At 40.6% G+C, this 117,500-nt stretch overlaps 1 protein-coding gene and 1 pseudogene across 12 annotated transcripts; one reads left to right on the forward strand and one right to left on the reverse strand.

The window, feature by feature from the left end:
- Nucleotides 1–12,867: 12,867 nt before the first annotated feature.
- On the reverse strand, nt 12,868–34,494 carry LOC100460908 (arf-GAP with GTPase, ANK repeat and PH domain-containing protein 8-like; annotated as a pseudogene).
- A 4,832-nt stretch (nt 34,495–39,326) lies between these two features.
- Nucleotides 39,327–104,532, forward strand: ZFAND4 (zinc finger AN1-type containing 4). Of its 12 annotated transcripts, none has more exons than XM_002820682.4 (10): nt 39,327–39,461; nt 53,351–53,651; nt 64,167–64,242; nt 65,197–65,264; nt 68,682–68,922; nt 80,066–80,213; nt 92,809–93,960; nt 95,269–95,323; nt 101,870–101,990; nt 103,543–104,532. In XM_002820682.4, exons 2-10 carry the CDS (start codon nt 53,468–53,470, stop codon nt 103,676–103,678), a joined length of 2,181 nt encoding a protein of 726 aa, XP_002820728.2. In that variant the 5' UTR covers nt 39,327–39,461; nt 53,351–53,467; the 3' UTR covers nt 103,679–104,532. The 12 variants fall into 12 exon arrangements, with proteins under 12 accessions (XP_002820728.2, XP_002820727.2, XP_009243620.2 ...); XM_002820681.4 differs by having other exon boundaries at nt 39,347–39,890; XM_024254211.3 differs by lacking the exon at nt 39,327–39,461 and adding an exon at nt 39,481–39,894.
- Nucleotides 104,533–117,500: the final 12,968 nt, after the last annotated feature.

Below are 117,500 nucleotides of genomic sequence, written 5' to 3' on the forward strand. Positions count from 1 at the left end.
TAAGAACAAATAGCTTCCAGCAAGATAAATAGGGCATGCAATATTTTTACAAATTATTTCTCTTTTTTTATTAAAAAAATTTTTAGGTTAAATGCTACTTAAGGTATGCTTAACCTCTGTGATACTGACTTGCTTACGAGAAGAAAAAGAGAGGGCCAGGCATTCTTGCCCACTACTACCCACTATTAACACTTAGGCCTGACATCAGTCTCTAAATAAATATTCTGGGCCAGGTGCGGTGGCTCACGTCTGTAATCCCAGCACTTTGGGAGGCCAAGGCAGGCGGATCATGAGGTCAGGAGATCAAGACCATCCTAGCTAACATGGTGAAACTCCGTCTCTACTAAAAATACAAAAAATTAGCCAGGTGTGGTGGCGGGCGCCTGTAGTTCCAGCTACTCAGGAGGCTGAGGCAGGATAATTGTTTGACCCAGGAGGTGGAGGTTGCAGTGAGCCGAGACCATGCCACTGCACTCCTGCCTGGGCAACAGAGCAAGACTCCATCTTAAAAAAAAAAAAAAGAAGAAGAAAGAAAAAGAAAAAAAATCAACAGTGGCCTCTAGGATGACTGAGCAGTGACTCAGTCTCTCCTTGACCAGATTCTGTAACTGTCCAGCAGAAATGCTTATCTGATCTCTGGGAGAACAGGAAGCAGCTCAGTGGGGGCCTTCCTTGCTAAATTCTTCATCAAGCTGGTCTGTTATCTGCCCTGAGTCCTGCAAGAACATCTCAAGAAAAATCCCAAAAACATGCAAGACAAATGAAGGTCCTCCCTTAGCGTGTTCTTGAAGCACTGAGGTGCCTGAAAGCTACACATAGTTTCTGGGGAAACCATTTTTTAGGAAATGAAGCACAGACACTAACTATTCTTCCAGAAGAGCCCCTTCCTGACATGAAAGATCTTAGCGTGAGAGAGAAACATCTGATTCATCATGGGGACCTATCCAACCAGCAGCAGGGGCCCCAGTGCCAGTGTCCACCTCAGCAGAGGAGATACAGGGGACATGCAAAGTGTTTCTGTTGAAAAATACTTCACCTAGGGTGACTATAGTTAGCAGGAATGTATTGTATATTTCAAAGTAGCTAGAAGGCTAGGCGTAGTATCCCACGCCTATAATCCCAGCATTTTGGGAGGCCCAGGCAGGCAGAACACTTGAGGTCAGGAGTTGGAGACCAGCCTGGCTAACATGGTGAAATCCCATCTCTACTAAAAATACAAAAAATAAAAAATAAAAAAATTAGCTGGGCATGGTGGCCTGCGCTTGTAGTCCAAGCTACTCAGGAGGCTGAGTTAGGAGAATTGCTTGAACCTGGGAGGCAGAGGTTGCAGTGAGCCGAGATCACGCCACTGCCCTCCAGCCTGGGCGACAGAGCAAGACTCTGTCTCAAAACAAAAACAAAAACAAAAAAACAAAGTAGCTAGGAGAGGTGACTTCAAATGCATCCAACACATACTAATATCAAATATTCAAGGTGATGGGCACCCTAAACACCCTGATTGATCACCACACATTCTGTGCATGTAATAAATACTCAAATGTACTCCATAAATATTTAAATATTTTGTATCAACAAGAAAATAGTTTGCCTAGTGTTTCTATCCAAATGGGAATAAATCCAGGGCTCTACATACACATTTCACGGCTTTTTATTGAGACTCGGGAAGGGTGGGCCATGGTAGCAGGTGCACTCACTGTCCAAGTTTACCCAGACTCTCTGCTGCATGGGTGATGGCATTTGTGACTGTGTTGGTCACTGTCTCAGTGACTTCCTTCATCTTTTTGTCCCCTGACTCTTGGGCTTTCTTTATGGCTTTGGCAATGGCTGTTGGAAAGAAAGAGGAAGAATGTCCTAGTGATCCACCCAGTGAACTTGTATCCCCTTGAGTGGCCTGTGGGATGTGGCCATCTTAATGGATTAGTCCATGGAGTGGCCCGATGGGACCAAGGGCAGCAGGACTCCTGGCAGAATGAATTTGAATTTGGTTTTACTTTCCCCAACAACTTGTATTTCTTCAACTCTGAGACTGAGCATCTACTCATGGGTACATTGCCTGCTTATCCTTTTTTCTGGAAAATGCCTGCTTATGTCTTTTGGCCATTTTTATATTGGGTTGTTATATTGGATTATCATTTCTATTACAAATATTTTTCATAGTTTGTGATTTTTCTTTTGGCTTGGTTTATATTTTTTTTTGGCTATAGAAAATTTTGAAGTTTTGGATTGTCAAATTTATTTAATATTTCCTTTATGGTTGCTGGGTTTTTTGGTCATAGTTCTAAAGATTCTCCCCTCTCCAAGATTAGGCCAAAGTCTCTTATGTTATTACTATGTCTAAATGTTTATGATGTCTTCCCCCTCAATACTCATACGTTGAAATCCTCAGCCCTAATGTGATGGTATGCAGAGGTGGGGCCTTTGGGAGGTTGAAATTAGCACCCACATAAAAGAGGCCACAGAGAGCTAGCTCCTTCCACAATGTGAAGACACAGCTAGGCCCATCCACGAACCAGGAAAACACCCTCACCAGATGCCAAATCTGCTGGAGCCTTGATCTTGGACTTCCCATCCTCCAGGAGTATGAGAAATAAATTTCTGTTGTTTCTAAGTCACCCAGTTTATGGTTTGTTTTTGTTTTTGAGACACAGTCTCGCTCTGTCACCCAGGCTGGAGTGCAGTGGCACAATCTCAGCTCGCTGCAACCTCCGCCTCCCAGGTTCAAGGGATGCTCCTGCCTCAGACTCCTGAGTAGCTGGGATTACAGGCATATGCCACCATGCCCAGCTGATTTTTGTATTTTTGGTAGAGACAGGGTTTCACCATATTGGTCAGGCTGGTCTCGAACTCCTGACCTCAGTTGGCCCACCTGCCTCAGCCTCCCAAAGGGCTGGGATTACAGGCGTGAGCCGCTGTGCCTGGCCTACAGTATTTTATAATAGCAGCCTGAGCTAAGATAGTTATCTCCTAGTAAGTTAATAAATTCAGGTATGTAAATTTAAGTCCTTCATCTACCCAGAATCTATTTTGTTGAAAAGGAATGAGATATACACATGCTTTGTACATAGTTCTACTCATAGCTCACACACATCAATTTGAGATTTGACATAGAATTTTACATGTTAAATGTTTTGTCCCAGTGTGCTGTCACATAGTCTTTTGTGACTTTGTCTTCTTATCATTCCATGGAGAGAACCATCTAGACAGTGCCCTAACGCAGTACAGTCTGTGGCCTCCGATAAGCATAGATAACTGCCCCAGCCGAGAGGCTCTGAAAGGCTGCAACATTAGGGGCAGAGTTTGACCTGGTTAGTCAAAGAACAGGCTGGCCCAGCACTGAGCTTCCCTTCCTCCCTCCCTCCTTCCCTGCCTGACCTCAGCCAGCTGTACCTTTCTCTCCAGTCTCCTTGGCATGTCCCACCACCTCCTTCACCACTTCCTCCACGGCATGAACTGAACAGAGGAGACAAGTCCAGGGTGAGGGCTCAGAGCAGGCCCGCTGCCCCTGAGTCCAGGATGAGGGCTCATAGCAGGCCCACTGCCCCCACAGCCCAGGGTGAGGGCTCAGAGCAGGCCTACTGCCCTCCTGAGTCCAGGGTGAAGGCTCAGAGCAAGCCCGCTGCCCTCCCAGTCCAGGGAGAGGGCTCACAGCAGGCCCATGCCCCCCGAGTCCAGGGTGAGGGCTCAGTGCTGACCCACTTATCCTCACAATGGACCTATACATCCCTGGACATCCAAGGTGGGGCTCTGGGATGCCACCCCCAGCCAAGACAGATTGGCTCATTAGAAGGACCTCCCCCCGCAGCTGGCTTCATTCAGAGGTGCTGGGGCCCTGGCTGCCGGGAGACGAGCTCAGTGAGCCCCATGAGGGCATGGGTACCTGAAGCCCCTTGGCCCTGCCCGGCCTGGAATGTCAACGATCAGGCTGTCTTGCCAGCTGAGACCTGGAGACCAGGCTAGGCCTCTGTGCCAGATCACACCCCTCTCAGGATGTGCTGGCGCCTGCCTCAGGTCAATTTCCAAAGCCTCATCCAGTTAAAACCATATCTCTCAAAGCAATTCCTCCAACAAGAGGGAATTCTCTGCCTACTTCAGAGTTTTTTTAAAGTGTGGGTGGTAGTGTGCTAGAACTGAAAGATTTCGGAGTCAGAAGAAATGGTTCTTACTCTAACTCTACCTTCTACCTCTTGGTTCCCTCATCTTTAGAATGGGCATCTGTTGGGGTGATCAGACCTAACACCAGGTCGTGGGGGCAACAAAGTCCCGCGGAGACAAAGGAATGAGAAAAAGTTTAAGAGAGAAAGAGGGACCAGGGGGCCATTGCCAGTGTGGAGGCTGCAAAGGCCCCAAGCTCTGGGAGCCCATGCTATTTATTGGTGATCTAACAAAGAAACAGGTGGTGAGGATGTGGAGGTTGAAAGGAAACAGTGTAGCAAGTGAATGAGAAACATATGGCTACTTGAGATAATGGGAATGCTGGAATCAAGGAGCCAGCAAGTCTAGCAGACATGCAAGCCCTGCCTCAGCTTCTCTCCCAACACTCAGCTTTTTTCCCAACAGGAATCATAGAAAACTCAGAGGCTAGTGAAAGTTTAAAGCAGGTGGTTATCACCAGCTGCAGAGTCAAAAACAAAATACATGTCTGCTGCCATTTAGAAAGAGGACATAAACTGAGGCAAGGCTGTTTTTCACATGGTGACCCACGAGTGGGGCCTGGCTGGGCCTCCCCACGCACAGCTGCTGACCTCTGCATACAAAACATGCTTCGGCCCAGAAGCACGCCAGCATTCACCCACCTGTGGGCATCAGTCAGGCTCCTGGTGGAAGCCAGAGGACATATTCGAATGGGTACTTGAGGAAAAGGGGCTGTTCACAGAAGTGTGGACAGAGTTAAGGGAACCAATGAGAGATGAGGAATGCCCTGGACCAGCAAGAGTGGGAGCTGTTATCTCCCTGGGTCTAGAGGGACAGGAAAGGTGTCCACAGATCCCAAAGAGAGCTGTGGCTGCAGAGGAGGATCATTAGGAGCTGCAGCCATCACTAGAAAGATGTGGCCACTGGCAAACCAGCAAGGAAGAATCTGAGTGAATAACCACCTCTCCTCTCTCTCTCCCACCTCCTATGACATCCCCCACTGTCTGAATTCCACTAGGGCCAGACAGTGAGGCACCCTGGAGATGCAGTCCAAGAGGGAGCGGGCAGAGAGGAGCCAGTGGGTATGGAGGGGAAACAGAGAAACAGAGAATTCCAGCTCACTCTGCGGGATTTCTAGGTCTGATAGAAACATGGCAGCAGCTTAATTACTATTATTATTATTATTATTTTAAGATGGAGTTTCGCTCTTTTTACCCAGGCTGAAGTGCAGTGGCGTGATCTTGGCTCACTGCAACCTCTGCCTCCCAGGTTCAAGAGATCCTCCTGCCTCAGCCTCCCGAGTAGCTGGGATTACTGGGACATGCCACCACACATTGCTAATTTTTGTATTTTGGGTAGAGACCAGGTTTCACCATATTGGCCAGACTGGTCTCGAACTCCTGATCTCAGGTGATCCGCCCACCTCGGCCTCCTAAAGGGCTGGGATTACAGGCATGAGCCACTGTGCCCAGCCTGCAGCAGCTCAATTTTACAGTGTCACTTCTCTCCTTCTGGAAACTATATAGAGCAACAACAAGACTGAGGAGGAGGAGGAGGAGGAGGAAGAAAAAGCCCATAATCAACACACACATCAAACTCAACTTCAGAGAAATTAGGAAGCTGGGAAGCCACGTAAACTCAAAAGCAAGTGACACCAGCAGAACCAACACAGGAAGCCAGGGAGGTGCAGAAGAACAGGGCATGGGGAGCCACCCAGGGGGGAATCTTCACTGTTGCCAGCAACACACACTCCCAGCAGGAGAGGACCCTCAGAATGAGAATGCAGAGCTGGAGAAGTGAAGAAAGAAGGAGCAGGTGGTGCCCGGGAAAGTCCAGGGGTGCGGGATCTGAGAGCGTCCCTTCCCAAGAGAGGCGGGAACACTTGGGAAGGCAGAGCTGAGTCCCTGGAGGCTGTATCCAGGAAAGGAGGCTGGCAGTAGAAACTTCCTGAAGCCGAGTGGGTTCTGAGAGGCAGAGGGGCAGTGGTACAGAGGTGAGGCTGACGCTTCTGTGCAGGAAGGGCAGGCTCCTGAGGAAGGGAGCCTCGAATGCTCTCCACTAGATTCCCAGGGAGCCCCAGTCCCTCCACAGAGACCTCGCACTGACATCTGGGAAATTCCATTCATATTGGAACCTCCACACACGGCCATGAATGTGAGGGTTTCATGACTGATGGGGTAGGTTTCTCTCTTCCAACTCAATAGCATAATTTCCATTTATTCCTCCCCCAGCCTCCCTGAACATTCACCTCTTACATAACCACAGTACGGTGAACAGAACCAGGAAATCCACATTCTCATATTTAACTATATTAAAATTATTTCACAAAATAACCAATTTTTTTTTTTTATGAAGTATTTATTGATGATTCTTGGGTGTTTCTCGGAAAGGGGGATATGGCAGGGTCATAGGATAATAGTGGAGAGAAGGTCAGGAGATAAACACATGAACAAAGGTCTCTGGTTTTCCTAGGCAGAGGTCCCTGCGGCCTTCTGCAGTGTTTGTGTCCCTGGGTACTTGAGATTAGGGAGTGGTGATGACTCTTAAAGAGCATGCTGCCTTCAGGCATCTGTTTAACAAAGCACATCTTGCACCGCCCTTAATCCATTTAACCCTGAGTTGACACAGCACATGTTTCAGAGAGCACGGGGCTGGGGGAAAGGCCATAGATCAACAGCATCCAAAGGCAGAAGAATTTCTCCTCCCAGACAGGGCGGCCGGGCAGAGGCGCTCCTCACATCCCAGACGGGGCGGTCGGGCAGAGGTGCTCCTCACATCCCAGACGATGGATGGCCAGGTAGAGGCGCTCCTCACCTCCCAGACGGGGCGGCCGGGCAGAGGCGCTCCTCACTTCCCAGATGGGGCGGCCAGGCAGAGATGCTCCTCACCTCCCAGACGGGGCGGTCCGGCAGAGGTGCTCCTCACATCCCAGACGATGGATGGCCAGGTAGAGGCGCTCCTCACCTCCCAGACGGGGCGGCCGGGCAGAGGCGCTCCTCACTTCCCAGACGGGGCGGCCAGGCAGAGATGCTCCTCACCTCCCAGACGGGGCGGCCGGGCAGAGGCGCTCCTTACTTCCTCCCAGACGGGGCGGCCAGGCAGAGGCACTCCTCACCTCCTAGACAGGGCGGCCGGGCAGAGGCACTCCTCACCTCCCAGACGGGGCGGCCGGGGAGAGGCACTCCTCACTTCCCAGACGTTGGGCGGCCAGGCAGAGGCGCTCCTCACTTCCCAGACAGGGCGGCCGGGCAGAGGGGCTCCTCACATCCCAGACCATGGGTGGCCAGGCAGAGATGCTCCTCACTTCCAAGCGAACATGTCCGGATATTGAGAAGGTCAGAAAATGCTGTCTAGCTCCTCAGGTGCAACCCGCCTAACGCGCTTGGGCTGAAGAGACGCTCCTGATCTTGGGGCTGCGGATCCTCAGCGGAGGAGTCCTGGGCCAACTCTTCAGGCTGCTGCTGCCAGGGCTCCTGGTGGCCAGCACCGCCCTTCTGGTTCTCGTGGATCATGGGGTCCGCAGCTCCCGCGTACACGTGACTTTCTTTTCCTGCTCCTGCTCCCTGCTCGGATTCGGTCCGTATTTTCTTCTCATCCTCTCCTCCAGCTTCAATCACTGAAGTCTCTATATCCTTCACATCTGGAAAGAAGGAAAGGGAAAGAGAGGTTGGAGGATAGAGCAAGAGAGCGAGGGAGAGCGAGAGAGAGAGAGAGAAAGAAAGATGGAAGGCCTTGCTGGCACCCCAATTTTGTTAATTTAAATATATTTAAATGATGTTTAAATATATTTAAATTATTTAACTATTTTAAAATGAACATATTCGCTAAATTAAAGACCTTATTGGAGTTCTGCCACTTTTTCCACTAATGTCCTTTTCCTGTTCCCAAATTCCACCCAGGCTCACGCTGCATTTAGTTATTTCTTAGTCTCTCTCCGTTTTGTAGGACTGCAATAACAGTTCCTCAGTCTTTCCTTATCTTTCATAACCATGACACTTTGAACCAGTACTGATCAGTATTTGTCAAATGTTCATCAGTTTGGGTTTGTCTGATGTATTTCCGTGATTGGACTGAAGTTAACGCACTTTTGGCAATTACAGCACAAAAATGATGTGGAATCCTTCCCAGTGCATTCCATCAGAGTTATGGCATTGATAGTTCTTACTGATGATGTTGAACTTGTTCATTTGGTTCAGGTTTCTGCTGGTTTCTCCATTGTAAAGTTACTATCATTCCCCCTCATAGGGTGAAAACATCTTAGGAGAAATACTTAGAGACTATGAAAATTTTGTATTTTCTCAAATTTAAAATTTTTTTTCAGGCTGGGCATGGCGGCTCACATCTGTAATCCTAGCACTTTGGGAGGCCGAGGCGGGTGGATCACCTGAGGTCAGGAGTTCAAGACCAGCCTGGTCAAGATGGAGAAACCCCATCCCTACTAAAAATACAAAATTAGCCAGGCGTGGGGGTACATGCCTGTAATCCCAGCTACTCGGGAGGCTGAGGCAGGATAATCGCTTGAACCCAGAAGGCAGAGGTTGCAGTGAGCCGAGATTGTGCCATTATACTCCAGACTGGGCAACAAGAGTGAAACTCCGTCACAAATAAATAAATAAATACATACATAAATAAAAGAAGCCAGGTGTGGTGACTCATGCCTGTAATCCCAGCACTTTGGGAGGCCAAGGCGGATAGATCACCTGAGGCTGGGGGTTGGAGACTAGCCTGACCAACATGGAGAAACCCTGTCTCTACTAAAATAAAATACAATATTAGCCAGGCGTGGTGGCACATGCCTGTAATCCCAGCTACTCGGGAGGCTGAGGAAGTAGAATTGCTTAAACCTGGGAGGTGGAGGTTGCTGTGAGCCAAGATCATGCCAGTGTACTCCAGCCTGGCCAACAAGAGTGAAACTCTGTCCCAAAAAAAAAAAAAAAAAAAATTCTATTTTGACAGCCGGGCACGGTGGCTCACCTATAATCCCAGCATTTTGGGAGGCCAAGGCAGGTGGATCACCTGAGGTCAGGAGTTCGAGACCAGCCTGGCCAACATGGTGAAACCCCATCTCTACTAAACATACAAAAATCAGCTGGGCATGGTGGCATGTGCCTGTAAGTTCAAGCTACTTGGCAGGCTGAGGCAGGAGAAGCACTTGAACCCAGAAGGCGGAGGTTGCAGTGAGCCGAGATGGTGCCATTGCACTCCAGCCTGGGCAACAGAGTGAGGCATCTCAAAAAATAATAATAGTAATAATAATAATTATATTTTGAACTGTGGTAAAATATACATAAAATTTACAACCACTTTTAAGTGTACAGTTGGAACAGGGGTCAAGGAGAGCCCTTGGGTTGGAGAGTATATTCACATTGCCATGCAACCAATCTCCAGAAATTTTTCATCTGACAAAACCGAAACCCTATATCCACTAAGCAACTTCCCATTTTCTCCCTTCCCCATGTCCCTGGCAACCCCCGTTCTACTTTCTGTTTCTATTAGTTTGCTTACTCAGTCTAGACACTTCACATAAGTGAAAGAACACAGTATTTGTTTTTTTCTAACTGGCTTATTTCACTTAGCATAATGTCCTCAATGTTCATCCCTGTTGTAGCATGTGTTAGAAGTCCCTTCCTTGTTGAGGCTGAAGAATATTTTATTGTACGTATACACCACATTTTATCAATTCATCTGCCTATGGACAATTAGGCTGCATCCATCTTTTGACGAGTGTGAATACCACTGCTATAAGTATCAGTGTACAAATATTTCTATGAGACCTTGCTTTCAATTATTTTGGCTATATACCCAGAAGTGGTATTGCTGGATCATTTGGTAATTCCATTTTTAATTTTTTGAGAAACTGCCTGTTCTGTGCTGAACAGGTCTATATAAACCTACCTGTAAAGGCCAAGGAAACTGAGATACCAGAGAAAGGGGCTGACAAATCCAGTTTCTCAGAAAGAAATGTTTAATAGGCATTTATGAACAGAAGCCAAGTCAGGGATGGCACCAAGACAAGATGGTGGATCCTTGCGCCATTACCCCCACCACCCTGACCAGGGCTTATATAGCATAGGGAAAGGGTAATGTGTGCTTCAAGAGGGATGTGTATGGCCAGGTATGGTGGCTCATGCCTGTAATCCCAGCACTTTGGGAGGCCGAGGTGGGCGGATCACCTGAGGTCAGGAGTTCGAGACCAGCCTGGCCAACATGGTAAAACCTCGTCTCTACTAAAAATACAAAAATTAGCCAGGCATGGTGGCAGGCACCTGTAATCCCAGTTACTCAGGAAGCTGAGGCAGGAGAATCACTTGAATTCGGGAGATGGAGTTTGCAGTGAGCTGAGATTGTGCCACTGCAGTCCAACCTGGGAGACAGAGTGAGACTCTGTCTAAAAAAAATAATAAAAATTTAAAAAGATAAAATAGAAATCGTAGATGAATTCTTGGAACTGGGATTAATCAGAACATGGCAGATTAGCATCCAAGATGGAATTGCTTTATTCTCATTCAAGGTTTCCCCCATTCTTCACTCTCACCATGCTGGTCACCTTGCTCTTTGTCCCTCAAACGCACATGAAATGCGTTTCTGTCTGTCTTGGCAGTCATCCTGCTGCCTGTAATGTCAGCACTGTTTTCCGTCGTCCCTTCAGTCAGGTCACTGTTCAAATGTCAGCTCTCTAGAGAGGCTGTTCCTTATCATTCTACCTAAAATAGCCCCCAATCACTCTGTGTCCCTTTAGCCTGCTTTCTCTTCCTGCTGTTTCATACTACCTGAAAAAATACTTAAGTTTGAACTTCCTAGAACATAAGCTAGAACTTGCTTCATAAAAGCAAGAACTGTGTTCCACCTGTCCTCTCCACTAACCCAGCACTTAGAAGAGCAACAGAGTCAGCATCCAGTGAGTGTTCATGAATCAAGTCACTGCTTGGCAGCATTCAGCACTGTGACCACAGCCTCTCCTATCTTCAACTCTTTCTCCTTTTATTATCCTCTTCTGCTTTTTCCCTTCCACTCTAGTAGCCACTCCTCTGGGGGCTTGTCCCTTAAATGATTAGTCCTTACCGACTTATTTTCTGTCCAATTTATCTGTTTTTGAGACAGGGTCTCACTCTGTTGCCCAGGCTGGAGTGCAGTAGCACGAATACGGGTCACTGCAGCCTCCACCTCCTGAGCTCAAGTGATCTTCCTGCCTCAGCCTGCCATGCCATGTAACTGGGGCCACAGGCATGTGCCACCATGACCAGCTAATTTCTTGATTTTTTTTTTTTTTTTTTTTTTTTTGGTGGAAATGGGTCTCACTTTATTGCCCAGTCTGGTCTTAAACTCTTACACTTGAGCAATCCTCTCAACTTGGCCTCCCAAAGTGCTGGGATTACAGGCATGAGATACTGTACCTGGCCTTATTTTTTCTTTTCTTAAGATACAGGATCTTACCATCTGGCCCAGGCTGGACTCAAACTGCTGAGCTCAAGTAATTCCCCCACCTCAGCCTCCCAAGTAGCTAGGACTAAAGGCATGAAACCACCATACCCGGCTTGTCCAATTTCTTTCTACACAGTTTCTCGGTATTTAAACAGCTGCTGTTGCTCTTCATTCTGTAGCTCTACATCAGATTCATGCTCTAGCCCTGTATATCCAAATGATGACTAGAGACTGCCAGCTCTGCTCTCTCAAAGGCACATTGAGTTTAGCCCATGTACAAAACTCTCCTTTTTCCAATCCAGCTTTCCCTCCTGCATCACCTATCTCTCTATATCTGGAACCATCAGCAGCTGCCTTTGTAAGTCACCTCAGTCTGGCATTCGGAAAACCACTCTGTCTTGCCAGAGCTGCTTGGTCTTGGTTAGCAAAAGCCATAGGCAATGTAAATCAAGCTTTCAATCATGAGAAATCACATTCCTTCTTTTCCCTTTCTAATATACTCCACTGTCTTTTTCTTTTTCCTTTCTCAACTTGAATAAGCAAATTGTACCACCATCTTATTCTGAGATGCTCCTTTTTAAAAGCTGTAGATCACATTAATGGAAGTGTTTACTGCTCAACTAGTTGCACATTATTAGTTCACATCCAGTTCAATTTATAAATTAAGAGGTGCCATGGGCTGGACACGGGGGCTTACGCCTGTAATCCCAGCACTTTGGGAGGCTGAGGTGGGCAGATCACAAGATCAGGAAATCAAGACCATCCTGGCTAACATGGTGAAACCCCGTCTCTACTAAAAATACAAAAAATTAGCTGGGCGCGGTGGTGGATGCCTGTACTCCCAGCTACTTGAGAGGCTGAGGCAGGAGAATGGCGTGAACCTGGGAGGCAGAGCTTGCAGTGAGCCCATATTGCACCACTGCACTCCAGCCTGGGCGACAGAGCGAGACTCCATCTCAAAAAAATAAAAGAGAGGTACCATGTGTAGAAAAATCAAAGCATATTTATGAACTTTTTTTCAAATATATTTTCACATGTCTTATCTAAATACATAATACAGAAGCCTGTGTGACCTGGGCAATGTGGCCCAGGAGGGCCTGAGACTAACACATCCACCTTGGCAAAAAGACATAAAATATCTTACGGTTGGAAAAATCAACATTTTGTGTATTTACTTAGTTTACGAAATGCACTCAAAATGGTATTATTCACTGAATTTGTGATTTCCTTTTGAATTTCTGAGTTATTCTTATTTATTTTTCCCATTTTGTTTTTGCACCAAGGAGACTGCAGTCAAATAAAATTAAACAGATACTACAAGTGCTCTTCGCAGCAGCCGTACTGCAGCAGCACATCGATGCACTCCTGGCTGGAGGCCTGCCGGGCGTAGGCCAGCGCTGTGTTCCCGTGGGCATCTCAGGCCATGACGTCCACCCCGTACCAGATCAGGAGCTGCACCAGGACCACATTCCCTTGCGGCAGGCCAGATGCAGCGCTGTGCAGCCGTCTCCCTCCCCACAGGTCTCGTTCACCTCCTCCCGGGAGCCATGTGCCAGCAGCAGGATGACTGTCCGCAGGTCCTCGTTAGTGGTGACCCACAGCAGGTGCTGGCTCAGGGACAGCTCCGTGCAGGGTAGTGGGGACAGGAAGAGCTTCTGCTCATATTTGGCACAGATCTACCATTCCTTCTCTTCCTTTGTGGTCTACTGAGGGTTTTGTCTGCCCCTGGCTGCTCCCTTCCCAGATGCTGTTGGCTAGGTCATTGCCAATAGATAACATAACCTTCATGAGCTCAACTGGCCAGTCATCCAGGTCCAGAGATCGCACTCGGGAAAGGTGGGTGCCAAGATTCTGGTGGATCCCTGAGCATTCAATACACATGAGGACTCCCAAGTTCAAACTGGCCCAGTTAGGATTCTGGGTCTCACAGTCCACACAATGGGAGTTCCCACGCATGTTTCGGATCGACTGCAGGGCCATGGCCTCGCTCTGGCTCGTCAGCTGGGACTTGCCCTTGCTGCTCTCACATGACTGCAGGCTGGCCAGGATCTGGCTCTCAATGGCTTGGACCCAGGCATCCCGCTCCTCATACATCGTGGCTTCAAAGTGCCATGTTTGACCAGTGAGGGACACAATGATAAAGTTTTCTTCTTGTTCTTCAGCAGTGCCAGACAGGCCATCATCTTTCAAGTTGTTGGTGCTTTTCTTCCTTTGGTGTTTCTTTTTGTTGGCATGAGGAGAGGGGGGTGGGTTGAGCTTGGAGCTGGTGGTGCTGGAGATACTGGGGCTGGAGCATATGGAGTCACCCAGCCTGGTGTCTGAATTGGCTGAGATATGTAGACTGTTCATGTCCTTGGATAGGCCATTGGCTTTAGAGCTGGAGATGGGTGTGCAGGCCGATGTGGCTAGGGGTGGCCTCTTTCCTGGGACTTTGATGGTAGATGTCCGAAGGTCAATCTCTTTTTTATGAATATTCTTCATATAATCACCTAAGCTTGAATAATAGGTGAGCATGCCATTGGAACACAAGGTGACATTATTTCTTTTTCCATGTCTTCAGCCATTTCCCACTTAGCTTTAAGAACATGCCCTGTTTAATGGGGATGGCTCTGCCACTCCCGATAGTGTCAGCATGATTCTCCGGGGCTTTCTTCTCTTTGTCTGGGTCACTCCCTTTCTCAGATGTAAACAGGTTGGACCAGCGCTTGGACTGCTTGTGAACGGGCGTGGGTGTGTTGGCAGTGGGAGGAACACTGATCTGAAGGTCCTCCTGGCTGGTGCTGGGAGTCGATGGAATGGAGGAGGAATGGTTACTGAAACTCCCACCTCCATTTCTTGTCTGGGTAAGTGCACAGTGGAAACCTGTGTGGAACAGGAGGAGGAATGGCTTCGAAAATTGGGTAGTGACTTGCAGGGTCCTATAGACAATCACAATTACCTTTTAAAAAGATACATTTTCTGGGCCAGGCATGGTGGCTCACACCTGTAATCCCAGCACTTTGGGAGGCCAAGACGGGTGGATTACAAGGTCAGGAGTTCAAGACCATCCTGGCCAACATGGTGAAACCCTGTCTTTACTAAAAAAAAAAAAAAAGAAAGAAAAAAAATTAGCTGAGCATGGTAGTGCATGCCTGTAATCCCAGCTACTCGAGAGGCTGAGGCAGGAGAATTGCTTGAACAGGCACCTGGGAGGCAGAGCCTGCAGTGAGCTGAGTTCACGTGATTGCACTCTAGCCTGGGCTACAGAGAGAGACTCTGTCTCCAAAAAAAAACAAAAAAAAAACAAACAAACACATTTTCTATCATTTGGATAGTATATTTACACTTATTAGCTCACTAACCAAAGACAGCTGCAGACCAGTTCTCATTCCAGCACATTCTTTGTACAACACTTAAGATGACTAAATGCAACATGAAATGGGGAAGATTTTAAAAAAAGATGTCTTTGACTTTAGCATGAAACAGATACAAGTGTATGATGAAAATACAACCTCAATAAAAGTGACACCGTAAATGAGTATAACTGTTCATCAAATATACTCAAAGATCTATCTGCATCTCTATAAAATAAGGATGTGCATTACTTCAAAAACTGTTAATATCTTAGTATAATATCTGTTTAGTAAAATACTGCCGCCTGTGTGCTTTGGTGTTTACCAAAGCACTTTTTACGAATTCTTCTCCTGGATCCTGACTTGCAGAGGGTTTCCTGACTTCTTTCTCAGCACGTCATAGCCTGTACTGTGAAGTCTTTTATATGATAACCAGTCAGAAATGCCCATAAGTATTGACTCTCCCTAACAGCAATGGAAATAAACCAAATATATTTTCACTCTTCTAACCACACATTGAAACACAAGAATGTTTTACAAAGCAGTAGTGGTGAACTTTAATAAATGTAAATGTGGCTGGGCGCGGTGCTCATGCCTGTAATCCCAGCACTTTGGGAGGCCAAGGCGGGTGGATCACGAGGTCACGAGATCGAGACCAGCCTGACCAACATGGTGAAATCTCGTCTCTACTAAAAATACAAAAATTAGCTGGGCATGGTGGCACGTGCCTGTAATCCCAGCTACTCAGGAGGCTGAGGCAGGAGAATTGCTTGAACCCAGGAAGCGGAGGTTGCAGTGAGCCGAGATTGCACCATTGCACTCCAGCCTGGTGACAGAGTGAGACTCTGTCTCAAAAAAAAAAAAAAAAGTAAACGTGATTCAGATTTCCTAGCTTCTTTTCTTTTTAGTTCTCTGTAGTATATTCTCATGATGTATTTATGTATTTTCTGTTGTTTGAATTAAAAACTCATCTGCCTTTTTAAGAGGCCAGTCTTTGATGAACTTTAAACTTTGTAAAACTAATGCACTGTGCCTGTGTATAAACCAGTGGTTCTCCAAATGTACTCTGTGGACCTCTCAGGATCCCCAAGACCATTTCCACAAGGCCTAAGAGGTCAACACTGTTCTTTTTTTTTTTCTTTTTTTTTTTTTTTTGAGACCGAGTTTCACTCTTGTTGCCCAGGCTAGAGTGCAATGGTGCGATCTCACCTCATGGCAACCTCCGGCCTCCTGGGTTCAAGTGATTCTCCTACCTCAGCCTCCCAAGTAGCTGGGATTACAGGCGCCCACCACCACGCCTGGCTAATTTTTGCATTTTTAGTAGAGATGTGGTTTTACCATGTTGGCCAGGCTGGTCTTGATCTCCTGACCTCAGATGATCTGCTTGCCTTGGCCTCCCAAAGTGCTGGGATTACAGGCCTGAGCCACTGTGCCTCACTGACACTGTTCTGAATCATACTAATTAAACCTGAGAAAGCTGATTAAAACATTTAAAAATTTGTAAAAGTAATACAAAGTCATTGCCTGCTTTTTCATTGACAGTTGCCATGATTGTATAAAAGCAAAAGTGGGTAAAACTGCTGGTTTCTCAGCATAAATCAAGGGAGTGGTACCAATTACACTAGTAGTCATTCTATTCTTTACTGTCCCCTACAGTTAATAAAGATAGCCTGAATTTCTTAAGAATGTCTTTGATGAAGCAGTAAAAATTAATGTTGTTATTAAATCTTGACATGTCTCTTTAATATTCTGAAGAAGTGGAAAGTTAACAAGAAGTGCTTCTGCTGACTGCAGGATGGTTGTTCTTTTTTTTCTAAAAAAAGAATTTGTGATTTAATTGTGAACTGAACAATCACTTTTTTTCACAGAGCATCGTTTTTATTTAAAAGTACAACTGGGCCAGCTCAGTGGTTCATGCTGGTAAAATCCCAGCACTTTGGGAGGCCAAAGCAGGCAGATGGCTTGAGCTCCTTCAGGAGTTCGAGACCAGCCTAGGCAACATAAAGAAACCCTGTCTCTACCAAAAATACAAAAAAATTAGCCTGGCATGGTGCCACACATCTGTGGTCCCAGCTACACAGGAGCCTAAGGTGAGAGGATTGCTTGAGCTGAGATCATGCCAATGCACTCCAGCCAAGTGACAGAGTAAGACTCTGTCTAAAAAAAGTACAACTATCATTCTCAAAAATAAATGAAGTGAGAGGTTGTCACTTCAAGGAAAATAAGTATTTGTTCCCAGTGATAAAATTTAAGCTTTCCTGAGGACTTTGAAAAACTTGTTCCTTCTACTGTAGGCTTGAAAGCTTTTCAATACTTAAAGGTGTTTTAAAGTAAGATTGGTGGTTAAACTAAAAGTGATTTTTGACACAATAAAATATAAACCAATATATTCCAAGTAACTAATGCACAATATTATAAATGCAGGTTTGGGGGGAAAGATCCATTTACTGTGCAAGAAAGATCAATGAGTACTGATGGAATAAATTTATTAATATGTAAAATGCCACTGTAACTAATTTAAGAAACTAGCACCTGTGAAGTTTTGATTTAGTATTAACGAATACCTACAACTGTCTGAAAACTTTAAAAATACACCTTTTACCAACTACACATTTGCATGAGGTTAGGTCATCTTATTGCTTCTTTTTTTCTTTTTTTGAGATGGAGTCTCCCTCTGTCACCCAGGCTGGGGCACAATGGCAAGATCTCGGCTCACTGCAACCTCCGCCTCTCAGGTTCAAGCAGTTCTATGGCCTCAGCCTCCCAAGTAGCTGGGACTACAGGCATGCACCACCACACCCAGCTATTTTTTGTATTTTTAGGAGACTCAGGTTTCACCATGTTGGTCCGGCTGGTCTCAAATTCCTGACCTCAAGTGATCTGCCCACCTCGGCCTCCCAAAGTGCTGGGATTACAGCTGTGAACCACCGCGCCCAGCCATCTTATTGCTTTTGTTTTTTTTTTTTTGAGATAGAGTCTTGCTCTGTCACCCAGGCTGGAGTGCAGTGGTGCGATCTCAGCTCGCTGCAACCTCTGCCTCTCAGGTTCAAGTGGTTCTCCTGCCTCAGACTCCTGAGTAAATGGGACTACAGGCGTGTGCCACCACGCCTGGTTAAGTTTTTGTATTTTTAATAGAGATGGGGTTTCATCGTGTTAGCTGGAATGGTCTTGATCTCCTGACCTTGTGATCTGCCCGCCTTGGCCTCCCAAAGTGCTGGGATTACAGGTGTGAGCCACTGCCCCGGCCTCTTATTGCTTCTTTAAAGCAAATTGCAAAGAAAGATCTAGAGAGTCTAGTTGTCTCCTATTAAGCTCAGCATGAGAGACTTTAAATAATATAAATACATGACACACTTTTTACTCAACTTTTTGTTGTAGAAAAGTTATTTTTTCAGTGAAAAATTTATGTTAACAATATTGATCTCAAGGAATATTTTGTGTTGTTACAACCTGGGTCATGGGTTACTACCAACATCTAGTTGGTAGCGGCCGTGAATGCTGCTAAACTCTCTGCAATGCACAGGACAGTCCTCATAACAAAGCATGATCTAGCCCATAATATCAACAGTGGTAAGGCTGTGCAATCTAAACTAAAAATAGATTTTGAAAAAAAATCTCAATTTTATATTTCTACCACAGTAAATATCAATATAATCAATATAAACATATACTCTTTGAGATTCTCAATCATTTAAGAATTAAAAGAGTCTTAAGGAACAAAGAAAACACAAATAATTTGCTTTGATATTTTAGTAGGCACAATACAGCTTATGATGTTTAGAGCTGTGACCTAACACTGAGCTTGATATCTTGCAAAGTAATTAGCTAGAATAACAAGACAGGTTTCTAAAAAGCTCACCTTTGTGTGATATGATGTATCTCCAAGGTCACGCTGTGGAAGGAAAAAAAATTCAGAACAATAGATGTTATCATTTGTTAGGCCTGAAGACATTTTTTAAAAGGGAGGCAGAGGAAACTCTCCTAGCGGCCCTGAAATTCAAATCCTCTAGTTCAGAATAGTACCATAAGGGCACTTTATTGTTTTCATTTCTTGGTTTTCCGCAAAAATATGAGAACCAAAATGTGAGGCAATATGCTTTTAGAAGATGCATTTCTGTTGACGATTATAATATATAAATAATAACAGATTTCCCTGTTATATGCTCTTCTACCCACAAAAGCTTTCATCCCATGCGATTTATTTTATGTATTTATTTATTTTTTGACCCAGAGTCTCGCTTGGCTCACCACAACCTCCACCTCCCAGGTTCAAGCAATTCTCATGCCTCAGCCTCCCAAGTAGCTGGGACTACAAGTTTGTGCTACTATGCCCAGGTAAATTTTTTTTTTTTTTTTTTTGAGATGGAGTTTCGCTCTTGTTGATGAGGCTGGAGTGCAATGGTGCGATCTCGGCTAACCACAACCTCTGCCTCCTGAGTTCAAGCGATTCTCCTGCCTCAGCCTCCAGAGTAGCTGGGATTACAGGCATGTGCCACCACGCCCAGCTAATTTTGTAGAATAAGGCTCAGAACAACTGAGGGAAGGCAAATCTTAATTTTAGTAATAGGTCTATACAATACTAGCACTTTTTAAAAAGCCTGTAACATTAGCATGTAAGATGGATATGTCGATAGTGCTTCAAGTAGTTTTCATCTCTGAAATAATTTTAAAATCACAGAATTTAAAGTTACATGCTGGAAAGGACCAATGACCTTATGTGACATTTAATTCAACACTCATTTTACAGATCAGGGAAACAAACCTTAAAACTGACTTGCCCAAGGTCCCACCAAATAGTTTCTCATCCTAAACTCAAATTAAGCAGGGGCTCTCAAACTTTACTACACATTAAAATCACCTGAGAAGCTTTAATATCTGCCTCATCTTTAACATGAGACATTTTAATTTAATTAGTATTGGGTATGACTTTCGGCATCAATGTTGTTGGTAAAAGTTTCCCAGGTGATTTCAATGTGCAGCAAAGTTTGGAATGATTGAGCTGGGGTGAAAATCAGAATCTTCTGGGATGCTTTTCTTCACAGAAAGATGCCTCACATCCATCCTGATTTTCCTAAAAGGCTTCTCTGTGCCTAGAGATAGAGGTAAAGTAGAGATGGGAAGATACAAGTGTTTGCAGACATGTATTTTGAAAAAAAAAAAAACCTTGCATAAGTGATCTCAGTGAGTTCCACCTATCCCACTGACAACAGTGCACTACTGACTCATGATAAACATTTTTCAAAATCTTTTCTTGAAGCCAATTTGTCCGATTAATTTGCTCAATAAACCTTTATTTCACCAATAGTGAATACACCAAATGATCATTTCTCAAACTTGCTGATGGCAAATTAAAACTTACTTTACTTTCAAAAGTAGACTTCTAAAAAGCAGAATAATGAGGAAAAAAGCATGAAATTTGTTTGAGAAAGATTAATCTTCAAAGCTGCTTTTGAATTATATGCTAACACATCAAAATCTTTTGAACTCAAAAGAAGCCAGGGACTCTAGTCAAAGTAGTTTTTTTGTATGTATGCTCGAAGATTTAAGAGACTTGGCTAACTACAGACATTTAGTGATTACTCAATAGGTCCCAAAGCTCAGGACTTGAGACAGAGTTTGAGTCCAGTTTTTGCTGAAACACAATTTCATCTCAACTATTGTTAAAAGGGAGGGAGGAAAGTGACATTATTATGAGTGTAAACTTGCCATTTTTAATTAAAGTAAAAGTTACTGACAATTGAATTAGCTAAAAAGGCTAGTGCATTTGAAACAAAATTGTTTATAAGCTAGTTATGTTTACAGAATGAAAAGTAAAATTAAAGATAATTAATATTCTAAATTAGCACTTTTCCAAACTGTGTTCTAAAAATCAACACTCATAACCCAAGGAGATGAGAATAATGTACACTAGACAGCCCCTATGGAGCCAGTGGTGGTGTTGGTTGTTGTTCCTTTTAAAATAAACTTCATCTCAGGGTGCTCTCAAAGTGCATCTTTGTGGCCCATGAGGCACTCATGCACAATGGGAGAAGTTCAAATGCAGATACGCTGTGGTGCCAGAAGAGAAAAAGCTGTTCCTTCTTCCAAGGCTAATGTCCAAAGTAGTGCACACTGATTTAGGCCTATAAAGTTTTCACAAAAAACATTCAATAAAGGGAACCTATCCTTCTCACTGTGTTCAACATTGTCTTAAGGCATAAAGGCATCAAAAAGATACACTGTTTCTGGGATTGCTTCTTTACTAACTGATTTTTCCTTCCACTACGATGTCGAAGATTAAAAGAGAAACTGATACTTAATATGTAGAATCTGGATATCGATACATAGTTGACTCCAATTTCTTAAACTGATTGCTGAAGAGGACAAACAAATGGCTGAAATAATTTTAGAATAAAGAAATCTGTCCCTGGGCAGTATAGTTGTACTCACGATATTGTTGTCATTGTAAGATAAGGCTGGCTGGCTGTGCTGTCATCAAGGAATATTGTCGAATATGAGCTGTACTGTTTTCTGAAACGCTCAGTAGATACCTGAAGGAGAAGGGAAGTACAAGTTAAACTTATCAAAGTGTAAGTTTTTCTTGGTAAAAATGGCAAATGACAAAGTACTAAGATATTTCTTACACTCCATGAACTGCTTAAGTGTGGTATCATGTGCATTCTATAGAAAACCCATTGGAGGCTCTTAACTTCCAGAGATGATGTTTAAGATATGGGTTGTAAAATGCTGCTCTTAAAATGGTAAGTGTCATCAAACCTAACAAGGATTTTATGAATTCCCTTTAAAAAGAATGAGAAAAGTTTAAAATAAGATTTAATTGTTTTTTCTACAGCAATATAAAGCAGCCAAGAATTTCTATTTCTATTATTTATTTACTACAGTAAAATGTAATGTATTAAATAATACTGGTACAAGAGCATTTTATTGCAGTGAATACAAGACTAATGCATTTACTAAATTGCTAATCTTAAATGTATTATTTCAGGCGATATGTGACAAAACAAGTGTTTCGGATTCAGAGACTCTGTGTGCCAGGGCTGCTAGGCCACCAACAAGTGAGGAAGCCATAGGTTTCTCTAGTCCTATTTTCTTATGTGGAGGATAAAAAGAGTATCACTTAAATATTCTCTCACACCCTGAAAACAGATGACAACTTAAACAATTTAACTTTCACTTCATGTTTAAATAAGACTGCCAAGACATGACTCAAATGAGACTCTCAGAGAATACTTTCCATTCATTTCAAAACTTGATCAGTTTATTCTATAAATCATCTGACCTGCACCTAGCCATTTTCCTGCTCTACCCCTGCTGTCTGCCTAGAATACTGCTTTTCTCTTTCCTTGCTTCAGCAAAAGCTTGACTCCATCTAGCCTCTTGGATCTCTTGGTCAGCAGCCACACCAAAAAATGTTTTTTTGTACACTAGTCAAATTCACCACTCCTTACAAGATACTAATTCTTGCAGAGTATTCCCCTCATGAGAAAGTATGCCTCTCAATAAGAGGAAGGCAGGGCCCTTACTCTTCCTACCTCCAGCTGCTGAGCATAGTATTTTGAGTAAATCCAAAACTTCGACAAGTGTTTGACAATTTAGTTATCATTTGGAAGATAAGTCTTACTATATTTAATTACAGCAAAAACACTACTAACAGTTTACTGTTTATAGGTATTATTTAAGGAAGTCACAAAATAGAAACAAATAATCTAACATCAGTCAGAATAAATCAGAGTATGAAATTTTACGATCTTTAACAAGAAAGGGAAGGGGTTACTTAGTAGTTTTAAGGTTTAATAACAAAAACTAGAAGATAATCATACCTGGTAATTTAGTAAGTCAAAACCAAAGCCTTACCATCAAAGGTCCAGTACCCATTGGACGCTGATGCCCACACACTGACTTCTTCCGCTGTACCTGCTGCCTCTCATTTTAACCCATTAAAAATAATAAGTTGTTTTCTTGTAGAGGTCTTTTACCTCCTTGGTTAGGTCTATTCCTAAGTATTTTGTTTTATTTTATTTTATTTTTGCAGTTATCATAAAATGGGTTGAGTTCTTGGTTTGATTCTAAGCTTGGTTGCTGTTGGGGTATAACAGAGCTACTGATTTGTGTGCACTAATTTTGTCTCCTGAAACTGCTGAATTTATTTACCAGTTCTAGGAGCTTTTTGGAGGAGTCTTTACGGTTTCCTAGGTATACGATCATATCATCAACAAACAGCAATAGTTTTACTTCCTGTTTACCGATCTGGATGCCTTTTATTGCTTTCTCTTGTGTGATTGCTCTGGCTAGGCCTTCCAGAACTATGTTGAATAGAAGTGGTGAGAGTGGGCATCCTTGTCTTGTTCCAGTTCTCGGGGGAATGCTTTCAGCTTTTCCCCATTCAGTATTATGTTGGCTGTGGGTTTGTCATAGATGGCTTTTATTACATTGAGGTATAACCCTTTATGCCAATTTTGCTGAGGGTTTTAATCATAATGGGATGCTGCATTTTGTCAAATGCTTTTTCTGCATCTATTAAGATGATCATGTGATTTTTTTGCTTTTAATTCTGTTTATGTGGTGTATCACATTTATTGACTTGTGTACATTAATCCATCCCTGCATCCCTGGTATGAAACCCATTTGATCATGGTGGATTATCTTTTTTTCCTGCACAGGAAAAGGAACAATCAGCAGAGAAAACAGACAACCACAGAGTGAGAGGAAATCCTCACAGTCTATACATCTGACAAAGGGCTATTACCCAGAATCTATGAGGAACTTGAACAAATTACAATTACAAAAATACGGAACCAGCCCAAATGCCCATCAATCAATGAGTGGATAAAGAAACTGTGATATACATACACATATATACATGAGGAATACCACTCAGCCATAATAAGGAATAAATTAATGGCATTCCCAGCAAGCTGGATGGAATTAAAGACTATTATTCTAAGTGAAGTAACTCAGACATAGAGAACTAAACATCGTATGTTCTCATTCATACGTGGGAGCTAAGCTATGAGGATGCAAAGCCATAAGAATGATACAATGGACTTGGGGACTCGGGGGAGAGGCTGGGAGTAGGGTGAGGGATAAAAGACTACAAATTGGGTTCAGTGGATACTGCTCAGGTGAGGCGTGCACCAAAATCTCACAAATCATCACTGAAGAACTTAGTCATGTAACCAAATACCACCTGTTCCCCCAAAAACCTATGGAAATAATAAATAATTAACTAACTAACTAAATAAATAATATACAGCATTTTTCTCAGCAAACATAAATAAAATAAAACAAAGACTAAAGTTTACATTGTTCGCTCTCCTTTTGGGCAGGACAAATTTTAGATATGTTCTTAAAGAATTAATAACTTTTTTCCTTTTTCTGAGACAGGGTCTCCCTTTGTTGCCCAGGCTGGAGTGCAGTGGTGCAATTATTGTTAACTGCAGCCTCAAACTCCTGAGCTCAAGCAATTCTCTGCCTCAGCCTCCTGAGTAGGTAAAATGAAAGGCACATGCCACCAGGCCTGGCTAATTTGTTCTTTAACCTTTTTGTAGACATGAGGTCTTGCTATGTTTACCAGCTTAAAAATGAACAAATCTTAATTAACTTAAATATTTCTAACACTTTGGGCATTTATGAAAACAGCTCCATCTATGTTGTGAAGTAATGGGAAGTATATGGCAGTGGATAAAGTTTGGATAAAAATATCAAACAAGGCCTTAGGAGAAAAGTGTAATATGCTTATTATAGCTACATTAATTTAAAAAATTCTCTGGATTAATATCATTAATTATACTGAAATTAGACTTTGATTTAAACATAGGTCTTAAATTTGGATTAAATATAATAGATTGACCACAAATTTATTTCCTCTCCCTCCCGAAGTCTCATTAGTCATAAAATAAAGATTACACACATGACCAGGAGAGAAGATTGACAGAGATAATTTTTAAGAAATACTAAGACATAAAAAGTAGATAAAGGAGTGGTAAATAACACGGAAGCACAACTTTAGTGCCTACAGAAAGTGACTAACAGAAGCAAGCCAGTTTGTCTTGCAGAGCTAAAGGCAAGTTGTGACTTACAGGCAAATGGCACTTTGGAAAGTAGGGTAAAATGTAAAACAAAAGCCAGCAAGGTCAGCTGAAAATCTCTAACCAGAGCCCCCAGTCCACCTGCCCTTCCATTTCACAAGAAACTTAGACGTGTGTTCTCTGGATATATCAAACCTGAGAATTTCTGGCTCAGAGATACCATGGCTTTACCTGAGATATACCATGGTTTACCTGAGATATAAAGAAAACTGTACACCAGAAATGGAACTCCAACTTTCTTCGCTAACTCTGCTTTTGGAAAGCAAGTGGCCACGCTTTTACTTCCCAGGCAGAAAATTGGGAGATCCTGGTCAGAAGAAACTGAAATGTCTCGAACAAAGATCCCAGATAATACACTGTGGTCCCCCAAATGAAAAGCTAGTTTGGCTTGCAAAACCTCACACTGAGTGCTATCAGTTAACAGAAGTCCTGCTTCCAAATAAAGCAAGCCAGGGACCACCACACGTTGGAGGGAAGCCTCCAACAAAAAAGATCGAAAAAACAGAAAAAAGGAATTCATGGGACCAGTCAAAATCAGGAACAAAACTTAAAAAAAAAATCTTAAAATACTCTCAAAAAACATACAATTCAATAGAAATAGTAGAGGATAAAATCACAGACTATCCCAGATGTAGAATAAAAAGACAAACAAAAAAATAGAAGAGGAAAAATTAAAAACCAATGCAGGTATACTGGTCCAAGCAGCCTAGCATCTGAATAACAACACTATCAGTAAAAAAGTAACAGAGAAAATAAAAAAATTATCAAGAAGAGTTAGTCTACAGGTTTAGTAGCCTCAATAAAATGAAAAGATCCCCAGTAAGCTGTTATAACATTTCAGAACCTCAGCGAGAGAGATCCTAAAAAGCTTCCACAAATACCTAAAATCTGGTTGTAAATAATGTATCACACACTGGCAATAGATTCAAGAACAACACTGTAATGAGAGCACAATTGCAAAATGTCTTCAGAACCATACAATTTAGATTCAAGCTAGAGGTGTACTCTCTATCAAAGAGGAGGGATTTGAAGACTGGCCAGCTGGCCCAGCGCGGTGGCTCATGCCTGTAATCCCAGCACCTTGGGAGGCCAAGGCGGGCGGATCACAAGGTGAGGAGATTGAGACCATCCTGGCTAACATGGTGAAACCTCATCTCTACTAAAAATACAAAAAATTAGCCAGGCGTGGTGGCGGGCGCCTGTAGTCCCAGCTACTCGGGAGGCTGAGGAAGGAGAATGGTGTGAACCCAGGAGGCGGAGCTTGCAGTGAGCTGAGATTGCGCCACTGCTCTCCAGCCTGGGCGACAGAGCAAGACTCTGTCTCAAAAAAAAAAAAAAAAAAAAAAGACTGGCCAGCTCTCTAAACATCTCCACCCAGGAAAATGTTCAAGTACAACTAGAGAGGGTAACAGAACAGAAGGAAACACAGAATCTAGGACTCAGGCAATCCCATACAAGACAGCAGTTATGTGAGATTCCAAAAGACTTTAAGGAGTTAGCACAGAAAAGCAGACATCGAGCATATCTAGGGAAAGACACGCTATTGAACTAGGATAACTAAAGGTCAAAGAAAGTTGTTCCCCCACAAAAAATAAAAAGGAACAGATGTGTTTTCGCAGATGGAAAATATCTTTGAAAGGCATGTGATAAATGCTACAATACTTGGGGGAAAAACAGCTGTTAGAAAATAGGCAAATGAATATAGTCAGAAAATTAGCCTCATGCTAAAAAATAATGGATGTGAAAGCAAACAGACCCCCCAGAGGCTACTTACGATATTTGGATGGATAAACTAACATAGGCTAGGAAAAAAGAGAAGATCCAGGAGAATTGCAGAAGTGCTCAGATTTCAGAACTGTTTCAGAGACAGGACCAAGGATATGTAATGCAGAGGCACAGTGAAAACACCATATGACTTAGCAGTGAATAATATTTGCAGAGTCATAATCATGTAAATATTACTGATTTAATGAAAAAGTGTGCTACAATTGGAAGAAACAGAGGGAGAAACATAAGATCATGGTGTAGCGAGGAAGGTATGCTTTTACCTGCTGTGATAGAAAGTCAATAGATAGTGCTGGCAATTAACTTATTCTATTTTTGTTGTTTCATTAAAAATAAGATTAAATATTTAAGGCAGTTTTTTTTTTTTTTTTTGATACAGTTTCGCTCTGTCGCCCAGGCTGGAGTGCAATGGCGCGATCCCAGCTCACTGCAACCTTTGCCTCCCAGGTTCAAGTGATTTCCTGCCTCAGCCTCCTGAGTAGCTGAGATTACAGGCATGCGCCACCACGCCCAGCTAATTTTGTATTTTTAGTAGAGACAGAATTCCACCATGTTGGTCAGGGTTGTCCCGAACTCCTGACCTCAGATGATCCACCCACCTTGGCCTCCTAAAGTCCTAGGATTACAGGCATGAGCCACCACACCCCGCCTTAAGGCAGATCTTTTTACCAAAACCAAACTATTGAAATTTAACTTAAATGTCAGAAATCCTTAAAAGGTGGACACACTAAGCTAAAGACTTTTGTGGATAAATTTAATGCTTAGGAAAACAGAAGAGATTTAGAAAATCCACAAAAAGAGGTCCATGCTATCACCACTGGGTCCACATTGTAATTTAAAGAAATCAAGAGAGACATCCTTTTATGTCAAACTATCAATTTCTTAATTATTTGACTGTTTACTTATATGGTTTGTACAGTTGCTTCTTCTTATTTCTACAACTAAGAATAAAAGAAAACCTGGTCACTTCTGATACAAATACCATAAAATAAAAGTAGTTGTTAACATCTTACTGATTACTCCTATGTAAAATGAGACAAAATTCCATTTAAAAAATTATTTTCAATAATTTGTAACTTAAATTATCTGGCATGATTAATTTCATAAAGTAAAATCTAAAAACTTAGTTTTTCATCTAGTTTACTTTTGGTTTCTATTACATAAAAATGAAAGAATCCTCATGTACAAAAGAAAAGGGCAAAAAAATTAGGCCAGATGAAAAATTTAGCTAATAAAAAAGTTTAACTGTTGCATATATAAGCCATGATCCATTAGTATTCTCTCATTCTGCATTTACACATAACCTACTTTAATTATCAAACTCTAAGAGCTAACAGCTCTAAGAAGTACTTCCTGACCAGGCACCTATCGCTAGATGCAACAGAATCCCTGTAAGCATCTTGAACCACACTTAGTGGTTATCTACTAATATGTCACTAAAAACAAAACAAAACAAAACAAAACAAAAGGGTCTTTACACAACTGGAAAGTAACCTATCTTAATTTTTTTTTTTTTTTTTGAGATGGAATTTCACTCTGTCACTTAGGCTGGAATGCAGTGGCAGGATCTCAGCTCACTGCAACCTCTGCCTCCTGGGTTCAAGTGATTCTCCAGCCTTAGCCTCCCAGCTAGCTGGGACTACAGGCATGTGCCACCACGCCTAGCTAATTTTTTTTTTGTATTTTTAGTAGAGATGGGGTTACATTGCGTTAGTCTGGATGGTCTTGATCTCCTAATCTCGTGATCCACCCACCTCAGCCTCCCAAATAGCTGGGATTACAGGCTTAAGCCACAGAGCCTTCCCTAAATTTTAATTTTAAAATGAGTATACAAACCTAATTGGATAAGGTGTCTGCAGCACAAAAAATCTTTTTTTTTTTTTTTTTTCTAAAAAAAGGCCAGAATAATAAAAGCCCCAAGAAGGACTTGGGCCATGCTTTGTTTCCTACACTGCCTCTGCCTTTGATGCTGGAAGGGCCTTGTAGGCAAAAGTTCCTACCACTGAAGAGTGAGGGACATGGAATAACTTTTCTTTTACTGCTTCCATGCTCTCTAGGTGACAGAAGCCAATGGCTCTGGAAGGAACTGGGAAATACAATTCTGATATGTTTTGATATGTTTCCCCTCCAAATCTCATGTTAACATATGACCCTTAATGTTGGAGATAGGGCCTAGTGGGAGGTGTTTGGGTAATGGCAGTGGATTCCTTATGAATGACTTGGTCCCATCCCCATGGTAATAAGCAAATTCTCATTATGGTAGTTTAAAAGAGTGTGGTACCAGCCAGATGTGGTGGCGCAAGCCTGTAATCCCAGCACTTTGGGAGGCTGAAGCGGGCAGATCACCTGAGGTCAGGAGTTCGAGACCAGCCTGGTCAACATGGTGAAACCCTGTTTCTACCAAAAATACAAAAATTAGCCAGGTGTTGTGGCACCCGACTATAGTCCCAACTACTCAGGAGGCTGAGGCAGGAGAATTGCTTGAATCTAGGAGGCAGAGGTTGTAGTGAGCCGAGATTGTGCCATTGCACTCCAGCCTGGGCAACAGAGCAAGACTCCATTTCAAAAAAAAAAAAAAAAAATTTTGGTACCTTCCCCCTTCCCCTCTCTCCTCCCTCTTTCACCGTGTGGAACCACCTGCTTCCCCTTTGCCTTTCATCATGATTGTAAGCTTGTTGAGGCCCTCACCAGAAGCAGATGTTGAAGCCATGTTTGTACAGCCTGAAAATCTTTAAGCCAATTAAACCTCTTTTTGTTATAAATTACCCAGCCTTAGGTATCTCTTTAGAGTAATGTAAAAAATGAAGACAAATTTTAGCTAGAAATAACTGACTCAGGATGGGCAAAGTCTACTCAAACTATAAAAACAAAGGTTACAAACTCCCATGTTTTACTGTGCTGCATTACTTCGCATATTATTATAGAACCCTCACTTGTATTCTTGCTGTTTAAGTCAACTGGAAAACTTGGCTGTGTATGGCTTTTTAGCAAATAAATGAGGATTTAACATAACATTAAGGAAAATAAGCAGGAGTAGGGCATGTTTAAATTTACATTACATCAAATGAAAAGGTTAATAACTTAAAAGTTTTGAGTAGCATAAACTTGGATGTGGTAAATGAATGTGGTCAGAGGACTGTGTAAGAGGAGGCCCAAATCACAGATTCAATCCCTGATGATAAACAACTATGTTTTTTAATTTGTTTAAATGAAAACCAAGCTGAAGTCTAAGTTCTTTGGAGCAAGGGAAAAGGGATTATAAATAAAGAGAAATCCATGAGTTATAAATAAAGATAAATCCAAGAATTATAAATAAAGATAAATCCATGACTCCTCTATTACATGACAAATTGTGTTTATAAAAAGATGACAAAATGTATAAACAAAAAGTTTACATGTTTTCACTAACATGATAACATCTAAAGGAAAGTATATCACACATTAAAATAAGACAAGTGAACGTGTGAAAAGGTGAAAAATTTAAACCAATATGAGTTTTTCTAAATACTTTCTAAAACCTGATCAAACAAGAGTTTTTATTCTTTCTCTTGGCAGAAAAAACAATGTTGTCTCACCATCTGTTTGAGAGTTCCTCTGGAGCATTGTGCTTGCCTCTGGATTATCAGAAGGGTTAAATTCCAAATCTATATGTATAGAGGGAGAAAAGAAAAAAAGATGTAATCATTTATAAAAATTTATCAACTCGTTTATTTGACTGCTACATTTAGGCTATTTCACTATCTCTACTTTTATTCTTATCCACTGAAATGAATGTATAGACATAAGATAGAGCCAGGCAAGACGGCACATGCTTGTAGTCCCAGCTACTCAGGAGGCTGAGATGGGAAAATCATCCCCATCTTGAACCCAGGTCAGGAATTTGAGGCCAGCATGAGTAACATAGTGACACCCTCCTTTATTAAAAAAAAAATAATAATGAAGAGGTAAATGTTGGCTTTGAGTTGTGTAAAATCAACTTTGCATAAAATAAATCAAGATGGCAGTAAGTTTCAAAAGACAGGTCTATTTTATAGGCAAAATATAAGATGCATTCTAGAGTTTTTAAAAATTCTTAAAAGTAAATTCAGCATATCTGTCATTTCCATGTCATTCTGAGGACATAGAACCTTAGTTCTGTTAGGTAGCTGCCTTCCATGCTCATGTGATATCTCTAAGTCTTCATTTCTTCATTAGCAATACATAGGTAGAACATACACAGGCCTTATTTGTATTGGAAAGGGCCAAGTGAGACATACAGAAACTGTGTTGTAATCCTAAAGAATGACAATAAAGAGCCATTTTTGGGCTCTCATCTAACACTACTCATCTACTAGCTGGTGTGTAACATCACTCAGAGGCCTTCCTTACATCCAATCAATTAATTCACATAATATATTTGTTTATTCTAACGCAATCCTTAAATATCTTGAAAAGTGAGGATAGTACTTCAAAGTTAAAAAGTCACACTCATAATGAGTCTTAATTATCCTACCTCTTAAAAAATTAAGAGCCCAACCAAAGTTTAAATAGAAGAGCTATAAGACATTCCCTCTACAGTAATGAAATCTCTGGCATTTAAATGAAACCAATAAGCCAACTGGATTTAATATCTTTATGACGCAATGTTGTCTATTTTGAAAATTTTAGTTTTTATTCAAGAACCATATTATTACCTACAATTACTTTTACTTAGATTCATCTCTTTGCAAAATTTTAGAGGCAAACCAACTAATTGTTTTCTCTTTTCTACCACCTCCCATGCCCCGCCTCTCCCAGTGTAGAGACTGAAAAACTCCAACTTTCTTTTTGTTTTTTTTTGTGAGACGGGTCTCACTCTGTCACCATGGCTGGAGTGCATTGGCGAGATCTCTGTTCACTGCAACCTCTGCGTCCTGAGTTCAAGCAATTCTCCTGCCTCAGCCTCACAAGTAGCTGGAACTACAGGCATGCGCCACCACGCCCAGCTAATTTTTGTACTTTTTTTAGTAGAGACGGGGTTTCAACGTGTTAGCCAGGCTGGTCTCGAACTCTTGACCTCAGGTGATCTGCCCACCTCGGCTTCCCAAAGTGCTGAGATTACAGGCGTGAACCACCATGCACAGCCAAAACTCTTTCTTATCTTTGAACAAGATGCTATTGTCAGGAGGGGAAAGGACAAAGGGGGAGCCACGGCAACAAACACTCTTACAGGGTCGGTCTGACATTTTAACCTGCACTCTTTATGTTACATATTAAAAGTCTACATTGACGTGTCATGTCTTTTGGAAGTTTTGATCATGAACCAATCCCCACCTCTCTTTTAAAACAAGGAGGTAAATAAAGTCTGTTAAGCCACCAGAATAAATCTGGAGACACATTTTGTGTTCAAGTAAGAATTCTAAAGTAATCAGGGCCTCATGGGTAAACTCCTTTGAGAAACCCCAAACACACACACACAACCATTTTTCTGCAGCCCTGGCTGTGACATTTCACACCTTTCACAATTATTTTAAACACCCTCCTTTTTTTTTCCTTCTGTGTTCAAATCACAGTTAGAAGAAACTAAGCAGCTTCTATCAAGGTGACTTAAAGCAGCCCATTAAGAATACCATATAGCCTCTCCCGCGGCAACCTCCATTCTGATTTTAAATAAGAAATCCCCAAATATTTGAATATGAACTGTCCTGAGATTTAGCTACTTTAACAAAGGAAACAATTAGGCACTTAACTGGTTCCTTCACTTAGGTACCATCTGGATAAGTACAAATAAATACATACAAATAAATAAGTACAAATAAATAAGTACCAAAAAATAAGATGGGTACCGAAAAGTTGGGATATTTGAGTTTTTATTGAGAAAAGGAAGAAAATAGTCCGAAGAAGCCTTAACAAAGTCCTACAGGATAATAAATAGAGCTACAGATAATGTTGTCTCATCATCTGTTTGAGAGTTCTCCTGGAATATTGTGCTTGCCTCTGGATTGGCAGAAAGGTTAAACTCCAAAGCTATATGTATAGAGGGAGAAAAAAATGTAATCATTTATAAAAATTTATCAACTCGTTTATTTGACTGCTGCTTATTCGACAAGAAGAGCCATAAATAAATGGTCCCATGCCAGCCTGGGAGAATGAGATGAGAGAGCAAGAACTGGGCGATTGGGAGGGGAGGCGAAAAGAAACTGACTGGACTCAGTGGGGAAAGACTAAGGGGTAGGAATGCAAGGAGGAGCCAGCTTTTGTTCCTGACCAGCCCCCGGGAAAGCTGGCTACAGGCAGAAAGGAGCTCGAAGTGGGGGATGCCTCAAAGGGAACCTTGGGGACAGCAGCAGGAAAAGGCAAGCGGAGGGCAGATGGCACCCGTCACCTCCTTACCTTCAGGCATCTTCTGGTCACGGATGTGGTGCATGTGAAGGTCCTCACCAACTTCAACAGTCACCTCAGTAGGCTGTACAGCAGCAGCCATGGGCTCGCCTGCCATCCTGTCCCCAGCTCCTGCCTCATAGATTTCAGATTCAGATGGACACACCGACCCCTGTTGCTATTCAAACTCGGGGCTGACCCTGGGGTGCACACAACAGGTCAGTATGTTCCCCATGGGGCGCCTCTACTGTCTGCCACCACCTGTGCCTCTGCTCACAGCTTTGGCCACGCACTACCGCTGCCCTAGGACGAGGCTATGCTGCACTTGCAGAGATGGTCTTGCCCACTGCTCACCTGCCCACCTCACAGCCCGGCCCCAAGCCTTGGCCCCGGCCCTGGCCCCGACCCTGGCTAGGGCTGCGGGCCAAGGCCCGCACCCTGCTGCCTCCCCTGAGTTGACTTGTCTGGGAGGGTGAAGACCAGCCGGCTTATTTAATAGGTTGTGAACCCAACAAGCGCTGAGAGACACAACAACTGCCTGAAGAGAGAACAGATGAAGCTCCTCCTCCTTCTGTAGTCACCTACAGACTGAAGCCCACTGGCCCAGTTGGGAGCCCAGGCTTGTGGCTCACAATGCCCCGCCCCACACTTCACAATGCCCTCCCCGACAGCTCACAGTGCCCCACCCTGGCTGCCACCCCTCCCCCACAGCTCAGAATGCCCCTGCCTGGGCTGCCCCACCCTGTGGCTTATGATGCTGCTGCTCTCCTGGCCCCTGCAGGCCCACTGCAGTGCCAGTGGGACTAAGGTTTTCACTTATCACCAGCTTCCTGAGCTTTTTAGTCCTAAGAAAAGCACAGGGTAGTTCGTTACTTGAAGCCATCTTCCTCTATGAGTTCTATACAAAGCCTCAGTAGAGTGGGTCCCATTAGCAACCAAGTTGAACAACTTTTATTTTCTGACTGAATGTAGATACACCTGAATTGTTGACTGCTTTTGTAACTAAACACTCCTCTCCTGTCTTCCAATGAGTGGTCGTTTTTGTCTGCAACTTGACCACAGCAATCCCTGAGGGCCAAGTTCTACTCCCAATGAAGAGTTATGGCTGTGTGTCTTGAATGACACCTTGGGACCCACCCTGCCTCCACCTCCTTCTCCATAAAATAGAAACCTAACTTGTCCCTCCAAGCTCTGAAATGCTGAAACTTACCAATTCCCTTTTCTCCCCGCTATTTCTTCCTTCCATGGCAGGGACTTTCAGATTTTCTTTCTTTTACTAACATGGCACTAAGCATGATTTTGTCATACAAAATCGAGAGCCATACAATGAGTTCAATAAAGATGAATACTCGACATCTGGCAAGCAGTGTCTGCCTGACAGTGTCCCCACTGTGCTATGCTCATTTAACCCTCAGAAATAATCTCATTTTACAGATTTTACTGAAGGAGTTGAGATGGAGAAGGTAAGTAACCTCCCCAAGGTCACATGGCTGCTAAGGGTGGGGCCACAGTTTGATCCCAGGTAGTCTGAATTCCCCAATTCCTGAAGAATGATTATCAGAAAGCACATTAGTCTGTTTTCACACTGATATAAAGAAATACCTGAGGTTGGGTATTTTATAAAGGAAAGAGGTTTAATTGACTCAGAGTTTCACATGGCTGGGGAGGCCTCAGGAAACTTACAATCATGGCAGAAGGGGAACCAGGTCCGACTTACATGGTGGCCGCACAGAGAGTGTGAGCATGTGAAGGAGCAACTGTCAAACATGTATAAAACCATCAGATGTTAGCTGGGCACAGTGACTCACACGTGTAACCCTAGCACTTTGGGAGGCCAAGGAGGGTGGATCAGCTGAGGTCAGGAGTTCGAGACCAGCCTAGCTAACGTAGTGAAATCCGGTCTCTACTAAAAATACAAAAATTAGCTGGGTGTGGTGGCACATGCCCGTAATCCCAGCTACTCAGGAGGCTGAGGCAGGAGAATCACTGGAACCTAGGAGGCAGAGGCTGCAGTGAGCCAAGATCACACCATGGTACTCCAGTCTGGGTGACAGAGCAAGACTCCATCCCAAAAAACAAAACAAAACAAAACAAAACCCTATAAGATCTCATGAGGACTTACTGAATATCACAAGAACAGCATGAGGAAAACTGCCCCCATGATCAACTCACCTCCCCCCAGGCCCCTCTCTCAACACATGAGGATTATGGGGATTACAATTCATGATGAGATGTGGGTGGGGGGACATGGCAAAACCATATCAGAAAGTAAAGGTAGAAGTCAAGCTTGGACGGGAAGTGACATTGTAGATTGCTATTTTTTTTCTTTTTTTTTTGAGATGAAGTTTTGCTCTTGTTGCCCAATTAAGTTGTTTTTCTAATTTCATTTTCAGATTGTGTCTTGCAGATGTATAGAAATACAATTGATAAATGATTCTGGCTATTAACCTTTGATGCTTCAACCTTGCTGAACACATTTTTTTTTTTTGAGACGGAGTTTAGCTCTTGTTGCCCAGGGTGGTGGCATGATCTTGGCTCACCACAACCTCCGCCTCCCGGGCTCAATAGATTCTTCTGCCTCAGCCTCCCTAGTAGCTGGGATTACAGGTATGCGCCACCATGCCCGGCTAATTTTGTATTTTTAGTAGAAATAGGGTTTCTCCATGTTGGTCAGGCTGGTCTCAAACTCCCGACCTCAGGTTATCCGTCCGCCTCGGCCTCCTAAAGTGCTGGGATTACAGGCATGAGGCACCGTGCCCGGGCAAATCTGCTTATTTTTAAGCTTTTTGATGCTTTTCTGTTTTGTTTCAGTTTTTTTTCCTATTTATTAATATAAGTTCTTTAGGTATTTTGGATATTTGTTAAAAAGCTTTTCAATTTGTTCATTGGTTTCTTTGCTGTGAAGGTTTTCAATTTGACATTGTCCCATGTTTAGTTTTGCTTTTCATGTCTCCACTTTTGTGACATATTCAGTAAATTATTGTCAAGATCCATACCTAGAAACTTCTAGACAAAAACCTAAAAGAAAAGTTTTCTCATTTCAGGTCTTACACTTAAATGTTGTTTTTTGATTTTTTTTTTTGGAGACAGAGTCTCACTCTGTTGCCCAGGCTGGAGTGCAGTGGTGCGATCTCGACTCACTGCAGCCTTCGCCTCCTGGGTTCAAGCGATTCTCCTGCCATAGCCTGCTGAGTAGCTGGGACTATTGGCACGCGCTACCACGCCCAGCTAATTTTTGTACTTTTAGTAGAGAAAGGGTTTTACCATGTTGGCCAGGATGGTCTCGACCTCCTGACCTTGTGATCCACCCGCCTCTGCTTCCCAAAGTGCTGGGATTACAGTCGTGAGCCACCACGCTTGGTCACATTTAAATCTTTAATAAATTTTTATTTGATTTTAGTTTGGCAAACTATGCCACCCCCCCCCCCGCCACTGTTGAATTTTGTTAATAAAGTTTTATTGGAACACAACCACATTCATTGATTTACTTACTTTCTATTGTTGCTTTCACCCTACCTCCAATGTAAGAGTTGAGTAATTATGACAAGACCGGATGGCTGTCAGAGCCTCAGATGTTTTCTATCTGCTCCTTTTATTTTATTTATTTTTTTGAGACGGAGTCTTGCTCTGTCACCCAGGCTGGAGTTCAGTCATGTGATCTTGGCTCACTGCAACCTCTGTTTCCTGGGTTGAAGCGATGCTCCTGCCTCAGCCTCCCGAGTAGCTGGGATTACAGGCACCTGCCACCACACCCGGCTAATTTTTGTATTTTTAGTAGAGGTGGGGTTTCATCATATTGGCCAGGTTGGTCTCGAACTCCTGACCTCCACCTGCCTCGGCCTCCCAAATTGCTGGGATAACAGGCGTTAGCCACCGCGCCTTGCCTTGCCCCTTTACATAAACAGTTTGCTGACCATTGCTCTAAGGCATTCTGTTCCATTCTTGCCTTGTGGAAGCAGCAGAATGAACCTAGGTAATAGCCGGGGGAAGTGCTGAGGATGGAAATGTCAGCCTCTAGAGCAGCACTGCCCCATAGAACTCCGCAGGAATGAAAATGTTCTTTATCTGTATCGACAAAGGCAGTAGCCACTAGCCACCTGGATGGCTGACTCCATTCTAGTCTGTGTTTTTTGGTGCTCTGTCGTCTTGCTGCTGACTATTCAGCCTGTCACCATGGCACAGTCTTGTAGGCCGCCCAGGTTGGTCTCAGCGATCCTGGAGCTACTGACTTCTTCCTTTGGCACTGTAAGATCAGACAGGGAAATACTCATACCCAGAGTCAAAGATTTTGTCCAGCTCCCACAGGTCAACCACTTGCCCAAGTCTGCTGTGAGAGTGACGATGACAGATGAGGGTACTTGCTAGTTGGCTACTCCTTTCCCCTATTCATTTTATGCATCTTCCTTCTGTCCTTAGGTTATTTGTGCACATAGTTTCTTGCTGTAGTACCCAATGTGGGTCAGAGTCAGCATTTGTTAAATATGATGATTTTCTTTAGGAACAACTAAATCTACTCATCAATCAGTAGGATTGATTTCAGGAGATTCAGGAGACAATAGGTTTAGAAAATACGCAAACTGCTATTTTGAGAGGCTTGAAAGGGAGAGAGAACTTACGTTAAAAAAAGTTCCTATGGTAACAACTTTTAATGCTATTTTATTCAGTCTCCATGGTCTATCAGATAGGTAACGTAGTAACACTAATTTTACAGATAAAGCTAAAATCTGGAAGCAATGTGGAATAATGGAACGAGGTTGGATTTTTGTATTGTGTCCTAGATTTAAATCTGGCTTTCCGACATAGAGCTGTTTGATTATAGGTAAATTGTTCTACTTTAATTGGCTTTTGTTTACTCCTTTGTAGACGAGGGGTTTCAATACCAACTTTGCAGGATTGTGATGGGGAGAGAATATGTAAAGACCCTTATCAACTATCTGGCACTTGAAGAATGGCAGATGATAATGATGATGATGTTGTAAAGAATGAATGACTTGGCCAGGTAATGGAGCTTCCGGTATTGGGAGCCAAGGCTTTAAACACACCTGCCTGACTCGACGGTCCATGCTGTCAATTCTCCAGTGTGAATGAAGTGGGCAGGCAAGGGTGAGAAACGCTAAGGTTTTTACTCAGTAAGTCTCCATCACAGGCCCTATTCTAGGCTCAGGAATGCAAACATGATTACCATCGTAGCTCTGTCCTCAAAGGTCTCCAATCTATTTAGCATTAAGCATATGTGGAGTTTCAGAAGGAACCAGCGGCGAGACTGGTGAATCAATGCCCAATGCTTCACCATACTCCCCCAGTGTATGCTCAATAGTTCATTGAACTGTGGAGATAAGTTGGTGGGTAGGGTCTCAGAAGAATGAGAGGACAGGAGACACAGATTAGATGTTTAGTTTCATATTAAGACTGGCTCCTCTGAGCCACAAGTCGAGGATGAGTGAACCCGCAGTGGGAGTGAGATGACATTCTTTGCCAGCTGAGTAACCCACTTAGTGAAGGAGGTTCACGGAGTTGGAAAATCAGCAGGGGGAATGGAACGAGGCAGTGGGCTCCCATGTTAGGTTGAAAGGCAAGTGTTGGCTTGAAGCCAGTTACTGTTTACACCGCAGCTCAGCAGCTTGGAAACTGGAGCAGGAGGTGTGGCTGGGTTTACCCAACGCTAGGATTTGAGCCCAGGGTGCCTACTCCATTGCCTGGCCTACAGTAAATTGAGGACTACAGAAAGTTATCTGTTTTCGCCCTTGTCTTCAACCAGGCACGGTAATACCCCCATTTTCCATATGAGGCAATTGAGGCCAGAAACATTAGGGGACGGTGAAGCCTAAAGCAGATTTGTTCAGGACAGGCCGGCCCAAACGCACCAGGAGTGCCCCTGACTCTGGAGAGGACACCAACTGGACAGCGTCTGCCTGTATCGCCTATCCCCAGCAAATCAGGCGCCTGGAAGAGGATCCCCGGTGGGTCTCACGGAGGGCGCTCCGGCTTCAACCCCGCCGTTCCCAGCAGGCCATGCGGCTGCCCTCCAGACGCCCGCGTGGGTACGAGTCAGGGGTCCAGTGTTGCTAGTAATAAAAGATCAACAACCGGGCCTCGTAACCCACAACTTCCAGGGAATGCCAAGAAGGCCCCAGGGCCCTGGCGCCCCGGCAACCGCCCCCGTCCGGGGCCAGGCCCGCCCCCGTCCGCGCTGATTGGAGGGCAGCGAAAGCGCCGTCCAGCGATTGGTAGGTGATGTCACAAAGGGGCGGGGCGCGGCGGCAGCGGAGTGTTGTCGGCCAGTGCCTTCCGTGAAGTCGCTCGCGGGGTCGTTGGGCCCTGTCGACCTGTAGGCGGGCGAGCGAGCCGGCGGACAAGACTGCGGGTGAGGCTGAGCTAGCGAGCGGCCGGCAGGGGGGGCGCCCGGGCTGCGAGCCGCTGAGCCCAGCCGCGCTGCCGCCGCCGGCCGTCGTGGGGCCGGAATGGCGCAAGGCCGGAGTGGCGCGGGCGCTCGGCGCTGGGCTGCCGGGTAGAGTACTGTCCCCGCCCCTCGCCTTGCGGCCTGACGCCGGCCGCTGCTGCCCGGGGACCGGAGCGGCGGGCCGCCTTTGCCCAGGACACACGCTCTGGCGTTTGTTCCTTTGGGCGTGACGCCAGCTTCAACGGGTACCCGGCTTTCCCGACGGGTGCTGATCTCCGAGTCGCTGTTGTCACGCGGACTGCTGTCCTCCAGTTTCAGGCCCGTGGGTCGGGGGAGCCCGGATTGGTCTTGGAGGAGCAACGGCTGCGCAGGTGACTCGGTGGCCTCAAGTGTGTAGGTACCTGGATGGCGCGAGGAGATGCTAGCTCTGAAATATTTCCCAATTCCGCTTGCAGATCAACTCCGGACTAGAGCTTAGGCTACAGACAAATTAGGCGGTTGATGTGATTCTGTAGCTCGTATTTAGAACTTTAGGGATGTTTTCACATATCAGTAAATGTAGATCTGTGTCACAGTTTTAATGGCAGCTTCACATTCTGGATATCTTTATGTTGGGGAAAATGTTTCAAAGGTAACTGCTCTTCTGTAGCTAAGCTTCTTTAGAGCAGAGGATGGAGGAAATTCTGAGTTACTGAAATTACGTATTCAGCGCTATTGCCTGTTTACCTTTAACTTCCATTTCATCCTTGGAGTTGTGTTTTTAGAAACTTTTCAGAAGAAATGAGAGAAATGCTTTGGGAATTGATTTTTTTTTTTTTTTTTAAGTTCTAGGGTACATGTGCACAACGTGCAGGTTTGGTACATAGCTATACATGTGCCATGTTGGTTGTCTGCACCGACTAACTCGTCATTTACATTGCGTATTTCTCCTAATGCTATCCCTCCCCCAGTCCCACTCCCCACGACAGGCCCCAGTGTGTGATGTTCCCCTCCCTGTGTCCAAGTGTTCTCATTGTTCAGTTCCCATCTGTGAGTGAGAACATGCGGTGTTTGGTTTTCTGTCCTTGTGACAGTTTGCTGAGAATGATGGTTTCCAGCTTCATCCATGTCCCTGCAAAGGACATGAACTCATCCTTTTTTATGGCTGCATAGTATTCCATGGTGTATATGTGCCACATTTTCTTGATCCAGTCTATCACTGATGGACATTTGGGTTGGTTCCAAGTCTTTGCTATTGTGAATAGTGCCACAATAAACATACATGTGCATGTGTCTTTATAGTGGCATGATTTATAATCCTTTGGGTATATACCCAGTAATGGGATCGCTGGGTCAAATGGTATTTCTAGTTCTAGATCCTTGAGGAATCGCCACACTGTTTTCCACAATGGTTGAACTAATTTACACTCCCACCAACAGTATAAAAGCGTTCCTATTTCTCCACATCCTCTCCAGCATCTGTTGTTTCCTGACTTTATAATGATCGCCATTCTAACTGGTGTGAGATGGTATCTCACTGTGGTTTTGATTTGCATTTTTCTGATGACCAGTGATGATGAGTATTTTTTCATGTGTCTGTTGGCTGCATAAATGTCTTCTTTTGAGAAGTGTCTGTTCATATCCTTTGCCCACTTTTTGATGTGGTTGTTTGTTTTTTTCTTGAAAATTTGTTTAAGTTCTTTGTAGATTCTGGATATTAGCCCTTTGTCATGTGGGTAGATTGCAAAATTTTTTTCCCATTCTGTAGGTTGCCTGTTCACTCTGATGGTAGTTTCTTTTGCTGTGCAGAAGCTCTTTAGTTTAATTGATCCCATTTGTCTATTTTGGCTTTTGTTGCCATCGCTTTTGGTGTTTTAGTCATGAAGTCCTTGCTCATGCTTATGTTCTGAAAGGTATTGCCTAGGTTTTCTTCTAGGGTTTTTATGGCTTCAGGTCTAACATTTAAGTCTTTAATCCATCTTGAATTAATTTTTGTATAAGATGTAAGGAAGGGATCCAGTTTCAGCTTTCTACATATGGCTAGCCAGTTTTCCCAGCACCATTTATTAAATAGGGAATCATTTCCCTACGTCTTGTTTTTGTCAGGTTTGTCAAAGATGGTTGTAGGCTGGGCACGGTGGCTCACGCCTGTAATCCCAGCACTTTGGGAGGCCGAGGCAGGCGGATCACCTGAGGTTGAGAGTTTGAGCCCAGCCTGACCAACATGGAGAAACCCCATCTCTACTAAAAATACAAAAAAATTAGCCAGGCGTGGTGGCACATGCCTGTAATCCCAGCTACTAGGAAGCCTGAGGCAGGAGAATCGCTTGAACTTGGGAGGCGGAGGTTGTGGTGAGCCAAGATCACACCATTGCACTCCAGCCTGGGCAACAAAAGCGAAACTCTGTCTCAAAAAAAAAATCAGATAGTTGTGATTTTTGCACATTGATTTTGTACCCTGAGACTTTGCTTAAGTTGTTTATCAGCTTAAGGAGATTTTGGGTTAAGATGATGGGGTTTTCTAAATGTATAATCATGTCGTCTGCAAACAGGGACAATTTGACTTCCTCTTTTCCTAATTGAATATCCTTTATTTCTGTCTCCTGCCTGATTACCCTGGCCAGAACTTCCAACACTATGTTAAATAGGAGTGGTGAGAGAGGGCATCCCTGTCTTGTGCCGGTTTTCAAAGGGAATGCTTCCAGTTTTTGCCCATTCACTGTGATATTGGCTGTGAGTTTGTCATAAATAACTCTTATTATTTTGAGATACGTTTCATCAATACCTAGTTTATTAAGAGTTTTTAGCATGAAGGGCTGTTGGATTTTGTCAACGGCCTTTTCTACATCTATTAAGATAATCATGTGGTTTTTGTCGTTGGCTCTGTTTATGTGATGGATTATATTTATTGATTTGCATATATTGAACCAGCCTTGCATCCCAGGGATGAGGCCGACTTGATCGTAGTGGATAAGCTTTTTGATGTGCTGCTGGATTCTGTGTGCCAGTATTTTATTGAGGATTTTTGCATAGATGTTCATCAGGGATATTGGTCTAAAATTCTCTTTTGTTGTGTCTCTGCCAGGCTTTGGTATCAGGATGATGCTGGCCTCATAAAATGAGTTAGGGAGGATTCCCTCTTTTTCTATTGATTGGAATAGTTTCAGAAGGAATGGTACCAGCTCCTCTTTGTACCCCTGGTAGAATTTGGCTGTGAATCCATCTGGACCTGGACTTTTTTGTTGGTAGGCTATTAATTATTGCCTCAATTTCAGAGCCTGTTATTGGTTTCTTCAGAGATTCCACTTCTTCCTGGTTTAGTCTTGGGAAGGTATATGTGTCCAGGAATTTATCAATTTCTTCTAGATTTTCTAGTTTATTTGTGTAGAGGTGTTTATAGTATTCTCTGATGGTAGTTTGTATTTCTGTGGGATTGCTGGTGATATCCCCTTTATCTTTTTTTATTGTGTCTATTTGATTCTTCTCTCTTTTCTTATTAGTCTTACTAGCAGTCTATCAATTTTGTTGATATTTTCAAAAATCCAGCTCTTGGATTCATTGATTTTTTGAAGGGTTTTTTGTATCTCTATATCCTTCAGTTCTGCTCTGATCTTAGTTATTTCTTGCCTTCTGCTAGCTTTTGAATTTGTTTGCTCTTGCTTCTCTAGTTCTTTTAATTGTGATGTTAGCGTGTCAATTTTAGATCTTTCCTGCTTTCTCTTGTGGGCATTTAGTGCTATAAATTTCTCTGTACACACTGCTTTAAATGTGTCCCAGAGATTCTGGTGCATTGTGTCTTTGTTCTCATTGGTTTCAAAGAACATCTTTATTTCTGCCTTCATTTCATTATTTACCCAGTAGTCATTCAGGAGCAGGTTGTTCAGTTTCCATGTAGTTGTGCGGTTTTGAGTGAGTTTCTTAATCCTGAGTTCTAATTTGATTGCGCTGTGGTCTGAGAGACAGTTTGTTGTGATTTCTGTTGTTTTACATTTGCTAAGGAGTGCTTTATTTCCAACTATTTGGTCAACTTTGGAATAAGTGCGATGTGATGCTGAGAAGAATGTATATTCTGTTGATTTGAGGTGGAGAGTTCTGTAGATGTCTATTAGGTCTGCTTGGTGCAGAGCTGAGTTCAAGTCCTGGATACCCTTGTTAACCTTCTGTCTTATTGATCTGTCTAACACTAACAGTGGGGTGTTAAAGTCTCCCATTATTATTGTCTAAGAGTCTAAGTCTCTTTGTAGGTCTCTAAGGACTTGCTTAATGAATCTGGGTGCTCTTGTATTGGGTGCATATATAGGATAGTTAGCACTTCTTGTTAAAGTGATCCCTTTACTATTATGTGATGGCCTTCTTTGTCTCTTTTGATCTTTGTTGGTTTAAAGTCTGTTTTATCAGAGACTAGGACTGCAACCCCTGCCTTTTCTTGCTTTCCATATGCTTGGTAGATCTTCCTTCATCCCTTTATTTTGAGCCTATGTGTGTCTTTGCACGTGAGATGGGTCTCCCGTATACAGCACACTGATGGGTCTTGACTCTTTATCCAATTTGCCAGTCTGTGTCTTTTAATTGAGGCATTTAGCCCATTTACATATAAGGTTAATATTGTTATGTGTGAATTTGATCCTGTCTTTATGATGTTAGCTGGTGATTTTGCCCATTGTTGCAGTTTCTTCATAGCATCAATGGTCTTTACCATTTGGCATGTTTTTGCAGTGGCTGGTACCGGTTGTTCCTTTCCATGTTTAGTGTTTCCTTCAGGAGCTCTTGTAAGGCAGGCCTGGTGGTGACAAAATCTCTCAGCATTTGCTTGTCTGTAAAGGATTTTATTTCTCCTTCACTTACGAAGCTTAGTTTGGCTGGATGTGAAATTCTGGGTTGAAAATTCTTTTCTTTAAGAATGTTGAATATTGGCCCCCACTCTATTCTGGCTTGTAGAGTTTCTGCTGAGAGATCCGCTGTTAGTCTGATGGGCTTCCCTTTGTGGGTAACCTGACCTTTCTCTCTGGCTGCCCTTAATATTTTTTCCTTCATTTCAACCTTGGTGAATCTGACAATTATGTGTCTTGGGGTTGCTCTTCTCGAGGAGTATCTTTGTGGTGGTCTCTGCATTTCCTGAATTTGAATGTTGGCCTGCCTTGCTAGGTTGGGGAAGTTCTCCTGGATAATATCCTGCAGAGTGTTTTCCAACTTGTTTCATTCTCCCCATCACTTTCAGGTACACCAATCAAATGTAGATTTGGTCTTTTCACATAGTCCCATATTTGTTGGAGGATTTGTTCATTGTGGTTTTACCTACCTTTGGTCTTTGATGTTGGTGACCTACAGAGGGGGTTTTGATGTGGATGTCCTTTTTGTTGATGTTGATGTTATTCCTTTCTGTTTGTTAGTTTTCCTTCTAACAGTCAGTTCCCTCAGCTGCAGGTCTGTTGGAGTTTGCTGGATTTCCACTGCAGACCGTGTTTGCCTGGGTATCACCAGTGGAGGTTGCAGAACAGCAAATATTGCTGTCTGATCCTTCCTCTGGAAGCTTTGTCCCAGAGGGGCACCTGCCTGTATGAGGTGTCAGTCGGCCCCTACTGGGAGGTGTCTCCCAGTTAGGCTACACGGGGGTCAGGGAGCCTCTTGAGGAGGCAGGCTGTCCGTTCTCAGAGCTTAAACACTGTGCTGGGAGAACCACTGCTCTCTTCCGAGCTGTCAGACAGGAACATTTAAGTCTGCAGAAGTTTCTGCTGCCTTTTGGTCAGCTATGCCTTACCCCCAGAGGTGGAGTCTATAGAGGCAGCAAGCCTTGTAACGCTGCAGTGTTCCAGCTTCCGAGCCGCTTCCTTGTAACGCTGCGGAAGTAGGGCTTCCTTGTAACGCTGCGGAAGTAGCGTCCTTGTAATGCTGCGGAAGTTCCAGCTTCCGAGCCGCTTTGTTTACCTACTCAAGCCTCAGCAATGGTGGACACCCCTCTCCCTGCTGGGCTGCTGCCTCGCAGGTCAATCTCAGACTGCTGTGCTAGCAGTGAGCAAGGCTCCATGGGCATGGGACCCGCTGAGCCAGGCACAGGATGTAATCTCCTGGTCTGCTGGTTGCTAAGACTGTGAGAAAAGCGCAGTATTTGAGCCGGAGTGTTGCGTTTTTCCAGGTACCGTCTGTCAGGGCTTCCCTCGGCTAGGAAAGGGAAATCCCCCGACCTATTGCGCTTCCCAGGTGAGGGGACGCCACACCCTGCTTTGGCTCGCCCTCCATGGGCTGCACCCACTGTCCAACCAGTCCCAATGAGATGAACCAGGTACCTCAGTTGAAAATGCAGAAATCACCCGTCTTCTGCATCAATCACGCTGGGAGCTGCAGACCGGAGCTGTTCTGTTCAGCCATCTTGGAACGAACTAGGAATTGATTTAGAAATCTTTTTGGTGTCATTACTTTTAATAGCTAGGTATATATTTTAATTGTAAAAATTCTGGAGGTACTTTTTTCTCTACCTGCCCACATTTTTTTTTTTTTTTTTTGAGACAGGGTCTGGCTGTGTTGCCCAGGTTGGAGTGCAGTGGCATAATCATAGCTTGCTGCAGCTTGGAACTCCAGGGCTCCGGTGATCCTCCTACCTTAGCCTCCTGAATGGCTGGGACTACAGGTGTGTGTGCCATCATGCCCAGCTAATTTTTTTTTTTTAATTTTGTAGAGACAAGGGTCTCACTATGTTGCCCAGGCTGGTCTCGACTTTTACCTCAAGTGATTCTCCTACCTTGGCCTCCTGAATTGCTGGGATTATAGGCATGAGCCACTGTGGTCAGCTTTTTTCTGTTTTCTTTGTTTCCTCTTCCCCTTCTGTTTTGTTTTTTTAGCTGTTTTTCCATCCCATCTTTAAGTCTTCATTGCCCCCTCATTTTCCAACATCGTGAGTCCTACCGTATGCTCAGCTAAGCATGATCACACACTATTTCAAGAAGCCATTCATGGACCCACCTTTTAGTACTGGCTGGGTCTTTGTCCTGCTGCAGCTTCCATTTGCTCCTCAGCTATCCTCTAGGCATCCAGTCTGGCTTAACCAGATTTCATGGCCTCATTTTGTCCTCTGCTACAGTGATTTCTACTCCTGAGGAGAAGCATAACTATCTTCTAGAGGGAAACATTTTCACTTTTGGTTATCAACCTTTGTTCTTTTGGGATATTGGAAATTACCCCATTGACTGGACCCAGACTTACAGTGGAAGTTCCAGCACAATTAATGCTGTTTGGGGTTGTTCTTTTTCTTCTGGCATATAGCTGCATTATCCATTCTCATTGTAGGTGAAGGACTTCCAAATCTGTTATCTTCTACCCTCCCCCAGCCTATTATTTTCAGGGTCTCACTATGGAAGAACACTGTGGTGAAAGAAACACTCCTAATTCCTTGGGCAGTCATAGTCACTCATGTCTTTATTTCTGTCATGTTCATTTTACAGTCCTGACACCTGACTTCTGTTGCTAGAGCTACACCTATGTAGGTAGGAGTACTGTTGGCTTTGGGGATACACACACTGGCAACTCTATAGTTAGTACACTCTTATTTGATATAGCATAAATATGTTTTTAAGAATTCATGTTATCCAAAATTATAAAAGCAGTTGCTTAAATGAGTGAAAGAAAGGGAGTTAAGGTTAGAGAGCTCCATACAAAGTCATATATAAGCAATGCAGCTTTTTAATTTAGCTTTTATTTAAGAGCAATGACCCCTTTACCACTATCACCAGCAGTATTATTAGCGTGGTATCTTGTATTACCCTATTTATTACCCATCATTTTGAAATATGGTGTAACAATACTCAAAAGAGCTGTGCAGGCGAGGCGTGGTGCCTTACGCCTGTAATCCTAGCACTTTGGGAGGCCAATGCGGGCGGATCATGAGGTCAAGAGATCAAGACTGTCCTGGCCAATGTGGAGAAACCCTGTCTCTACTAAAAATACAAAAATTAGCTGGGTGTGGTGATATGTGCCTGTAGTCCCAGCTACTCAGGAGGCTGAGGCAGGAGAACCACTTGAACCTGGGATGTGGAGGTTGCAGTGAGCCGAGATTGTGCCACTGCACTCCAGCCTAGCGACAGAGCCAGACTCCATCTCAAAAAAAAAAAAAAAGCTGTGCTATAAGCAACAACTTTCTTTTTTGTAACTCCATCTCTTTTAGGATCATTAGCAGTCTGTAAAATGCAATTCAGATTCCCAAATTAATTAATTGTATTTCCTATTAGTGTTATAAAAACTTACATTATAGCAGATTCCTGTGTGTGCACGTACGTTATGAGTTGGATAAACATTGGTGGACTTCATTTGGAGTGAATCAGAATGGGATTCCCATGAGAAGCCAACACAGCTCTAAACAAACTTTTGGAGCATGATATGGCTTGGATGTTTTGTCCCCTCCAAATCTCATGTTGAAATGTGACCCCCAGCATTGGAGGTGGGCCTAGTGGGAGGTGTTTGGATCATGGAGGTGGATCCTCATGAATGTCTAGGTGCTGTCCTTGTGGTAATGAATGAGTTCTCACTCTGATTTCACATGAGATCTGGTTTAAAAGAACCTAGGGGCCGGGTGTGGTGGCTCACGCCTGGGCGACAGAGCAAGACTCTGTCTCAAAAAAAAAAAAAAAAGTTGGCCAGGTGCAGTGGCCCATGCTTGTAATCCCAGCACTTTGGGAGGCAGCGGATCACGAGGTCAGGAGTTCGAGACCAGCCTGCCAATATGGTGAAATCCCGTCTCTACTAAAAATACAAAAATTAGCTTGGCTTGGTGGTGTGGGCCTGTAGTCCCAGCTACTCGGGAGGCTTGAGGCAGGAGAATCACTTGAACCCAGGAGGTGGAGGTTGCAGTGAGCTGAGATCACACCACTGCACTTCACCCTGGGCGACAGAGGGAGACTCTGTCTCAAAAAAAAAAAAAAAAAAAAAAAGAACAATATAAAGAAGTCATATTGTTTAGAATTGGTCCTCTGTAGGTGTCATGGGGTTGGGGGAAAATCCAAAATGATTGACAGATCATTTTGAGTGACAGTATGAAAGGTGGTACTCTTTACCAAGATGGGGACTACAGGAAAGCAGGAGGTTTGTGGGAAAAATATAAGTTTTGAGTATGTTGGATTTGTGGCGTATACAGATTTCAGATGCCTCTGGAATAGCATGCTTATGGAGTGGAGATTATTAACCAAACCACAATCTTTAAAAATAACTGCTTCTTTAAACATGCTTATATGAAAATTGTAGTGAGTTCAGTGATATCTCATATCCTTTGGTAGAAAAAAATGCAAAAAATGTATGTATGACATATTTCTATGACTCTTGTACTTTCACAGTGTTCACTTTTTGTTTACCTAGATTTACTCACTGATATCCTTCTCCCACTCTGAGGCTTTACCTATCATGAAATACATTTAAAAATTTACCCATGTTGGAAACCACTTCCCAACTCATCCTATAAGGCCAATATTACCCTGATAGCAAATCCTGACGGACATAATGAAAACTACAGCTCATCATCTCTTGTGATTATAGACACAGAAATCCTGAGGAAATATTTTCAGATCAAATCCATCAACATATGTAAAGGATTACATACCATGTACAAATGGGATTTACCCCAGTAATGCAAGATTGATTTGACACATAAAAATTAATGTAATATGTGAATAAAAAAGTAAAGAAAACCAAATGATTACTTCAATAGACAATGAAAAAAGCGTTTGACAAAATCCGCACTCCTTCATGATTAAAAAGAAAACCCACCTAAAGCAGGAATAGAAGGGAAGCTCATCAACCTTATAATGGTAATCTATGAAAACCCCACTGTTAACATTATGCCTAAAGACTCAACGGTTTCCTTCTACAATCAAGAATTAGACAAGGATGTCCAGTTTCACCACTTTTATTCAATCTTGTACTGAAGGTTCTAGAGCAGGGCAGTTACGCAAGAAAGGGAAATAAGCCCAGTGCAGTGGCTCAGGCCTGTAATCCCAGCTCTTTGGGAGGCCAAGGTGGGTGTGTCACTTGAGGTCAGCAGTTCGAGACCAGCCTGGCCAACTTGGTGAAACCTCGTCTCTACTAAAAATACAAAAATTTGCCTGGTGTGGTGGCAGGTGCCTGTAATCCCAGCTATTTGGGAAGCTGAGACAGGCAAATCGCTTGAACTCGGGAGGTGGAGGTTGCAATGAGCTGAGATTGTGCCATTTTACTTCAGCCCAGGCAATGGAGTGGGACTGTCCCCGCCTCCAAAAAAAAGAAAAACAAAAAAAAAGAACATATAGATTAGAAAGGGAGAAGTAAAACTCTACTTGTAAATGACATGATCTTGTATATAGAGCTTTTATAGAGAGCATTTATTTAGGAAGATTTAAATAACTAAATGAACGAAATAAACAGTTCAGCACAGTTGCAGTGTGCAAGATCAATATATTAAAATCGGTTGTTTTTCTATAAACCAGCAATGAAAAATCTGTAAATAAGACAGTGATTCCATTTGTAATAGCATTTGAAGGAATAAAATACTTAGGAATAAATTTAATAAAAGAGAACAAAACTCGTGCTTTAAAAATTATAAAATGTTGAAATAAATTAGATATAAACTGAAAAATAGTATGTATTTATGGATTAGAAGACTTAGTATTAAGATTGCAATATTCTCCAAATCTACAGACTTAATACAATCCCTGTCAAAATCCCAGCTGACATTTTTGCAAAATGGGCATACTTAAAATTCATATGGCAATTCAAGGAGCCCAGAATAGCCAACAATCTAAAAAGAACAAATTGGAGGCCTCACACTTCCTGATTTCAGAACTTACTACAAAGCTACAGTAATTAAGATATGGTGGTACTGGCATAGGTAGATCAACAGAATAAAGAGTCTGGAAATAAACCTTCATATTTACAATAAATTGGTTTTTAAGAAGGATCCAAGACAATTCAGTTGGGAATGAATGGTTATTCTGACAAATGATACTGTAACAACTGGTTATCTACATGCAAAAGAATAAAGTTAGACCCTACCTCACACCATACACAAAACTAAATTGAAATTGGACAGTACACCTAAATATAAGAGCTAAAACTATACAATTTTTAGAAAAATATATAAGTCAATCTTTATTACCTTGGGTTAGGCCAAGCTTTTTAAGTATGATAAAGGAAAAATAGCCTAATTAGACTTCAACAAAATTAAAAACTTTTGTGTTTCAAAAGATATTATCAAGAGACAACCCACAAAATGAGAGAAGATATTTGCCATTCATATATCTGTTAAGTGTTTTTATCTAGAATATGTAATATAAAAACTCATACAACTCAATAAAAAATCCAATTAAAAATAGACAAAACATATGAATAGGCATTTCTCCAAAGAATGTATGCAAATGGCCAATAATGACATAAAAAAGATGCGCAATATCATTAGTTTTTAAAGAAATGGAAGTCAACCACAATGAGATACTACTTCACACCCACTAGGATAGCTTTAATCAAAAGGACAGAAACAAGTATTGGCAAGGGTGTGGAGAAATTGGCACCCTCATTCATTGTTGATGGGACTATAGAATGATCCATACCATTTAGAAAACTGTTTGGTAGTTCCACAAATTGCTAAACATAAGAGTTATCACATTACCTAGCAAAGCTACTTCAAAGAGAAAGGAAAACATATATTTACACAAAAACTTGCAGTTGAATGTTCATCTTAGCATTATATGTAACAGCCCAAAATTGGAAACGACTCAAATGCTCATCAACTGATGGATGGATAAACAACATGAGATATATTGCTACAAGGGACTATTATTCAGCAATAAAAAGGAGTGAAGTCCTGATATATCCTAGAACATGATGAACTTTGAAAACATTATGCTAAGTGAAAGAAGCCAGTCACGAAAAAATCATATATGATTCTATTTATGTGAAATGTCCAGAATAGACCAATTTGGAGATAGAAAGTAGATCAGTGGTTGTCTAGGGTTGAGTGGGGGACTGGGGGAATTTGGGAGTGATGGTTACAGGGTATGGGGTTCCTTTTAGAGGTGATGAAAATGTTTTAAAGCAAATGTGGTGATGGTTGCACAACTCTGTGTATGTAATAAAAACCATTGAATTTTAGACTTTAAATGAGTGACTTTTATGGTATGTGAATTATATTTCAATAAAGCTTTTTTTTTTTTTTTTTTTTAATGATGGAGTCTTGCTCTGTCACCCAGGTTGGAGTTCAGTGGCGCAATCTTGGCTCACTGCAACCTCTGCCTCCTGGACTCAAGCAATTCTCCTGCCTCAGCCTCCCGAGTAGCTGGGACTACAGGTGTGCGCCACCATTCCTGGCTAATTTTTGTATTTTTTGGTAGAGATGGGGTTTCGCCATTTTGGCCAGGCTGGTCTCGAACTCCTGACCTCAGGTGATCCGCCCACCTCGGCCTCCCAACGTGCTGGGATTACAGGTGTGAGCCACTGCGCCTGGCCCTCAGTAAAGCTATTTTTAAAAAGGTTTACCCACCTCACCAGAAAGATGTGTATCATTTGTCCTAGTTTAAGTTCAAGGCCCCCCTGTATAGAGTTTTCACGATTAATAGCAATAGCAATTTGATCATTTTTGTGCACCTAGTTCTATACTTGTCATTTAGTTTACTACTTCTATTTGTTGGGCTTACCACTCATATTTATTAGCCATTGTATGTGTGTGAGCAGAGATTGTCTAATACTTATTATCAATTTTAATGTCATCTGAATGCTATAATACTGGAAACCATTGATGATTTAGTGAGTACTACTTTTTCTTTTTTTTTTGAGACCAGCGTCTTTCTCTGTTGCCCAGGCTGGGGTGCTGTGGTGCGATCTCGGCTCACTGCAAGCTCTGCCTCCCAGGTTCACGCGATTCTCCTGCCTCAGCCTCCCAAGTAGCTGGGACTACAGGCACACACCGCCACGCCCGGCTCATTTTTTTCTTGTATTTTTAGTAGAGATTGGGTCTCACCATGTTAGCCAGGATGGTCTCGATCTCCTGACCTCATGATCTGCCACCTCAGCCTCCCAAAGTGCTGGGATTACAGGCATGAGCCACAGCCCCTGGCCTAGTGAGTACTATTTTTAAGCAACCTATTATGGTGGTTGGCATTCCTTTTATCCAGTATGATTCAAATATACAACAGGAGTAGGCATGGTGGCTCACGCCTGTAATCCCAGCACTTTGGGAGGCAGGCGGGTGGATCACAAGGTCAAGAGATCGAGACCATCCTGGCCAACATGGTGAAACCCCGTCTCTACTAAAAATACAAAAATCTGCTGGGCATGGTGGTGGGTGCCTGTAATCCCAGCTACTTGGGAGACTGAGGCAGGAGAATTGCTTGAACCCGGGAGGCGGAGGTTGCAGTGAGCCGAGATTGTGCTACTGCACTCCAACCTGGCGACAGAGTGAGACTCTGTCAACAAAAAAAAAAAAAAAAAAAAAGTCAAATGTACAATCGTTGTAAAGTTATGCTTTATATGGTGTAGAAGACATAATTTGTATGTTTTAGAAAAGGATATGAATAAATTTTTCAAAGCCTTACAGAAATATACTGATGTGTTTGTCGAGTTTGGCTTATATATCATTTAACAACAAAAGTATTTGTTGAGCATGTACTGTATATATAACTGTGCTGAGCTCTAGTAAGATACATTATAATATCAAAAATATACCTAGTCTTAATAATCTTATGGTCTAGATGGGAGAGTGATTTCAGAGACAAATGTGAAAAGTTCAGGATTAGACATAATTAAAAGCACTAAAGTGAATTCTGGGACTGTCTGGAAGATTGATATGGGCCACAGTTACATGGAAAATCTTTATGGACAAATACGACTTTCAGATAGGCTTGTTAAAAAAATTCTTGTCTTTTTAGGTACAAAACTCAAAACATGAACAACAATATATATTACCAATCTTCAAACCTGATTTGGCTAGAACTGGAATACAGTTGCCTACGACATATTTTAGAGGAACTAGAAAAGTCAAAGTAATGGATAACAGAAAAGAGCCTCCATTCTTCAATGATGATAACATGGGACCATTTTACTACAGGCTTCATTTCTGTGATACCATGGAGCTCTTCATTGAAACATTAACTGGAACATGTTTTGAGCTGAGAGTTTCACCTTTTGAAACTGTTATTTCTGTGAAAGCAAAAATTCGAAGATTGGAAGGTACTCGTCTTTCTTTGTTTTTAGGATATGAAAATTAAATTTGTTCATCAATAATGTCTAGTAGTTTTTGAACTATTTTAATGGAGACAAATTTCAAACATATATGATGTTAGAATAAGATAATGAACCCCCTCCTACTTCCTCTCTCCAACATTTATCAGCTTATGAACTATTTTATCCCCATTGCTGTGTTCACCACATTCTTTGGAAACAAATGCCTGGCATCATGCTATGGTGTGAAATAATATTTTAGAATAGCTTTCAGCAGGTTATAGTGACATGCAAATTATGCCTTAACTATTTTATAGTTACTTTTAATGTTACTTTATATTACTTTTAATGGGAAATAGTAATTATATTCCCTTCTAGGGGCCTTATTTCCCTTTTTACACTGCTTTGCAACCACCCTCCTTTTTTTTTTTTAATGTGGAGGTTTTCCAAAAAGAGTTTTTGGCTTACATTTACATATATTCAAAGTTCCCTTAGTATAGCAGGGGTGCTGAATAATGTGTAATGTCTCTTTTGTGGTTTGTATATTTGCAGAAAGTGCCTAAAAAGACTAATTTGTATTAAAATTAGTCTTTGCATTTTGCAGATTTCTGCAATAAGTAATGTTTGCCATTTATAGTTGTTAAAAATCCAGTTTTGAGTAGAAAATTAAATTGTTCCATATAACAGTAAATGGATCTTTGTTGATGGAACCAGCTGGAACTTGCTTGTAATATAAAGGTAGTGACTAGGGTTGCCCTCCAGCTGGTTTAAGTTCAGAATTATAGAAGGATGAGGAGGGTTAGAATTTTTCATTTTTGTGAGGCCAAGAATATATATGAGCTCCTGAATATTTGCTATTTCTCTAGACCCAGGAGATCCTACTGAAGTGAGTGGCTGGCCGAGTCCAGTGACCACATCAGCACATTCAGTAATGACTCTTGAAGCTTTTGTCTGCCCTAAATGATTTGGTGAGATCTAGAGTCATAATAGTTTATTTTGACTTTGTTCTCTTTTGCAATTTATATCATAGTTTAAAGGATACCTTTTTTGGAGCATGAAGATAAAATCTTGCATTGTAAATAATCTCTGTACTTTTTATCTCTTTCATGAATTTTAAATAATTTGTATGCAGCAAAAGCACTTTAGAGAGGATCCTGTTTCAATCTTTTTATGTCAGAAGAGTCAACTTGGGTTTAGAGGAGATTAATAACTCATCCAAGGGAAATATTTAGTTTCCGTGAGTCAGAACCAGAGCCAAGTTATAGAGTCCTTGTCCTCTGTAGGAGGAGACATTGTGGGGACAAAAGCAGTGGCTTTGTGGTTATTAGACAATTGAATCTAAGTTTAAATGTTTATGAACAAATACAGATATTGGGAAATTAAATAAGGTAATATGTAAAATACCTACTGTCTTAGTCTGCTGGAGCTGTCATAACAAAATACCACAGACTGGTGGCTTAAACAACAGAAATTTATTTCTCACTGTCTGAAGGCTGAATATCAGGGTACCAGCATGGGCAGGTTCTGGTGGGGACTGTCCTCTATGCTTGCTCACTGCATTTTCACTGCATCTTCACATGGCAGAGAGAGGGCATAGTATCTTTTTTTTTTTTTTTTTTTTTTTTTATTCCTTCGAGACGGAGTTTCGTACCTGTTGCCCAGGCTGGAGAATGGCGCAATCTCTGCTCACCACAACCTCCGCCTCCTGGGTTCAAGCGATTCTCCTGCCTCAGCCTCCCAAGTAGCTGGGATTACAGGCATGCACCACCATGCCCGACTAATTTTGCACTTTTAGTAGAGATGGGGTTTTACCATGTTGTCCAGGCTGGTCTCGAACTCCTGACCTCAGGTGATCCACATGCCTTGGCCTCCCAAAGTGCTGGGATTACAGGCGTGAGCCACCTAACTCAGCCAAAAAATACATTTTAAGCCCTTTCTGGGTGATCTTTACATTTATATCCTGGAAGACATTTGGGATCACACGGTATGAGTCAGATTCTCCAAGTTAGAGGGATATGGAGTACGGAGGGCAGAGATGAGGCTGCTTGGGTTTGTCCTGCTGGGAAAATGATTATTCTGCCAGACTGCTTTTCCTTTAGGGGAAGTTTTTGGTGAGTTGAGAACTAGAGCCTGGCGGAGAGAGTGGGGAGGATGGAGGGGCTAGTGGAGAAAGGGCTGAAACAGTGTGCCGCATTAGGAACAAGGAGGCTGCAGCAAGGGAGGAGCAGGGCCTGCTCAGGGACTTAAAATGGGCCTTGAAAAAGGGACTGGAGTGCCGAAGCCATGCTGCCTGGCTTCAGATTACTGGCTGCCCAAATTACTTAATCTCTCTGTATCTTAGTTGTCTCAGTCTAAAATAGGAAGAATAATAGTATTTATCTCAAAGGGTTGTTCTCAGGATTAAATGAGTTAAAGGTGAAGTGCTTAGCAGAGCGATCCTCCTGCCTCAGCCTTCCAAAGAGCTGGGATTACAAACATGAGCCACCAGGCCCAGCCCTCTTCCTTTGTTTATGTAGATCTGAGTTTCTGACCTACATCTTGTTTTTTGTGAATAATGTCTTTTAACATTTCTTGCAATATGGGTCCACTGGCAACAAATTCCACCAAGCTCAGCCCTCTTGCTTTCTTTATGTAGATCTTAGTTTCTGACCTACATCATTTTTTCTGTGAATAATGTGTTTTAACGTTTCTTGCAAAAAAGCCATCTTTTAACGTTTCTTGTTTGTCTGAAAAAGTATTTCTCCTTCATTTCTGAAGGGTAATATTTCAGGGTATAGAATTCTAAGTTGGTATTTTTTGTCTTTCAACACTAAATATTCCACTCCACTCTTTTGTTATTTGCATGATTTCTGATGAAAACTCCCCTGTAGTAATTATCTTTGCTTCTCTTTAGGTAAGGTGTTTTTTTCCCTTTCCTGGCTGATTTAAGGATTTTGTCTTTGTCTTTGCTTTTCTACAGTTTGATATAATATGTTGAAGGTGTATATTTTTTGGTAGTTACCGTGTTTGGTATTCTCTGAGCTTCTTGGATCTGTGGTTTGGTATGTTTCATTAATTTTGGAAAATCTGGGCCATTATTTAAGTATTTCTTCTGTCTCATTTTTTCTTCTGATATTCTAGTGGCACCTTTTGAAATTGCTACAACTTTTGAAATTGTCCCACAGTTAATAGATGTTGTTTTTGTGCATTCTTTTTTCTCTTAACAGCCCGTTTTGCCAAGTTTATTTTATTTTCTTTGTTTCTTTTATTTATTTATTTATTTTGAGATGGGATTTCACTATGTTGGCCAGGCTGGACTTGAACTCCTGGACGCAAATGATCCTTGTGCCTCAGCCTTTCAAGTAGTTGGGACTACAAGTGCATACCACTGTGCCTTGCCTAGGAAGTTTCTGTTGCCATTTTTTTTTTTTTTTTTTTTTTTTGAGACGCGTCTTGCTCTGTCGCCCATGCTGGAGTGCTGTGGCGTGATCTCGGCTCCCTGCAAGCTCCACCTCCCGGGTTCACGCCATTCTCCTGCCTCAGCCTCCCGAGTAGGTGGGACTACATGCCCGGCTAATTTTTTGTATTTTAGTAGAGACGGGGTTTTACCGCGTTAGTCAGGATGGTCTCGATCTCCTGACCTCGGGATCTGCCCGTCTCGGCCTCCCAAATTGCTGGGATTACAGGCGTGAGCCACCGCACCCGGCCTCTGTTGCCATTTTTCAAACTTCCCAATTCTTTTCCAGATCCAGTCTGCAGATCACCAGTCAAAGGCATTCTTTATTTCTGTTAGTGTTTTTATTTTTAACATCTACTTTTTATTCTTAAAGTTTCCATCTCTGCTTGTATTATCAATCTGTTATTTCATGTTGTATACTTTTCCATTAGATTTCTTAGCATATTAATCTTAGCTGTTTTAATTTCCCTGTCTGATAATTTCAAGATCTCTGCCATATCTGAGTCTATTTCTGATGCTAGTTTTGTCTTTTCATACTGTATTTTTTCATGTCTTTTAGCATGCTTTGTAATTTTTAGTTGAAAACCAGACATAATATATCAGGTAATAGGAATTGAGGTAAATAGGACATTAGAGTGAGGTTTTATCTTCAACTTGCTAGAAATTGGGCTGTGTTTAATGTTTGCTGTGATTATAAGTGCCAGAGGCTTCAAATTCCTCTAGTTTTTTCTTATTTTGTCTCCCCTGTTGCCTTTGAGTTTCCCTCCTTAGAGTTTGTGTCTTACAATTCTTTCTGTTGTAATCCACTGTTGTTATACTGGAGCCTTGTTAGTGTGGTGGTGAGGTATTAGGAAGAGGGGGAACATTCTGTAATCTTATGATTAAATCTTTCAGTGGGCCTGTGCCTCTAGGCTGGGACCTTCAAAGTGTATCTTAGCTTCTCCCCTCCTTCAACTTCTAGTAGTTTAGGTGAGTTGAGGTAGGGAGGCTAGAGGGGCCTGGTTTCTGGCGCTCGGTAATTTCCCAGTCTCATACTAGTCCACACTCAGCCTCTATGAATTCATCAAAATTACCATTTAAGTGTTCCTTCCAGTTTATGACTTTAGAGGCTTCAGCTTCACATAAATGGATCTTGGCTCTGACTCTCTGGGTTTGCCTATCTCAACAGATTTTCTTATGGTGGTTTACCTTACTACCTAATTTCTCTGATGGCACCAAGAAAAGTTGTTGGTTTTCGGTTTGTTCAGCTTTTTTTCTTGTAAGGAGTGATGAATTAAAAGTTCTCTATATATCAGCGCTGAAACTAGGAGTCTCAACTTCTTAAAAACATAACCATTTATTTTAAAATTCCAATAACTGTGTTAGCTATATCCTACAAGCTTTTGGTAAGTTGAATGTCAGTGTTATTAAATTCCAAGTATTTGTTTTGCTAAAAATATTTTTTTGTTTAAAAAATTATAATAGTTATTTAAGGGCTTTGTAATCACAGCAATATAAATGATTAGACAGCTTCAATCATTTTTTGTAGTTTATACACATTCTTAATTTGCTAACTAATAATACTGAGCATGTTTTTATTTGTCTCCAAATTCTAACAAACTATTTTTTAGGAAGATATAATTTACATATCATACAATTTACATATTGTATTAGTTTGCTAGGGCTGTCATAGCAAAGTATCACAAACTGGGTGACTTAAATAACAGAAAGTTACACAATTTTGGAGGCTGAAAATACAAGATTTAGTTCATGACGGTGTCAGGTCCTTCTGAGGGCTGTAGAATCTGTCACATGCCTTTCACCCAGCTCCTGGGGGTTTGCTTTCAATCTTTCTAGTTCATTGGCTTATTCAAGGCATCACCCTGGTCTTTTCATGTGATAATCTTCTTGTGTCTGTGTGTATCTGCCTCCAAATTTCTCCTTTTTATATGGATACCAGTCATATTGGATTAGGCCCTCCCTAGTTACCTCACTTTAACTTGAATACTTATGTCAAGATTCTATATTCAAGATAAGGTCACATTCTGAGGTATAAGAGGCTTAGACTTCAACATAAGAATTTTGAAGGGACACAGTTGAACCCATAACAAGTATATTGTTCTGTTGGTGTTGGCAGACATTTACTATCATACAGTCACCACCACAATCAAGATATAGAACAGTTCCATCACCTATCAGAATTCTCCTGTACCTTTTGTGGTCAATCCCTTCCTCTATTCCAAGCCCCTATCGTACCCACTGATCTGTTTTTGTTCCTGTAATTTGCCTTTTTTAGAATTTTATATAAATGAAATCATATACTTTATAGTCTCTTAAGTCTGATTTTTTTCACTTATGCATAATATGTTTGAGACTTACCATATTGTTATATGTATCAGTAGTTCATTCTGTTTATGGCCGAGTAATGTTCCATTATAAGGAAGTACCATAGTTACTCATTCCCAAGTTGAGGGACATCTGGGTAGTTTTTAGTTTTTGGTGATTACAAATAAAGCCATATAAACTTTCACATACACATTTTTATGGAAGTATAGGTTTTTATTTCACTTGAATAAATACTTAAGAGTGGAATTGCTGAATTGCATAGAAAGTATATAGTTAACTTGATAAAACTGCTAAATTATTTTCCAGAGTGGTTGTTACCATTTTGTGTTTGTATGAGTAATACATAAAAGTTCTAGTTGCTCTGTATCCTTATCAGCACTTAATAATATTGTCTGGGTTCTTTTAGTTTTAGTTTTTGTTTCATTTTTGCTATTATAATTCGAACTGGAAATATTTCACTGTGGTTTTAATTTACATTTTCCTAATGACTGATGATGTTATGCATCTTTTAATTGGCTTGTCATCTGTCTAATAAGTTCAGGTTGAGAGGCTGAGCCAGGTGGATCACTCAAGTCCAGGAGTTCAAGACCAGTCTGGGCAACATTGCGAAACCCTGTCTCTACTAAAAATACAAAAATTATCTGGGTGTGGTGGCATGCGCCTGTAGTCCCAGCTGCTCAGGAGGCTAAAGTGGGAGGATCGCTTGAGCTCAGGATGTGGAGGTTGCAGTGAGCTAAAATTGCAGCATTGCACTCCAGCCTGGGCAATGGATGAGACCCTGTCTCAAAAAAAAAAAAAAAAAAGTTCAGGTTGCTGTCACAGAATACCATAGATTGGATGGCTTAAACAACAGAATTTTATTTCTCATGGTTCTGGAGCTGGGAAGTCCAAGATTACCCACAGGTCTAGGGTCTGGTGAGGGCACTCTTTCTGCCCTCACCTATTTTGCAGACAGCTATTTTCTTTCTACATCCTCTTACGGTAGAGAGATAGGGAGATCATCTCTCTTCTAAGGACAGTAATCCCATTATTGAGGACCCTACCCTCATGACCTAATTACCTCCAAAGACCCCCAACCTTACCTCTGATACCATTATATTGGGTATTTAGGCTTCAGCATATGAATTTGGGTGGGGGAATACAAACATTCAGTCTGTTGCATCATCTGTATATCTTTTTTGGTGAAGCGTCTATTCAAATTTTTGTTGTTTTCTTGTTATTGTGTTTTGATATTCTAGTGCTTTTAAGTTTTCCATTACAGTTTTTGTTTGTTTCTTTTCTTTTCTTTTTTTTTTTTTTTTTTTTTTTTTTGAGACAGGTTCTCACTTTGTTACCCAGCCTGAAGTGCAGTGGCACCATTACAGCTCACTGAAGCTTTGAGCTCTCGGAGACAGGGTTTCACCATATTGGCCAGGCTGGTCTCAAACTCCTGACCTTGTGATCTGCCCACCTCAGCCTCCCAAAGTGCTGAGATTACAGGCATGAGCCACCTTGCCTGGCCGATTCCCTCTTTTTCAGTCTTTTGGAATAGTTTCAGTAGGATTGGTACCAATTCTTCTCTTCTCTTTTCTCTTCTCTTCTCTTCTCTTTTCTTTTTAGAAACGGAGCCTTGCTCTGTCAAGGCTGGAGTGCAGTGGTGCGATCTTGGCTCACTGCAACCTCCGCCTCCCGGGTTCAAGCAATTCTCCTGCCTCAGCCTCCCAAGTAGCTGGGACTACAGGTGCGTGCCACCACGCCCAGCTAATTTTTTGTATTTTTAGTAGAGATGGGGTTTCACTGTGTTAGCCAGGATGGTCTTGATCTCCTGACCTCGTGATCCACCCATCTCAGCCTCCCAAAGTGCTGGGATTACAGGCATGAGCCACTGCGCCCGGCCAGTACCAATTCATTGAATGTCTGGTAGAATTTGTCTGTGAATCCATCTGGCCCTGGGCTTTTTTTTTGTTGTTGGCAATTTAAAAATTACTGATTCATTCTCACTGCTTGTCACTGGTCTGTTCAGGATTTCTATTTCTTCCTGACTTAAGGTAGGAGGATTGTATGTTTCTAGGAATTTATCCATTTCATCTAGATTTTCTAGTTTGTGTGCATAAAGGTATTTACAGTAGTCTTGAATGATCTTTTGTATTTCTGTGGTGTAAGTTGTAATGTCTCCGTTTTTATTTCTCAGTGAGTTTATTTGCATTTTCTGTTTTCTTTTCTTATTAATATAGCTAATGGCCTGTGGATTTTGTTTATATTTTCAAAGAACCAAACTTTTGTTTATTGATCTTTAGTATTTTTTTGTTTCAGTTCAATTTAGTTCTGCTCTGATCTTTGTTATTTCTTTTCTAATGCTAGCTGTGGGTTTGGTTTGTTCTTGTTTCTTTAGTTCCTTGAGGTGTGATGTTACACATCAAACTGTGATGTCAGTTTGTGACCTTTCAGACTTTTTGATGTAGGCATTCAGCACTATAAACTTTCCTCTTAGCACTGCTTTTGCTGTATCCCAGAGGTTTAGATAACTTGTATCACTATTATCATTCCTTTGGAAGAATTTTTAAATCTCCATCTTGATTTCATTGTTAACCCAAAAATCATTCAGGAGCAGATTGTTTAATTTCCATGTATTTGTATAGTTTGAGGATTCCCTTTTGGAGTTGATTTCTAATTTTATTCCACTGTGGTCTGGGGGGATACTTGATAGAATTTTGATTTTTAAAAAATTTTTGAGACTTTTTTGTGGCCTCTCATATGATCTGTCTTGGAGAATGTTTCATGTGCTGATGAGAAGAATGTATATTTTTCAGTTCTTCGGTCGAATGTTCTGTAAATATCTGTTAGGTCCATTTGTTCTAGAGTGCAGTTTAAGTCCATTTTTTCTTTGTTGACTTTCGGGCTTGATGACCTGTCTAGTGCTGTCAGTGGAGTGTTAAAGTCCCCCACTATTATTGTGGTGTTGTCTCTTTTCCTAGTAGCAATAGTTTTATGAATCTGGGAGCTCAAGAGTTAGGTGCATATATATTTAAGATTGTAATATCTTCTTGTTGGATTGATCCTTTTATCATTATATAATGACCTTCTTTGTCTTTTTTTTTGTAATATTGTTGCTTTAAAGTCTGTTTTCTCTGACATAAGAATAGCTACTCCTGCTTGCTTTTGATTTCCATTTTAGGCCTTTAATATTAAACTCTTCCTGATTCATGATATCTTCTTTTTTTTTTGAGATGGAGTCTCACTCTGTTGCCAGGCTGGAATGCAGTGGCGCAATCTCGGCTCACTGCAACCTCTGCCTCCCAGGTTCAAGTGATTCTCCTGCCTCAGCCTACCGAGTAGCTGCGACTACAGGCGCCTGCCACTATGCCTGGCTAATTTTTGTATTTTTAGTAGAGACGGGGTTTCACCATGTTGGCCAGCATGGTCTCGATCTTTTGACCTCGTGATCCACCTGCCTTGGCCTCCTAAAGTGCTGGAATTACAGGCCTGAGCTACTGTGCCCAGCCCAATATCTTTTTTTTTTTTTTCAACTTTCATTTTAGGTTCAGTGGATACATGGGCAGGTTTGTTATGTGAGTAATTGTGTGTTGCTGAAGTTTGGTGTATGAATTATCCTGTCACCCAGGATGTGAGCATAGTACTCGATGGGTAGTTTTTCAACCCACATCCCCTTCCCTCCTCATGTAGTCCCTAGTGTCTATTGTTCCCATCTTTGTGTCCATATATACTCAGTGTTTAGCTCCTGCTTATAAGTGAGAACACATGGTATTTGGGTTTTCTGTTCCTGCATTTGTTCTCTTAGGATGATGGCCTCTAGCTGCATTCATGTTGCCGCAAAGGACCTGATTTTATTCTTTTTATGGCTGCATGGTGTTCTGTGGTGTATATGCACCACATTTTATTTGTCCAGTCCACTGTTGCAGGGGCATCTTGATTGATTTCATCTCTTTGGTATTGTGAATGGTACTGTGATGAACATACCAGTGCATGTGTCTTTTTGATAGAGCGATTTATTTTTCTCTGGGTATATACCCAGTAGTGGAATTGCTAGGTTCAATGGTAGTTCTGTTTTAAACTCTTTGAGAAATCTCCACATTGCTTTCCACAATGGCTGAACTAATTTGCATTCCCACCAGCAGTGTATGCGTTCCCTGTTCTCCTCAACCTTGACAACCTCTGTTATTTTTTGACTTTTTATTAATAGCCATTCTGACAGGTGTGAGCTTGTATCTCATTGTGGTTTTGATTTACATTTCTCTAATGATTAGTGATGTTGAGCTTTTTAAATATATTTGTTGGCCACATATATGTCTTTTTTTGAGAAGTGTCTGTTCATGCATGTCCTTTGCCCATTTTTTAATGGGGTTGTTCTTTGTTGGTTGAATTAAGTTCTTTGTAGATTGTAGATATTAGACCTTTGTCAGATGCATAGTTTCTGAATATGTTCTCCCATTCTATAGATCATCTCTTTACTCTGTTGATAGTTTCTTTTGCTGTGCAGGAGCATGGTATCTTGCCTTTTAAAGGGATCCCTATCTTATACCTTGTTTTAGGACCAGAGAGTTATTGCAACATCCTGTTCTTTTCTACAGTGAATGGATTGGACTATATCTCCTTTTAGGCCTGCCTTCTACCTATGATTCTGTAAGTTTTAGCACCTAGCGTTCGATTTAGAAGAATGTTTAATTTATTAGTACTCTTAGTTCCTTAATGAAATAGATTTGTATCATACTCTTGGAGATGCTATTGAATTCTTTAACACTTTTTTTTAATAACTTTCCCTTAAGGTATTCCCATCTGTCGACAACACTTGATTTGGAATAACATGGAACTTGAAAATGATTATTGCCTGAATGATTACAAGTGAGTGTAATTGCATATTGGCTGTTTTGTAGGCACTTAGTATTATGACTCCATATGCTAATGTTTTTCTTTTGAACTCTTAGATCATGTCTCTTTTTCTTCTGAATAGTTCACATTCCTAGATTTCATTATACATACTGAACTTTAGATGCATTAGTTTGGTACCCTATACTACTTTAACCTTTATTCTCTGATACATTTATTTTCCCTTTTCATTTTTCATGTCAAGCTGTTTATCTCCTGCCTTTTGAAATCCTCCTATTATCTTCTTGCCTACTTTGCTCCTTTCTTTGAATATTGAACCATTCCTTCATGGCTATGTTCCTTTCTTTCTGTTTTTACAAGAGTTTTGGATAAGAGAGAATTGTTCTTCCCAAAGTCTTTCCTTTCTCATTAAGCCCTCCTTTTGTTACTAAGAAATGCTGTGTGCACCAGTGACTACGAACATACTTTCTGACACTTTGTCTCTCTTATTTCTCCCCTCTTTCACATGATTCATCACTCCTTTATTAAGAAAAGAGCAAAAGGATGAGCGGCAGTGTGGAATAGCTATAAGAGCACTGAAAGTCAGGAGACCTTGTTATTTTTCTGTTTTATTTCTGTTTTATTAAATAGATTTGCTATTTTCTGCACTTTGGGTCTCCGGCAAGCCACTTTTGTTCTCTGGGCCTCCTTTTCCTTAATGTGAAATGAACAGGCTAAAACACGTAATCACAGAGGTCTTTTCCAGTATGTTTATTCTTGGATTTCTTTATGGCTTATGAGAATTTGTTTCACCTTTTTTATTATTTGTACCAGTAAATATGTTAACATTTTATATGTATTTACATTGCTATATCTTTTTATATTTTAGAGAGTGGGCACTCTGCTTGATAAGCCAGCACATAATTATGTGTACATTTAACTGAATGCATTTTGATTATTATGATTTATTTTTGTGTTAACTATCCACAGCATTTCAGAAGGGTGTACCTTGAAGCTAGTTTTGGCTATGCGTGGCGGACCTATAAATACTAGAAGAGGTAGGCATATATATATATTAAAGCAATTTGACAGTAACATTGTTTATGTCAGTTAGTATTTTTATAGCCTCAGGTTTTATTTAGGTTTCCTTTCTGCTATTAGGTCTTAGAAAAGTCACATTTGATTCTCTAGGCATTGTTCTTTAAAACCTAAATACCTAGAGGCTGGAACTCTAAAATACAATTCAGAAAAATCACATGATTCCTGATATAATTCAGAGAGGTTTAAAAATAAACCTTTTGCCAGTATAGGGAACAGAAATGGAATGACATACTGTAAATGCTATGTTACCATTGTGTTTAGTTTCATACGAGTCTTGTTTATTTTTAAATCTACCAGATCTTCAAATCCCAAGATTATGATCGTTTTGCGAAATTCCAACATTGCCTGTTTACCTGGTTTGTGATGCGTCTGGGTTTCATGGATATTATCATGGCCCCAGTTGCATCCTTTCTCAGAATATAAGTAGTTCTGAAATCCAGTCATTCATTCAACAAATACATATTGAGTGTCTACTGAATGGTCAGTGCAATGTTGCAAGTATGGTAGACATGGGAGAGAAAGTCTCTGCTTCATGACAGTGCCTACAATAAATGTGTAAAGAGTCAATGTAACTCCTAATGGTTGTAAGTGCTATGCAAAAAATAGGGTAGGAAGGGCCCTCGAAAAAGATGACATTAGTGGAGACTTGATTGGTGAGAGGGTTTTCTTAAGCACAAGAAGAGCTGGCAGTATTCACATTGGTCCCTGAGTCAGGTATGGCACATGAATTCCCATGAAGTGGAGGAGACTAGTCAGAGTGTCCTCTTCTGTGGACCTCATTTTGAGGAAGTCCTTCAGATTTATTTGATCCTTCACTAACCAGAAAACCGAAGGATTTTGGTATTGATTCTAGTCCTGGCTTGCTTCCACATGTCAAATTATATCCCTATGTTTCATAATTTTGGTTAGAAAATAGGATTAATGCCATCTTTTTCTTAGCTACTTCAAGAGGATTTAATGAGATATGCTACTTTGGCTGTTGAACTGCTTTTTATAGGTTAGAGAAAAACAAAGTTAATAATGTTAGGGCCTTTTAGCACTCCTGATATCAGAGACTTTTAATTAATTGGATTTAGGTAATTGTCCTATGTGACATTTATAGTAATAACTATAGTAATAACTATAAATGTTTATAGTAATAACTATGTGATGTTTATAGTGATAACTCTTGAGAGTAGCACAAGAACCCTATGTTTACTGAGCCATTATGTTAAGATACAATTATATAGTGTTTAATGCCATGTGAATTATATTGTATTACATTTTTGAAAGTTGGTTATTTGTGCGTAGTACTACTTTAAACCAGAGTGTTTAATCAAAACACCTACTTTTCTTATTAGGACTAAAATTATTTTATATGTTTATGAGGAGTGTGATACAGATTCTGAGGTAAATATATATATTTTTTAACTTTTTTTTTTTTTTTTTTTTTTTTTTTGAGACGGAGTCTTGCTCTGTCACCGAGGCTGGAGTGCAGTGGCATGATCTCTGCTCACTTCAACCTCTGCCACCTGGGTTCAAATGATTCTCCTGCCTCACCCTCCCGAGTAGCTGGGATTACAGGCACTGGTATTGAGGTCAGGAGTTTGAGACCAGCTTGGCCAACATGGTGAAACCCCATCTATACTAAAAATACAAAAATTAGCTGGGCATGGTGGCAGGCTACTCAGGAGGCTGAGACACGAGAATTGCTTGAACCTGGGAGACAGAGGTTACAGTGAGTGGAGATTGCACCACTACACTCCAGTCTGGGTGACAGAGTGAGACTCTGTCTCAAAAAAAGAATACAAATAAAAAAATAAAAACTGTTTTTGAAATAACCATTATCAAAGCAGCATAGAAAGATTAAAATCAGTTTCTTTTCTAAAACTAAATTGTGCCCAATGCATATCAAACTTCATATATATTGTTTTATAGCTGATAAAATCTGAAAGATTTTTCTGTTATGAGAAGATCTACACATACACCTGCCTGAATAAGGCACCCTGTGCTGGTTTAGGAAAGGCTTTCATGTGCCTGTGGTAATGGCTATAGCAATATCTAAAAAATGGGCATAATTTTTATTTCTTTTTTGTTGTGTTTTGTTGTTTTTTTTTCCCCCCAAAAGTCTGCCCTCTGATCCAAATTTTTATCTCTTGATGTAATATGGAAAGTGGAGCATTAACTTACAAAAGGCAAGAACTTGTTTGAAAAGTGTCTTTTAATATTTATACATTTTGGGCCTGTGAAAGTAAATCAAAACATCCAAATAACTATTTTCATAAAGCAAGCTAAATCATTTTATAAGATTTTTATGTTAGTAATAGTGTTATTGAATTTAGGCTATGGAAACATCTTTGATGTTTTTACCTTACTGCTTTCCAAGTTTAATATTTTCCTATTGCTGCAACTTCTTTTTAAAGGGTTGTAGAGCACCACGATTCTGTTAATAAATAAGTGAAAGTTATGCAGCTTGGGAAATCTTTGCCTCTTTTAGGAGAAAACAGATGTTTCTGCAGTATGATGAGAATGTCTTTGGGAGAGAACTTTTATTTTTTCCTGGAACTGTTGCAGTTTTAGTACATTAAGTGACCCCCCTCACGTTCTAAGTTATTATGTACTTTTAATTACCTAACTTCACGTCAAGGAACAGCTCTAAGAATCAGCCTTTATATAAAACCAGAAATAAAAAGATAGGTCTGCTTACTTCTAATTTCTTAGATTTGTCTCCTAATCGTGTGTTTGTGTGTGTGTGTGTACTTTTTTTTATTTGAGGGACTACAGGTGCGCACCACCATGCCCAGCTAATTTTTGTATTTTTTTTAGTAGAGACGGGGTTTCACCATGTTGGCCAGGATGGTCTTGATCTCTTGACCTCATGATCTGCCCGCCTTGGCCTCCCAAAGTGCTGGGATTACAGGCATGAGCCACCGCACCCGGCCGTGTCTATGTACTTTTAATCTAAAGTAAGTGGAATTTATGTTGGTTTTAATTACTGTTGGAACCAATATTTGAAAATATAGGGAGCAGAAAGTATATAGTAAAAAAATTATTGATAGTAATATCATAGAATCAGCAAATATACAGACTCTAGTGACATAGGGAAAAAAATATAGACTATAATGGTATAGAACAAAAAACTCTCATGTTTTGGTTTAGCCCTGTCTTTGAATATAGCAACATAATCATGCATTTTGTTTGTTTGTTTCTTATTAATACAACATAGGGAATGCTATATTAACTGTAGAAAGATCAGAAACTTATTTGAAGAATATCATGTTTATATTATATGCACAGGACTGTTGTTCAAATTCAGTATATTATATCCTGTCACTGTACCAAGATGCATAAAACTTGAACCAAATAGAAGACTTACTTCAATTTTCCATTTGTAGTTCCTACAGAAGATCCACTTAGGAAGATGGCAGAGTACTTGGATTCCAGTCGAGTTGAGGTCTGGGAGAAGACCTCCTGCAACAAACAAGTTACATTTTTGGTATACCGAGAAGGAGATCAATTGAATTTCTTTCCTGCAGTAGATAGGGGAGATGGCACTTTAACACCGTTATCTGACTCTTCAAAGAAAATAGATTTTCATTTGCGTGTCCTACGGAGAAAAGGAGAACATTGTATGAGGTACTCCATAAACTTCTGTTTACCTTGTGTTGTCAAAATAATCTATGTATATTAACAAATGTCATGCATCTCATTCCTACCCCAGCCCCCAATATATAAGTCTGAAATTGTCCTTCATATGATTGATATGATAAAACTGAGGTTTTTTTACGGAGTGGGATGTTTTCATAAAAAGATTTGTTTCTGTTACTCTGTGAAACTCTAAGATGCCTAACAGATTATAGAATCCTGTCATAATAGTGTGTTATTATACAATACCTTAGCATAGTAGAAAGGGTTAAACCTAAAGTTGATACCTTTTTTTCTAAATTTAACTCTGCTGCTTAAAGGCGGATAAATCTCTTTACTTCTCTGGTCTTGTTTTCCTACTCTATAAAAGGGAGATAAATTGTAATATTCTAAAATCAGGAGGAAAAACCCTACAGATATTAGCTAAGCAATAGAAAAATTAGAGAATTGGACAAGGCAACCTCTCAGTTAGTTGCTGTGCATTCTGAGTTACTATGATTTTTTATCTCCTTTCACTTCAAGTTATTAAGCATTCACTCACTGAACTTTTATGGCCATTCATTGAGCAAGGCACTGATGTTGTAAAGATGATTATTCCTACCTTCATGGAGCATGCAGTCTACTATAAAGAGTATCGGTGATATAATGTTGGTGATGTTATAAAAAGATATCAAGATCTCTAGGAGAATAGGTGACAGGGCCTTTATTATGCATGAAAGGCAGAGAGTTAGACACACCCTCTGAGAAGAAGTAACCCTAAAAGGGGAGTGGAGTTTGCCAAGCAGACAAAGCAAGGGAAGGTGTTACACGTCCTGCAAAATAAAAAGGTAGTGGTAAAATCATTTAAAAAAAAAACAGCTTGTAGTTTGGAGAACAGTTTCTGTGGGTCAGGAGTCCAGGCACAGCATCGCTGTGCTCCAAGTCCCACAATCTAGAGTCAAGGTGTCAGCAAGTCTCTTATCAAGGGGCTTGACTGGGGAGGAGAATCTACTTACAAAGTCACTCTTATTGCTGGCATAATTCATTTCCTTTCAGTTATATGATGGAGGGCCCAGTTTTTTTGCTGGCTGTTGACTAGAGGCTGCCCTCAGCTCCATTTTGATGAACCCAAAACCGACTGATTTGGGGCCTAAATTACATCTGCAACGTCCTTTGCCATATTCATTTGGCTAGAAGCAAGACGTCCATCATGCCTGCACTCAAGGGTAGGAAACCATATGTGATGTGAACACTAAGGGTCAAGAGTCAGAGAAATTCCCCTAGGATTCTGCACCCGACAGAGTGTTACATGAAAGAAAGATTAGACTCAATTTTTTGTGGCCTCAGAGAGCAGACTGTGCCACATGGGTGTTACCTGTTGACTTTAACATGTCAGCATCTGGTTAGCACTTCAAACTTGGCATAAACCCTGGGCAAGAAATGGAGGAGGTAGCAGTGAGGGTTACAGCCTTAGGCCATTAATAGAATGTCTTCAAACCAGTTTTGCCATGTGCTGGCTCACTGTTTAGTTTTCTTCTCTAGTATACACTCTTTTGGCTCCCTTTTCCTAAAGGAAACCTAAGCTCCTCAGCTTAGCATATGAGTCCTTTGACAACCTGTCACCATCAGTTTTCCAGGTCTTTTCATTATGCTGTGTTTTTATACATCTTTTCTCCTTTGCTTGAAACGTCATTTTCTCCTCTTACTCCAGCTTCTCCTCAGCCAACTTCTATTTGTGTTTATGACTCAGCCCGAATATCTTCATGGAATTTAATTAGAACTGTCTTATTGTTCATCACAAGATAATTTATTTATTTTTTCTTCCTTTGTATTCATCTACAATAATTGGACAAGGAAAGGGATGGATGAATGAGAAAGAGGAGCAGAAAACGATCTGGTCATACCATGAAAGACATTTATCTTTCCTGTTCTAGAAGAGGCTTTCCTAGTCTACAACAAGGGTAGCAAACTTCTGTAAAGGTGTGCAGATAGTAACTATTTTAGGATTTTTAGGCCAAGAGACAGCATCAGGGATATTAAATAGATACTTATGTAACAAGAGAGAAAACAAATTTCCACAAAACTTTCACTAACAAAGTTCAAAATGTAAGACTAACAATTGGGTACTTTTCTTCTGTTTGTACCACAGAATTCCAGAGAAGAATGGAATTCTTTTTCATGGGAATAATGTTTTACCTAATTGAGGTTGAAAGTTAGTGTTGCCCATCAAATTTGCAAGGTCAATTACAAAAGTTCACTTGTTAGTGCTGATCTGTAATGAGATTTTATGTATTTTATCTTAGAAATTTTTTTTTCACACAGATAGGTACTGTCAGATACTGATATCAGTCCATGAGCACATGCTTTTATTGAACATATTGATCATTTGTAAGGCATTTATAAAATTCTATCAGATCTTCTCTTGCTGTTTGCCCTGGAAGCTCCTCAGTTGCACATTTAAATGAATTTTGAAATAGGACATTTTTTGGAAATTGCACTGAGGTATAAAAACACTGCTAGACCTATAGTTTGAGCTCGGAAATATATCTGCTGCAAATTTCTGTGGGAATAGAGATATCACTTAATTTCAACTTTTGAAAGCATGGGAATGATTGCAGCTTGCTATTACATGCAATTCAAACACTAGTTGTTGTTAACATGACATTATTGCAGTGTATGTTTCACATATAAACATTGTTTTATTTTGTAATTTTAGGTTAAATTCATTACGAGACATTATGAAGTCCATAGTAAAAATTAATTTCCAAAGGCAATTTAAAAATTTAAAAACTGTTTGTAATAGTAGTTAAGGCCAGTTCTTCTCATTCAGAGTTCCTGAGCTAAAAAAAATCATAATAAAACTTTATTACCAGTAAGCCACCAAACTGATGATGGATAAGTCCATGAAACAATTGAAGTTTACCATTAACACTGCTGGTTTAATAACACAGGATAGATTCAGATATTTACCTTGAAATACCTGCTGATGAATAATACAATGAATAACTGTGGACTTTAAAGACCTTACATGTTTAAAGGGCATGGTGGCTCACACCTGTAATCCCAGCACTTTTGGAAGGTGGGCAAATCTCTTTTTTATTTTATTTTTATTTTATTTTATTTTATTTTATTATTATTATACTTTAAGTTTTAGGGTACATGTGCACAATGTGCAGGTTAGTTACATATGTATACATGTGCCATGCTGGTGTGCTGCACCCATTAACTCGCCATTTAGCATTAGGTATATCTCCTAATGTTATCCCTCCCCCCTCCCCCCACCCCACAACAGTCCCCAGAGTGTGATGTTCCCCTTCCTGTGTCCATGTGTTCTCATTGTTCAATTCCCATCTATGAGTGAGAACATGCGGTGTTTGGTTTTTTGTCCTTGCGATAGTTTACTGAGAATCATGATTTCCAATTTCTTTTCTTTTTTTTTTTTTAATTTATGAAGTATTTATTGATGATTCTTGGGTGTTTCTGGGAGAGGGGGATATGGGAGGGTCATAGGATAATAGTGGAGAGAAGGTCAGGAGATAAACACATGAACAAAGGTCTCTGGTTTTCCTAGGCAGAGGTCCCTGCGGCCTTCTGCAGTGTTTGTGCCCCTGGGTACTTGAGATTAGGGAGTGGTGATGATTCTTAAAGAGCATGCTGCCTTCAAGCATCTGTTTAACAAAGCACATCTTGCACCGCCCTAAATCCATTTAATCCTGAGTTGACACAGCACATGTTTCAGAGAGCACGGGGCTGGGGGAAAGGCCATAGATCGACAGCATCCCAAGGCAGAAGAATTTCTCCTAGTCAGAACAAAACGGAGTCTCCTATGCCCACCTCTTTCTACACAGACACAGCAACAATCTGATCTCTCCTTCCTTTCCCCACACTTCTCCCCCGTCTTTTCAACAAAACCGCCATCGTCCTCATGGCCCGCTCCCGATGGTCGCTGTCTCTTCGGAGCTGTTGGGTACACCTCCCAGACAGGGCGGCCGGGCAGAGGCGCTCCTCACCTCCCAGACAGGGCGGCCGGGCAGAGGCGCTCCTCACCTCCCAGACGGGGCGGCCGGGCAGAGGCGCTCCTCACTTCCTCCCAGACGGGGTGGCAGCCAGGCAGAGGCGCTCCTCACTTCCCAGAGGGGGCGGCCGGGCAGAGGCGCTCCTCACTTCCCAGAGGGGGCGGCCGGGCAGAGGCGCTCCTCACTTCCCAGACGGGGCGGCCGGGCAGAGACGCTCCTCACTTCCCAGATGGGGCGGCCGGGCAGAGGCGCTCCTCACTTCCCAGACGGGGCAGCCGGGCAGAGACGCTCCTCACTTCCTCCCAGACGGGGTGGCAGCCAGGCAGAGGCGCTCCTCACTTCCCAGACTGGGTGGCCGGGCAGAGACCCTCCTCACCTCCCAGACAGGGTGGCCAGGCAGAGGCGCTCCTCACTTCCCAGACGGGGTGGCGGCTGGGCAGAGGCGCTCCTCACTTCCCAGATGGGGCAGCCGGGCAGAGGCGCTCCTCACTTCCTCCCAGACGGGGTGGCGGCCAGGCAGAGGCACTCCTCACTTCCCAGACGGGGTGGCCGGGCAGAGGCGCTCCTCACTTCCCAGACGGGGCGGCCGGGCAGAGGTGCTCCTCACTTCCTTCCAGACGGGGTGGCGGCCGGGCAGAGGCGCTCCTCACCTCCCAGACGGGGTGGCCGGGCAGAGGCGCTCCTCACTTCCCAGACGGGGTGGCGGCCGGGCAGAGGCGCTCCTCACTTCCCATACGGGGCGGCGGCCGGTCAGAGGCGCTCCTCACTTCCTCCCAGATGGGGTGGTGGCCGGGCAGAGGCGCTCCTCACCTCCCAGACGGGGCAGCCGGGCAGAGGTGCTCCTCATCTCCCAGACGGGGCAGCCGGGCAGAGGTGCTCCTCACTTCCTCCCAGACGGGGTGGCGGCCGGGCAGAGGCACTCCTCACCTCCCAGACGGGGCGGCCGGGCAGAGGCGCTCCTCACTTCCCAGACGTTGGGCGACTGGGCAGAGGCGCTCCTCACTTCCCAGACGGGGCAGCCGGGCAGAGGCACTCCTCACATCCCAGACGATGGGCGGCTGGGCAGAGACGTTCCTCACTTCCTATACGGGATGGCGACCGGGCAGAGGCGCTCCTCACTTCCCAGATGGGGCGGCCGGGCAGAGGGGCTCCTCACATCCCAGACAATGGGCGACCAGGCAGAGATGCTCCTCACTTCCTAGACAGGGTGGCGGCAGGGCAGAGGCTGTAATCTTAGCACTTTAAGAGGCCAAGGCAGGGGGCTGGTAGGTGGAGGTTGTAGGGAGCCGAGATCACGCCACTGCACTCCAGCCTGAGCACCATTGAGCATTGAGTGAGCGAGACTCCGTCTGCAATCCCAGCACCTCGGGATGCCGAGGCAGGCAGATCACTCGAGGCCAGGAGCTGGAGACCAGCCCGGTCAACACGGCGAAACCCCGTCTCCACCAAAAATACAAAAACCATTCAGGCGTGGCGGCGTGTGCCTGCAATCCCAGGCACTTGGCAGGCCGAGGCAGGAGAGTCACAGGAGCCCGAGGCAGGGAGGTTGCAGGGAGCCGAGATCACGGCAGTACAGTCCAGCTTCGGCAAGAGAGGGAGACCGAAAAAAGGAGAGGGAGACCGAAGAGGCAGAGGGGGAGGGGGAGGGGGAGGGGGGAGGGAGAAGCGATGATTTCCAATTTCATCCATGTCCCTACAAAGGACATGAACTCATCATTTTTTATGGCTGCATAGTATTCCATGGTGTATATGTGCCACATTTTCTTAATCCAGTCTATCATTGTTGGACATTTGGGTTGGTTCCAAGTCTTTGCTATGGAAGGTGGGCGAATCTCTTGAGTCCAGGAGTTTGAGACAAGTCCGGGCAACACAGTGAAACTCCATCTGGAAAAAAATTAGCTGGGCCTGGTGGCGCACACCTGTAGTCCCAGCTACTTCGGAGGCTGTAGTGGGAGGATTGCTTGAGCCCAGGAGGTGGAGGTTGCAGTGAGCCGAGATCACACAGCTGCACTCCAGCCTGGGTGACAGAGTGAGACCCCCTCTCAAAAAGACAGGAAAAAAAAAAAAAAAAAGACCTTACATGTTCACTAACTCTATAAATTTGTCCAACTAAGTTTTTTTTCTGTTCCACACATCACCCCATCAGTTATAGCAGAGTTCACTTAAAGTTGTACTAAATTAGTATTTAGCAATTTATTTGAAAATATTCTCACCTGTAGTAGCTTCATGCAGACTATTCATAGGGGCCAACTCTTCAGTCACTTCAAACTTGGTATTGACGCCCTCAATAAACAGTAACACAGAGCAGTATGGGTAATATATGTCAGCTCATCAAAAAACAAGGTAAATGACTTAGTCATTTACTGTATTTTTTAATCAACTGTTGACATTGTGTCCAATTCTGTCAACTTTTTGAGAAATTGTCTCTGCTGGAAAAGTAATCTTTAAACAAGTTTATTTTCTCAGGACATACTTCCTCAACTGCTGTGATCAATAGTGAATTAATTCACTATTGATAAGTAGCTTTCCTTGCTTGGCTAGCAGATATAAACATTCAGAAACTTCTTTGGTTATAGCTTCATTTTCATTTTTTATTTGTGTAAAGAAATTCTGCTGTGATGAGATATTCTATTGTGAATTTTCTAGTTTTTCTGACAGTTGCTTTCCTGAAAGTTGGGAATATTGTGATGAATGCCTAACCTGGTGATGTCTATTTATGTTGTTTTCCTTTAGCATAGCTACAGTGTCACTGCATTATAAGCATCATGCTTTGCTATCTAATTGCTAACAAATAATCCACTCTACGGTACCTTAAAATGGCAACATTTAAAGTCTACTTTTCTTGTTTGACAAGGTTGGGTATACACTAGTAATAAAAAAAGTCACAGAATAACAATATACATGGCAGTCAAAATACTGTTGAATTTTGACTATGTTACTGTGATTTGTAGTTTCCCATATCACGGTGTAGAGCAATGAGAGAGCCACATTAAGTCTGTCATGGCTACTCAACTCTGCCATTGTAGGCAAAAGCAGCCATTTGTAATACATGATTGGGTGAATGTGGCTGTGTTCCAATAAAACTTTATTTATGGACACAAATTTGAATTTTATTTAATTTTCATTTGTTATGAAATACCGTTATTTTGAGTTTTTTCAACTAATTAAAGTTCATAAACCATTCTTAGCTCATGGGCCACACAGAAATAGAAATAGGTGGTGGGGCAGATTTGACCCATGACCATGGTTTGCTGGGCTCCTGCTCTAAAAAGAAAGAGGGAGAATTGAGTGTTAATTTGTTTCATTCTGATACAAAATGCAGCATCAGTCTTTTTTTAGTCTCAAATCTTCTTAGTGGATCATGCCACCTTACTGGGATTTTTTTTTTTTTTTTTTTTTTGAGATGGAGTCTTGCTCTGTCACCCAGGCTGGAGTACAGTGGCACGATCTTGGCTCACTGCAACCTCCGCCTCCCAGATTCAAGCGATTCTCTTGCCTCAGCCTCCCAAGTAGCTGGGACCACAGGCACGTGCTACCACGCCTGGCTATGTTTTTTGTATTTTTAGTACAGATGGGGTTTCACCATGTTAGCCAGGATGGTCTCGATCTCCCGTCCTGGTGATCCGCCCACCTCGGCCTCCCAAAGTGCTGGGATTACAGGCGTGAGCCACTGTGCCCGGCCTGGGATTTTTTAAGCAGAAAGATAGATAAGGAGACATTGTAAGACTTAATGGTAAACTGTGAAAGTTAAATGAGGTCTTGGCTTTGCAATGTACAGATTTCATGCTTGAATAATATTACATTTGCCTATCTTGTATCCTTTAATCATATCATTAAATCAAAAGATTTGAGGCCGGGCATGGTGGCTCATGCCTGTAATCCCAGCACTTTGGGAGGCGGAGGCAGGCGGATCACCTGAGGTCAGGAGTTTGAGACCAGTCTGACCAACATGGAGAAACCCCATCTCTACTAAAAATACAAAATTAGCCGGGCGTGGTGGTGCATGCCTGTAATCCCAGCTACTAGGGAGGCTGAGGCAGGAGAATAGCTTGAACCCAAGAGGTGGAGGTTGTGGTGAGCCGAGATTGTGCCATTGCACTCCAGCCTGGGCAACAAGAGTGAAACTCTGTCTCAAAAAAAAAAAAAAGATTTGGAGAAATTACATATAGCACTAAAAAAAATTTAGAAATTTAAGGAAATGTTGTATTTAATTTAAGTATATTTAAATATAAAGAAAGTCATTAAGTCATTTCGGATTAAATTTATGAATTACTATGTTAACCTAGTTACATTTTTTCATCTGAAAAAAATCTCTGATTGGATTCTAACTCATCTCATGAATCTATACGTCATGAGAGAAAACACAATAATGTGGTTCTTTGAAAAAAAAGGTGAATTTAAAAGTGTTTTTATACTCTAAAATTAGAGTCCAGTGATTTATCATGATTGTTCTTTTTTTTTTTTTTTGAGATGGAGTCTCACTCTGTCACCCAGGCTGGAGTGCATTGGCGCGATCTCGGCTCACTGCAAGCTCTGCCTCCCGGGTTCATGCCATTCTCCTGCCTCAGTCTCCTGAGTAGCTGGGACTACAGGCACCTGCCACAACGCCCGGTGAATTTTTTGTATTTTTAGTAGAGACCGGGTTTCACCGTGTTAGCCAGGATGGTCTCGATCTCCTGACCTCGTGATCCACCCGCCTCGGCCTCCCAAAGTGCTGGGATTACAGGCGTGAGCCATCACGCCCAGCTGATTGTTCTTTTATATATGTATATAATACATATTATATATATAAAAGATATATATGTGTGTATGTATGTGTGCGTATATATGTATATATTCCATGAGAGAATAGGTCTTTTCATGACAGTAATGTTGAATCAGAAACTTCTTTCAGTATTCAGTAAAGATACTTAAAATGCCACAGGGTAACTCAGAAGTATTTAAGGTTAAAATATTGCAAGGTAACTGAGAATAGTGTATATTTGAGTTATTCTTTCTAACTCCACAGGGTGACATGACGAAAATCTTCATACACCCTTCTTCAGGTATTGTATAGTTGGCCTTGAGACAAAAGCCTTCACACAGTAGAAGTTATGGCACTCATTTGGGTGCACAAGCATGATGCAGTAAGTCCTGTCATTTGGTGCCTGGGGAAGCAATGAGTAGTAGTAGGAAGAATCAGCTTAGGAACCAGACACATGGGGGATTTGAATCTTAGGTCTGCTGTCTATAGCTTTCTGATCTTGAGCCAAATCACTTAACCTCTCTCACCTGGAGTTTCTTTATTAATAAAATCAGCTATAATATCTACCTTATGTAGTTTTGTGAGAATTAGGAATAATGTGTGGGAAGTGCCTGGCAGAGCAGGCATTCAGTAAATGGCAGGCAATGTTATTACTTCAGTGTTGTACTTGTGTCAGTTATCATACTGTGGTAGCCATGCTGTAGTAGGTAACTGTGGCTGTCACAAGTCAAGCATCACAGACTGAATTGGTTGTGGAGACCAGTCCTACATTCTTCCTTCAGATGCTACCCATGTGTGTAGTACGTGTAATTAACCCACAGTTTCAGAACATTTCATGTTGCACCATATAAAATTTAGGAATGGGGCTGTCTGCTCTCTTTTTTGCCCTTGTCTGACAATAATATGTGCTTCAGAAACATTAAGGAATATACCCCATTAAGGCTATCCTAAATTGTTTCCATTTCTTACAACCATATAAAACGGGAAATTTTCCTCATACTTCCATAGTGTAGATAACCTAGTTTTCCTATAAGTAAATCTGCATAGAAACTAATATGTATTCTTATTTTGCTTTATTTAAAGTTTTAATCGTTTTCCAAATGTGCCGAGCTTGTGTTTTATCAAATCCTTGCCATTCTAATTTTCCCATTATAGAAAAAATAAATTAAATTTCAAAATCTTTGTGTTCAGTTCATCAAACATTTATTGGCTATGTGCCAAGCACTGTGCCCGGTGCAGACTCAGAAGATAAAGTCTAATATCTGCTTTCAACTTGCTTACATGTGGGGGAATAAGGGGCAAAACAAACATGTAAGTATAAATATGAGGGTCGTGTGATACATCATTATATTATGCAATCAAAGAGGAAGGCCTGCAAATATTAATTACATTGAAATATGAATAACGTCACTGTGGTTGATCAGTAATTGAAATGTTTAACCTGTTTAATAGCTTGTATCATGACTTGACTGGATGTGTTTTTTCTTGTTAAAATCTATGCTATTCTAGGTTTTTACATTTTCAAACACACTTAGAAAAATTTGAAGTTATCTCTACTTAAAAAAATTTATTGGCTGGGCGCGGTGGCTCACACCTATAATCCCAGCACTTTGGGAGGCCGAGGTAGGCGGATCACGAGGTCAGGAGATTGAGACCGTCCTGGCTAACACGTGAAACCTCGTCTCTACTAAAAATACAAAAAATTATCTGGGCGTGGTGGCACACACCTGTAGTCCCAGCTACTCGGGAGGCTGAGGCAGGAGAATTGCTTGAACCCGGGAGGCAGAGGTTGCAGTGAGCCGAGATTGTGCCATTGCACTCTAGCCTGGGGACAGAGTGAGACTGTCTCAAGAAAAAAAAAATGTTTTTTGCTCTTTAAGAATAGAAAATGTTCTGATGACACCTGTGTATGAATTCTTTTTTTTTTTTTTTTTTAGTGAGAATCCCCTCAGGATGACTAAAAATCTGTACTTCTCTCCCGTGCCAAATTTTAAAAAATTCTGATTCATGGAAATCTCATCAGCCTGTTGTCTGGGTTGCACAATTATTAGCCTTGGCTGATAAAATGAAATCAGACATTCTCATGGAAATGGATTTTGCCTCTTTGGAAATGATATGGCAGGTGTCAAAACGTCTTCATTTATGATATACTGAATTCAGAGAAGCTCAGCTATACTAGATTTTCAGTAATCCTAGATCATAATATTTATTCCCATTTCATTTTTTCTTTTAAGAAGTACATTCTTTGAAATATATTTTCGTGACATTGACATTGACAAAATGGATGTAGTGTTTTATCATTAGTAACTTCTATAGATTGCTGTTTCATATAGAGCATTTTTAGTCACCGAGCAGGTATCAGAAAAATTTCAAGTAGTTATTGTTTTCTTTGCAGTGGTGGTTCTATGTATAATTCGGATACAGATGAGGATGAAGAAACTGAGCCTTCTTCTTCTGGGCAACAGATAATTGAAAATTCAATAACTATGAATAAGATGAAGCTGCTGAAGGCTAAGATGAAGAACATGAATCTCAGCAAAAAGGTGAAGCTGTTGGCATTTGACCAGGCTTATCTCTAGCTTACCCCTGCAGAACACTCAGCAATGAGGTCTGTTGGTCATTGTGAAAAAATTATAAAGTATTATTCAGTTCAGGTTTCTGGCCTCAGTTATTTATTAAACTTCTAAAAGGGATAAATTGGATTTTTTAGATTAGAAGCACACCTGAAGGGATTATACTGCACTTAACATAATTCATCATTTTAAAGATCATTCTGGTTCTAAGAAGGATAAAAAAAGAGAGCTTAATCTGGCAATAATTACTTTTTAAAATATGTTAATATTTATTTATTATGGATAAAGATATCTACTATTTAGTAGATAGTGTCAGTTTTTTCCAGAGTGATTGAACCAATTTACATTCTTTACAATAGTGAATGAGAGTTGCCATTTTCCCATATTCTTACCAGTATTTGGCATGGTCCTTTGTAATTTTTGTAATTCTACTTTGTTTGTAGTGGCATCACATTGTGGTTTTAATTGCATTTCTCTGATGAGACCTGGAAGGTTGAGCACCTTTCATATGTTTATTGGGCATTTGGATACCCTTGTTAATAAAACACCTATATTTTTCCCTTTTTCTATTGGGTTGTATGTTTTTTGTTACAGATTTTTTTGGAGTTTTATATATATTCTAGATAAAAGTCCTTTGTTTCATATTACCACTTTATTGCTTTCTTTTTTACTCTATTAATGGCTCCCTTCCTTTTCATATATAATAAAATTCAAAAATCTTTAATATACTACTTGATGAATTTTTACATTTATATACACTCATGTAGACACAACCCAAATTGAAATAGTACCTTTCACTCCAGAATGTTACCTCATAATATTTCCCAGTTAATACCTACCTTTTCCTACTCTCAGAAATAACTACTGTTCTTACATCTATTACCATAAATACGTTTTTCCTATTCCTGAAATTTATATGAATGGAATCATAGAGAATGTGGTGTGGTTTCTTTTGTTAAAAATATTTGTTTGGTTTATCCATGTGGTTGTATGTATCAGTTAATTCTTTTTTATTGTTGTGTACTATTGTACTATGTGATTGATTTACCTCAATTTGCTTCTTTCTTTTCCTTTTGATGGACATTTGAGTTGTCTCTAGCTTTTGGCTTTTATCAATAAACTTCCTTTGAATATTCTCATACATTCTTTGGTGGACATAGCACTTGTTTCTTTGGAGCATATACCTAGCAATGGACTTTCGGAGTCAGAGGGAAGATACATGTTTAGTATTATGCCAAACAGTTTTGCCAAGCATTTTTTTTGTTATTTTGTTATTTATTTATTTTTTTTTTGGGACAGAGTCTCTCTCTGTCGCCCAGGTGCTATCTTGGCTCACTGCAAGCTCTACCTCCCGGGTTCACGCCATTGTCCTGCCTCAGCCTCCTGAGTAGCTGAGACCACAGGCGCCTGCCACCACGCCCGGCTAATTTTTTTTTTTTTTATTTATTTTTAGTAGAGATGGGGTTTCACCGTATTAGCCAGGTTGGTCTCCATCTCCTGACCTCGTGATCCAACTGCCTCGACCTCCCAAAGTTCTGGGATTACAGATGTAAGCCACCGAGCCCAGCCAATTTTGCCAAGCATTTGCACCAATTTACACTCTTCCCAGCAACGTGAGAGTTCTAGTTTATGCCACATTCTTGCTAACACTTGATATTGTCAGTCCTTTTAATTTTAACCATCCTGGTGACCGTGTAAATGGTTTTCTTTTATATTTCTCTAATGAGGAATAATACTGACTTTTCATATGATTATTGACCATTAAGATACATTTTTTATGTGAAGTGCCTGTTCAAGTCTTTTGCTTATTTTTAAATTGAGTTCTCTGCCTTTTGCTTACTGATTTCTAGGCATCTTTATATACTATGGATACAAGTCCTTTGTCAGATATATGGGTTGCAGATATTTCTAACACTCTATGGTGGCTTGTTCTTTTACTTTCTTATTCTTTGGGTGAATGTTTTTAATTGTATTCTAATTTATCAGCTTTGCTTTTTTTTTCTTTTTTTTGAGACAGAGTCTCACCCTGTTGCCCAGGCTAGAGTGCAGTGGTATGATCTCTGTTCACTGCAACCTCCACCTCCTGGGTTCAAGTGATTCTCCTGCCCCAGCCTCCCAAATAGCTGGGATTACAGGTGTGCATCTCCACACCCAACTAATTTTTGTATTTTTAGTAGAGACGGGGTTTCACCTTGTTGGTCAGGCTGGTCTTGAACTTCTGACCTTGTGATCCGCCCGCCTCGGCCTCCCAAAGTGCTGGGATTACAGGCATGAGTCACTGCGCCCAGCTTGCTTTTATGATTATCATTTTTGATAACCTTTTGATGAAATATTTTCCTACCACAGGTCTTAAAGCTTTATGATTGTTTTTCTCTCACTTAGGTTTAGTCCAGCTGAAATTTTTTTTTTTTTTTGAGACGGAGTCTTGCTGTATCTCCAGGGTGGACTGCAGTGGCACAATATTGGCCCACTGCAACCTCCACCTCCTTGGTTCAAGTGATTCTCCTGCCTCAGCCTCCTGAGTAGCTGGGACTACAGGCATGTGCCACCATGCCCGGCTAATTTTTGTATTTTTAGTAGAGATGGGGTTTTGCCATGTTGGCCAGGCTGGTCTCAAACTCCTAACCTCAGGTAGTCCTCCCACCTTGGCCTCCCAAAGTGTTGGGATTACAGGAGCGAGCCACCGCACCCAGCTGAAATTTTTTTGATATAACGTAAAGTGGGGTAAAGATCTTTTTTTTTTTTTTTTTTTCTGATGGGGAACAATTGACCTAGCTCTATTAAGAAAAAAAATCCTTTCTTCACAGTCCTAAATGTTTATGCATCTAATAATAGAACTTCAAAATACATGAAGCAAAAACTACAAAGAAATAAACAAATACTTTTGTTAAAAGATTTCTACATCCCACTCTCAAAAATCAATGGAACAGATAGAAAATCAGTGAAGGATTTAGGAGACTTGAACAACACTAATCAACCTACTTGACCCAACTGACATTTACAGTATGCTCTACCCAAAACAGCAGAGTACACATTTCTTTTTAAGTGCATGTAGAACATTTACCAGGGTAAACCATATTGTGTGCCATAAAACAGGTTCAATTTTCTTTTTTTTTTTTTGAGACAGAATCTTGCTGTGTCCCTCAGACTGAAGTTCAGTGGCACAATCTCGGCTCACTACAATCTCTACCTCCAAGGTTCTAGCGATTGTCTTACCTCAGCCTCCTGAACAGCTGGGACGACAGGCTCATGCCACCATGCCTGGCTAATTTTTTGTATTTTTAGTAGAGACGGGGTTTCACCATGTTGGTCAGGTTGGTCTTGAACTCCTGACCTCAAGCAATCCGCCCGTCTTGGCCTCCCAAAGTGCTGGGATTACAGGTATGAGTCACTGCGCCTGGACCAGTTTCAAATAAATTATAAAAGATTCCAAATAATACAAAAATGCTCTCTGATTACAATGGAATAAAATTAGAAATTAATAATAGATATGTGGAAAACCTTCTGATATTTGAAAATAACACACTTCTAAGTAACTAATAGTCAAGAAGTCCAAAGAGAAATAAGTATTTTTTCACTGAATAAAAATATTCTGATATTGTGATGAATTGATTTTTTAAAAATATGAAATAGTATTGCATTGTTAGAATGAACGATTCTTGGTTGTGATGTATTTTCCTTTTCATTTCTTTAAATTTAAATTATTAATATTTTCTTTAGGATTTTTGCATTATGATTTCATTCATGAGAGAAATTTTGATCTATATTTTTCTTTTCCAATATACAGTAAGGTTGAAAGAATTTTACCATGAACACTTATTTATCTAATATCTAGATTCTACCATTAAAATTTTTTTAATTTTATTTTTGTGGTAAAATACATATGACATAAAATTATCTTAACCATCTTAACTGTACAAACAGTTCAGTAATATTAAGTGTATAACACATTGTTGTGCAACCAATCTCCAGAAGTTTTTTATCTTGTAAAATTGTCATAACGTGTCAGAATTTCCTTCCTTTTTAAGGCTGGATAATATTTCATTGTATGGCTATATACCACACTTTTTTAATCCATTCATTCCTCAGTGTACACTTGGATTGCCCCCATCTTTTGGCTATTGTGAATAATGGTGCTATGAACATAAGTATACAAATATGTCTTTGAGACCCTACTTTCAATGTTTTCTTTTAGTAGTTTCATAGTTTCAGATCTTAGAGTTAAGTCTTTAGTTCATTTAGATTTGATTTTTGTATATGGTAAAAGATAAGGGGTCTAATTTCATTCTTCTGCATGTGGATCCAGTTTTTCCAACATTATTTATTGAAGAGACTATCCTTTCCCCAGTGTATGTTCTTGGCACCTTTATCAAAAATAAGTTCACTGTGGGTATGTGGACTTGTTTCTGGGTTCTCTATTCTGTTCCATTGGTTGTGCATCTGTGTTCATGTCAGTACTGTGCTGTTTTGGTTACTGTAGCTTTGTAGTATAATTTAAAGTCAGATAATTGTGATTCCTCCAGTTTTGTTTTTTTTTTTGCTTAGATGGCTTTGACTATTCTGTGTCTTTTGTGGTTCCGTGTACGTTTTAGGATTATTTTTTCTGTTTCTGTGAAAAATGTCATTGGTATTTTGATAGAGATTATGTTGAATTTGTAGATTGCTTTGGGCGGTATGGACATTTTAATAATATTAATTCTTCCAACTTATGAACATGGAATATTTTTTCATTTTTTTGTGTTGTCCAATGTTTTATAGCTTTCATTATAGAGATCTTTCACTTCTTTAGATAAGTTTATTCCTAGGTATTTTATTTTACTTTATTTGTAGTTATTGTAAATGAGATTACTTTCTTGATTTTTTTAGATTATTCACTGTTGGTATATAGAAACGCTACTGGGTTTTGTATGTTGATTTTGTATCCTGCAACTTTACTGAATGTGTTTATCAGTTCTAATCGTTTTTTGGTGGAGTCTTTCAGTTTTTCCAAATACAAGATCATATTATCTGCAATCAAGGATAATTTGACTTCCTTCTTTCAAATTTGTATGCCCTTTATTTCTTTCTCTTGTCTGATTTCTCCAGCTAGGACTTCTAGTACTAGTACTTCTTTTCATTTAGGGTTCCTGATGATAAATTCTTTCAGCATTTGTCTGAAAACTTATTTTACCTTGTTAATTTTGAGAAATGTTTAATTCTTTTTTTTTTTTTTTTTTTTTTTTGAGATGGAGTCTCGCTGTTGCCCAGGCTGGAGTGCAGTGGTGTGGTCTCGGCTCACTGCAACCTCCCAACCTCCACCTCCCGGGTTCAAGCGATTCTCCGTCAGCTTCCCGAGTAGCAATAGCTGGGACTACAGGCGTGCGCCACCATGCCCAACTAATTTTTGTATTTTTAATAGAGATGGGGTTTCACCGTGTTGGCCAGAATGGTCTTGATCTCTTGACCCCGTGAGCTGCCTGCCTCGGCCTCCCAAAGTGCTGGGATTACAGGCATGAGCCACCGCGCCCGGCTGAGAAATGTTTAATTATTTAGAAATGTTATAAGACTAGATTCATCAATTAATATTTTCCCACATTTGCTTTCTGTTTGGATTTTTTTTTAGCTGATCTATTTGCGAGTTAGATATCATGACACTTCCCCTAAATACTTTATTTATCATGTATCTCCTAAGAATAAGGGCCACCTTTTACATGATTATGATACAGTTACCATACTCATTTATGATTGATACACATTGTATCATCTATATTCATATTTCCCAGGTCTTAATAATGTGCTTAATAGCATTTTATATTGTTTTTGATCTGGGATCCAATCAAGAATGATGCATTGCATTTTGTTGTAATGTTTTCATAGTCTCCTTTTAGTAAAATATTCTTCAATTTGGAGATTTGGCTGTTGCATTATGATTAGATGGAAGTTGAACATTTTTGGTAGGAATACTATACAGATGATTTATTCTTCTCAGTGCAACACATCAGAAGGCACATAATGTTAATTTGTAGTAGTTTCTATTTCGTTTTTTTTTTTAAAGAAAATTTGCAATTTTAGTTGGTATTTCCTCATTAGTCCAAGAGTATTTTAATATATTTTGAAAATGTTCTGGTGGTAGAGGCTTTTTGGTTTTTCTTTTTCTTTTCTTTTTTTTTAGAGGTGGGAGTCTCACTATGTTACTGAACTCCTGGGACCAAGGGATCTTCTCATTTCAGCCTCCCACGTAGCTGGGACTATGTGTGCAGCACCATGCCGGGCTTGATTTTTCATTGTTTTTAATTTCTAGTTTTATTGCATGGAACTCAGAGAATGTTGTTTGTATTTCTACTTTATAGTATTTTATTCTTTAGGATCTAATAGCACTTTTCATGAATATATACCTCAGAAGACAGTTTATTCTCTATCAAAAAGGTAAAAGTTTGCTAGATATTTATAAGATAGACCTTATTAAAGTTTTTTTTTTTTTTGTCAACTTGATCTGTCTTAGAATGAGAACAGTAATAGATGAAGGTCTATTATTCGTAGCTTTCTGTGTATTTCTCTTTTCATTTCCCATACTTTTTGCTGTAAGAAAGTGGTAGTTGTGTCATTTGGTACATAAATATTAATAACTTATATTTTCACTGTGTTGCTAGTTACAAAAGTGGTGAAATGTTTCATCTCTATCGCATTCACTGACTTTCCCCTTGAATTTTCCTTGCCTGATATCAGGCCCATACCTACTGGTATCTTCTTGGTTTCATTTGCTTAGTATACCTTTCCCATGTCTCTTATTTATTAACTTTTAAGTCACTTTGTTTTACATATTTCCTTTATATACAGTATAGAGTTGGTTTTTGCTTTGTGAGCCAGCTTGAAATTTTAAAACAGATAACTTAATCACGTTTATATTTATTGATATGACTTCATATTTGCTCTTAAATGTCTTATTTTGTTATACTTACAGTTTCTTTCTCTATGCTTTCTTTTGTGTGCATCTGTATATATGAATGTGTAAGTGTGTATTTTTTGGTATTTCAGAAAGCTTTTGCATTTTGTTTTATTGATGCACTTTACATTAATGCTATTTATCATGTTCTTGATCTGCCTTTTCCTTATTTAACCTTCTCCTCTTTTATTTGTGAGCTTTACATATCCTTTGACTCCTAATTACTAAATGAAAATCAGTGAACTTATTTTTTTCTCCTCTCTTCATCCTCTCATTAAAAATGTTTTCTACTTTTTTAAAGAAAACACAGCCTTTACAAATCATTTTTCTTTCTACTCACTCTTATTTCAGTTTTAATTATATTCCATCCTTTTTATTTATTTATTTATTTTTTTTGAGATGGAGTCTTGCCCTGTCACCCAGGCTGGAGTGCAATGGCACGATCTTGGCTCACTGCAACCTGTGCCTCCTGGGTTGAAGCGATTCTCCTGCCTCAGCCTTCTGAGTAGCTAGGATTACAGGCGTGTGCCACCACACCCGGCTAATTTTTTTTGGTATCTTTAGTAGAGACGGGGCTTCACCATGTTGGTCAGGCCAGGCTGGTCTCGAACTCCCGACCTTGTGATCCACCCACCTTGGGCTCCCAAAGTGCTGGGATTACAGGCATGAGCCACCATGCCCGGCCAATTGTATTCCATTCTTATGATCAGTCTTTTTGCTGTAGGTTTCCCCATACATTTTGGTTAGAAGAAGCTCATCTGAAGTCCTCAAGAAAGGCTTGTAGGTACAGTAATTCTTGAATTTTTCGATGTTCAAACCCTTTTCTTTAGACTTAACATTTTTATTTGTTTTTACCATTATGTATGTTATTAATTGTAGGTTTTTCTTCTATTTTGGTATTTTCCTATTTTCATTGATACATAATAGATATATTTTCATGGTACATGTGATAATTTAATCCATGAATATAATTTGTAAACATCAAATCAGTGTAATTGGCATATCCATAACCTTCAATATTCATCTTTTTTTAATGCTAGAAACATTAGCCTTAATCCTTACACGATGGCTTGCCTGGATGTAAAATGTTTGGTTCACATCTTTTCCCTGAGTTTGTCTAAAATCTTGCTCTGCTGTTGTTTTGCTTTTTATATTGCCATTGAGAAATCTAATTACCAATCTTTCTTTTCTCTGTAAATGATCTGGTTTTTTTGTCTGGAGAAAATGAGGATTTTTTTTTCTTTTAAATGTAGTGGTTTTACTAGGATGTATCTTGGAATTAACTCTTCAGGGTCAATTTTCACTATACACTTGAGCTTTTTTTAACATAAAGATTCAAGTCTTTTATTTAAGGATGATTTCTTAGAATTTATATATATATATTTTAGTCCTTTATTTGTTTTTTTGTTTGTTTTCTTTTTTGGAATTTTTTTTTTTTTTTTTGAGACGGAGTCTCACTCTGTTGCCCAGGCTGGAGTGCAGTGGCGCGATCTCGGCGCACTGCAAGCTCCGCCTCCCAGGTTCACGCCATTCTCCCACTTCAGCCTCCGGAGTAGCTGGACTACAGGCGCCCGCCACCACGCACGGCTAATTTTTTGAATTTTTAGTAAAGACAGGGTTTCACCGTGTTAGCCAGGATGGTGTTGATCTCCTGACCTGGTGATCCGCCCGCCTCGGCCTTCCAAAGTGCTGGGATTACAGACGTGAGCCACCGCACCCGGCCTTTGGAGCTTATTTTATACATAAGTTAGAACGTCGTCGTCGTCTTTTTTTTTTTTTTTTTTTTTTAAAGACAGGGTCTTGCAGTGTCACCCAGGCTGGAGTGCCATAGCCTGAGCTCACTGCAGCCTCGAACTCCTGAGCTCAAGTGACCTTCCTACCTCAGCAGCATGAGATACCCCCCTGCCCTGTTAGAACTTCTTTGTCTAATATACAACCACCTTCTCTCTTATCCTTTTAGATTCTCTATTTTATTTTTATTCTTTTGGCTGTTTTCATACCTTTCCTCAGTATTTTTTTTTTGAGATGGAGTCTTGCTCTGTCGCCGAGGCTGGAGTGCAGTGGGGTGATCTTGGCTCACTGCAAGCTTTGCCTTCTGGGTTCACACCATTCTCCTGCCTCAGCCTCCCGAGCTGGGACTACAGGTGCCTGCCACCACGCCCGGCTAATTTTTTAAATATTTTTAGTAGAGACAGGGTTTCACCCTGTTAGCCAGGATGGTCTCGATATCCTGACCTTGTGATCCACTTCGGCCTCCCAAAGTGCCGGGATTACAGGTGTGAGCCACCGCGCCCGGCCTATACCTTTTCTCAGTATTCTTTATTAAGTAGAATTTTAGTCTCCTGTGGGCACCTTGTAATTTAGTCTTCATTTCTGAGATGATTTTGTTTTCTGCAGAGTATTTCTGGGTTTGCTCAGCTCTCATTTCATATCCTCCTATTACTTTTATCCATTCTGCCTTAAGTTTTTGCATTTATGATTTGATGAGATTTTTAAAAATATCTGCAAATACTAAAAGATACTTAATTTAAGTTGGGGTATTGTGATGGAGTTTTCTTTTGTTTCATTGTTTTAGGGAGATTTTCATTAGCTAAAATGTTCTGATTCTCATTTTCTGTTTTATTTTTATAGCAGCTTTACATGGATTTGGTCGCCTTTTTCTATTTATTTTCTAATTGTATTTTCCATAATTTTATTTACTTAGATGAGTATTAACAGTTATATATGAATACACAGAAGTGAGGATTTTGTGTAGGGAAGTAAGTTTCTTATTTCAAGAGCATCCTCTTCCTTTGGTGTAGTGAAATCAGGTTTTTTAAATCAATGACACATTTTTTTATTTGTTATTTTAAAAATTAATTTATTTTTATTTTTTGAGATGGGGTATTGCTCTATCACCCAGGCTGGGGTGTAGTGGCATGATCTTGACTCACTGCAACCTCTGCCTCCTGAGCTGAAGCGATCCTCCCACCTCAGCCTCCCAAGTAGCTGGGACCACAGGCTCCTGCCACCATGCCCAGCTAATTTTTTTGTATTATTGATAGAGATGGGTTTTTCTCATGTTTTCTAGGCTGGTCTCGAACTCCTGAACTCAAGCAGTCTTCCCACCTTGGCCTCCCAAAGTGCTGGGATTATAGTTATGAGCCACCATGCCTGGCTCAAATCAATGACACTCTTATTGGAGGGCAACGTCAGTATGTTTTCTGATTTGTGATTCACTATTGTTTTTGTAGGATCCTTACTTTCCCTTTCCTGTTTCTTTCTTTACTTCTACTGTCAAAGTCTCAATGGTTGCCTTTTCCTTTCAATTTACCCCTTCTCCCTTCAAAAAGTGATGTCTTCTTGAAGCTACCTCCTTTATCCTGAACAACTTTAATGCCCAGTGTGGTGGCTCATGCCTATAATCCCAGAACTTTGGGAGGCCGAGGTGGGAGGATCACTTGAATCCAGGAGTTTGAGACCAGCCTGTCAACATAGGGAGACCCCATCTCTACAAAAAATATAAAAATTAACTGGGCATGGTGATGTGTGTCTGTAGTCCCAGCTGCTCGGAGGATCGATTGACCTTGGGAGGGTGAGGCTGCAGTGAGCCATTATTGTACCACTGCACTCTAGCCTGGGTAACAGAGCCAGACCCTGTCTCAAAAAATACACATAAAAATAAAGTTACTTCCTTTTAATTTCTCAGTAGCCTGTGTTTGATATCCCGTATCTTAGACCTATTTTTAGTATCTTCATAATCAAGTGGGATTTTGTCTTTTGTGGATTTTTCTTTGTTCCATCAGCTGTAGGTTATGCAAACCTCTCCTTTCCTTTCTTTATTTTTTTTCCCTTTTTTTTTTTTTTTTTTTTTTTTTGGTGAAGCTCCATACTTTTGCCTGTCTCTCACCACAGGCATAGGCTTTGCAGATGAGTTTCTTGGATTGGGGAATATTTTGAAGTTCATATTATATGTCTCCCAGTTTTTCTGATGCATGGGTTATGAGTGATTTTATTTGTGTATGTTGTTGATCTGTGTAGTTTTTCTGGAGCATGGAGAAATTCAGTTTTAGGCAGCTGTCATTAATTTCGACAGCCCAGAAGTCATATCCTTCATTTTTGAAGAATTTTTTGCTGGATAAAGAATTGCAGATTGGGCCAGGTGTGGTGGCTCACACCTGTAATCCCAGCACTTTGGGAGGCCGAGATGGGTGAATCACCTGAGGTCAGGGGTTCGAGACCAGCCTGGCCAACATAGAGAAACCCCATCTCTACTAAAAATACAAAAATTAGCTGGACATGGTGGCGGGTGCCTGTAATCCCAGCTACTCAGGAGGCTGAGGCAAGAGAATTGCTTGAACCCGGAAGGTGGAGGCCCGAGATTGTGCCATTGCACTCCAGCCTAGGTGACAACTCTGTCTCTAGGATAAAAACTTCTATAGGAGCCAGCTCATCTTTCCAAGGTTCTTCCTTCTTAGCTCCTCTAATTTTTCTTGCCTCAGTTGGTATCCACTGAATTATCCAGCTTTTCTTATATTTTCATATATTTTATATTTTCTGTAAGTGGGAACGTTGGTATGTCGTAAGATATTCCATCCCATCCTCATGCCTGCTTGCTACCATTTTTGCTTATTTTTAAGAGCTAAGATTTCTTATGTTTATTCTCAACTTTATTTATAAGATCTTGAATTTTTATGGTACTTTTATTAAAATCTACTGTGCCAGAGGGCACCAAGACCACCCCAGGTGTGATGGTTTGCTAGGAAGATTCACAGGGCTGTAGTATGTTGTTGTATATAGTTGTACTTGTTACAGCAAAAAGATACAAGGCAAAATCAGCAAAGGTAAAAGGTGCATAGAGCCATGTCTGGAGGAAACCAAGTGCAAGCTTCCTAGAGCCCTCTTTCGGTGGAGTCTCATGAGATGTGCTTAGTCCTCTATCAATGAGTTGTAACAATATATGTGAAATGTTGTTTACCGGGGAGGCTCATTAGAGACTCTGTGCCCAGGGATTTTACTGGGCCTCTTCATTGTAGGCACCCTCTGCCTAGCGTTTACAGTTCAGATTCCCAAAAGGAAAGCAAATGTTCAGCATGAACTGTATTATTGCATAAATAGTTTGGCACAATGAACCACTCTTATCAGTTAGGTTCATGGGAACCCTCCTGAACCTCCTGAAATAGATGTTCCCAAAAGCCAGCCAAAGGCCAGTGTTGTCAGCAAGTCTTTTCAAGGATAGCAGTTTAGCCCTTTTAACTCTTTTTTTTTTTTTTTTTTTAGGATTGATAACTTTTTTTCTGTGTACCAGTCCAATGAAACATTTATTCAACATAGTAGGAAAAATTGTTGGAGATCTAAAATAGGTCAGCAATGTCATATCTAATATAATCAGTTCATTTTCTTTGTAGTAAAACTCTGAGAAACAGCAGTAAGGAAATAAAACAAAATTATTTTTCTTTAATATTCCCAGAAAAGTATACTCAGTGAAGGAAAATAGCATCTTCTCTATCATAATCTTAAGATTTTATTCTTCTTAAACATTTTAAATTGAGATAGTAAAAATGCTAGTATGTTATGGTAAGTAACATTTTCTTCCTTCGCTAATTTTTGTTAATGGGCAGAGAAAACGACTGTGTAAAGAAACTGTATATTCATTCCTTTTAGCCTAAGAAAGCTGTCAAGATAAAACCTCACCCACCTATAGCTCCTCGACCTTCTAGTGGTTCCACTGCACCATCTCGCCACCGATTGTTAAGGGTCCTCCCCAACATTGGTCAATCTTGTTCACCTGCTTTTGGGAATGCATATCTGCCCGAAATCTCCAGGAATGGAATTTCAAGTTTGGCAACTCAACTCTCTGCTGAGAGATCCATATCTTCTATCACTGGTGAATTTCTTAAGGAAGATAATAGCTGGGAGAATAACACACTGTCTCACTCCAGTAGCAACGTCAAACTACCTCCTCAGATACCCCATTTGGAGTTGGGAAATGACCAGGAGCTTGCTGACTCTGTTCTCCATCTTGGATCATCCCTGCCTAGGCAAACAAAACATTTTTTAGGAAACTTGCCATCTAGTAATGAGGACATTGTCTTACCTTCAGAAGAATGTGTAACCGAAGAATCACTTCTACCTAAAGTGGGCTCACTGGCTTCATTTGCAGAAGGAAATGCTGATGAACAGAGCAGCGGCTTAGAAGGTGCATGCAAAGGGAATCCGGAGTTGTTACTCACTAATGCTGACAAAGGGTTGAAAGCTCCAGAGCAGCATCTCAAGCATGTTGCAGGAGTGCTGAATGGGGAATCAGTAGAGACTTCAGTTCTTAACTACCGGGAATTAAGTCCTCACAAGAATAGACTCTTGTCACCTCTTCGCTGTTCTGCACCAATGTCGCTACATAATTCTCTGGTGAAACCAGAGAAACAGTCCAAATGTTTTGAGTTTGGGAAGCTACAGCCTTCTTCTCAGTCACTGGATGTTCGAAACATAACTGATTCTTCTTCCTCTAGGACTACTTGCTTTCAAGGTGTTAAAGTTGATTCACCTGGGAAAAGATCTGATGTTATTTCCAAAGTTGAGGCTCAGGATATCACAGAAATGACTAAAAAGGCTTCCAAAGAGCCTGTTGGTTGTGTAAATAGTATCAGTTTTCTTGCCTCACTGGCGCGGAGCACAAGTAGAAACAGATTACAGAGCACACGTGGGGCAGGCAGGCTTCAGAACTCTGGAACTGGGCTGTCTACAGACCTCCAGCATTTTCAGGAAGAAAACTTTAGGAAAAGTTCTCCCCAGTTAGAACATACAGGAGTTTTTTTGGTCAGTATTTTCCTTTCAACATGCTCTAGTAGTTATCCTTGTAGTGATTCAACTTATTTAAAGTTTGGTTTTTGTTTACATAAATAAGGAAGGCTAAGATTAGATTATTTTCATAAATTTATCTGAAAATGTTTAGTTTGTACAAAATCTTCTTGATAGTTGAATTTTGAATGCTGTTTTAGTCCTGAAATGAGAACAGTAATTTGAACATAAGTTAATGTAAACAGTTTATCAGATATGTATGTATATGTTGAACTCCTCGAACTCCTGGGCTCAAGCAATGCTCCTGCCTTAGCCTCCTGAGTAGCTGGGAATATAGGGACATGCCAATACACCTGTATTTTTAAATTCATATTAAAAATATGTATTTTTAAATGCTAAATATTTTTAATGTTTCTTTCCATCCCAAGTAAGAACTTTTTATTTGAGTCATCAAATTTTACTCTCTCTCTCCCTTTTTTATTTTTTTTTTGAGACGGAGTCTCGCTCTTTCACCCAGGCTGGAGTGCAATGGCGCTATCTCGGCTCACTGCAAGCTCTGCCTCCCGGGTTCACGCCATTCTCCTGCCTCAACCTCCCGAGTAGCTGGGACTACAGGCGCCCGCCACCACGCCCGGCTAATTTTTTGTATTTTTAGTAGAGACGGGGTTTCACCGTGTTAGCCAGGATGGTCTCGATCTCCTGACCTCTTGATCCACCCGCCTCGGCCTCCCAAAGTGCTGGGATTACAGGCGTGAGCCACTGCGTCCGGCCTTTTTTTTTTTTTTTTTTTTTTTGAGACAGAGTCTCACTCTGTCACCCAGGCTGGAGCACAGTGGCATAATCATGGTTCACTGCAGCCTTGACCTCCAGGGCTCAAGCAATCCTCCCACCTCAGTCTGTTGAGTCACTGGACTACAGGCCCATGCCACCATGTCTGGCTAACTTTTATATTCTTTGTAGAGATGGGGTTTTACCATGTTGCCCAGGCTGCTCTCAAACTCCTGGAACACAGTGGTGCAATCACAGCTCACTGCAGCCACGACGTCCCAGGCTCAAGCAATCCTCTTACCTCAGCCTCCTAAAGTGCTGGGATTACAGGCGTGAGTCACAGCACCCGGCAAATTTTACCCTCTTAAATAATAAGCACGATATTGCTAGATGTGGAATCAGGTTCTGAGTTAATTTAATTAAACAAAAATTGGATTAAATAATTTAAAATGAAAGTCCAACAGCATCTTAGTGATAAAATACAAGTATTTCATGTTTGTTGATTATTTCTATTCTTCTTTGACTCACCTCTATAGATGTTTTGTGTTTTAATTGTAGTCTACCCATGGTGTTGGAATGAATGGAAATAATGCAGCAGCAGAGAAAAGCATAGGTAAGCTACAGATAATTTTGAAAACAATACAAGGCTGATAATTACATAATTATGCATCCGGTTGAATTTTCAAAGAGAAATGGGAAGAACCTTCTCTGTGGCATGTACAGAGTAAATTCTGTCTCTAAATGCTTTTTCCAATTAAGAAAATAATTATGAGATAGGACTGTAGGACATATATAAAGAATAAAACAAAAATTGAAATTGAAATATATTATCTTGGAAGAGGGGTTATCTATGTCAAAAAAACCCACAAGATTATTGAAGAATGAACATGTAGTTCCCAGCCACCTTAGTTGCTGGCCACTCTAGAGCCATGTGGGTTTTGAAGAACTACCCTAGAAAGATGTCTTTCAACATCGTGGCCAAACATCAGAGGTGGTGGTAAGAATCTTTTTGATGAACTGGTCATTTCTGGATAAAAGAAAGGGACAGTCTGTAGGGCCAGCCCTTTCCAAGGCCTAGTAGTGGAAGTGACTATAACATTAGCACTTCTTTCTACCAGTATGGTAACACATTAAAGATGCACCGGCCAATCATTATTTTCAAGGGGGAAGGAAGCCATCTTTTTAAATGTTTTAATACCCAGACCAGGGATGGGAAACTCGTTACCAAAGATGTGCCACCTTTGTAGCCTCAAGGTTTTAAAAGATATCTTATTTGTTATGGTTGTCATGTGGGTTTTATGTTTTTATTGAAGACATTTAGGGTTTGTTTTTCATTCCTATGTAAGGCCCAAGGTTGTAAAGTCATGATCTGTTTGCATATTTTTTCAATTATTTTGTACTGTGGTAAAATAAACATAACATAAATTTTACTGTCATAACCATTTTTAAGTATAAAGCTCAGTGACTTTCACATTGTTGGGGATCCATCACCACCATCTTTCTCTAGAACACTTTTCATCTTACAAAACTAAAACACTCTTCCCCCTCCCACCACCCTGGCAACCACCATTTCATTTCCTAATTCAATGATTTTTTAGATACTCTAAGTACCTATGTAAGTGGAATCAAACAGTATTTGTCTTTTTTATGACTGGCTTATTTCACTTATCAGAATGTCCTCAAGGTTTACCCATGTAGTAGCATATATCAGAAATTATTTTCTTTTTGGAGCTGATACTCTATTGTGCGTGTGTGTGTACCCACACACACGCACAATAGTCACATACACACACACACACCACATTTTGCTTATCCATTCATCCGTTAATAGACAGTTGTATTGTTTTCATGTTTTAGCTATTGTGAATAATGGTGCTGTGAACATGGGTGTACATATATGTCTTTGAGACACTACTTTCAATTCTTTAGAATATATACCCAGAAATGAAATTGCGGGATCAGAAGGTATTTCTATTTTTAATTTTTTGAGGAACCATCATATTGTTTTCCACAGTTGCTGTACCATGTTTCATTCCATCAACAGTGCAAAAGGATTCCAATTTCTCCACATCCTTGGCAACACTTGTTATTTTCCTATGTTTTTGCTAGTAGCCATCCTAATGGGTGTGAGGTGATGTCACTGTGGTTTTGATTTGCGTATCTGTGATGATTAGTGTTACTGATTATTGATTCCCTAATTAGTGAAGTTGATTTCCTAATGAGTAGTTTCATGTGCTTATTGGCCATTTGTAGATCTTCTTTGGAGAAATGTCTTCTCATGTTTTTTTTTCCCCCCAAGCCAAACTGTATCAGCTTTATTAAAGATACTTTCCATAAACAATCATGGTATTTCAGGCAGTACATGGACAATGGTTAACAGTATACAACAACTTTCAAACTCCCTTCTTCAATGGACTACCAAAAATCAGAAAGCCACTATAAAACCCAATGAAGTATCTGATGTTCTGAATGGGGAAAGTTTAGAGTGAGGGTTGACATTTCACATTAGCATGTTGTTTAACAACTTTTCACAAGCCGACCCTAACTTTCAGGAAGTGAAATGAAAATGGCAGAATTTATCTGAAGATCCACAATCTAGAAATGGAACCACTGCTCTTTTGACAGGTGCCATCTCAGTGGCATCACTGGAAAGTCCAGAATGCCTGACACATTAGGAAATCCGATGCCTGACACATTAGGAAATCCAGTTTGTCTGTTTTCTCCTTTTGTTACATGTGCCTTTGGTGTCATATCCAAGAAATCACCACCAAATCCAATACCATGAAGCTTTTCCCCATCTTTTCTTCTAGAAGTTTTATAGTTTTAGGTCTTATGTTTAGGTCTTTGATCCATTTTGATTTAATATAGAGTGTAAAGTAAGGGTTCCACTTCATTCTTTTGCATGTGAACATCCCATTTTCTTATTAACTTTTGTTGAAACACTGTCCTTCCTCATTGAATGGTCTTGGCACCTGTGTTGAAAGTTATTTGATCATGTATATGAGGATTTGTTTCTGGACTGTCTACTCATTGGTCTATGTGTCTGTTTTATGCCAGTATCACATTGTTTTTATTACTGTAATTTACTGACTTTTAATGTTATAGTTGTTGTTTTTCGTTGACACATAACTCTGTCCTGCCCTAACGCACAGCTAATCTTGGAAATTTGCATTGCAGCCATCCCTACTCACTCAGCTCGAGTTCAGCCTTCAGTGCTGGTTCTCATGTCGCTGCTCTTCTGAAACTGCTATTGCTGTGGTCACTGACAGTCTCCATAATTTCAAATCCATTGGATGCCTCCATATCTTTATCTTACTTGATTTTTGTGTCCTTCATTCTTGAAATAGTTTTTTTTTACATTCTAGGCTATTACATTGTTATAAATTTTTACTTTTGTTTTAATCTTTTTTTAACCTCAGTTTTTGTTTGTTTGTTTTTTGTGAGATGGAGTCTCACTCTGTCTCCCAGGCTGGAGTGCAGTGGCACAATCTCGGCTCACTGCAAGCTCCACCTCCCAGGTTCACGCCATTCTCCTGCCTCAGCCTCCTGAGCAGCTGGGACTACAGGTGCCTGCCACCACGCCCGGCTAATTTTTTGTATTTTTAGTAGAAACGGGGTTTCACTGTGTTAGCCAGGATGGTCTCCATCTCCTGACCTCGGGATCCGCCCACCTCAGCCTCCCAAAGTGCTGGGATTACAGGCATGAGCCACCGTGCCCGGCCTTAACCTCAGTTTTCTTCTGGCCTTTTTTTTTTTTTTAACCAGCCCTCTGCTTGTCCCCAGATATATGCTTTTTTTGTTTGATTTCATTTAGATTTGAAGTATCAGCTGCTAGCTGCAGTACAGCTGTGTAACTTGCTTCCATTTTTCTCTCACCGTAATAACTATCATTTTGAATTATCTAGAAGAGTCTGTATACATTTTGATACAAGTTTCATTTAATTGACTTCCTAGATTCCTCCATTGGTCCTCTATTCTTTTCACTATAAGGTTTCCCTTGGAAACTGTATTCATTATTATAGTTTTAGCCATTGATTTTAGGCAGACGAGTGCCAGCCTTGCGTCTGGAACACTAATTTATTACTTTTTGCTGCCTTTCTGTTGGGTCAGTTTTTGTAGATCCTGTTAGATGTTAGATAAAATTTGAGACTAGGAAATGGCAAACAAGTGAATTACCTCAAGTACCTTTCATCTTGTTCTGAAAAGCAACTCTTCCCATCAATATGATTTTATGGGTTTTTTTCTTTATTCATCTGTTCAGTACACATTTGAGAGAAGGCTTCAGAGAGGAGTTGATAATTGATGATGTCTTACAGGATAAGTCACATTCTACTGGGTTGACAAGGTAGAGTTTATTTTAGAAGAGATTGCAGATGTGGAAGGACTTGGTACATCCTTCAGGGTAGGTATGACATGGTAAATTACAGTGTCTCTGGATAGTTAGAAAGGCATTATATTGACATAATAATACCTTAAATGCCAGTCTAAGGAATTTAGATTTTTCCTGTTTATAGTGGGGAATCAATATGTTTAGTGATGGTTCCTAGCGCACAGTAGTTGACTAGTAGTTTTCTCTGAATGGTAAAAGGATGTATGGAAGCTGCTCTCATAGAGTACTGCACTTATATTTTTGTGCTGCCTCATTACTGTCACTAATGTATTCTCTGTCTCTACACATTCGCAAGAGTTTTTTTTTTTTTAGACAGAGTCTCGCCCTGTTGCCTGGTTAGGCTGAAGGGCAGTGGCACGATCTCGGCTCACTGCAACCTCTTCCTCCCGGGTTGAAGTGATTCTTCTGCTTCAGCCTCCTGAGTAGCTGGGACTACAGGTACATGCTACCATGCCCAGCTAATTTTTGTATTTTTAGTAGAGACGGAGTTTTGCCATGTTGGCCTGACTGGTCTTGAACTGACCTCAGGTGATTCGCCCACCTTGGCCTCCCAAAGTGCTAGGATTACAAGTGTGAGCCACTGCGCCCAGCCTCACAAGAGTTCTTGAATGAAAAAAGTATGGAGAATATCAAGTTAAGCATCCCCTAAGAAAAGAAAAAAATGAAAATGTGACTACAGTGAATTAAATTATCATCAGAAATTCTTCCACCATTGTATATATGCCTTTCTTTGGTGTCCTGTGCAAGTGCAAGTAAGTATCTTTTAAAAAATATTTTAAATAATGGAATTACTCCCTCACCTTTGTGAGATGTTCTTGGTATCTCTAAGTGCACTTGAGAAAGAAAACGTTTATTAACTGAGTTGGTACCCAGGCACCATTAGGAGTCACTCAGTTGTTTCAAATTTTGTTTCTAGTTTTGGCAAGATCTGGGAGTGTATTTTAGACTGGTAATAAAGAAGATTTAATTTTGCTGGGCTTGTGTACAAATTACCTAATCTCTGTTGTGACAAAAAAAAAAGACATAGAACCAATTAATTGTAAATCCAATTTTTTGAACCCTTTAAGAAATTTCAGACTTTCAGCTGCCAAATAAATACCAAGCTTAGGCCTCCTAACCTTTTTCAGTAGTGGAGAAAAGATCCCAGCACCATTGACACTACCAGTTTTTCCTCACTCCTTCCACTTGTTCTTGCATTCTTTCTTTGCCTCTTCTTAGCCTTTGTGTGACACCAAGCACATGTGTATTTGTACTGTTACTTTATCAACTATGGGTAGGAACTTTGAGCCTCTCTGCTTATGACTGGGGTTTGTTGGCATTTTGATCAGTTCTAAAAGACATTTCACTTAGTAATTAAAGAAATTGATTTGGCCTGGCGTGGTGGCTCATGCCTGTAATCCCAGCACTTTGGAAGGCTGAGATGGGCGGATCATGAGGTCAGGAGTTCAAGACCAGACCAGACTGACCAAGATGGTGAAACCCCGTCTCTACTAAAAATACAAAAAAAAAAGCTGGGCGTGGTGGCGTGCGCCCATAGTCCCAGCTACTGGGGAGGCTGAGGCAGAAGAATCACTTGAACCCGAGATGCAGAGCTTGCAGTGAGCCAGGATCGTGCCACTGCACTGCAGCCTGGGCGACAGAGCAAAACTCTGTCTCAAAAAAAAAAAAAATTGATTTAATTCTTTCTTATATAATAACAGATGTGTTCTTATTTTTAAGGTAAAAACTCAAGTTGATACAGTAATACAGAATTCAGTAAATATTTTTGGAAAACTAGTAGTACTGTGAAATTGAGCTGTGTACTGTGTTAGTTACTATTATTAATATGACATTTTATGTAATTATAACATGCTTAAAACTTTCAGAGTGCTTTTTACATATATGGACTGAATTGACCTTAAAGTGCTTATTAACCTAGAGAGAAAAATATATGTTCTATTATGTTAAAAATGAACATATTGAAGTTTTGAAAGAATAAATGACTTGCTCATGGTTTGATGAACTTACTGTCTGTGGTATAATAGGACTAAAAGGCATGTTTCATGATACTCTGGTACTCCTTTTTGGTGTGAACAAACAATATTTGTATTGCAATCATGTTCTCAGAGGTTTCATGAAATATGATTTTGAAGCAGACATTTTTCTTTATTCTCTGTCAAAATTTGGTGTACTTTATATAAACTGATTACCATTAGAAATAATCAGGAAGTGGTGTGTATAAAAAATTCTAAAAATATAAATTCTAATCAGTGGAAACCTACCACATCTTTTTTTTTCAATGATTTTATTTTATTTTTATTTTTATTTTTTATTTTATTATTATTATGCTTTAAGTTTTAGGGTACATCTGCACAATCTGCAGGTTAGTTACATATGTATACATGTGCCATGCTGGTGTGCTGCACCCATTAACTCGTCATTTAGCATTAGGTGTATCTCCTAAAGCTATCCCTCCCCCCTCCCCCCACCCCACAACAGTCCCCAGAGTGTGATGTTCCCCTTCCTGTGTCCATGTGTTCTCATTGTTCAGTTCCCACCTATGAGTGAGAATATGCGGTGTTTGGAAACCTGCCACATCTTAAAAGAAATAGTTCCACTGCAACTTGACCTGTAGATTTTATAAGTAATTTTAGATATAAAAATAGCACAAATTAATTTTTATGGCATAGATATTTACTTTGATAGGACTATGTTTTGTGTTTTGCTTAATAATATTTCATGTTTAGGATTTTATGCCTGTGTTAATCAAGGTGTCCTTTCTCTAAACAGGAGAATGTACTACTCATCACCTCCCACCTGTGAAAGCCCCTCTTCAGACAAAGAAGAAAACAACAAATCATTGTTTTCTTTGTGGAAAGAAAACAGGACTGGCTAGTAGCTACGAATGCAGGCAGGTTGGCGAGCTGGAGAAGCTCAGATGCTTTCTCTCTGATAACCCAGCTTGGGGATTATGCAAAATAAAATATTTAAATTGCTTGTTTATAACATCATTAAGATGATGTTCAAATAGCTATCTTCAGTTGAACTTCGAATTGGCTGAAGTAAAGAACAAGTAGATAGCTCATGGGTTTCCAAAAGACAAAAACAGATCCTTCCTTGTCCTTTAAGTTAGGAGATTTAAATCAATCTGAGAGTGTACCTTTTTTGTCTTATGATGAACCTGCTTGGATTTTGTTTGAGTGGTACCTTGGAAGAACCCCTCCCTGAATATTCTATTAAAAATTTAATTAAAAAATTAAAAGTTAATATAAAATAGATGAATAATATATTTCCAAAAAGTATGACCTTTTTCTTACTGTAATTATTTATTTCATTAGTATTGATTGATATCCTCCAAGGATGTTATGTCATATTATCTTGGATGTCTGCCCTTAGATTGAGGCTAGGCTTGAATTAAAATAACTGCTGCTGCAGCCTTTTTTTTTTTTCCAGTACTGTAATCATAGCTCACTGGAGCCTTGATGTCTTGGGCTCAAGCGATCCCCCTGCCTCAGCCTCCCTAATAGTGAGGACTATAAGCATGTGGCATCATACCTGGTTAATTTTTTAAATTTTTTGTAGAGACAGATCTCACTATATTGCCTAGGCTGGTCTCAAACTCCTGGCCTCAAGTGATCTTCTCACCTTTGCCTCCCAAAGTGCTGGAATTTCAGGTGTGAGCTGCCACCACACCCATCCCAATGTATTCAGTTCAAATGAAAACAACCTATTTTGCTACTAGAAATATTTTTAAAAATCCTTTCATGGCATAGTTAGGTTTTACTATTTTAATTTTATCATGAGACAGAATTCCTCAGAAATTCAGAATTATTTTAGGTTTACTAGGTATAAGAGAAACGATGGGCATATTTATCGGCTTTTTGCAATTTTACTACTGATAGAGTTCTATACCCTGTTTCATTCTTTTTTTTTTTTTTTTTTTTGCTTTTTGCTTTTTGAGATTGAGTCTCTCTCTGTCACCAGGCTGGAGTGCAGTGGCACGATCTTGGCTCACTACAACCTCCACCTCCTGGGTTCAAGCGATTCTCCTGCCTCAGCCTCCCAAGTAGCTGGACTATAGATGCACACAACCACACCCAGCTAATTTTTGTATTTTTAATAGAGATGAGTTTTCATCATGTTGGCCTGGATGGCCTCGAGATCCACCCACCTCGGCTTCCCAAAGTGCTGGGATTACAGGCTTGAGCCACCGCGCCTGGTCTACCCTGTTTCAGTCAATAATGACTTCTTTATCATAAATTGTCATATTCATAGACAATTAACTTGTTCTTTTTGGGGGTATTTATACTTGTTTACGAATGGAAGGGAAATGTCAGCAGTGAAATTGCTAAAAAGAACCAAAAGGCCCCTGTTGGACTACCTGAAGTCAAGCTCCTGTCTCCCAGACAGATGAGCCTTTCATAGAAATACAACTATTCATGTAAACTTTTTTTGTGCTTTAGATGTGGAAACAACTTCTGTGCATCTCATCGTTATGCAGAAACTCATGGCTGTACCTATGATTACAAGAGTGCAGGGAGGAGATACTTGCACGAGGCAAATCCTGTGGTTAACGCACCAAAGCTTCCAAAAATCTAACTCTTCCTCTACATCTTACTGTTCTGCCCAGGAATCATATTATAATGACAGAAGAAATATTGTTTAGACCATTATTTTTGTTCGACTCCAAAAGATTTGCCAAATAACAAAAGCATACAATGCATACTGTTGGAGAACAAGAATGCTACTGTATTTTACATCTTTATTTCTTGGTGAAACAAAAGTTTTAAAAGTAGTTTTAAAAACTTTACACTGGAATGATTTAGCTTTGTTATTGCATGTCTTGTGTTAAGTGTTTTGTATATGATATTGCAGTTTTACTAGGCAAATCTTCAAAAGATGCACTTGAGGAAACGAAATATTTCCTAAATAACCAGCCTTCCACATTGTACAGAATGAGCAGTCATGTAATGAATGGCTCTACTCAAATTGACCATATGGGTTTTTTCTTTTTCTTTCTTTTATTCTTCTCTTTCTTTCTTTTTTTTTTTTTTCCAGAGGTGGGATGGGTGGAGATTTTTTAAAAATCCCATGTGTGAAAGTTTACTGGCTTTATTAGCAAGTTCCTTTTTACTTCAAGCTACTTTTTATAAAAAAGAACATTTTTCCAGTGTGGTTTTTAACAGATAATATATTTCTTCCACATTCAGATTAGCATTCAGACATGAATCCATTCTATAAAACACATCGTGTTCATGATAGTGTATATTTTACTACTTTTTGAATGTTAATTTTAAAATAGAAGATGTCCTGCTTGCCATTAAATATAGAAGCCAACTTTTTACCTTTTGAAAAATGGCTACATTTAAAACAAAACCTCACAGCTTGGTTTTTCTTATTTGTTGAGTGCTATTACCAGGAGAAATTCAAATAAATATTTAATTTCATTATGAGTTTTATTATTTATTTATAATAGTTTTTCTTTTATAAATAATTTTTCTTTTATAAAACCATTTAATTAAATGAGTGATTTATTTTACGTGGATAAAATAACTATCAGTATGAAAATATTCTTTTAGGAGATTAAGGACCCTGTTCCCCAGGTGTAACCAGAAACCACTAAGGCATTTGGGAGGCCACTTGCTGTATAGAAGCTCAGTTCAGACTGATGCTGAACCCTGGTAAACAACTAGCACCTAACCCAGGTAGACTCTGCAGCCCTGGGGTAGCAGACTCTGCTAAGAGTACCAGAAGGCTAAGTTAGGAGCTGTGAGGGGCCCCTTCCTCTACTAAAGGTTGAATGAACTGGAGAGCTCACTGCCCCTGCTCCTGTAAGAAATGAAATGTTGATGGAGACAGATGCCTTCAGACAAAGAGGGCAGTACATTCATAAGAGGGAATGGCTAACATTTAGCAGAGGAGCTATGCAAATGGGGGTTGAAGGCATGCTTTTTAAGAAGGCTGGATATAAGTAGATGAAAAATACTTTCATCTGTGTTATGAATAATTCAGTATTTCCTCCCATATCAAGAAAACACATGTTTTAGACACTTAAAATATAAGAACTGCCTTACAGAGTTAGACTGCTGAGAAATGGACCATAGCATATTTATTCTGCAAAGAAATATGAATGCTTAGGGCCTACTTGATGTAGTGTACTATGCTTTTTAAACCAAGACTATAAGTAGAAGTAAGTCTCATTCTAAATTTTACTGAAGATTGTGGTGAAGGTTAAGTCTTTTTACTAGTTTTCAATAACTGACAGCTGAACTATTTTAATTCAACAAGTTATATCATTATATTGAGGGGCATTTCTTTATGCTTTAAATTCTTACACAGACACATTCCAAATTTTAGAGACATTGTATCTGTCTTTACATTTCCAGTAATTAGCAGAGTAGATTGCATGTAGGTACTGGTTAAACATTATTTGAATAAATTGATGAATTGGACAAACTTAACCTTTTTTTTTTTTTTTTTTTTTTGAGATGGAGTCTTGCTCTGTCATCCAGGCTGGGTGCAGTGGTGCAATCTCGGCTCACTGCAATCTCTACCTCCTGGGTTCATGCGATTCTTCTGCCACAGCCTCCCGAGTAGCTGGGATTACAGGTGCCCACCACCATGCCTGGCTAATTTTTGTATTTTTAGTAGAGACGGGGTTTCATCATGTGAGCCAGGCCAGTCTTGAACTCCTCACCTCAAGTGATCTGCCCACCTCGGCCTCCCAAAGTGCTGGGATTATAGCCGTGAGCCACTGCACCTGGCCCATGATTTTTTTAAAAAGGCATTTATATTGTTTTATTTAGCTAAGCCCATTTTATGTAACAAAGTTCAGTTTCTGGATTTTTTAAAAACAGCATTTAGTTTTAACAGCACTAAAAGTTTTAAATTTTTAACTTTTGGCTATGTGGAATATTTTCAGGTTATATTTAATGTAATCTAAAAAGGGACATCCAAATACTCAGGTGTCCTTAAAATCCTATCAGTGTCCGTGTAACTTGTGGAGACAATTATTTTTTAAAAGACAGGAATTCATTTTCTCATATATGTTTAATGTGATTTTTCTTTTTTTTTTTTTTTTTTAGACGGAGTCTCACTCTGTTGCCTGGCTGGAGTACAGTGGCGTGATCTCAGCTCACTGCAACCTCTGCCTCTGGTTCAAGTGATTCTCCTGCCCCAGCCTCCTGAGTAGCTAGGACTATGGGTGCGCGCCACCACGCCCAGCTAATTTTTATGTTTTTGGTAGAGACGGGGTCTCACCATGTTGGCCAGGATGGTCTCAATCTCTTGACCCCGTGATCTACCAGCCTCAGCCTCCCAAAGTGCTGGGATTACAGGCATGAGCCACCGTGCCCGGCCTATGTTTAATATGTTTTTAAGCCATCAAGACGAATACTCAAATTTTGCATCTAGTCATGTTTTTCAAAGTGTAAGCCGTCTACCACTCCTGGAACGCGAGATAATTTTAGGTATTACATGGGTGAACATTTGTAATAATTATATATTTTAATGTATTGGAAAATGTAAGTATAAGCAGCTTAAGTTGAAAATAATGTAAAATAAATTGATTTAGGTTAAAAATGTTGGTTTAAAATTGGCAAGGATTAATATAGCAAAAATCATAAAAATAAAGCAATGAAATTTAAGGAATGAAGGCATGATATTTTAAGTTTTCTTTGAAAATTAAGTTAAAATTTTGAAATGGTTGATGAAACTAATATACATAGCTTTAGAAAAACTAAGGGTTAAAAAGTAAAATTTTATCATCGACACCCCCCTCCAATTTCTTCTAATAATCAATTTTGGTTTTTCTAGTTGTTACCATCATAATACTAGCCAGTATATTTTAGACATTATTTTATTCTACTCTACTATTAAAAGTGAGGAATTAGCTTAACACCACATTACCTCAATACTTCCCAATTTTTGTCAGTGTATTAGTCTTTTCAGGCTGCCATAACAAAGTACCATAACCTACAGAAATTTTTCTCACAGTTCTATAAGCTAGAAGTCTCAGATCAAGGTCCAACAGGGTCAGTTTCTGGTGAGGGCTCTCTTCCTGGCCTGCAGACAGCTGCCTTCTTGCTTTCTCCTCACATGGCCTTTGTTCAATGTGTACACACAAAGTGGGTTGTGGGTGGGAGAAGAGCATGAGTGCTATCTGGTGTCTCTTCTTATAAGGACACTAGTCTTGTCAGATCAGGGCCCCACCCTTATTACTTAATTTAATCTTAATTACTGTCTTACTCCAATATAGCCACACTGGGGGTTAGGGCTTCAAAATGGGAATTTTGAAGTGGGGGGCACATGCATTCAATCTGTAACATACTGTCCGTGGCCTGCCAAAATCTATGTTCTTGTCACATGCACATATATTCCCTTCCATCCCAACCACACTAAAAGTCTTAACTTGTTTAAGTATCACCTCTAAAGTCTAAAATCCAAAGCCTAATTTAAGCATAAATCAGGTATGGCCGAGACTTTTGGTACCATTCATTCTGAGGCAAAATTCCCCTCCAGCTGTGAACCTGTGAAACCAGACAATGTGCTCTTCTAAAACACAATGATGGGACGGGCATAGGAAAGACATGCCATCTCAGAAAGGAGAAACGAAAGAAAAAAAGGATGACAAGTCCCAAGCAAGTCCCCAAACCTGGCAAGGCAAATCCCATTAGGTCTTAAGGCTCTAAAATTATTCTTTTTGGTTTGATGCTATGCCCTCCAGGCCCACTTGGGTGGCACTGTCACCCTTATGGCACTGGGCCTCAGCCTTGTCCCTGAGGCATTGGGCAGTGGGATCCTGGCCTCCCCTGAGTGAAAAGGCCCCACCCTTTGAAATGGAGGAGGAACTATCCCTGCTTCTTAGGCCTGTGGTGAGAATGGCAGGCTGTGGTTCACAGACAATATTTGAATCACTTTTGGGGCCATTCTTCACTTTTTAAAAGGATAGCTCATGCTCACAGCCAGATAGCTCTGTTGTATGTTTCTGTAGAATCTGAGAAGTCCTACAGCCTTCTTTCATTCCGTTCTGATTTTTCCTGTCCCCTTTAGTCCCGGCTGGCAGTATCTCTGCTGGTACAATCCCATCTCTATTCTTGGCTTCTGCTTAGGTGGCTGATTAAATCTGTAGTTCACACCCACACTAATGTTATCAAATGGTTGTTCAGCCACACCTTTAATGTTCTCTTCAAAACAAGCTTTCTCATTTCTTCGCAATGTGGATAGGCTTGAGAATTTTCTATATCTTCAAGTTCTAGTTTCTTTTTGCTTAAAATTCCTTCACTTTATCTCCTTGCATTTTAAGTGGTAGAGAAACCAAGTTGCTCCTTCAATACTTTGCTTAGAAATCTCCTTAGCTAAATTTAGATCCAGTTTCATTGCTCACAATTTCTGCCTTCCACAAAACACTAGAACACAACTATTTATTTCTTTCTATTTTATAACAAGAATCTTCTTTGTTTCTATTAACCTGTTCTGCATTTCTACCTAAGACTTCACTAGACGGGCCTTTAAAGTCCATCATGCCCATGAACATTCTGTTGATGATGATATATGTATTCTGAAAGAATATGGAGGCTTTCTCTCTGGCTCTCCTCTTTTCTTTCTGAGCCCATATAAGAGTTACCTTTAATCCATTCACCTGTTGGACCATAGCTATCAACAGTCCTTCAGGACACTATAGACTTTTTTTTTAGCATACATGTTAAAACTCCTCCAGCCTCTCACCATTACCCAGTTCCAAAGCCACTTCCACATTTTTAGGTATTTGTTACAGAAATACCACACTTTTTGGTACCAAAATCTGTATTTATCTTCTGAGGCTGCCATAACAAAATATAGTAGTTGGTCCTCCATATCTAAGGGTTCCACATCCATAGATTCAACCAACTGGGGATAAAAATATTTCAGTTAAAAAAGGATATTTGCATCTATGTTGAACATGTACAGACTTTTTTTCCCTCTCATTCTCTAAATAAGGCAGTGTAATTACAAGAGAATGGACATAGGTTATGTGGAAATACTATGCCATTTTGTATAAGAGATGTGAGCATCCATGGATTTTGGGTTCTACAGGGCATCTTAGAACCAATCCCCCATGGATACCAAGGGACGACTGAGTGGCTTAAACAACAGAAATTTGTTTTCTCACAGTTCTGGATTCTAGAAGTCCCAAATCAAAGTTCAGCAGGGTTCTTTGTGGGTGAGGGCTCTCTTCCTGGCTTGCAAATGGCAGCCTCCTTGCTATGTTCTCACTTGGCCTTTCCTTGGTACATGTGCAGCAGAGTGAGGGGCAGTGGGGAGAGAGCAAGCTCTTCAATGTTCTTTCTTATAAAGATACCAGTCCTATTAGATTAGGGCCCTACTCTCATGACCTCTTTAGCCTTAATTACTTTCTTACTCCAAATACAGCCACACACGGGTTAGGGCTTCAACATAGAAATTTGTGGGAGGGGGGACACAAACATTCAGTCCATAAGTCAGTTATTTCAAATTCCCTATTCTACTGCAGTTAGACTAGTCCATATTACCATAGCTTTTACCTGAGCTATTGCAATAGGTCCCTACCCGGGCTCCCTGAATTACTTCTATGCCCTTTACAACCTGTTTCTACACTTAGCCAGAGCGAGCTTACAGAAACAAAACTTTGAGCACATCAGTGTTTGAAATATTTCAGGACTTCCTTTGTTCTTAGAAAAGACCCTGTGTTACTCTGTTTGGCCTGCTATAACAGAATACTATAAAAACAACAGAAATGTATTTCTTACAGTTCTGGAGACTGGGAAGTCCAGTATGAAGGCACTAGCAGATCTGATGTCTGATGAGGGCCTACTTTTTCATAGGTGACCATATTTTCATCGTGTCCACATGGTGGAAGGCACAAGGGGCCTCCGTCCTGGTTCTCTTTTATAAGGGCTCTACTCCGATTAATGAAGGCTCTGCCCTCATTACCTAATCACTTCCCTAAGGCCCCACCTCAAAATACCATCACACTGGGAATTAGATTTCACCCTAATGAATTCAATGAGTTTTGGGAAGACATAAACATTCAGTCTATGGCAGAGCCAAATCTTTAAACTTTCCTCTTCCTAGTAAGTCTTCTGTTGTCTAGCTCACTCTTACTTCTCCAGCCTCATCTTGCACTATTTCCATAGGCTTCCTGGGATTTGCCCACATTCACTTTCTTTTAGCTTTTCCAGCCTGTTTTCTCTTGTTAACACCCACTCTTCATTCAGATGTCAACTCCATCATTACTTCCTGAAGGAACCTGCCAGGATATATTCCTATCTAGGTCAGTGCCTTTCTTCTTGAAACCATTTTCCTTCCCTGAAAGGAAATCCACAACAGGTTTAATTGTGTGAGCCTTTGAGTTGGACAAGATGGCAAGTCCATGAAAGCAGGAATTGCTCTCCTGCCCATCTATCCATCCATGCTCCCAAGCCATGCTTAAGCCCTCAATTAATATTTGTTGAATGAATGAAAAAGCTTTTAAGAATGTACTAAGTCTCAGCTGGGTTTGGTGGCTCACGCCTGTAATCGCAGCACTTTGGGAGGCAGAGGCGGGTAGATCACCTGAGGTCAGGCGTTCGAGACCAGCCTGGCCAACGTGGTGAAACAACCATCTCTACTAGAAATACAAAAATTAGCCAGACGTGGTGGCAGGTGCCTGTAATCCTAGCTACTCAGGAGGCTGAGGCAGGAGAATCGCTTGAACCCGGGAGGTGGAGATTGCAGTGAGCCAAGATCATGCCACTGCCCTCCAGCCTGGGTTACAGATCGGGATTCCGTCTCAAAAAAAAAAAAAAGAAAAAAAAAAAGGCGCGGTGGCTCATGCCTGTAATCCCAGCACTTTGGGAGGCTGAGGTGGGCGGATCACAAGGTCAGGAGTTTGAGACCAGCCTGGCCAGCATGATGAAACCCTGTCTCTACTAAAAATACAAAAAATTAGCTGGGCGTGGTGGTATGCGCCTGTAATCCCAGCTACTCGGGAGGCTGAGGCAGGAGAATCACTTGAACCCAGGAGGTGGAGGTTGCAGTGAGCTGAGATCGTGCGAAGACTCCATCTCAAAAAAGAAAAATAAGAATGTACTGTCTTTTTAGTGATCTATCCACTTTAAGTAGTATCTGTTAGCCCTAAGGCATTTTATGTTCTGTTAAATTATAGCCTTTTCTGCCTTTTTTTTAGGTTGACTTAAAATCTGACACTAATAAAATATTACATTTTTAGAAATATTTACTGAAGATCTAATTATGAGAGTATGATATCTTTTCTGTAATCCAAGATCACTAAACCTGTGATAGGCAAAGTTTCATTTTCTAAACATAGAGATAAAACTGATTCCCCTTAAATTCCTTCATTTGTCTAAAATTATGCCATAGTTTATTTTGCTTTTTAATTTCTTTTTTTGTGAAGCTCATGGGTTTTTGTTTTCCCATTACTTTTCTTGTTTATTAATGTCATTGGAAAAGTATACCTGGATCTTATCATAAGATTAAGACTGTCCCTATTAAGGCTACTAATCATATATTTAGTATATTGAGAATTATTCTTCTTGAAGACATTCTTCACATAATCATTTGACTTTTATCTTAATTTAGTATTCTTATAATTTATGTTGAAATACTTTCAACTTTATAGAAAAGTTATAAGTGCAGAAAAAGAACTTTCTTGGTCCCCAGCTATTAATATTTCACCATATTTGCACTCTCTGTCAGCACGTGTTTAGCAATTACCATTAGCCTTTTTCTGAACCAGAGAGTAAGAGGCAGACATGCGCATCCATCTCTATGTATTTCTAGTATGTGTTTTCCCTGAACAAGGACACACTCTTACCTAACTCCTCCTTTCTTTCTTTTTCCCCCTTCCTTCCTTTTCCCTTCCCCCTCCCCCTTCCCCCTTTTCCCTCCCCCATCTAGTCCCCTGGGAACTGGCTTTTGTTTATAATTTCTCATATCCTCCTCCACTCCTCAGGTTCCCTCTCTACCAGCCTCAGAGCATCCTTCTTTGCAGACTTGGGGGTTGGGAGGTAGAGTGGGATCCCAGTTTTGGGGAGAAGAGGGTCTCCCTTAGGTGACATTGAGCTTCGACTTCTGTCTTCCTGGCTTTGGGAAGCCATGGGAACCAAAGTCACACTACTTGGTTTGTCACATGTGCATAGGACACAGGATTTCAGTGCTCAGTGTACCACTTTGGATGCATGCTTTCACTTAGATTTTATCCCAGTGATTCTTGAGAGTTGTCCCAGGTCTTTGATTCTTTAAGCATATATACTTTTAAATTTTTTTATCCAGCATTTTTAGTTTGAGTAGTGGCTCAATTAACCTATTCAGCCTTATTCCTAGAATTTTTTTATTTTAATTGAATTTTTTCTTTTAATTGAATTTTTTCCAGTTCATTCTCTTGGATTCTTTGTCAGTCATAATTTCTTTCTTTTGTACTGTTGGTTTTTCTCAAATGTTTGAGAATTTTGTGCATAGCAAGGAAGTAAGAATATGACCGATTAGCATGGGTGGGGCCTAAGGATAAGAGTGGAAGTATTGCTTAACTTATATGTACTTGGTCACTATGCTTTATTAGGTAATCTTTTGCAAATTTATTCATTCAAATGTTTATGGAGTGCCTCCCAGGTGCAAGGGACTGTAATTAGTGTTTGGAATATAGTAGTAAATTAGACAGATGGAGTTTACATTGCAATATAGGCAGACTTTAAACAACTAAGTGTGTCATTATATAATTATAATTTTGATAAATACTATAAAGGAGAAGTATGTGGAGCTATGCAAATATGCAACACAGGCACCTGACCTAGTACAGGACTCTTGAAGTTGAAACTCCTGAAAGAGTAATGAAAATTAGCTAGGAAAGTGGTGATGGAGGTGATGGGGGAGAGGCCTAGGAGAAAAAATATATATAGTTGGCCCTTCGTATCTGTATTAGTCCATTTTCACACTGCTGATAAAGACATACTCAAGACTGGGCAATTTACAAAAGAAAGAGGTTTATTGGACTTACAGTTCCACGTGGCTGGGGAGGCCTCACAGTCATGATGGCAGGTGAAAGGCACGTCTCACATGGCAGCAGACAAGAGAAGAAGAGTTTGTGCAGGGAAATGCCCATTTTTATTCGTTTATTATTATTATTATTATTATTGAGATGGAGTCTTACTCTGTCACCCAGGCTGGAGTGCAGTGGCACAATCTCAGTTCATTGCAACCTTCCCTCCAAGATTCAAGTGATTCTCCCACCTCAGCCTCCCGAGTAGCTGGGACAACAGGCATGCGCCATAATGCCTGGCTAACTTTTTTGTACTTTTAGTAGAGACTAGGTTTTGCCATGTTGGCCAGGCTGGTCTCAAACTCCTGACCTCAAGTGATCTGCCCACCTCGGCCTCCCAAAGTGCTGGAATTATAGGTGTGAGCTACCATGCCCGGCCAAAACTCCGTTTTTAAACTTCCAGATCTTGTGAAACCTATTTACTATCATGAGAACAGCAAGGGAAAGACCTGCCCCCATGATTCAGTTATCTCCCACTGGGTACCTCCCACAACACTTGGGAATTATGGGAGCTACAAGATGAGATTTGGGTGGGGACACAGAGCCAAATCATACCAGTATCCATGGGTTCCATGTTCATGGATTCAACCAAGGATTGAAAATATTCGAAAAACAGAGATGGTTGCATCTGTACTGAACACATACAGAATTTTTTTCTTGTCATTATTCCCTAAACAACACAGTATAACAACTATTTACATAGCACTTACGCTGTATGAGGTATTATAAGTAATCTAGAGAAGATTTAAATTATACAGGAGCATGTTTGTAGGTTATGTGCAAATACTATACCATTTTATATAAGAGACTTAAGCATCTGTGGATTTTAGTATCTGTAGGGGATCCTGGAGCCAATAGCTGACAGATACCAAGAGACAACTGTATATTCTGAAGGACTTTTTCCTAGTCAAACTTTATTCTCTATTTAGGAATTGGTGCCCTGCTGAGTGACTTCAGCCTATACTTCATTGATCAGAATCTGTTAAAAGGGTAGCCTTTCCATTATAGCAGTTTCAATCAAGGGAGAACAAGTTTGGAAAAAAATATTGAGCTAATGATCTACAATATCTGCTACAGAAGATGATTTGATTCCAAAAGAGTATTTAAGATTTATTGAGATAGAAAGAAACTATAAAGAAGAAAATCCTAATGAAGAGAATGCAGGAACACGAAATCAGCCCCAAAACTCATATCCAATTTGTCCAAGAAAGAAATGAAACATTTTATTATACACATAGAATAGAAAAAAAAAGAATAAGGTTGAGGTTTTAGTCTATATAGTATTTTAAAATTATCATATGTTTAGTATTTAATGATATTCAATTCTACTTTACCACAACTAACGTTTATCAATAGAATTACTTATAAAACAAAGACCTTAAGGGGAGAAAATGTTGATAAAGGATAGAATAAATACAAATAGATTTTAGTCTTTAATAAAAAGAAAAAATTACAGAGAGGATTAAAAAATAAAATCTGGTACCTTGCTGCCTATAAGAAACACCTGAAGTGGAAAGATATAGACAAATAGTAGGCTTATCTTTTACTGTTAGCTCATTTCTTTGTACTAGTAAATCATGTGTTATTATGTGAATATATTTCATTGTGACGTCAGCTGAGGGGTCCTAGACGCAACAATACCCTAGCAGCAATGAGCACATATAGTGCCCACATCTTACTTTCTAATACCATTCTCTGAAGAGGGGACACGGTTCCTTGGAGAGATGCCTGATTATGGAACTGGGGCAGGAAATATGTTTTTTTTTTTCTTTTTTTTTTGAGATGGAGTCTCGCTCTTGTTGTCCAGGCTGGAGTGCAATGGCATGAACTGGGCTCACTGCAACCGCCACCTGCTGGGTTCAAGCAATTCTCCTGCCTTAGCCTCCCGAGTAGCTGGGATTACAGGTGCACACCACCACGCCCAGCTAATTTTTTATATTTTTAGTAGAGACGGGGTTTCATCATGCTGGCCAGGCTGGTCTCGAACTCCTGACCTCAGGTGATCTGCCCGCCTTGGACTTCCAAAATGTTGGGATTACAGGCGTGAGCCACCGTGCCCAGCCAAAAATATGTCTTAAAGTGCTGAAAAGTAAGGAAGTACTGAAAAACCCCAAGATATCAAAAACTTACAAGAACTATGGGGTATGCCAGGGGGACACGGGAACCAAATGAAAGCATTGTCGATGGCCAAATCTAAAACAATTTGAGCAACAAAATACAGTAGTATTGGCTTATAACTCAGTATAAAATAAATATCCATGATTCTACACTGATATAAATAAATAGATTAATAAATAAGGGAGCAGGGCTGTATTCTCCACACAGAAGAATTCTGTAGATACTCCACTCCCAAGGAGGAGGAGCAGCAAACTCCTCAAGTCTTAGGTGTGGGCTATGCATAATGACTTTCTTCCAAGGAGTACAGTCTGGAAATGGAGAAAAGAGTAACTTTATAGTGGAGAGACCTGACAAACTCCTCAGCCAAGTAGTCAAGGTCAACATCAGCAGGCATAAATCATGTTGCTAGTGTGTTCACTTGATACCATGTGCTGAGAATGACAGTTTAGTAGTCTTCCTCTCAAAACCCACAACCCCAGTGTAACCATGAGGAAAACATTAGACACTGTCAATTGAGGCTCATTCTACACAATACCTGACCAGTACTTCTCAACACTGTCAAGGTTATCGAAAAGGAGGAAAGTATGAGAAACTGTCACAGCCAAGAGTACGGGGACATACTGACAAATGTCATGTGATACCCTGGATGGGGTCCTGAAACAGAAAAGGGAAAGCTGAGGGAAACTGAAGAAAGCATGGAGTTTAAATAATGTCTCATTATTGGCTCATTAATTGTAACAAATATACCATGGTAACGTAAGATGTTCATAGGGGAGAGTGGGTGTGAGATGTATGGGAACTATCTTTGCGAATTTTCAGTAAATCTAAACTTGTTCTAAAAATAGTTTATTAAAAAAAACTTTTCAGAAAAGATACTTGCAGAAAGAAGTGGAATAGACTAGGTAGCAAGTGCCTTGATTCCCATTGTAGATATAGTAGAGTAAGTCCGCAGAGAAAAACAAGGTGGCTTTTAGATTTTTGTAGAGAATGGGACAAACAGTAGGGGTTTCATTTTCTCATTTATATCATTGCTTTATAAAAAGTTCACTTTGGGGGCAGGAAAATTCATGTAAAATATAAAAGTCAACATTGCCTTTTTAGAAATACTGTTGCAAAATACTGTCATTAAAATCTATAGCAATAACGGCTAAAAAAACTTCACATGTAGATCAAAGAATTCTAGAATCAATTATACTACATTTTAAAGTAGTACCTATTAAGTTTTTGAGAGCACCATCAAAGCTGTCATTACCAGAAAATTTATAGTGCTATATTCTTTATTCCAGAAAGGATTGAATATAGAAATGTCCATGTTACCAAGAAAGAAAAATTATAATCTAAAACTTGAGAAAAGATGTCAGAAAACCAAAATAAAGGAGGAAATGGAAATTAGGAAAAAAGTGAATACTGGAAATTGAATAAAATTGCAGTTGTCCTGAAATATTTCAACCAAATTCACATCAACCTTAAGAAAGAAAAGCAAACTAGCAAAATTAGAAATGAAAATAAAGTTCAATGCAGAGGAGTCTAAAAATTTATTAGAGAAAGCAAAATGAGTAGAGCCACAGAAAGATTTTCTTTGAACTTTTTCATTAAAATACAGTATTCAGTAATTTAATAGATATTAATTGAGCCTTTGGTAGGTGTCAGGCTCAATTAAGTACTGTGGATACAGTGTTGAACTAAACATCCTTGCTTTCATCATACACTTACATTCTAGAGGAAATAAACAAAACGAATATGCCAGATGGTGTTAGGATTCTGCATTCATTTGTAGGGCTGCCATAACAAAGTATCACAGACTGAGCGGCTTCAGGGACAAATTAATTTTCTCACATTTTTGGAGGCTGAAATGCTAAGATCAAGGTGTCAGAAGAGCTGGTTTCTTCTGAAGCCTCCTTGCCTTGCAGATGACCATCTTCTCCTTGTGTGCTCTCACGGTCTTTCCTCTGTGTGTGTCTGTGTCCTAATCTCCTGTTTTGTTTTTGTTTGTTTTTTTTTATTTTTGAGATGGAGCCTCGCTCTGTTGCCCAGACTGGAGTGCAGTGGTGCTATCTTGGCTCATTGCAACCTCCACCTCCCAGGTTCAAGCGATTCTCCTGCCTCAGCCTCCTGAGTAGCTGGGATTACAGGTGTGCACCACCATGCCTGGCTAATTTTTGTATTTTTGGTAGAGGTGGGGTTTCACCACATTGGTTAGGCTAGTCTCGAACTTCTGACCTCGTGATCCGCCCACCTTGGCCTCTCAAA

The sequence above is a fragment of the Pongo abelii genome, chromosome 8 (assembly GCF_028885655.2).
Source record: "Pongo abelii isolate AG06213 chromosome 8, NHGRI_mPonAbe1-v2.0_pri, whole genome shotgun sequence".
In the NCBI taxonomy this organism is placed as follows: Eukaryota; Metazoa; Chordata; class Mammalia; order Primates; family Hominidae; genus Pongo; species Pongo abelii.

Coding starts and splice junctions, on each gene's coding strand:
- ZFAND4 (XM_002820682.4), top strand. CDS start 53,468: ATGGATAACAGAAAAGAGCCTCCATTCTTCAATGATGATAACATGGGA. Junction 80,214..92,808: donor ACATGAATCTCAGCAAAAAG/GTGAAGCTGTTG, acceptor CATTCCTTTTAG/CCTAAGAAAGCTGTCAAGAT. Junction 95,324..101,869: donor AGCAGCAGAGAAAAGCATAG/GTAAGCTACAGA, acceptor TTCTCTAAACAG/GAGAATGTACTACTCATCAC.